This window comes from Sorghum bicolor, chromosome 6, assembly GCF_000003195.3.
Source record: "Sorghum bicolor cultivar BTx623 chromosome 6, Sorghum_bicolor_NCBIv3, whole genome shotgun sequence".
Classification (NCBI taxonomy): domain Eukaryota; kingdom Viridiplantae; phylum Streptophyta; class Magnoliopsida; order Poales; family Poaceae; genus Sorghum; species Sorghum bicolor.
The window spans coordinates 48,566,219-48,679,871 of NC_012875.2; the positions used below are offsets into that span (position 1 = coordinate 48,566,219).

The 113,653-nt window shown below is 43.8% G+C and overlaps 12 protein-coding genes across 16 annotated transcripts; 10 read left to right on the top strand and 2 right to left on the bottom strand.

Moving 5' to 3' along the window:
- LOC8073576 (telomere-binding protein 1) lies at positions 25,139–31,421 on the top strand. The gene is made up of 10 exons (XM_002446612.2): positions 25,139–25,306; positions 25,448–25,591; positions 25,673–26,471; positions 26,638–26,763; positions 26,946–27,008; positions 27,084–27,163; positions 29,946–30,190; positions 30,300–30,617; positions 30,707–30,770; positions 30,998–31,421. The coding sequence occupies exons 2-10, from the start codon at positions 25,511–25,513 to the stop codon at positions 31,172–31,174; spliced, it is 1,953 nt and encodes a 650-aa protein (XP_002446657.1). The 5' UTR covers positions 25,139–25,306; positions 25,448–25,510; the 3' UTR covers positions 31,175–31,421.
- LOC8073577 (GDSL esterase/lipase At4g26790) lies at positions 34,746–38,812 on the top strand. Of its 2 annotated transcripts, XM_021462836.1 has the most exons (3): positions 34,746–35,325; positions 36,794–36,898; positions 38,106–38,812. In XM_021462836.1, exons 1-3 carry the CDS (start codon positions 34,768–34,770, stop codon positions 38,790–38,792), a joined length of 1,350 nt encoding a protein of 449 aa, XP_021318511.1. In that variant the 5' UTR covers positions 34,746–34,767; the 3' UTR covers positions 38,793–38,812. The 2 variants fall into 2 exon arrangements, with proteins under 2 accessions (XP_021318511.1, XP_002446658.1); XM_002446613.2 differs by lacking the exon at positions 36,794–36,898.
- LOC8073578 (F-box protein At1g70590) lies at positions 41,855–45,092 on the top strand. 3 transcript variants are annotated; one of them, XM_021464173.1, is made up of 5 exons: positions 41,856–42,569; positions 42,971–43,104; positions 43,550–43,557; positions 43,621–43,732; positions 44,412–45,092. In XM_021464173.1, exons 1-5 carry the CDS (start codon positions 41,981–41,983, stop codon positions 44,583–44,585), a joined length of 1,017 nt encoding a protein of 338 aa, XP_021319848.1. In that variant the 5' UTR covers positions 41,856–41,980; the 3' UTR covers positions 44,586–45,092. The 3 variants fall into 3 exon arrangements, with proteins under 3 accessions (XP_021319849.1, XP_021319848.1, XP_002446659.2); XM_021464174.1 differs by having other exon boundaries at positions 41,855–42,569; positions 43,550–43,732; positions 44,368–44,594; XM_002446614.2 differs by having other exon boundaries at positions 41,860–42,569; positions 43,550–43,732.
- On the top strand, positions 46,826–47,967 carry LOC8073579 (glucan endo-1,3-beta-D-glucosidase). Its single transcript, XM_002446615.2, has 3 exons — positions 46,826–47,117; positions 47,256–47,490; positions 47,608–47,967. Exons 1-3 carry the CDS (start codon positions 47,010–47,012, stop codon positions 47,631–47,633), a joined length of 369 nt encoding a protein of 122 aa, XP_002446660.1. The 5' UTR covers positions 46,826–47,009; the 3' UTR covers positions 47,634–47,967.
- Positions 48,114–49,421, top strand: LOC8073580. Its single transcript, XM_002446616.2, has 2 exons — positions 48,114–48,270; positions 48,360–49,421. The coding sequence occupies exons 1-2, from the start codon at positions 48,217–48,219 to the stop codon at positions 49,020–49,022; spliced, it is 717 nt and encodes a 238-aa protein (XP_002446661.1). The 5' UTR covers positions 48,114–48,216; the 3' UTR covers positions 49,023–49,421.
- LOC8073581 (copper methylamine oxidase) lies at positions 49,620–56,591 on the bottom strand. Its single transcript, XM_002447991.2, has 12 exons — positions 55,968–56,591; positions 53,716–53,825; positions 53,335–53,640; positions 52,991–53,103; positions 52,539–52,869; positions 52,248–52,463; positions 51,923–52,159; positions 51,494–51,679; positions 50,990–51,130; positions 50,328–50,596; positions 50,139–50,220; positions 49,620–50,007 (listed from the first exon to the last, which is right to left on the bottom strand). The coding sequence occupies exons 1-12, from the start codon at positions 56,203–56,205 to the stop codon at positions 49,888–49,890; spliced, it is 2,349 nt and encodes a 782-aa protein (XP_002448036.1). The 5' UTR covers positions 56,206–56,591; the 3' UTR covers positions 49,620–49,887.
- On the top strand, positions 70,322–74,371 carry LOC8058711 (ribonuclease H2 subunit B). The gene is made up of 10 exons (XM_021462691.1): positions 70,322–70,575; positions 70,976–71,032; positions 71,237–71,338; positions 71,686–71,762; positions 71,849–71,972; positions 72,213–72,277; positions 72,780–72,849; positions 73,550–73,625; positions 73,724–73,820; positions 73,895–74,371. Exons 1-10 carry the CDS (start codon positions 70,464–70,466, stop codon positions 74,021–74,023), a joined length of 909 nt encoding a protein of 302 aa, XP_021318366.1. The 5' UTR covers positions 70,322–70,463; the 3' UTR covers positions 74,024–74,371.
- Positions 75,497–81,277, top strand: LOC8073582 (protein FAR1-RELATED SEQUENCE 6). Its single transcript, XM_002446618.2, has 4 exons — positions 75,497–75,604; positions 75,698–75,941; positions 78,287–80,738; positions 80,841–81,277. Exon 3 carries the CDS (start codon positions 78,321–78,323, stop codon positions 80,715–80,717), a length of 2,397 nt encoding a protein of 798 aa, XP_002446663.1. The 5' UTR covers positions 75,497–75,604; positions 75,698–75,941; positions 78,287–78,320; the 3' UTR covers positions 80,718–80,738; positions 80,841–81,277.
- Positions 83,951–89,302, top strand: LOC8073583 (C2 and GRAM domain-containing protein At5g50170). The gene is made up of 9 exons (XM_021462540.1): positions 83,951–84,653; positions 85,344–86,540; positions 86,656–86,835; positions 86,933–87,219; positions 87,297–87,413; positions 87,623–87,885; positions 87,988–88,159; positions 88,387–88,659; positions 88,753–89,302. The coding sequence occupies exons 1-9, from the start codon at positions 84,206–84,208 to the stop codon at positions 88,951–88,953; spliced, it is 3,138 nt and encodes a 1,045-aa protein (XP_021318215.1). The 5' UTR covers positions 83,951–84,205; the 3' UTR covers positions 88,954–89,302.
- LOC8073584 (PI-PLC X domain-containing protein At5g67130) lies at positions 90,395–94,312 on the top strand. Its single transcript, XM_002446620.2, has 8 exons — positions 90,395–90,600; positions 90,865–90,987; positions 91,075–91,212; positions 91,305–91,403; positions 91,687–91,990; positions 93,199–93,419; positions 93,499–93,585; positions 93,786–94,312. The coding sequence occupies exons 1-8, from the start codon at positions 90,517–90,519 to the stop codon at positions 93,996–93,998; spliced, it is 1,269 nt and encodes a 422-aa protein (XP_002446665.1). The 5' UTR covers positions 90,395–90,516; the 3' UTR covers positions 93,999–94,312.
- Positions 96,695–100,139, top strand: LOC8073585 (plant intracellular Ras-group-related LRR protein 3). The gene is made up of 3 exons (XM_002446621.2): positions 96,695–97,591; positions 98,998–99,164; positions 99,240–100,139. Exons 1-3 carry the CDS (start codon positions 96,866–96,868, stop codon positions 99,880–99,882), a joined length of 1,536 nt encoding a protein of 511 aa, XP_002446666.1. The 5' UTR covers positions 96,695–96,865; the 3' UTR covers positions 99,883–100,139.
- On the bottom strand, positions 100,919–105,453 carry LOC8073586 (protein NBR1 homolog). 2 transcript variants are annotated; one of them, XM_021463728.1, is made up of 7 exons: positions 105,151–105,453; positions 102,887–104,232; positions 102,704–102,794; positions 102,384–102,599; positions 102,127–102,279; positions 101,341–102,039; positions 100,919–101,243 (listed from the first exon to the last, which is right to left on the bottom strand). In XM_021463728.1, exons 1-7 carry the CDS (start codon positions 105,229–105,231, stop codon positions 101,238–101,240), a joined length of 2,592 nt encoding a protein of 863 aa, XP_021319403.1. In that variant the 5' UTR covers positions 105,232–105,453; the 3' UTR covers positions 100,919–101,237. The 2 variants fall into 2 exon arrangements, with proteins under 2 accessions (XP_021319403.1, XP_002448037.2); XM_002447992.2 differs by having other exon boundaries at positions 100,919–101,259.

A 113,653-nucleotide genomic window follows, 5' to 3' on the forward strand; every position in this document is an offset into this window, starting at 1 on the left:
TTCGTTTGTATTTGATAAATATTGTTCAATTATATAGACTAACTAGGTTTAAAATATTCATCTCGTCAATTCCGACCAAACTGTACAATTAGTTTTTATATTCATCTATATTTAATACTTCATACACACGTCTAAAGATTTGATGTGATGAAAAATCTAAAAAATTTTGCAAAATTTTTGGGAACTAAACAAGGCCATGGTATGGAGAGCAGACAAGTGAGCAAGGCCAGTTCCAAAAACTTTTATAAACATCGTAGCATTTTTCTTTATGTTTAATAAATATCGTCTAATTATAAACTAACTAGACTTAAAGAATTTGTCTAGCAAATTATAAACAATTTATATAATTAATTATTATTTTATCTATATTTAATGTTTTATAATTTTTTTTAGAAACTAAACAAGATCCAAAGGGTCGACGTCGCCATGGATGGCTGAGACGTTGTAGAATACTCCTACTCACACGCCTGCTCATCTGCTAGAATCTATCAGTTTAATAGTGTTTCTCTCTTATAGTAAATCAACTAAATAATAATTTCGGTCATAATTCTTTTTGACAAACGAACAAGCTCTATAAGACCCAAGACAAACAAAACGCTTAAGGGGTGTTTGGTTGGAGGTGTTAAAGTTTAATAAGTATTGTAGCTTTTTCGTTTTATTTGGTAATTAGTATCTAATTATAGACTAATTAGACTCAAAAGATTCGTCTCGTAGATTACTCTCTAATTATGTTTTTAGTTTCATAAATAGTCTATATTTAATATTCTATGCATATGTCTAAACATTCTATTTGATGAGAGTTAAAGTTTACCGATGTAAACCAAATAGGGCCTAAATCCTTTTCATTAAGGCCCTATTTAATTCTAAGAAAATTCAAAAAATTTCAAGATTCTTCGTCGCATCGAATCTTTAGACGCATGCATGAAGCATTAAATATAGATAAAAAATAATTAATTATATCATTTATCTGTAATTTATGAGACAAATCCGTTCTAAGTATCGTTTATATTTCTAAGTAGGATTAGTATATGATATGATTAATATAATAATATTTATTATGTATTATAAATGTCAATATATTTTATATATACTTAGTCTAATGCGGGTATAAACCCCTATACCCATACGGCTAGACTTGGGCCAGGAGGCTTGGCCCATTACGAGACAAGTCTCAGGCTTGATCCAACTGTTTGGAGTTTCGCGCAAGGAAACAAGACGTGGAGATCAAGCAGGATTCTAGTCGGTTAGAATAGGAATTGATATCGAACTATCTGTGGCAATTGTAACCGACCAGGATTAGTTTCCAGATCTGTAACCCTGCCCTTCAGACTATATAAGGAGGGGCAAGGGACCCCCCTAGACATGATTATTCTCTCAATCCAATACAATCAGGCGCAGGACGTAGGTATTACGCCCACACGGCGGCCGAACCTGGATAAAAACCTTGTCTGTGTCTTGCATCACCATCGAGTTCGTAGCTTGCGCACCGTCTACCGATAAACTACTACCGTGGGTATACCCCAAGGTAGACTGCCGACCAGCTTTCGTCGACAGTGGCGCGCCAGGTAGGGGGTGTGCGTACAGCTCTCCCGACGAACCAGATGGTCATCGTTCCAGCTTCCGCGGCCGTGCCCGAAGGCCTCACGTTCACCGTCGGCCAGATCACGTGGACGACTCGTGGCGGCGGCCTCACGACAACGACTTCGGAAGAAACCCAGATCCAATCTGGGACGACAACGGCGTCAATTCCGATCACGCCGACACCGACCACTCGACCACTGCTCCCTCGTTACAGGGGAAAGAAGGTCGACGACTCGGATCTTTTCCGAGCCCTTGATCGCGCCGATCTCAGGCTTCTCGAAGTTTCCCGACTGATAGATGAGATCTCGCGCCGATTTGACCAAATCGCGTCAACAGATTCTTTCGACTCCTGCCGGCCAACTCGTGTCATCACACATGAACAGCTGGGGACGTCTCTGACGATAACATCCACCCCCACAGGGCGGTCCGTCAAGCTCAAGGCAGACCCAGATCAGAGTCTTCTCTACGGGCTAACCAACTCGAACGTTTGCTACTCACGGCACATCCAATCCCTTTTCAACAAAGCGGGTTGGTTGCCAAAACGGAGCAGTCTACCAGCTCGTCACTTTATCAACATGGTGACGATCCGAGAACTACCAAACGACCGGGCTTCCAGCACAAACTCCAGCACTGGATCCGTCCCCACCGAGGTTATAAACTCCGAGGATGAGGATTACGACCTGGATTTACCGTCGTACCCTTCGGGTTTTTCCCTCTTCCCGGTCTTTCCGCCCGGCGGGGAGATCTCGTCTTCAATGTCAGCAACGACGAACCAGTCGTCGATGGAGAGACAGATGAGCAGAGGCAGCTCCGCGAACAGCGCAATACCGACCGTGCTCGGCGACACGTGGACGAGGAACGGCAACTCCCGCCGCATAACCTCGGTGACGCTTTCGATATGGTCGGAGACCAGCAAGTCTACAAAACGCCAAGCACTAACGTGGTTGTTGCTATGGCAAACCTGGACCGACTCCCTGATACTCCCGAGTGCCAGGGCGTCCGATCCAGCGTACGCGCACATCTGATCGCCGCAATAGGATAGACAGCCTCTTTACTCAAAAGGGTCCAAGCTACCTCCTACACAGAAGCCCCATCCGACCAGACTCATCGTATCCGAACTTTACCACAACCCAGCGAACAGCACCGCAGCGGCTCCCCCAATGATCGCGGGAAGGATGCGGGGCGTCGCAACGGTGGTCGGGACGCTGGCGGCTACCGCGAGCACAGGCGAGGGCGCGGTCAGGAAATAAACCAGGACAGGGATCTACGCTACAACATCCCTCCCAAGGATGCCCGGGACCGCATCAACAGGCGCGCCCCGGAAAGAGCGGCGCACGAAAACTTGCGGCGCATTGAGTACGACGCCGCGCACGGCCCCCGCGGCCTGAGACAGTTTTCCTCGCACCTTCGCCAGGTCGTATGGCCCCGCAACTTTAAACTTGAGAAGCTTAAAAAATACGACAGTAAGGAAAACCCGGAAAACTGGATCACTCTCTACGAGATTGCAGTCCGTTCAGCAGCAGGAGATGAGCACGTCATGGCTAACTACTTCCCGGTTGTCCTCGACCAGGCTGGTCATCAGTGGCTCCTCGGCCTGCCCGAAGACTCTTTTGACTCCTGGGAAGAACTGCGCCAGGTGTTTATCGATAATTTCATCGCTACCAGCGAACAGCCTGGGAACAAGTACGACCTCAAGAGGATAAGGGACAGGAAAAACGAGCCTCTGCGCGATAACATCCAACGATTCTCGGATATGAGTCTCAAAATCCCGAAAATTTCTCACGACGAGGCCATATCCGCTTTCATAAAAGGGCTACGCTTCCACGAAGCACTAAGGAACAAGCTACTGCGCAAAAGGCCGACCACGATGGCCGAGCTCCTTGCCACGGCAAAAAACTACACCGACGCCGATGACGCAGAAAAGCTCATCCGAGAGGATGCGAGAGGTCCCGACCAGCCTCCCCGACGAGACGACAGTCGTGGTCGTTTTGACAACAGGAACCATCGTCGCTCTGAGAACCGCGACCACAGAGAAGGTTGGGATAGGCGGCGTGCGTGATGACTTCAGGGGCAAGCGCCCTCGCGACCACGACCACGAGGTGAATACGGTCAAGCGCCCCAATGGGCAGCGGGACTACCAGGAGGACTACAACAAGACGTTGAAAGAACCGTGCCAACTACACCCCAAGTCCAACCACACGATGGAAGAATGTCGTGTCCTTAAAAACATCTACACGCGGCGGGCTGCTCAAGACGATTCTGCCAAGAATAACGGGAAGCAGGACGGGCGCGGTCACGAAGACGAAGACGATGACCAGGATAGGGACCCACGACACCAGTATGTCAATCCTACTGACGTGGTCCATTCCATCTTCGGAGGCAAAGTTTCCATCGAATCTAAGTGAGAAAGAAAGCTCCTGAAGAGAGCCTGCCTCAACGTGGACAGCTCAGACGGTTTGATCGCCGATCCAAAATTCTCTCCCTGGTCGCACAGGGAGATCTCCTTCAGTAGGAAGGACCAATGGGCCGCCATCCCAGAGTGAGGACGTTTTCCTCTAATCCTGGATCCTTGCATCAACAGCATCAGGTTCGAGCGCGTGCTTGTTGACGGGGGAAGCTCCATCGATATCCTCTTTCGCAACAGCTTGCCTGCTCTCAAGATAACCCTGGCACAACTAAAGCCATATGACGCACAATTCTGGGGAGTCCTGCCAGGTCAAAGTTCAGTACCTCTCGGACAGATAACGCTGCATGTCCAGTTTGGAACGCCCGACCACTTTCGAACAGAGTTCGTCAACTTCGTGGTCGCCGACTTTGATGGAACTTACCATGCAATCTTGAGCCGACCATCGCTGACAAAGTTCATGGCCGTTCCGCACTACTCATACCTGGTCCTTAAAATGCCAACAGAGAAAGGCGTCCTAACTGTCAGAGGCAATGTTTATACCGCATACATGTGCGAGGAGGAAAGTTTCAAGATCACTGAAGCGATTGACCTCTCAATCTGCATGGCAGAAACCGTGGCCCAAGCCACCCAGCTTCCACCCGACCAGCTTCGACTACCCGAGCAGGAGACTCCAAGGAAAAATTCAAAATCTAAAGAGCACAAGGAAGTACAGCTGGTCGACGGCAGTCCCGAGAAGACGGCCCTTATCGGTGCCAATTTGGATCCCAAATAGGAAGACGCGCTCGTTAGGTTTCTCACGGACAATGCAAACGTTTTCGCGTGGAAACCCGCGGACATGCCCGGCGTCCCGCGAAACCTGATCGAGCACTCCTTAAACGTCTCGAAGACCGCAAGACCCATCAAGCAAAAGCTACGACGGTTCACTCGCGACAAAAAGGAGGCTATTAGGACAGAAATAACACGGCTTCTAGAAGCCGGATTCATTAAAGAAGTGTATCATCCCGATTGGCTTGCCAATCCGGTTCTTGTAAGCAAAAAGAATAATGAATGGAGAATGTGCGTTGATTACACCGATCTCAACAAGCACTGTCCTAAGGATCCTTTTGGTCTCCCTCGCATCGACGAGGTGGTCGACTCAACGGCCGAATGCGAACTCCTCTCCTTTCTAGATTGCTACTCTGGTTATCACCAGATCTCGCTAAAGGAAGATGACCAAGTCAAAACATCTTTTATCACTCTTTTCGGCGCGTATTGCTACACGACCATGTCCTTCGGACTCAAAAACGTCGGAGCCACTTACCAACGGGCTATCCAGCAATGCCTCTATGACGAGATTCGTGATGACCTCGTCAAGGCCTATGTAGACGACGTCGTCGTCAAGACAAGAGACGTGGGCACTCTAATCGACAACCTAGACCGAACTTTCAAGGCACTAAATAAATATAGGTGGAAGCTTAACCCCAAAAAATGTATCTTTGGGGTCCCCTCCGGTCTACTGCTCGGCAACGTCGTCAGGTGCGACGGCATACGGCCGAACCCCTCAAAAGTAAAGGCAGTGCTCGATATGCGACCGCCCAGAAATGTCAAAGATATTCAAAAGCTCACCAGATTTATGGCTGCTCTCAGCCGTTTTATCTCTAGACTAGGAGAAAAAGGCCTCCCTTTCTTCAAGCTCCGAAAGGCGTGAGAAAAATTCTCCTCGATGGAGGAAGCCGACGCTGCGTTCACCCAGCTCAAAACGTTTCTCACTTCGCCACCCATTCTCACAGCGCCTCAACCCAACGAGGACCTGCTCCTTTACATAGCAGCAACCAAGAGGGCTGTCTCCACGGCAATGGTGGTCGAGCGGGATGAGCCAGGCCATGTTTACAAAGTTCAGAGACCAGTCTACTTCATAAGTGAAGTCTTAAACGAGTCTAAGACCAGGTACCCTCAGATACAAAAGCTCATCTACGCCATCTTAATAACTTCAAGGAAGCGGAAGCATTACTTCGATGGTCATCGGGTCCTGGTAATCACTAGTTTCCCCCTGGGGGACATTCTGCGCAACAAGGACGCCAATGGCAGAATTGTAAAATGGGTAATAGAACTTTGCCCATTCTCCCTAGATTTCCAGAGCCGCACCACCGTCAAGTCTCAGGCCCTGGTCGATTTCATTGCAGAGTGGACGGACCTCAACGAGCCCTCCGTTTCGAATACTCCCGACCACTTGTCGATGTTCTTCGACGGATCCCTAAACATCAATGGCGTCGGCGCCGGGATACTCTTCGTATCACCTAACAAGGACAAACTACGCTACGTCCTTAGGATCCTCTTTCCGGCGTCGAACAACGTCGCCGAATATGAGGCATGCCTACATGGCATACGACTGGTCGTCGAACTGGGAGTCAAACGCCTCTACGTCCACGGCGACTCTGCCCTAGTCATCAACCAGCTGAACAAGGAATGGGACACAACCCACGAGAAGATGGACATCTACTGCAAAGAAATCCGCAAATGGGAATCTAATTTCTACGGCATAGAATACATCCATGTGGTCCGGGATAAGAATCAAGCAGCGGATGCGTTATCAAAGCTACGATCATCTCGAGCCTAGATTCCGCAAGGCGTTTTTGTTCAAGATATCCACGCGCCAAGTGTGGGTACAGACCTGGTCGAAAAGTAACCCAACGAGGCAATGCTCATAGACGACACTACTCCGGCGACCAGCAACCGTGATTGGCGCATCCCCTTCATCAGGTATATATCCGATGGATCAGGATTCCAAGACAAAACACAGAATGAGCACCTCATTCAACGGTCCAAAAATTACATACTGGTGGATGGCAAACTTATGCGAAAAAACGCAAGTTCTGAAGTATTGCTCAAATGCATATCCCAAGATGACGGCATCAAGCTCTTAGACGACATACATGCTGGGTCCTGTGGCAACCACGCGGCCTCCAAGACACTGGTCGGGAAGGCCTTCCGAGCAAGTTTTTACTGGCCAACTACGGTCACTGACGCCGAAAAACTAGTCCGACATTGTGAAGGCTGCCAGTTCTTCGCCAAGAGGACCCACGTGCCTGCTCACGAAATTCAAACTATTCCGTCGTCCTGGCCTTTTGCCTGCTGGGGTCTCGACATGATCGGGCCATTCAAGCCAGCTCCCGGCAACTTCAAGTTTGTCTTCGTACTAATTGACAAATTCTCGAAGTGGATTGAATACATGCCACTGGCCAAAGTAACCTTCGAGAAGGCTGTGGAATTCCTTAATCAAGTCATACACAGATTCGGAATCCCCAACAGTATAATCACTGACCTGGGCACTCAGTTTACTGGCACTACATTCTGGGACTTCTGCGATGACAGGGGCATAGTCATAAAGTACGTGTCAGTAGCTCACCCGCGGGCCAACGGTCAAGTAGAGCGCGCGAACGGAATGATTATCGACGCTTTAAAGAAAAGGTTGTACACCGAGAACGACAGAGCACCTGGACGATGGATGAAAGAGTTACCGGCTATGGTCTGGGGTCTTCGAACACAGGCTAGTCGCAACACGGGTGTATCACCCTACTTCATGGTTTACGACACCAAGGCGGTGCTCCCGTCCGACGTAACCTTTGGATCTCCACGAATCGAATATTTCGACCAGTCTTCGGCTGACATCGCCAGGGAAGTTGTAATCAACTGCATGGAGGAAAGGCGCCTAATCTCATGCTTTCGAACAGCAAAATATCTCGAGGCTATCAGGCGATATCACAACAGGAACGTCAAAGACCGTTCCTTCGTGGTCGGCGATCTGGTACTCAAGTGGAAAACTAGCCAGGAAGGAACACACAAGTTATCTACGCCTTGGGAAGGACCCTTTGTGGTCGCTGAAGTCACACGCCCTACATCTTACAGACTAGCGTACCCAGACGGAACACGCCTGCTTGTTGTCTTTGGCACATAGACAATCTGCGCCGTTTCTATCCATAAGTTCGAGTACTTTTCGCTTGTAAATTTCTTATGATTAGCAATAATAAAATTTTCTCTTTTTTGCTATATATTTTTTACACGCAGAGCTTTCGACAAGTATAACAATCTAACTCAAGGACCAAGATCCTTAAGGATTATCAACCCAACTCAGTGATACATCACTCAGACAACATTACAACGCTCACAACCATGGTTACGACAAATCAATCTTTATGACAAACTTTATGTACAAAGTTTACAATAAATACCCCTTTGGGCAGTCTCTAGTCTATTCCTACAGACTACTCTACAGGCCTACTGCTCGGGCTGATCACCCGCCCAGCCTTGCTGCCCAATCGAAGGGGTCGGGGCCACCGGCGCCTGGCTGGTCGAGACCGCAGGCGTCGACCGCCCATCTCCGGCAATGGACGCTCCCGATAACTCCATGGCCGACCTATCCGACCCCGGCTGGTTGGGGGGAGTGGCCGTTCCGCAGAGGTTGATGTCGCCGATCATCGTCGACGACAGGTCAAGCAGACCAACACGAAGGTTGTCTGCCTCCTGCGGACCAACCTCCTTGGGGTACCCCCTCTCCAGTCTGGACAGGTCGACCAGAGGATAGTGGGCGCGCACCATGCTGAGGACGTGCGCACCGGCGAATTCCCTGGCATCCTTGACAAATTGTTGAAGCCAGTCCCACGCCCGTTGCGCCTTCTCGACTTGTGTCAACTTCGGTGCGCGGGGCTGGTCTTCAGGGAGCTCGGGGCAGATCAAATCAAGAACCGGGGCCACTCCTTTCCAAAGCTTGATGCAGTTGGCCTTCCAGGAGTCCTGGTCCTTGATCAGCTCGTCGAGGTGCTTCTTGGTGTTTACTTTGAGCACTGAGAACCAAGTAGGAAGTTAGTGCGTGTACAAGACAAGGAATGTCGAACAAACAAAGAAGAAGAGCATATGGTTCTTACCAGTCAACTCCTGATTCTTGTTGCTTAGCTCCTCGCCAGCTCGGCGCCCGGTCTCCAGCGCCCTGGCAAGCTCCTGGTCGAGCTTCTCCTTCTCTTGTCGGAGGCGTGTAACCTCCTCCTCCAAGTCTGCAAGAGCAATTTCTGGTCAGCGAAAATGACTACGTAGCTACTTTCAGCTACTCGAAATACATGACTGACCTCTCTTTTCCCTATCTTTGTCAGCCAACCGCCGATTGAGATCGAGCAGGCGCTCTTCTTGAGCACCCATCTCGGCCGTCTTCCCCTCGGCCTCCGACCGAAGGCGGTCCACCTCCGCGGATAGGGCCTTGTTCTCGGCCACGATGCCCTCAATCTGGTCGAAGCACCTTTTCTGGTACTTCGTCGTTTTCACTGCGCCCTACAAGAAGAATACATACTGAATCCAGAGACAATGCATATAAACTTTGAGCAGTGCAAAAGACCACTTACCTTAACATCATCCACAAGCCGCTTCGCTGCGCGCTCCACCCTCGCGGCCTCCTCCGTCTCCCCGAGTTCTTCATGATCAATGAAGTGGTCCCCGCGTTGGCGCCACACGTAGACGTGTTGGCGACCATCTTGGGGATGACCATGGATCTCCTCCACTTCATCGTCGGAGGCCGTCCGGGTCTCCTCGCCCTCCGCACTACCCCGGCCGTGGTCGCAGGCATCATTGGACCCTGGTCCAGACCAGGGGAGCTTACTGGTGAAGAGGCCCCTGCTCACGGCGGGGTTGGGACTCTCCCTTCTTCAACTGGCGGGGGAGTCGGAGCTCTGCCTTCTTCCTCTGCAACACTGCTCGGGGGAGGCATCCTCGCAGATCCTTCGCCCCCCACAGGGGTTCTCGCTTGGACCCTCACCGGAGCCGGATGCTCCTTGGCACTCTCAGCCGCGTTTGTCATCGCGGGCTGCTCCTCGGCATGCTCCTAGGCGGTCTGCGGCGCGGCGTCTCCGGCGACAGCCACGGGCTCGGCCATCTTCTAGCCAGTAATGTGGTCAGGGTCGACGTCTGATGCCGCGCTAACAAAAACGCGACATTTAACCAATATCAAAAGCAGCAGCAACACCAAAAATAGGATGAAGCGTAAAAGTGAGATTGAGGAACTTACAGATCGGAGCGCCTGTGCGTCGATGTGAAGAATCTTCTCTTGTTCCTACCAGTCGTCGTCGCTGCCCCCGTCTCTCCAACGCGCGTCAGCTCGGCGTGGGGGGCAGGAGGGTCGCTGGTCATCCAATCAGCGGTGGCCGACGCAACATCCAGACGGCTGCGCGGCCTTCGAACCAAAGAGGGTGCCGCCTCCTCCTCCTCGTCATCGTCGGCGATTCGGATGAGTCGACGACGCTTTAGCACTTGGCTGCTCTCTGTCGGCAGCGCCTCCGCAGGGGACGGATCCATTGCCAGTGGCCTTTTCTCTGCTGCCCTGTCCTCGGTGGTCGGGGCGGGACGGCTCTGATCTTCCTCACTGCTGGTGTATTGAGCACACCGAGCAGCGTCGTCCGCTGTCAGGTCCACCCCCGCAGGATTCTCCATGCCAGGTGCCAGTGACACGTACACTGCGCACCGATCAATGTCTCCAGTCTGCAGTAGAACCGAAGACAAGTCAAGAACTGGGAGGACAAGTACTCAAAAAGCAATACTAGTCAATAACACCATTTATTTACCTTAGGAGCTGGTCGCCCCAGTTTGAAGGCATGTATGCGATCACTGCTTCGAACGAAGTTGCCGTCTGAAAAGTTGAACAACTCGTTCATCAGCTGCTGCACCTCCGTCTTCTCCAGCCCATCAGGGCTCATCCTGGTCGGGTCCTGGTTCCCCGCGTACTCATATGCCGAGTGTACCCTCCTCTGGCAGGGCATCACTCGGCGTACAATAAAGTTCCCAACCACTCCTGGCCCGTCTAAGCGGGACCAGTCGATCACCTTCATCAGGTCTGCCACTTGACCAGAGAAGTCCGGGCAGTCTGTCCAGCTGACCCTCTTCTCGGGGATGTAGCCCACGTCGCAGAACGTGGAACTACCCGGCTCTTCCCTGATATAGAACCACTTCTTGTACCATTCGGTGAGGGAAGTGTTCCACGAGCAGTTGAGGTACCGGTTCTTCATTCCATAACGTAGATTGAGGTATACTCCACCTGCAATCCTAGAGCCTCCAACTGCTCCTTTCTTCCTCAGACAAAAAAGGTAGCGAAAAAGGTCGAAGTGCGGCTCTATTCCAACATAGGCCTCGCACAGATGAATAAAGGTGGAGATAAGAAGAATCGAGTTCGGGTGCAGATTGCAGATCCCGATCTCGTAGTAAAGAAGAAGACCCTGGAGGAAAGGGTGGATAGGAATCCCAAAACCCCTTTTGAAACAATCTTCAAAAACCATGATCTCACCGGCACGGGGGTCGGGGTAGCTTTCCCGTTCTGGCGCCCTCCATCCGCCGAGCTCCTGGTTGTGCAACAGTCCCATCCCGACGAGGTCGTTGAGCGACCTCGTGCTGCTCCGGGACTTTTTCCACTCTTTCGCCATCAGCTCAGCTCTTTTCTTCGAGTCACTCTTTGCCATTGGTGCTGCGGAAGCGAATGCAAGCTGAACGAACAAGGATGGAAGTTGCAGAGGGTAGGAATGGCAAGAACAGAAGGCTTGAAGGCAAAGGCAGGGTAAAAGTTACAGGCGTGGTGTGGGGACTTTATAGGCAACGGTTCCACCTCTTCTACTTCTGCATTTTTAGGAAGTGGGCGGGCCCTGCGGCGGATGCGGCGTTTCGGTTTTCAATAATTACCAGCAGTTAATATGGCGGCTTTTCTGTACATTTGATGGTTTCCTTTTCTTGAACCACGCAAAGAGCGGCTGCACAGTTACTCGGCGCACCTTTTCACGCGGCCGTCTGACAATACGTCAGGATGCCTCGTCACATCACGCATTAATGTGTCAAGATGTTCTTTCCAAAAAGAACAAGCAGAATTGGTGGAGGACTGTGAAATGACATTCAGTTTACTAGTTTGAGAGTTTGAGGATTATACTGACCACATAGCGTTATATGCTCGGGGACTGGTAAATTCAATTTTTCAGACCTTGCTACAAGGCTCATACTTCGCCTTCCAGCAAGCTCGGGGACTACATCGGTACGATGCATCTGGCGACGCATCTCAGTTTTAGAATTTCTATGAAGACTTTTTTGACCCTGGCATCACGTGCCTATGTCACCTACTACCAGACTCGGGGACTAAGTGGGCACACTTCACCTTGCGGTGAATATGCTTGCTTTTTGAAAGATTGTACTTTTTAAAAAAAGTAAAGTGGGCACACTTCATCAAGAAAAGAAATATTTTTTTCTCAAGAGCACCATGCATTCTTCGAACAACCTGTTTCTTCGATATCAATGTTGATCAACTATCTTTTGAGTTGGACAAAATACCGTTGCAACTGTTTAAGCGACTTCCATGCTAATCGAAGATGTCAAGCCTTGCTGATCGAAGAAACTCAAGACGGCGTGTTACATCACAGTACACGGTGCTCGGCGACTAGCTGTGGGGGTATAAACCCCTATACCCTTACGGCTAGACTTGGGCCAGGAGGCTTGGCCCATTACGAGACAAGTCTGAGGCTTGATCCAACTGTTTGGAGTTTCGCGCAAGGAAACAAGACGTGGAGATCAAGCAGGATTCTAGTCGGTTAGAATAGGAATTGATATCGAACTATCTGTGTCAATTGTAACCGACCAGGATTAGTTTCCAGATCTGTAATCCTGCCCTCTAGACTATATAAGGAGGGGCAAGGGACCCCCTAGGACATGATTATTCTCTCAATCCAATACAATCAGGCGCAGGACGTAGGTATTACGCCCACACGGCGGCCGAACCTGGATAAAAATCTTGTCTGTGTCTTGCGTCACCATCGAGTTCGTAGCTTGCGCACCGTCTACCGATAAACTACTACCGTGGGTATACCCCAAGGTAGACTGCCGACCAGCTTTCGTCGACAAATTTAAAGTTAATTGACTTTTTGAAGTACGAAATCTGCAATTATTTTTTGAAAAAAAAGAGAGTAACCTTTCATAGGCTTATAGTTTTTTTCATTGCAAATCACCTAAAAAATTGGTGAGGGTGGGCCAAGCCGTAGCGTGACAGTGGTGGAAACATGGGAAATGTCCATGTGGTCTCAGATACGACGGCACGACACGAAGCCCACAATTTTAGCCCAATACGAGGACGCTATGGCCCGGTGACACGCGGTCTCGGGCTAGCCCAACCCGTACAATAGGTTGTGCTTGGGTCGACCCCTAACCCCGCGGGCTGACACAACACGCCCCAAGATTTTAGGGTCAATCTAACCGCGACCCTACGCCCAAGTCCTAGGTTACTAAAAGGCCAAGATCCTTACGTCCTAGGAAAACTCCTACAATTGAAGCAGCTTGGTAACATCACACCACACTCCTTCCTAAACCAAACCCTAACTTCATTTCCCTATCACCCCTTCTCACCCTGCCGCACTTCCTCAGTTGTCTCCTTCGCTCGCATGCGAGTCGCGCCTTCTCTTTCCCCCAACGGCTCCGCTCGTGGCCTCGTGCCTCGCCCTCGCTCCACACCTCGCTCACTCCGTCAGCCCTCACGCAGGCATGTAGCCACATTGCACGTAGCAGCTTCTAATACGGCGGCGTCGAGTGCGATGGCTAGCCCTAGATCCAGCTCAAGGTGCAAGTGTCCTCTAGGCTCGAGGGCCTCGACGTAGTCCTCCACTACGCAGTGAGCCTCCTCCTCTGGATCCAGCTCGAGTGGCTCCTCAACGCCTCTTCTAGATCTCGTATTGCTGTCCTCCACTTCCCCCACTGTGGCGCCTCCACGCCTCCTGTTTTCAGGCTGCGCGCTGGTCCAATCCATGTCGCGGACCGTGCTTTTTAGGCCAGGCCAGCCCGAGAATCGGCCAAAAAGATCCTACCTAGATTGCTAGTTAGGCACGAGGTCTAGTTGGGCACGATCTGGGGGACACGACGTGCCATGCTGGCCTGCCCCTCATCGGGTCGTGTCTGGCCTAGGCCCGTGCCATGCCGAACCGGGCCGGCCTGATGGATATCTATACATAGAATTGGACGATTCGGGCTAGCCGGTCAGGGTGTTTGAGCCCAACATTACGCCATCTCAGGCCTTGTTTAGTTCATACCGAAAATCAAAAAGTTTTCAAGATTTCCCGTCACATCGAACTTTTTGACACATACATGAAGTACTAAATATAGACGAAAATAAAAACTAACTGCACAGTTTATCTGTAAAAATCACGAGACGTCCATAATTAGACAATATTTACCACAAACAAATGAAAGTGCTACAGTAGTGAAATCTAAAATCTTTTCGCATCTAAAAAAGCCCTCAGAAAATTTGCCAGAATTTTGGAAACATTAAAAAGAAAAGAAAATGCGACTCTTGTTTTTGAAAGGAAAAAAGTGCTGGTTCGGTTGCAGATCACCTGTTCGCTTGGAAAAACTGGCGGTGGCGAGAACGTGGGGCACTGCACCGAGAATAGGATGAGTCGGGCTAGCCGATCAGGGTGAGCCCGTTTGCCATCTCGGAAAATTTGCCAGAATTTTCTTTTGTTTTTTTTTTAAAAAAACGAAAATTTTCCAGAATCACAAAACCTAGCATCACACAGGTTCCGAAGTCCAGGAGAGATACGTGGCCTTGTTTAGTTCAAAAAAATTTGTAAAATAAGTACTTTAATATTTTTATTTGTATTTAACAAATATTATCCGATCATTGACTAATTAGATTTAAAAGATTCGTCTCACAAATTACAGATAAATTATATAATTAGTTAATTTTTTTTATCTATATTTAATGTCTTATACATATGACGGAAGATTCGATGTGACGGAAAATCTGAAAAAATTTGTAAACTTTTTTGGAAACTAAACAAGGCCCTAATAAAGCTATAGTAAGAGTTGCGCACGCTGACATGATCACACGAATATGAGTTCTATCAGGTATGTTTTAATACACAAGAAGTGTACGAATGTCCATACGCTGGACAGCTCTAGTAGTACACGAACGAGTTGATACAGAGCACCACCGAGACCCGTCAGCTCTACGTAGTACGTGCACACGTGTGCTGTATATATGCACGCACGTTACCTTGGATGCGAACGACGTCTCCTGGAACAACTCTTCTCTACGCTAAACTCCGATGAGCGGCGGCGTCAACATGGCAGCCGCCTCAGCTCCCTTCCGGCCGTGGGCGGACCTCGACGCCGGCCTCGTCTCCAGCATCGCCGCATGCTGCGCGCTCAGGGGGTACGCCTCCTGCCGCGCCGTCTGCGTCGCGTGGCGCTCCGCGCTCCCGCCGCCGCTCTCGCGGCCCCTCGCCGTGCTCCCCGCCGACGACGCCGCGGGCCACCCCGTGTCGCTCGCGGCCTGCTCCCACCACGCGCGGCGCTGGGCCAGGCTCCCGCACGGCGACCAGCTGCACCGGCCGACCGGCCGGATCGGGTCCGCGGCCGCGCGCTGCCGCTGCGTCGGCGCCTCGCGCGACGGGTGGCTCGCCCTCGTCGCGGGCGACGCCGAGGCGCCCGCGGGGCCGCTGCTGTTCAACCCGTTCACGGGCGAGGAGATCCCGCTGGACCCGGAGCTTTACGAGCCCGCGCACGAGGTGGCGCCCAAGATCGTCTTCTCGCCGAACCCGACGCCGCTCGACTTCACGGCGGTGAGCCTGTGCCGGCACAACAGGGTCGCCGTGCAGAGGGCGTCCGACGGCTGGTCGCACATCGAGGACACGGGCCCGCTCATGGACAGGGACGTCGTCCTAGTCGACGTGGCGTACAGCGACGGCGACGGCAAGGTCTACTGCCTGGCGAAGGACGGCCAGGTGCACGTGCTCCACCTGAACCGCCGCCACCGCTCCTGCCGCCGCCGGGTGCCACCGATGGAGGTGGGACCGCTGCCGAAGCTGCCCGTCGGCGCCGTCGTCTTCCCTTCACCGTACGACACTATCTCCAAGTTCACGGACGCCAAGAACCTGGTGCTCTGCGACGGCGTGCTCTACCAGGTATGGAGGCGGCCCGCCGGCGCTGGCAACGCGTCCGTCGCCGCGCCGCCGTCAGGAGGAGTCCGGCGGTGGATCCACATCTTTGAGGGCGACGTCTTCGTTCTCAGGTTCGATCCGGGGAACTGGCCGAGCGGCCCGTGCTGGAGCGTGGTCGAGGCCAAGGATCTGAGAGGTAACGCGCTGTTCGTCGGCATGAACGAAGCAGCGGTGGTGCGCGCCGAGGGTGTGAGCGGCAACAGCGTTTACTACTGGGACGGCCCGCGCGGGGGAGGAGACTACGAGGCTGTGGTCTACAGCTTGGCAACCGGAGCCTCCGTCAGGTGGCCAGCGGCGACGACCGGAGGCGTGTCGAGCCCCGTGTGGTTCTTCTTGCCGGCCGGCGACGATACCCAGCGCGTGGAAGCAGAAGCAACTGAGTTAGAAGACACGTCGGGGGATGAAGCCACTTCACCTGAACTTGACGAGGAGGAGATGGATCATAGTGCGCATTGTCTCAAGAAAACCATGAGCTTGCTCGGTAGGTTAGATTATTCTCTCGTTTATTCTTCTACTACAGTCTCCGTGTAGACCGTAGAGTGGGATAGCTACATCGATGTCTTTTGTTCAATATTAATATTTTTAATTAAGAGAAACGGCTCAATTCCAATCTATTGTGAGCGGCAAGCGATATACGATTCCAGTTTGAGAGAGGAGAGTTTTAGGTAGGGTTCAATAATTCAATCCCAGGGTCAGCTAAATCGGATCACTAGCTTTAAAATCCTGTTTGGATCCATGAGCTGCTAAACAGGCTATCTAGTTAATAGTCCATAGCTTATAACAATTAGTTAAACTATTAGCTAGATCTGTATAAATCGAAGAAGATAATTATTAGCAACTAACTATTATCTCTATGGATCCAAACAAGCCTTAATTAGAATACCTAACTTTTTTTCTTTGATAACTAGAATACCTGAGGCCATGTTTAGTTTGGGAAGAATTTTGGGTTTGGCTGCTGTAGTATTTTCATTTGTATTTGATAATTATTGTCTAACCATAGACTAATTAGACTCAAAAGATTTATCTAGTAAATTACAGGCAAACTATGCAATTAGTTATTTTTTATCTATATTTAATGCTCTATACATATGCCGTTAGATTTGATGTGACGAAAAATCTTGAAAATTTTGGAACGGTTTAGTTGGTGAAAAATTTTAGGTTTGGCTACTGTGACACTTTTTGTTTGTATTTGTCAATTATTGATCAATTATGGACTAATCAGACTCAAAAGTTTTGTCTCGCAAATTACAAATTAATTATTTTTTACCTCCTGGTAAACCAGGAACTCAAATGTGATGCGCAGTAGTCTCGGTAAGCGTGGACAAGGAAGGCACGCTATAATAATAAGACACCAAAATACAACATAGGTCCAAAGGACCCAGAAACAAACGATATCACAATCGAACATCTGACGAGTCCCAATGCCACAGGTTTAGTTAGGTGCAGACACGACCTTACTCGAACGCCACTTCGGGATCGAAGTCCGGATCTTCCTCTGTTTAATAAAACAAGGGTGAGTACAAAGTACTCAGCAAATCCAACCTTACCCTACGGAAGGGGATAACAATATATATGCATAAGGATAAATCAAGGATGAGGCTTAGTTTTATTTGCATAAAACTATCTTTTTACACATGCAAGGTTTCAGTTCACAAATACTGTTGTAAAAGACCTCTTTTTCCATATGTGATAGTATTTCTGAAAATAGGGGTTTGATCACAATTTTAAGTGTTGTTGAACCCTTATTCCCACAACACAATGGCAGTCAACCATTTATTTCCAAAATCGCACTCACTCTCATGTTTTCACTCATCCCAACCCATCTAGTTGTTGAAACCAAACCCGTCCGAGACCGCGGACACGGCTATCCAGATAGATTTACACTCTGCAGAGTTTGTACACTTTTCCTACAAGTAGGATACCATAACTTACACCGTCGTGCAAGCACAGATCCATCAAAGTCATTACCCTCCATAGCTAAGTAATGGCGCTCACCACGGGAACACTAAGGCCACATCTCATGATACCACAATAATTCACAAAGCTCTTTTCATATATTTCCACAATTTCACATACATCACTTAGTGTCCCGTTGCACACCTGCCTCCAGGTGATTGCCATACTAACTAGAGGGATTTAGACTAAGCCTTTCCCATGCCAGGCGAGTGGTTGTACGATAAATGAGTTAGGCAAGATGAATCATCAACTCAGTCCTTAATCGAGACAAGGCGGATATCTTCACGCTTAACCCCGCAAGGTATAAGCCACAACACCAAGGCATCCCTCAACAGGGATCCCATCCGCCCCATCTCTATAGTGATCACATCTATAACTTGTTCATTACCCTTTTCACAATACCCACAATTTATTTTCACCACTCACACCTTTTACTTTTAAAATCATTATATTTAAAAAAATATAGCGATGAGTATCCAGGATGAGTAACAAATCCTAAGCATACTAAATAATAATATTTCTGTCATGGCATATTATTTGTTCCTAGGTTCGAACAAGACAATTGCCGGGTAATATCAATTCAAGGATGGTTATTCAACAGGTTTTAACTAAACAGCGAAAATACTTCGTACATATATCGTACATGCAATATTTAAATCGGCTTCTGCGGGTTGTGTTTAAAAATAGGATCAATATGCATCAAAGGGGATCGGTTGGACTTGCCTCCGTCGGCGTCCTCAGCAAACTCTTGCTGACAGTCCGGGTCCTCGGCGTCAAACTCGCGGTACTTGTCTCCAACGTTCTCGTTTTCCGGCTCGTTCACTCCGTCAACTAAAATACGCGACGAACGACACAGATAAATAATCATGTAAATTCAAATGAGCTCCAAAAATCATAAAATTAATATGGGAGGTAGATCATGATTTTAGATGAATTTTAGGAAAAAGAATTATTGAAATCAGAGTTAGCATGTGGTATTTGTAAAATGGCCGAAATTTAATCATGCGAAAAAGGCTAACGGTGATTAACAAATACATGCTTCACGAGATGAATTTTGGCTGGTAGTGCATGTTGCATGCATGCATGTACTATTTGGAGTTAATACTTATGGCCCACGCATGCATGGTTAGAGAGAAATTAGCAGGGGTCATTAGAGCTCTTCTGTATGTCATGGTTCTATTCGTGGAGTTCTTGGCAGTGAATCGGTACAGACAAATACAAGGAAAAATATAGGAAAATACTACAGAAAGACAGAGAAGAGCAAAGAGATGCTCATGAGCTGCTCACCTCGTCTTGCGACGACAGTCGAGCTCGGCTTGTGCGTATGGCCGTATACGGTATACGCGAAGTGAGAGTGAGTGAGCGAGTGAGTGAACGTGCTTCTCGGGTGGTGAGAGTGAGCACCCGAGGCTGGCTTTTTATAGGTCAAAGCGCTCAGCTGCGTGCCAGTAAAAATGCTACTGTAGCGCATGGTCGGTGCCTAATTTGCATGCACGATGCATGCAAATGGACGGTGCCTAATCACCGTGTCCTTGCATGCAGGTGCATACAAATGGACGGTGTCTAATCACCGTGTCCTTGCATGTAGGCATGAGATATATATTCGTGTAGGTGCACTGCTATGTTTTCTTGCATGTAAGCTTACTGGTACTCGCTGTTATTTGTGCGCGAAAAATATGGATGGATTAGATGGAGATACTATAGAGCTCAAATTATTTTATAGTTTTTGAAATATATTTTGAAAATAATTTTTAATGCGAGTGATTTTTTAATGTGAATTTTTGGGATGTTACATCTATATATACGTCCAAAAATTTAATATGACGAGGAATTTTTTAAAAAAATGAGAAATATTTGGTAACTAAACAGGCCTTTAAATATAATGGGTCTCTCGGGTGTACTCAAGTTCCTTCAGCACCCTTTCCTCAGTCCTCAATTCTCATCGCAGATCTAGCAACATAGTAACAGATTCAAGCATTCAAATATAACGAGGGATGTAAAGCAGGAGGGGAAGGGGAAGCGGATGGAGGGTTCAGAGGAGGGGAGTACGTGGATCCACCGCACCAACTTTGATACCGGCGTGTTGCGTCGCCCCAAGGGTGTATGTCTTTAACGAGCTGCGGCGTATGTGCGGGCGACGGTGTCAGCGCTGCGACAAGCCGGCGATGCTAGTGGGTCAGCGTAGATCCGCAACCTCTGCCCGACCTATGTTCAATTGATTTGGCGCAGCTCTTGAGCTCGAGCGCAGGTCGCGCCAGGATAAGCATGCGGCGAGCAGCAAGGGGCGGCGGCGGCGGCTAGGAGAAGAAAGGAAAGGATAGGGTGAACTAACTGAGCTAATGGCACCTCCACGCCATGGATCCGCGGCCCGCCCGGCGAGCCGTTGCCCACGGGAGCCGCGCCCCATGGGTCCGTGGTGGAGGGGGAGGACCACGACGACGAGCCAGGACGCGTGCGTGGGCAGCGTGGCGAGCCGCATCTGCGTGTGGGAGCAGCCAGAGGAATGAGGGGATTAGGGTTTGCCGGTTTTTGAGTGTGGGGGCTCTTTACAAAATGTCCAAGGATTGCGGGTTGATTACCGAAAAAACAGTGGGCGTTTTTGCAAAATGTATAGAGGCGCGTGTCGCCGCGCGGAGAGGCCACCAATGCTCCGAATTCTCTCGTGCGAGCAGAGTGGAGCAGTCTTTAATCAACCCCGATGGGTCTCTCGGGTGTACCTTCATTCAAGGATGAAGAGGCCTAGATGACCCGTACCTGCTTGGTGAGTGTCGCAGCACGGTAACCATAGGCTTTAGATTTTTTTATTTAGACAATGTAATATTTTCATTTGTATTTGACAATTTTTATTTAATTATAGATTAATTATGCTTAAAAGATTTGTCTCATTAATTATAAGTGACTATATAACTAGTTATTTTCTGTACATGTGCCACAAAATTTCATATGATGGAGAATCTTGAACAGCCTGTTCGCTTGAGCTTATCAGTACTAAATATAGATTACGAAACTAAAAACATGGCTAAAGAGTAAAGAGTAATTTGCAAGACAAATCTTTTGAGTCTGATTGGTCCATGACTGGACATTGTACATGTTAAACTTTAACAACTCGAACCAAACACCCCCTTAGGTCTTGTTTAATTCACCTCAAAATCCATTTTTTTAAGATTCTTCATCACATTAAATCTTGCGGCACACGTATGGAACACTATATATAGACAAAAAATAACTAATTGCACAATTTACCTGTAATTTACGAGACAAATTTTTTGAGCCTAGTTAGTTTATGATTTGATATTGTTTACCAAATACAAACAAAATTGCTAAAGTATCAAAATAAAAAATTAGATCTAAACACGTCTATTGGTATTTATTAATGCACACTAAGATCTATAATTACTAGGTGAATTCTCCGTGCGTTGCTGCGGGATTTTTCTTAAAAATAAATCATTATATACATAGCACTACTATGCGGTATTTAGTCTATTATGTATGTACACATATGAATTTGACTTGCATGTATTTTATTGTATTAGATCTAGTAATAATTGCTAAGCTAATAAAACAAAACTAATATTTGGTTACATTATAGAGGAATTAATTGGTGATGAAACAAATAATGTATGTACATGACTTGTATATGAATATATTAAAGATTTAAAGTATTTCACATGATATATGGTTATTTTTTATAATTAATATGGAATGACATGGACTTAGTGAAGAATGATGTGGACATATTGCATGAAGAGATAAAATATTTAGTGGGTCACTTAGTGGGAATGATGTAGACATCTTGTATGAAGAGAGAATTCATCTAGTGGGGTTTAGCTTTATAAGAGTTATAGATTCGCAGGCGCACAAATAAGATACTGATGTAGCACTTCACCAGGATGACCCAATTTTAATATCGAACCCAAAGAACGGATGGAGGGATTTTGATCTTAGCTTAATCCCTTAGCACAATCAAGGGTGAGACTCTAGAAGGTTGAGAGAGAGATCTAGCGTGGTCTAATTCTAGTTTTAGAGAGTCTTTGTAGTTGGGGGTGGTGGAAGAGTCCTGAAGAAGCATGGCGCGAGGAGACCTAAGGGTAGGCCGGCCGACCTAGCTGGTGGGGTCGGCCAACCCCACCTATCTACCATCGAGCTCCCGTTTCGTTCCCGTGTGTTTTCTGGTGTCCTCTAGAACCTTCCCGTCAATTCTTACGGAATTCCAACGTGATTTGGTTCGATTCTTTGGCTTCTACTCTTCCTCGGATTATTACATTTTTATCCCTGAAAACTCACAAATCACTAAAGCTGTAGAATTAGTTAGATTAGTCCCTAAACTATCGCTTGGTGATGGTTTTGGTGTCTTCTAGAGCATTCCAAAGTGTATCCAATATGGACTCTCTCGTCGGGACCTTAATTATAGTGAATGATATATCTATTTCGATCGTCTCGACAAGTGCTTCGTAATGATGTGCTCTAATTCATCATTTGAGATGCTTTTATTATAGAATATCTATTATCTGCAAAACAAGTGATAACACTAAAACTCATGGAACTAATTAGGTTTAAATCAAATCAAAAGACGCTTTGGTTCATTTTAATTGGTTCTTAGGCATTAGTTGACACTTTATAATTGGAGTTAATTACTGTCAATAATGTCCTAAGTCTGTATATGTATTTATAGCTCTATGGTGGTAATCTTTATACACTTTTCTATATGTTAGAATATCTCTCATATTTATCTATTCTCATATATTTCTCATTACACAAAATCTCAAGATGTGGTGTTCCATGTAGAATATTGTTTTGCTAGATATTTCTCATGCAAAATATCTAGACATAGAGTATTATAGTGTCTAAAGTAGGATAATTACTCCAATATATTTTAAAGGTTTCTCATGTGTAAGTTTTCTATTCCATAGAACTAGGTGAATTCCCCGCGTGTTGCTGCGGGATTTTCTTAAAGTAAATTATTATATACATAGCATTACTATATGGTATTAAGTATATTATATATGTATACATATATATGAATTTGACTTGCATGTATTTTATTGTATTAGATCTAGTAAAAAATTGCTAAGCTAAAAGAAGAAAAACTATTATTTGGTTACATTATAGAGAAATTGGTGATGAAACAAATAGTGTATGTATATGACTTGTATGTTAATAGATTAAAGATTTAAAGTATTTCACATGATATAGATGACATGGTCATTTTTTGTAATTAGTATGTGATGACATGGACTTAGTGGGCAATGATGTGGACACCTTGCATGAATAGATAGAACATTTAGTGGGTCACTTAGTGGGGAATGACGTGGACACCTTACATGAAGAGAGAATTCACCTAGTGGGGTTTAGCTTTATAAGAGTATAAGATACTTATACTCTTATAAGGCATTGTTTAGATGCGATTTTTTTGGATTTCACTACTGTAGCACTTTCGTTAGTTTGTGATAAATATTGTCAAATTATGGACTAACTAGGATCAAAAGATTCGTCTCGTGATTTACATACAAACTGTGTAATTAGTTTTTATTTTCGTCTATATTTAGTGCTTCATGCATGTGCCACAAGATTCGATGTGACGGGGAATCTTGAAAACTTTTTGGATTTTGGTGGGAACTAAACAAGGACTAAAGCTAAACCCCACTAGAGAATTCTCTCAACATGCAAGCTATCCACATCAACAATCCACTAGAACTTGCAATTGCAATTATAGCCAACTAGCACATATAATTATGATAGTTATATCTCTTCATCCACTAACATGCATTTAGTTGGCCAGCCAAATCATTCACCAAAATTAATTTAAGAAAGTCTTATCCATATAACTAAAATATAAATAGTCTAATTTCTTTTTAAATTATGTGGAATCTCCGCAGCAACGCGCGGGGTACTCTCCTAGTTAGGAAGACAAATGTGTCACACCCTTAACATTTTTCTATATTATGATAATATTTTTTTCCTCTTAATAAAATATTGCGTTTTCTACTCTAGAAGTTGTTTCTAACCCGAAAATATATTTTATTATAAAAGAGCAAGTAAAAACTGTTCTACCTATAGAAAAACACTATCCGTAAAAGACAACTAGTGTCATGTAAGAGTGGCAACATTCCTAGTTTATTAATTGTACAATATCATTATTTGTACAATATTCCTATTCCTATCCTGTCATGTTAGTCCTTATTTTGCTTTTTGCCTCATAACGATGTATATCTTTTTAGTTTGTATACCTTTTGTTTTTGGTTGGAGCTTTTCTATGGACTTAACACCACTATGTGCCTCTACTGTCTTTGTGCTTTGCGGATAATAAACACACACTTAGCCAAATTTGTCCAATAAAGTTGACAAAGTGCGACAATTCTAACACAGGAAAGTATTTTGCAACCTAATCTTTAACCCTATTACAATATAAAAATTCTCGATAAATTATAGAATCAAAAGAGAGTGCTAGAAAGACTCAAATTGTTCATGAGATATTGAAGTGTCTCTTGTTAGAGCATGAATTTTTTAATGAATTCATACCATTTATTATTGATGATAACAGTGTTCCTAATTTATGGCAACTATTGTTTCATGTTTAACAACACAAAAAAAATTAATATTCACTTGAGAAATTGTTATAAAGAGAAAATTATTTTTATTTTAGAAAAATATTATTATCACTTATTGGTTTGTGAAATTGATATATGTTCTCGTGAAAATGGCTTTTAGCTTTAATAGAAAAATATTTAACCTTAATAAAATATAAAAAAGTTTCATTTACTTGTTTACAATATACTTTATACTCCCTCCGTTCCAAATTATAAGTCATTCCAAGAATATTGGAGAGTCAAAGCATTTTCAAGTTTGACAAAAAATATAGAGAGAAATATAAAGATTTATGTCATAAAATAGGTACACTAAGAAAATATAACTAACAAAGAATATAATGATACTTGGTTGGTACTAAAAATGTTATTATTTTGCTATATAAATTTGGTCAAACTTAAAAAACTTTAACTCTCCAAGATTCTTGGAATGACTTATAATTTGGGACGGAGGGAGTATTTACTAGCCACTGATAGAGAGAATAGATATGAATTTTCTGCTATGTTATTTAAAACAAATATTTTATTAGCCAATAGTGTCAATGAAGAGAATAGGCATATGAAATCAACAAGAATAAATAAAATATTAAATGGGAGAGAAAAAATAAAAAAACACAAATCCCCGTCCGTTTTCTTTTTCCGCCGTCTTGCTTCCCCTTCCGTCCGCTTCCCTCCTCCTCCTCCCCTCCTCCTGTCTCTCTCTCGCTACCCTCTCGCTCCCAGAAGACTGTTGGGCCACCGCCGCGCTAGGCCAGGTGCTGAGGCTTTCCTTGGTTTCTTCGCCGGCGACGAGCACCCACCAGGTACTTCCACCCCTTCCCTTTCCTTCCCTTCCCTTCCCTTATGCTGTGCGAAGCTGAGCACCAAAACCCTAACCTAAAGCTATTTAGCAATTTGACAATCCTCCTAACTTCGAAGTTTTTGCAAAATTGTTGGGTGTGCAGGTGTACACCCATGTCCCTTTACTGGATCCGCCCCTGTAGGTGCTGATATACTGAAATCAACATATGATGGTGCGCAAGAGATTGGTTTATAGATCCCGTGGCCGTCGAATTCCAACTATGCCACGTGTTCCAAACTCAGCTCGGGTACATGTTCTTTTGATTAGGTGTTTTTCTTTAACCACAATTTGCCCATTGAATCCATATTAACAATCAATTGTAATGCAGGGAAAACGCTCTACCAGAAGAAACAAAGATGAGAATGATATGTGTGCATTTGATTTGCTCGCAACTGTAGCAGGAAACTTATTAGCAGATCAGGACAATTCATCGAATGTTCCTAATACCAATGCAGCAAAAGCTAAAAAAAGGAAATCATTTAAGGAAGAACACTTCGACGAAATTCTGCCTCTAAAAGATGTGGCTATGGAGAAAGATGTGGGTTCTGGGAGTGTCAGTGCCTTTCCTAGGCAAGCTAACAACTGCTTGGCAGAAAACTCGTCGACAAGAAATGAAGCTGAATCAATATTAGAGTCACTAACAATGAAATCAGATATGTTAGCAAAAATTCCTGAGTGTGGATCTCATGGAATACACCATCCAGGACCCTCCAGTTCAGTAGAGCCTGAACAAGTGCAGAAAGCTGAACCTAAAGTGATCAGAAGACAAGCAGATGGGCATGCTGTGGCTTACGATATATTTGACTCCGTGGATGTGAATGGCAAACCACCGGCTTTGGTTAGTTCTGACAGTAGCTCATGTGTTCCTCTGAGCAGCCATGACAAGGAACATCAAACCTCTTCCTTGTATCAGGGTGAAGTGCAGTATGCTGCAGATAGAGATGATGATGAAAATTCTTCTGGGTGCACGCATCCAAGCACCATAGAAAATAAGGGTTGCAAACCACAATATCTAGGTAACCATAGGATAAGGAAATTGCTTGCCTCGAAGGTAAGGAAGGCAGCACGTAATAAGATTTGTGGAGGGATTCCGTCAAAAAAGATCTATGGAGGGTTGTCAAACAAAGGTATGCCAATCCCACAGTGTTAATGTTTATTTTATCTACACTACTAAATGATCCATAGCTGCCATAAAGACAACCATGTTTCCATTTGCTTCTCTCTACTTTCATGGTTACTAGCCAATCCAGGAGTTGGACTAATCAAGGGCTTCCGATTGTATTAATCAACTAGGTAGCAAGCTAAACTTATGTGGGAAAAAGATATCCACCACACGTCAAAAGGTGCAAAGGACGATTTTCAAGAAGAAAAAGCTAGCACATCATACAACATCTTTTGCTAAAGAGATGCTAACTGAAGGTATTTTGTACTGTCAAATCACATTACCTGGTTATTTGATGTCCTTAGTTTTTTAGGATTATGCAGACACAAAGTTGTTATATCGCACTGAGTCAGTCAAACCCAATCTTCCACATGCCATTGATGGCCTTAGTCCTTGTTTTAATTCTCTTACTAAAAGAAAATGTTGCTTGCCGTTTCAGCTAGCAGGACATCGTTTGCTACTGGAGGTCAAAATAAATCGTGTGAATCTGAGAACTACCACGGTATTCTTGGATACTGTAGTGTTATGTTCGTTGCTGTTGAATCATTGCTTATCATTTTTGTTTTCCTCTTTTCAGTTAAGCTAAGAATCAAATCATTCAACATCCCAGAATTGTTCATTAAGGTCCCAGAAAATGCAACTATTGGATCACTGAAGGTAAACACTACATGGGCATACACAAGTTATTGATAAGCAATCATGCATTCATTTGGCATCCCAATCTTTTTGGTGTTTCTGCTGTTTATTTACTATACAGTATCATTGAGAAATCTGCAAGGCTGCAAGAGCGCACTTAACTTGATGGATTTATCTTTTCGTTCTTGAGAGAAGGTATGCAGCGTAAGATTATAGATTTATTTGGGGTTACATGATACATGTACATATATAGGTAGAGATAGGGGTGGCTTATGGAAACAGAACCGACCTCGGTATCTCTACCATATACAACTCAATCTACATCCTTGTTGGACAAGAAATCCAACACAGGGCAGCTACAAGGGCTGGCCTCAAGGCCCAGGCCAAGACCCGCCATATACGGATATGGCTGTCTAACACACCCCCGCATTCGAAACACCGGTGCTGCGGATGTTGAGGCTGTGTCTGAATTCCTGAAAAACCGAAGAAGGCAAGCCTTTGGTGAATATATCAGCATACTGCAAGGATGTGGGCAGATGCAGAACTCGAACATCACCAACAGCAACACGATCACAGACGAATTGGAGATCGATCTCAATATGCTTGATGCGCTGATGTTGGACTGGATTGCTGGACATATAAACTGCACTAATGTTATCACAGTAGACCAAAGTGGCACGATGCAAAGGATTGTGAAGCTCCTGAAGGAGTTGGTGCAGCCAGGTGGCTTCGGCAACAGCATTTGCCACGGCATGGTACTCAGCTTCCGCACTGGATTGAGATACAGTGTTCTGGTGCTTGGATGACTAGGAGATTAAGTCGCTGCCAAGGAAGACCGCACAGCCGGAGGTAGACTTGTGAGTATCCGGACAACCGGCCCAATCAACATCTGAGTAAGCCACAGGATCCGTCTGGGATGTCGGGCGAAGAAGAAGACCCAAGTCAAGTGTGCCCTGAAGATAACGCAGGATGCGCTTGAGGGCAGCAAGATGTGGACTTCGTGGATCATGCATATGGAGGCAAACCTGCTGAACTGCATAAGAAATATCTGGCCGAGTAAAGGTGAGGTACTGAAGAGCACCAACAAGCCTTCGAAAATCTGTAGCATTTTCAACAGGGGACCCAGCAGCAGCGGAAACCTTAGGATTTGTATCAACCAGTGTACTGCATGGTTTGCAATCTTCCATGTCGGCACGAGCTAGAATCTCCAAGATGTACTGGCTGAGAAAGGAAAAGACCAGTAGTACACCGCTGAACATGCATGCCAAGGAAGTGGTGAAGTTTGCCCAAATCCTTGATAGAAAACTCCTGCTGCAAAGCCTGAATGGTGCACCGGAGTAAACCGAGGAGGAAGCAGTGAGCACAATATCATCCAGGTATAGCAGCAGATACACAACATCGGTCCCTCGACGATACAAACAATGAAGTATCAAACTTGGTCTCCACAAATCCCAATGACAGAAGGAAAGCCGCGAAGCGACTGTACCATGCACGAGGAGCTTGCTTGAGGCCGTCACCGTATAATGATCTGTTCAGGCGACAAACAAAACTGGGATGCACTGAATCTTCAAACCCAGTAGGCTGTAGGCTGCACTGAATAAACATCTCAGACAGGTTGCCATGGAGGAAAGCGTTCTTGACACCCAGTTGGAGTATAGGTCAGTTCCGAGACGAGCTAGGGAGAGGACAGTGCGAACTGTGACTGGCTTGACTACGGGACTGAAAGTTTCAGAGAAATCAGCACGGGGCCGTTGTGTGAAGCCTCGAAGCACCCAGCGTGCTTTGTACCGTTCAAGGGAGCCATCTGCCTTGAATTTATGTTTGAATATCCACTTGCCTGAGACAACATTGGCTTGGGATGGTCAAAGAACAAGATCCCAAGTGGTGTTATGCACTAACACAGAAAATTCCTCTTCCATTGCAGCTCTCCAATTAGGATCAGCAAGGACAGCGCGGTATGTCCTGGGTACTGGAGATAATGGTGCTGCATGGTATAGAGCCAGGACCCGAAAACCGTGCTTGGCACCTGTGGTCATAGTCATAGAGTGCTGATTCTGAACTGGCAAAATAGGGATGGCACAAGCAGGAAGGTGTGCTGCAGGCATAGAAGGTGATGCTGCAGGAATCTGTCTAGATGGCTGAAAAGGTGACCCCGGAGGTCCAGGAGACATAGCTGGAGGTGGTCGGGGTCCGCAACTGTACACCTGAGCAAAGCGGCAGGGAGGCGAGGGCCGCGGGATGGGCAGTGCGGGCGCAGTGCGAGAGAGTGCACGAGAAAGGCAACGCCAGGATCGACGCGGCTGATGCAGCGGAAGTGAGGATCGATACTAATCTGATACCATGACAGAAGGTATGCAGCGTAAGATTATAGATTGATTTGGGGTTACATGATACATGTACATACAGGTAGCGATAGGGGCGGCTTATGGAAACAGAACTGACCTTGGTATCTCTACCATATACAACTCAATCTCCCTTATTGGACAAGAAATCCAATGCAGGGCAGCTACAAGGGCTGGCCTCATGGCCCAGGCCCAGACGGCCAGACCAGCCATATACGGCTGTCTAACAGTTCTGCAGTGGGTACAAAATTTAGTAATACATAACTTGCTCCAATTGCTGGATTGAGTTGACTGTCATGTACTCATGTTAGATTTCTGCATTTGAATTAGCAAACAGTTTATTGCAATGTGGAATAATGAGTCTTCACAATAGTTTTACTGGTACCCTATACAGATCATATAAATATTTTCTTCTTATGAGTGTTTCCCAGTAACAGTTTGTAGTTCGTCTATGTCTATAGAGAACTGTCATGGATGTTGTCAATAGTATAATGGAAGGTGGTCTACGCGTTGGTGTTCTTCTTCAAGGAAAGGATATCCAAGACGACAACAAGACACTTCGTCAAGCTGGGATATGCCATGATAAAAAGCTAAATAACATAGACTTCACGTTGCAATGCGAACGTGAGCGAGAGTCTCCCTCTGGAGTCATTATACCAGAACAGATGGATTTCCTCACTGCAGATATGGTGGAGCCATTAGCTAGGTAGGTGACTTACAGTACAGTTCTCTTAGGGCTTGTTTGGATGCCCATGTATCCACCTGAATCCATACATGGACATCGAAACAAGGCCTAAATATTCCATGATTTCCAGGATGAAGTGTGAAGAACCTTTTCCTGAAGCTGATGTTGGAGATGACAACCAGCATTCTAAAGCACCTTATCGAAGCCGCTCTCTCTCTGATCTCTACTCTGTTCAGTGTCCTGTTGAGATGGCTTCACAAGACACATCAGCAAGCTCCCAAGCCATCATCCCCGTTTCACCTGCACCTTCAGACATAGGTGCTCTAGCCATTGTGCCCCTTTGTAAGTCCAAGCGATCTGAAATTGGGCAAAGGCGCATAAGGAGGCCCTTCACTGTTGGTGAGGTTGAGGCGCTGGTGGGAGCGGTTGAACAGCTTGGGACTGGAAGGTCTGTGTCCAATGAATTTGTTTCAGTTGTGTTTATTTCAGATCACAAAATGTTGGCTCATGTGTTCCTCCTGATGTTATTTTGTTCAGGTGGAGAGCTGTTAAAACGCTTGCCTTTGACAATATAGAGCACAGGACCTATGTCGACCTTAAGGTGACTTTTTCTTAAACATGAGCTCACATTTTTGTATTATTAATTTTGAGTTGCAATTAAAAGACCTACAAAACCAGTCGTCAGATTGAAATCAAACAGAATTTGTCATTCTGTTTGATTTCAATGCTATGTTGGTGATCTAGTGTTCTGCCATAGCCACCTTACATTTCTCTGTTTAGCATCTGTGGTGTTTGAACACACTTTGAAATACTTGATTGATGAACCAGGACAAGTGGAAGACCCTGGTTCACACTGCAAGTATATCCCCGCAACAGCGAAGAGGTCAGCCAGTTCCACAAGAACTCCTGGACCGTGTCCTCGCAGCGCAGGCCTACTGGTCCCAGCACCTCCAGGACAAGCCCCGGGGCAAGGCTCGTCTTCTCCCTGAGATTTGCTTTCCCTAGAAAGGGTAGCGTGTCCTTGTGTAAATGTTGTGCCTAATAGAAACAATGTAGAAGGGATGTCCAAAGAAACCAGAGTAATTTGTGTGTTATTGCATACTTACAACATTTATTGTTCTTTTCATGCTCTGCTCTTTGGTCTCTGTTGAAGCCAGGGTTCTGTCTCATTTGTGGATAAATAAGGGAGAGAACCTTGTTTGGCACTTGTAAATGGTGTCGCAAACTTGCCATGTTTCATAAGCCTTTGACATGTCGTGGTTGTCTAGTATGTTCGAGGGCCGCTATGGTAGAATTGATATATTCGGTACTGACGAGTTTACTCAGATTTTGGCCATCTCACTTTAGTAGCTACTGATGAGTTTGCTCAGTATACTTGGTGAGAATGGCTAATGCTGCTTGCTCAGTTGTCAGTAGTTACTTTCAGTGTATTTATATAAACGCGTGGCCTGAGATTCAGAATTGACGCAGTGCTGCGGGGTAGATTATGTTGATACGAGAACTGCATTTCCTGCATGTTTAGCTTGAAGAGCAATGGGTAGATTATGTTGACGTGAGAACTGCATTTCTTGCAGGCCATGAAGGGTAATAAAGGTCTGTATGGATCCCAATTGGATTATAGGAATTAGATAAAACAGTCCATCCTAGATTATAGATTATTCGTACTCAACTAAAAATAACTCACCTCTATGATCGATCGAGAGATCTAAATAATCTAGATTGTTATAATCTACAATTAAGATTATTATATTTCACCTATTACCAATATTACTATAGTTTAATTAGGATAAAAAATATCCTAGATAAAACAATTACATGCAGGGCAAATTTTAGGGTCCCTTGGCTTTTGGGAGCTCCTTTTCTCTTATAAAAGACCAAAATCCAATCAAACGGGTAGAATATAGGTGCTTTGAAGCAAAACAGTTTTCACCCTAGTTAATTCTCGCAGCAGGTGCATACATGTTTCTCTCAGCTGTGGAACAAAAAACTTTGCAGAAATTACCCATGTGCTACTCGTCATGAAACTTAGCCCTTTGATTCTTTTCTCATTCCCATCAGTTTTCTTTAAGGATGGGAATGATGTTTTAAATGGATAACCGTGGTTCTTCTCTAGTGTATCTTAATAAACTAAATAAAAAAATAAGGAAAGAAACAGTTCATTAAATTAGACTAGAGAAGAACTGCGGGTATCTATCTGGAGCACCATCTCCATCCTTAGTTTTCTCCTGCCACGCCCATGTCCTCTAATCCGTCCCGGCCCGACACTATGGATCTAGGCCGATGGCCGGTGGTGAGTGCCCTTGACTTCCCCTCTTCCCCTCGTTCATGGCTACCAAAGGAGGATGCTCACTGCCCTCTTTCTCTAGCTATGGCAAGAGGCTAGGGTTCAACCTAGCTCTACTCGTGGAGGCTACAGGCCTCACCGAGGCCGCTCGTGGCTCCCCTCCAGTTGTCCACGACCGGTCTCCAGCCTCTCTTTTGCGTCTCTACTTGTAGGGGAAGAAACATGCAAATAAGGAAATAGAGAATTACGTATAGGGTAGTTGACATGTGGGCCTCACAGTCCACACAACTCATAACTCGCAACAACTTTTCCATATCCCACGGCTCATCAAAACACATCCTTAGTTGTTAGCTCTTTGTCTAATGAAATAGACATGTAAGTCATTACTATGTTTTTTATTTCGCTTTCCAACACGAGACGATGTAGAACTGTTGATAATACATTGTTTGCTATCAGTTGCCTCAGTATAGATAGTAATAATACATATACTCCTAAAATACACTAGAAAACAAAATGCTTAAATCCTTCTCACTTAGGTCTAGTTTAGAAACTCAGATCCTCTTCGGATCCTAGACTTTTCTGTCGATCAACAATTCATGAAGTGTCATTTGAATAGGTTATTTAGTTCTCTATGGAAACTTTTCATTGTTAGATCTGTCTTCTCTTTGCTTCTACATTAGACCTCATTGGGAGGGAAGAGGACATCAATACGTGGACCTTACAAGTGTCCGCTCCGGAAGGATTTAGAGGACGACTAGGTGGGCCTGAGTGGCTGATGTCCGCTCGGACATGCACAATTTTCCTCTACCTTTGGTGTTCTTCTAACTGCAGTCACCAGTCTCCTACCTCCAACAACGGGCTATCCACGGCGTCTCCCATGAAGCCCCTACCTCGGCCTACCTCATCTTCGGTCGCTCCTCACTGCCAGATGCGCCTCTACCTCCTACCAGCACAATAAGCATCACTGCGACTCCTCCACCCTTGTCCTGCCCAACCGTCGGCCCCCATCGCACGGTTGGCAGGGCCACCCTACCTCACCTTCTGTTGTGCCTAGTGTGTCACATCTTACAATACGAACACATATGGTGTGACTTCATAATGCCAAGCATGTTGACATGGCTAAAAGGGTTAAAATAAAAATAGCTGAGGTTATTTGAAAATAAAATGTAAAAAAGATTAATAAACATAAAAAAACTCAATGCGCAACGCGAAAGGCTATGGTGGAATGGTGGGAAAACAAGTTCACACTTCTTCGCTTCTCTGAAACACTCCCGCTTTGAGAAAAACTAGAGCCTTGGAGAAGGATTATTTACAACTTTTGTTAACCTTTGGATCCACGTTGGATGGTCCTCCAATATTAATCAGTTTGCTTGGCTGACACCTTTGTACAGACTTCCATAACCATAATACAATTCTAGTGTGTTTGGATGACGGGGTATACCCCTAAGCTAGGTTTGTGGAAGTCAAAAAAGAGATTTGAGACTGCATTGCTGGAAACGCTCGTACCTTGCGTTTCTATAAAGCCAGGTTTTCCAAGCATGTGGCCCACCTGTTGGTGCTCCTCACACATGCCATTGTATCTTCACCGTAGCCGGTAAGAAACTAGAAGGGGGTGGCCAGCAATGACGTACTTCCTCACGACCTCATTTGGGCCTAGGTGTCCATCATCTATCTCCCTTAGCTCCACCCACCATGCTTTGCATGAGATTCGGCTTCCCCATCACTAAGATCGATCCGGCTCCTCCACCACACGATGGCTAAGGCCTTGTTTAGATCTATTTTTTTTTGATTTTGATACGGTAGCAGTTTCGTTTTTATTTGACAAACATTATCCAATCATAGAGCAACTAGGCTTAAAAGATTCGTCTCGTAATTTACAGATAAACTGTGTAATTAGTTATCTTTTTTATCTATATTTAATGTTCCATGCATGTGCCGCAAGATTCGATGTGATGGGGAATCTTGTAAAGTTTTAGGTTTTTTTTGTGTATCTAAATCAGGCAACCAAACAAAAACAATTCTAATACACGCTAGCCAGGCTTGCATTGCTCAAGAATGGTTGCAATTCTAATATAGGCTTTAGTTAGCGAGGTTGTAGCATTGCTAAAGCAAATTCCAAACGCGCCCTAACCTACGTCTTTGACTTGAATTGAAGAAAAGCCTAGAACTGAAGAATCTGCGTCCGTACTCGAAGCCTGGAAGTGCAGCGTCACACTCACTCACACCTACCCACCGCTCAGAACCCCATGCAATCACGCCTCTGGCTTTACTACTGCGTGCGTGGCCCCCATAACATGCAGACGCTTTTCACGCCATGGCTGCTGCCTGCTGCTGCTCCTCCTGTTCAAAAAGGCATCCATCCTTCAGGTTCAGGCTTGCTTGCCCTGCCTACTACCAGAAGAATCGGATCATCGGACCAGAGCCGACCAGCAGCATGGTTGCGGCTGCGGCAGCAGCCGTAGTGCATGGTCGTCGTCGTCGTCGACTCCACTTCCTCCCCGCTGCGCTCCTGCACCTGCACCTGCTGCTGGTGCCACTGCCGGTGCCAGCAGTGCAGGCGGCGGCGCGCGTGACGGCGCTGATCGTGTTCGGCGACTCCACGGTGGACGCCGGCAACAACAACGCGATCGCGACGGCGGTGCGGAGCAACTTCCCGCCGTACGGGCGGGACTTCCCGTTCCCTCCGGGGCGCGCCACGGGGCGGTTCAGCAACGGCCGCGTGGCCACCGACTTCTACTCGGAGGCGCTCGGGCTCGGCCGCGCCTTCGTGCCGGCCTACCTTGATCCGGACTACGGCATCCGGGACATGGCCGTCGGTGTCTGCTTCGCCTCCGCCGGCTCTGGGCTTGATGTTGCCACCTCACGTGTCTTTGTAAGTGCATGCATCTGTAGTTCAACATCTTCTACACAATAATACTATCATTTTTGTTCCCTTTTCTTTTCCCATTCCTATTTGAATTTGTAAATGTTATTATTAGTATATATATGTTTCTACAACCTTAATCAAGTATAGAGAAGTTTGACTATAGCATAACTAGATTTGGAATGGTGAAAAATACTTCCTCTGTTCTAAATTATAAACCGCGCGCTTTGACTATTTTGATTCATCCATAATTTTAGTACGTTAATTATTACCCGAGGAAGTATAGCGAAGATGTTCGTCACTAAGGCCACTCTCAATGCATCGTTTCATGACATAGTTATCAAAACTATAAACTAGGTAACCGAGCCACATGAGTTTCATGGAGATGAAACTTCTCTCTCATCTGATGAAACTTCTTCATTTAATGACCCCGCCAAGTCAGCAATTTAGCTTATGTGGCATCATATTTAATGTGCATGACACTTCCATGAAACATGTATTGAGACTGGCCCAGGTACGGAAAGATACAAAAGAGTCTTTTAGAGCTGCTCTAGGGGCCTATAAATTATGTTAACCAGCATATAAATCTTTATTTCTAATAACTAGAAAGGATACAAAGAGTCTTTCAAAGCTGCTCTACTGGCAGGTACTATAAGAAAAGTACGTAACGTATACATATAGTACTGGGTGAACAGTATTCTCTACAGGACACGTCTATTATGGCATACTAAATCATGCACATAAAGTGTCAAGAGTGTTTGGCGCGTGGTAAAAGTATAAAACCAATTTACAAAGTTAGACATAACAAACTACGGCAACAATCAAACAGATTCTCGCTGCGCTCGTGTTGTACAGTAGGGCTGGCAGGTGTCACACTCATATGTGACCAAAGGGATCGCTGGCACACGACTACACGAGGACGGTGTCTCCCAGGGCTAGGCTGGCCGGGGACGCGCTCCAGTAGTTGCATTTTACAGCTGCAGGCGGAAATGGTACCTTTTTGCTGCTCCTCTCGATCCAAACCCAAGCGGATGTGAAGTTTATAGGCTTGCATTGACCGTCCATAATTTTTTAATTAATAGTTAAAAAAGTACATAGCACATGAGAAAACTTTCTTTTTTGAATGAACACATGAGAAAACTTTCCACATATCACTTCCCTACATGCATGCTACTACCTCAATGCCAAAAGAACACAATTTAGTTTAGTTGAAGTGTTCATAGGTTGACCAATTATATAGTTAATAAAGATAAATATATTAATGTTTTGACTCTAAATAAATAAATTATAAATATCTCATGAAAAATCTAATAATACTTATTTCATATCTTAACTATTTATGATTTTATTTATATTGTTAATTAAAATTTGAGATATAAATGGAGTACTTTTCAACTACCTTTGGCCCACGGAATTCGAATTTACTGCGATACAGATGTTGCTGAACCAAAATAAAGCCGGCAGCACTTTTCTGCAGGATTCCCGCTGCACATTCGCCGGCATGCAAGCGAATCCTCGTGTCCTACTCCGAAATCCTTCATTCATCGAGTACCTACCAGTGAGCGGTGTTAACGCAACACAAGTACGGCAATCACTCGCATACACATTTTTTCCTATTGTCGGCGGCACTCTGGCACTCTCTTACTCGAATATCTAAGACCAACTAACTTGCGTGCTGTTTGGTTCTTTAGATGGAAATTTGTTTCTATTTATCATATTTTAATTTGAATTTAAATATGTAAAAATTATCCGATACTAATACAAGATATATATTTTTGAATTTGCATTCGGATACCTACTTTTTTAGCCAGTGTTTGCTTCTTGACGTATATACATATACGGCGTGCTGTGGTGCTCAGAGATCAGTTTCTGCGCCTTCTTCGGCGACCACAAATTGTCCGCCTGCGTGGCCGTAATTAAGTTAGTTACGGCAAGGTGCGTAACAAGCCAAACAGGGCCTAACGCTCATGAATGATGCAATGAGGGGTCGTGCCAATTTATATCCTTTGGTTTTTATTCAGCTTAGCTTAGATCGTCCTTGTTTGTTTTTAATTATACACTCTCTTGTCCTAATTTAAGGTTAATGGCTTCGTTAGCATTTGTTGTCTCCTTAAGTTGTTGTTCCATCTTGATCGGTATGCGTACTATATCTGTTTATTTGTTTGTTAGAGAGACATGACCTTGAGGTCCAAAACTTGATACAATAGCTATAAAAAGTTTATGCCTTTTTTTTTATAGCTGGGTATAATAAGAATAAATGTTTTACCATGACCTTTTACAGATTACGCAATCCTTAGTTGCCATATTATCGGGTCTTATCTTTGTGAACTTTTCCTATGTTTACTTTTTCATAGTTCTCATATTATTGGAAAATATTTATATTTCTAATATATTTGATATTCAAAGATAATGGGAATCGTAACTCTAAATCTCTTTTATTTCCAAGACAAAGATCTGAGTTACTTACCCAAACATAAAGAACCTATTTCCCAACAATTAACATGTGTTGGTAATAAAAAAATAGTATAAGTGTACTTCTGGGATAATTTTTCCATAATATGAGTGGCTGGTGTTATTATTAGGATACAGAAGATTATTTTAACTTGTTTAATTCTCCTAATAATTTCTAGTCTATGAAAATCGACATACAATATTGATGAAATGATATAAGATATAATAATTGAAAGTTATGATATATAATGATTCCCCCGCTATTGAAAGCCTACGATCCGTAAGTGATAATACATAATCTCACTGTGAGATGGTTTTGTGAATTTGTGATGATCCAGAGAGTGATCCCCCTGTGGAAGCAAGTGGACATGTTCCGGGAGTACAAGTCCCGGCTGGCTGACCACCTGGGCGCCGCCGAGGCGCACGCCGTGGTGGCCGGCGCCGTGTACGCCGTGAGCATCGGCACCAACGACTTCATCGAGAACTACTTCGCGCTGACGACGACGCGGTTCCTCGAGTTCACGCTGCCCGAGTACACGGACTACCTCGTGGCCCTCGCCCGGGGCTTCCTGGCGGAGCTCTACGCCCTGGGCGCCCGCAAGGTCGGCTTCACGGGGCTCGCCCCCATGGGCTGCCTGCCGCTGGAGCGCGCCCGCGCAGGCGCGCTGGGCCGCTGCGCCGACGAGTACAACGCCGCGGCGCGCGCCTTCAACGCGGCGCTCGCGGACATGGTGCGCGAGCTCGGCGGCGAGCTGCCGGGCGCCGACATCCGGGTGGCGGAGGTCTACGACTTCTTCGAGGACATGGTGCGCGACCCGGGGCGGCACGGCTTCGCGCGCGCCGACGTCGGGTGCTGCGGGACGGGCACCTACGAGATGGGGTACGCGTGCGGCGCGTGGGCGGCGGCGGGGACGTGCCCGGACGCCGACCGCTACGTGTTCTGGGACGCCGTGCACCCCACGGAGCGCGCCAGCCGCCTCGTCGCCGACCACCTCATCAACACCACCTTCGGCCGCTTCGTCTGATCCAGCTAGCGACCCTTCATTCCGTCTATATATATATATTGGTTTCCTGATCCGTACTGTATATTGGTTAGTAATTATTACGAGTGGAATGGAATATGATGAGATGAACCGTAGCAGCAACTGCTGGCGTGATTTCCTAATCTTTTCAGGACAAAATTGTGTCAGATGAACTAATAGTACAGGCATGCCAGGCGTCCAGATCCTCTCCGGTCTCGCCGTCGTGGACGCTCGACATTCCACCACGGCCTCTCTGTACCCTGAAAACACAAAGCAAATTGGAGAAATCCGAATTCTAAACCACACAGTTTTTTTTTTTTGGTTTCCAAATGAGACAATGCAATGCGTACCTGCTAGTTATGAGACGGGTTCCCGTGGGACCCCGGCACACGGCGGCCGAGGCTGGCCCTCGCTCCCCTGAACGGCGTCGTCCACCGCCAGAGGCTGGCGTCCATCTGCTGCTGCGATCCCGGTGACACCCGCGGCGCGGTTACCAGCAGCTTCCTGCTCCGGAAGTAGCCGCCGGAGCCATTTCCGGAGCTCTCTGTCGTCGTCGTCGTCACAGTGGCACGCGCTGCCACCGTCGACGAGGAGCTCAGGAGGAGTGCCAGCAGCAGCAGGAGCAGTACGGCGAGAGTAGGACGGTGTAACAGGTTGGGTATTCTCTCCATTTGCTCTGTTGGCTAGCGCTCGTGCTGTAATCGCGCAGTCAGATCAATTCACTGAGCTGGTTGAGGTGTGTGCAGCGTGAGTGAGTGAGCAGCTGGCCGGGAGCTCGACCTGTAAGTGGTTAAAGTCTTGAAGGGGAGGAGGAAGAGGAAGGTGTGTTTTCCTTCACTCGGACTGGGCCGGGAGGAATTGAGTCGAGTCGATGAGATTTGGGATCTGATCTGCAACGGAACGGGTGGAGCATAATTGCTGGTGGCAGTTAGATATAGGTGGTTAAGTGTGGCTGTGGCATAATTTATTTACTGGATGCAATACACTATTAGCGCAGTGGAGCGTCTGTCATATACTATGAAGGTTGTGAGGTTCAACTCACATGTAGTTCAGGCCGAGCCAAGCTCTTGCCATGTGCAACCGCCGTCCTATATGCTCAAACACATGTCTAGAGAAGTAAAATTAGCCTCTGGTCAAAAGATTCAACCGAGTTATTTATAGATGAAGTTCTCCTAGTTTTAGTGGTAGCTCTGTTTCTTTCACCAATGACCTCCACAACTTTGTGTAAAACATACAAACTCTCATCTTGTTGGTGACCCTCTCTTCGATCGAAACTGTCCAGAGTCATGGCAAGCGAAAAGTGCCACCCTTCGTCAGGTCACCATTTCCACCAGCTGACGCTAGAGGTGTTCACAAGATTTTTCTGACATACTTGCGGGTCTCAAGGTCCACGAGCGGAGTAAAAGCTATGAAGAACGTCGGGAGGGTGGCGATATGATGACAAGAGCACTCATCTCGCATTTAGTTACCGCCACGAGCGCACGTGTTTTTGCCACAACATGTACTCGCATGCTGTTTCACCATGTTTTGCCATTGCAAGTGTTCGCCACGCTCATCCCATTCGGCAAGTGGGAGGCGAATGGCAGATGGTTCGCCAATGGAAGGGGGCGATATGTAGGGCGGTGAGGTCAAGGCAGCACCTAGACGCCCCAAGGCGAAGGGGCAACGGGTGAAGAAGTCGAGCTCCAAGTGAGGAGAGCCAGCAATGACACCAAAGAAAGAGCTAAGCAAAGTGGACCGTGTGCACTAGGGTAGTTGGACGCCTTCTTTTTTTTGAGGGAAAGTTGGACGCATTCTGGGGATGGTATAACTGCTTGAAGGCAATCTGATCTCGTATGATGTCCATGAATGCCTATAAATAGTGTCTCTGTGAGACACTGTAAGGATGATGAATAACAATTCTGGTTACACCTAATTGAGAGAGCTTCGATGTTTCCCCTTTACCACACTTTAATGGTTCAAAGTCAAATTCAATTAATGCGTATGGTCATTTACCGATCCTTTCACTAAGAACTGGCTGATATAACATGTGCCTAATCACATGGACTTGGCAAGCAACGATGCATGTACTTGATATAGTAAATAATGTCTCAATTTAGAATTTACATAGTACAACGATAAACATAACTCGTTAATATGGGTATGCCTTGCCTTGCCTTGAGATCAAGACGACATCGACCAACATAGGTGCCCCTCGTTTGGGTTTTGGTAGAGGGTTAGTCTCCGATTAAGAATTTAAGAAAATAGGAGATCAAACTATCATTATCTCTCTAAATCACTCCTCTAATTTCCGATGCATACTTAGACCATCCTCAGTGCAAGTGTCATCATGACATAGTTTACAAACATCCATATTTTATAAACAGTGCAGAAAAATTTTATGGGAACGAAACTCTATCTACTCCTGTGAAACTCTTATCATCCCTCTCTTTATTAATAGAGTGCTATATCAATATATTTAATGTACATAAAACTCTATTAAAACCGGTTATAGGACCGTCTAAGATACTAACATACTACAGCATTAGAATTAGGCCCTGTTTAGTTCCCCACCCAAAAATTTTTCATCCATCCCATCGAATCTTTGGACACATGCATGGAACATTAAATGTAGATAAAAAAATAAACTAATTACACAGTTTAGTTAAGAATCGCGAGACGAATCTTTTAAGCCTAGTTACTCCATGATTAGCCTTAAGTGCTACAGTAACCCCACATATGCTAATGACAGATTAATTATGCTTAATAAATTTGTCTTGCAGTTTCCTGACGAGCTATGTAATTTGTTTTTTTATTAGTTTCTAAAAACCTCTCCCGACATCCTTCCGACACATCCGATGGGACATCCAAAAAATTTTCGTTCCCAATCTAAATAGGCCCTTATTCCGACCAGATTGGCGCAACACACCCCGCTGCAATTGATTAGTCACTGTCACACAGCCCAAACAGCCTGTGACCCCACCCGCCATTCACACAATGAACCACCACACCAGTCCTCCACGCGTCAGAACACTCAACACCAACAAATGGTGCGTATCGGCGACATGCTCCGGTCCTGCCACTCTGCCAGTCCCCCTCCCACCTTTTGCTCCAAAAAAAAAAAAGTCCCACTCCCACCGGCTCCGAGACCAACAAACCCGCCCCCTGGCCCGACGACGCGGCTCGGCGCGGGCCCTCCCCGTCCTCCTCTGATGGACATGGACGCGAGCCAAACCTGGCCGCCCCCGACCCCCTCGCCGCCGCCCTTCTCCTCCCGGCCCCGCGCGTCGCCGTCGCCGTCGCCGTCCGCGCACCGCCGGCGCCGCCGGCACTCCAAGAAGCACAAGCCCCCGCCCGCGCCTGCGCCTGCGCCGACGCCGCAGGGCGCGGCGGACTTCTCCGCGCTCCCGCCGGAGCTCGTCCACCGGGCCCTCGCGGCCGCGTGCGCCTCCGACGTCGCGGCGGCCAGCCGCGCGTGCCGCGCGTGGCGGGACGCGCTGCGGCCGCTCCGCGAGGCCGCGGCGCTGCACGCGTTCGGCCGACGCGTCAAGCACGGCCTCGTGGCGGGACCCGCGTCCTCACGCGGGGGGGCCGGTGGCGGACGTCTCGAGACGGAGAGGCAGCGCGCTCTGGGGCTGTTCCGGCGGGCCGCGAGGCTGGGCTCCGCGGCGGCGATGGTGGACGCCGGGCTCATGTGCTGGGAGGATGGGCGGCGGGAGGAGGCCGTCGGTTACTACCGGAGCGCGGCGGACCTGGGCCATCCCGTTGGGATGTGCAATCTTGGAGTCTCCTTCCTTGAAGGTATGGTGGATTTGGTTCACACTTCACAGGATTAGCTTTCAGGGAGACTTGTTCTAGGTGATTGTAGAAATATTCAGAATTCAGGAAGGGTTACGCTTCTAACCACTCATCTATATACACTATTAGTTTTATCTGCAGGACTTTTGAACCATTCTAAGTAATAGTTTTTTGGGAAGCTTTCCGCTGTGCTCTGTCAGACTGTTACACTGTCTCTTGAGGTTCAGATTCATTTAGTAAACTTTGGGTTGTTTATGTCCAACTCTAAACTCTGCATAGTAATAAAGAATCCACTGATAATTGATCAGTGTAGTCAAGCATGTTATTTGTTAGTTAGTTAGCGATAAATCGTCTTGTTCGTCTCAAGGCATTGCACCTGATATTGCTGCCAAATATTTCTGCAGCTGATCCACCCAAGGCCGAGGAAGCTATTAGATGGTTTTATCCATCAGCATCTGCAGGCAATGCTCGTGCTCAATACAACCTAGGCCTTTGCTTGCAGAACGGGAAGGGTGTCAAACGGAGTCAGAAGGAAGCTGTAAGATGTGATACCTCTGCTATTTCGGTGTCGCACACCATTTTGCAAATTTTTCCATACATTAGAAGTACTTCTGTTTTCTAGATGCATTGTGAAAAAACTAGGATCGATACACTATCTGGTTTATACATCTATGCATTTATCACACCTCTTACTAGATAGAGATTAGGAATAGACAACAGATGTTCAGTTGCTGAACTACTTGTTACCCTCTGATCTTATGATGCTGGGATTACCAGATTCTGTTGAAGTTCTTTAACTCAACTAAGAGAAACTAGTTTTTTTTAGAAAAGAATATTGGTTGGATTTCCTTTACTTAGGATCATGTCACCCGGACCAATCAAAATACAGTAACAAGCAGATACTGGACTACCAGCAGGTTCCCATATTCTTTGTAGTACTTGAGAGTTGGAATGTGTAATCTGAAAGACTATTATTAATGCAGGCAAAATGGTATTTACGAGCTGCAGAGGGAGGGAATGTACGAGCCATGTATAACATTTCCTTGTGTTACAGCTATGGTGAAGGGCTTTCACAGGATCCAGTGCGCGCTAAGAGGTGGCTTCAACTAGCTGCTGATTGTGGTCACAAGAAAGCTCTTTATGAGTGTGGTATTAAACTTTGTGCGGTATGTCTTCACTTATCTCTTTCCCATGGGAGTGCCAGACTTGCTTATCTTGATTTGTTTGTTTCAAAATGTTTGGCATAGCAGTGCACTTTAGAACTGTTTTTCTGGATGTTGTCCTGCGTTGCTTGCTATTATGCACTTCAGTTTGTAAATTGTGCCCACATAAGGTTAGGACATAATGCTTGAATGGAAATTGTCCTAGGAGTTCCCGCATAATCAGATTTCCTACTAAGCTGCACCATGCTGGCATTGACTTTCCATGTTTTCATTGCAAACGAGCACTGTACATGGGTAAAACTTAAATAGCATTGCAGCTGATCTAATTCCTTTGTAAAGGTGTTTAGGATCAGAGTGGATGTGCAAATAACATAGGCAAGGTAAATTTCTTAAACACAAAGATGGTAGTGCCTACAGCTCAAATAACATAGGCAGGGTAAATTTTTTAAACACAAAGATGGTAGTGTCTACAGCTCAAGATGATAATAATTTTCACAGCATGCTATTAAATAGATCAGCCCTTAATCCCTTGTATTGAAGTATTATAAGTTCCTTATAACACAAACCCATGCCAGATTCCCCTATACTGTGATTGCTTCCTCAATTTTAAGATATCCATGTGTTTACCTGTAACTCAGGTGGTGGCCCTCTTTTCTTGTGATGATGTCTCTCTTCTATACAGGCAGGAGACAAGGTCAAGTCTCTCATGTATCTAGAGTTGGCAACACGGCGTGGAGAATACGCTGCTGCCCACATGAGAGATGTGATATTTGAATCGCTCTCTGTTGTGAATAAACAGCGTGCCATGTCGGACGCTGATAAATGGAAGCCTAGGACACTCCATCCTAGAAGGTGAGGAAATGCACCAACGTCAAAGTGTAAACAACCATATCGTCAAGATGTCCATACCTACATCGTATGTAGCCAAAATTGAAGCATGCCAGACGCCATGGAAGGGTGAAGTAAACACAGCATCCTCAAGAATGTTAACCTGCAGACTGCAGTAGCCATACTGTGGCTCTTTGTATAAAGCCATCCATTGGCAGATGTAATAGCAGGAGAACCTGTAGTTGTAGTATAGAAAGTTCTGTAGCGAATACTAGTTATGAAGGAGATGCCAGTCGCACAACTAAACTGTACATGTGCAAGTTGCTGGTTTCATCAGTTTATATCCGAAGCCTGGAGGCTTTGTGTCTTTATGAGTTGAAAGAAAAAGCAGAAATGTCTGAACACTGACATAGACATTTGTGTCTGGACATGGACATAAGTAGACATTTGTGTCTATATCAGAAATATCTAGACATAGACATAGACATAGTGGACAAATGTCTTTATTTGTTGCAGTCGAGCAATGATGACCTCCGATGAGGTTCCGGTTCTCATGATTGATAGGATGTCTGAAGATAACTAGCAGGGCCTGTTTAGATCGCTGATAAAAATTTTTTGGATGTCACATCGGATGTGTCGGAAGGATGTCGGGAGGGGTTTTTAGAAACGAATAAAAAAACAAATTACATAGCTCGTCAGGAAACTGCAAGACAAATCTATTAAGCATAATTAATCTGTCATTAGCACATGTGGGTTACTGTAGCATTTAAGGCTAATCATGGAGTAACTAGGCTTAAAAGATTCGTCTCGCGATTTTCAACCAAACTGTGTAATTAGTTTATTTTTTTATGTACATTTAATGTTCCATGCATGTGTCTAAAGATTCGATGGGATGGATGAAAAAATTTTAGGGGACAAACTAAACAGGGCCTAAACTGAAGATGAGAACTACATGCACGCGCTGCTGTCAACGCCATGGCCGATGGCTAGGCCAGGCCACCGTCCTCGACCTCGACAAGCCCCAGCTAGCTTCGAGGGAACGACGAAGCCATCGATGTTTTCTGCTCGGTTCAAGAGATGTTTGATCGAGATTGGTTTCACACCCATCGCTTTCTAGTTTCCATTTTCCTCGAGCTCGATTGTGCAGGACACCATGGGTTTGGTGCAGCATGTGCTTCTTGTGCTAGTTGCCTTGCCGCCTTTTGGCTCTTGTAATACATTGGTCAGTTTAGATCTACCTTGTGCCATAGGAATTTCTCTGCTCTGCTTCGATTGTGTTTGGTGTTCGCAGAAGGTTTGTGAATATTTTGCTTTGAGAACAAAGGTTCGCAAAGACCCCAAACCTTGAGAACATTTCTGAGAAATCAATTCGAGATGTGGCTCAACTCAAAGATGTGACTCTTTTTATGAATGGATCGCCTCAAGTTCCTCCGCGTGGGATGGACGGGAAAGCAGGAGCAAAGCCAAATGGAAACGGCGTAACGACAAGAACCAGGAACAAAGCGAAGGTACGTTCAAGTGCCTGATGAGTGATGACATCTTTTACGGCCAGGGCGTAGTATTTAATTTTTGGATCTATCTCTATCTCGCAGTAATGGAACCCACATGGATGATGGATCAGGAGCAGGTAAAGTAATGCATCATTTGGTAATCATTGGTGGCTCTCTCTCTCTCTCTCTCTCTCTCTCTCTCTCTCTCTCTCTGTTTATTGCAGAGCCATCCGTGGATAGAAACTCTGGTGGTTAGTAGATAAAAGGGGCAATTCTTCAACTGTGTTGGGAAGCAGTACAACTGTACAGTAAGCTCAAATTTGAAAGAAATTCGATCCTCAGCAGTGTTTTTTTTTTTCTCTCCATCGATCCTGCTTTGACTAGCTTACATCAGAAAGACTGGGGACAGAAAACTGTGAATAATAACCAGGAGTTGGTCAACGTGGGCCAAAATGTCCTGTGTGGATCCACCAAGCTTTGTGATCAGATGAGGGGGGCCAGGCCCAAGATAAAGATGCCCTGCATTGCACAGCACAGTCAAAAACTGACGAGAGAGAGAGAGAGAGAGAGAGAGAGAGAGAGAGAGAGAGAGAGAGAGAGAGATCGCGGACCGGAACAAGATCGGCAGTACCATTTGAGTACTATTTGTTATCCTGCTGAAGCACATGGTTGGTTGCCTTGGGTGGAAGCCAGAGACCTGTGCCGGTCACAAATTCACGCTGTCACATGTGTGTAGCATGCTTGAGAGCATCCCAGCAAGCAAGCTGAGTCTCAGTGTCACCTACTCTACTGTCTACTCTACTCAACAAGGCAATAATCAAGCACGGGAATTCCTCTCCCCCCAAGCTTTGCCTTTATAACACCAGCTCCCTACTCCTACTACTCTTCACTCTTCAGTGCAGACAGTTCTGAGCGCAGAGCCAGTGAGCCACTAGTCCCCCAGCAAGGCAGCAAGGAGCAAGATGCGGCGGGGAGGAGACCGGCCGTCGGCGTCGCTCCTGCTCTTCTCGCTGGGGCTTGTGCTCCTCTACTTCACCTCAGGCAGCACCGTTGGTCTCGTGGAGGGACAGGTACTACTACTACTACTTGAAATCTACGCCTGCTCTTCACCTTTGTGTCTCCCTTGTCAATTTGTCGTCATCAATTCTCAAATGATGAATTGGATTGGATTGGATCTGTCGTGGTGCGTGGGGAACAACGACCTGCAGAAAACCTGGTGCATCGCCAAGCCGTCGGCGTCGAACGAGATCCTGGCGCAGAACCTGGACTACGCGTGCTCCCAGGTGAGCTGCGCCGTGATCCAGAAGGGCGGGCCGTGCTACTACCCGGACAGCCTCGTGTCCCGCGCCGCCGTCGCCATGAACCTCTACTACGCCTACAGCGGCAGGCACGCCTGGAACTGCTACTTCAACAGCTCCGCGCTCGTCGTGCAGTCCGATCCAAGTACCACACCACACCAAATCCATCCCGTTGCTGCCGAGCGCCGCCGGCTCTGAAACCCTTTCTTCTTCGTCCATGTGTGTCATCTCATGGATCGAATGTGGCTCGCTCGTTTTGCAGGTTATGGCTCGTGCACGTACTACTGATGACTTATACTGACGACGAGGAAGAGGAGGAGGAGGAGTGTTTGCCGATTGTGGAGGCGGCGGCGCAGACTAAACTACTGATGATTGACTGATGCAGACGAGAGAGATCCATCGTGCCCGGCTGCATTTTTATGCAGATTGCTGGTTTTTCTAGTCTAGAGTGCCCAATTTACCAAATGCAGATTTGTTTGTGATGTGTTGTGCCCCGGTAGCCGCACGTGTTGTAGTTTGACAGACATTTGGAGATTTACAAGAAACTCGTTGGTGTGTCCGTTCATGTGCTTTCAAATTCGAATTCAAATTCAAATTCACTGCAGCGGTGCTGCATAGATTTCCCCCTCTCTCTTTTTTTCGCCACTCAATTCAAAAATGAGAATCGACGGATCTGCGTGTGATCTGTTCAATTCAATCCAGCGGCCGTCAAACAACGTAAACGATTCACTTCAACCCGATCTCCCTCGTTCTCCTCTTGTTCACCGTGACCAACACAAACGCGCCGGCGGCGCCCGAAAGCAACCCCGAACCCACGGCGCGTCGCTGCCCGGCACCACCGCACCACTCCTGTCCCCCCGGCGACGGCACGATGCGGCAGCAGCCTTTCTCGCGGCACGCCGGCTTCTTCGCCTCCCTCCAGCGGGTGGGCCCCGAACCATTCTCTTCTCCAATCGCACACAAGCATATCCCTCCCTCCTCTGACGCCGCGAGCGCTTTTGGTCTCCTCTCCAGGTGGAACACCGACTGGCCTCGGAGTCGGAGCAACACCAGGAGCAGAAGAAGAGCCCGCCGCCGCCGACACCGGCAACGGCAGCAGCAACGGCGCGCCAATCCGAGGCGTCGCCGTTCTCGGACACCATGACCGCCTCCCCCCTCCTCTTCCTCGACCCAGCAGCGCCCGCACCAGCGCCCAGCGGCACGGCCGCGGACCGCGACAGCAGCGGCCCGGCGCTGGACTTCCTCACCGCCGTCACCGAAGAGGACCAGCGCATCCAACAGGATGACGACGACGGAGACGACGGCGGCGGGGAGGACATCGCGAGGCTCATGGCGCTGCTCGGCCTGTCACCGCCGCAACCTCCGCCGTGGGGCGGCGACAGCATCCGCCGCGACGACGAAGACGGAGGCGGGTGCGACTGCAGCGGCGCCGACGGGTTCCTGGCCAAGGTCGTGGGCATGGTCGGACCCAAGTGCGACAGGGAGAAGGCGAGGCTGGACGCCTGGATCCGCCATTACCACCGCGGGGGAGGCGTCGGGTGCAGGGAGCCCGCGAGGCTGGCGCACCTGCTGCTCGCCAGGGCTTCCGGCGACACGGCGGCCGTTGCGTTCCCGGCCAGCGTCAAGGACTTCTTGGACCACGATCCGCCACGGCAGTTGACGGACGAGTCGGAGTGATGGTCCATAATAATAAGCGCATCCGGTAACTGCCTACCTTTCCAATCAGTTTCACAAAACCGCATGTCTCCGGTTTGCATCACTCTTGCCTTCTCTTCCCTGGATAATGTAAATCGAGCAACTGCACCTGCATCTCAAGCTTCACTTTTTGTCTCACCCTGGATGACGTAGCAATGTTTTGGTTTGGCTTAACAGGATATGCTGTAATTTCCCTGTGAGGCATGAAATTGATCTAGCATGACAGTGGTATACTGTTATTTGTTTGCCTTTGTAATAGGAGAATTAATGTTTTGTAAGAAATGCATGAATGCTCGGATATGGACAGTGGGTCCAACAAGCTGAAAGTGGCTTCAGAGTTAAGACTGATTATAAGAGACAGGAAGAAAGATCATTAGCTTATCAAATTCTCTATTGAAAAGGATTCAGAGTTCAGACTGAATATCAGTACAAATATTATAGAGATGCCCGGTGCGCTTATACGATGATCCTTTAAGACATATAAGCAGAGCAAAATGTCAGTTTTGTGCACGAAGGTGGAGACATTCAAATAATAGGGAGGCGAAATGTATTGAATGCGCGCAATCTGTGCACGGAGGATAGATTCAAACAGAGGCAAAAATATATTCAATGTGCTATTAAGCAAGTCCAAACAGTATTTTATTAGTACGCGAGCAATGTAAAGCTTCACAGCCCGCTGATTGACAAGCATAGAAATCCAATTTTAGAAAAAAGAGAAACAAGTGTAGCTAACAGAACGTTATTACCAAACAGCAAACAAACGGATCTCGTGCAGTTTTCCTTTTATTCGAGAAATACGATAAAATATAGGCAGAGCAGCCGCGCGCTGATTTCTCCCTTGGAAAGCTCACAGCTTCGAAACGAGGCCATTTTGGATGGCCTTGGGCGACTCGGCTTCCTTGACATCCGCATCGGACGAGCTGGGAGGCACGTCGACCGCAGGTGAGCAGTTGAAGAATCCATGTGGCTGCGGGCAGAAACATCATTAGTCATTAGAAACGACGAAAGTTATTAGGCCAATATCTCTGAGAAGAATCAACGAAGGGATCCGATGGTTCACAGCCTATGATAGAAACTGAAAAAACCAAAAGCTCATACCATGAGCATGAAGCCTATATGCTCCACCGGCATGACTGGCCAATCTTCCAGCCTGGGGATATGGGTGAGACCGAACACGTACCTGTAGATGCAGAACACGGTTTTATCAGATTTTGAAAGAAACAATTCCAGTTTATGGCTTTCTACATAACAGTATGGCTTTCAAGAAAATGGTCTATTATGAAGTACCAGAGAACAATATCAGTTTCCTCCAGAGGCCTATCCTTCTTGACCCATGTTGGCAGACCCTCGTGGATGCGAGGATTCTGGTTGGGAAACTCCCCTCCAGGGAACATCTCGTCGCGCTTGTATTGAGTCACCCAGAGATTGTGCTTCAAGAACCCAGCCCTCCTCAGAAATTTCGCCTCAGGCAGAGCCAATGGCAGGCAGTTCGAACCAGGCACGAGCCTGTAACCAGTTGGCTGCCCAGTCCGATTTACAGTCCGTGTGTTACGTACCTGAACAGAATGCAAACAAGTTCAAATAAGCAGGCAGGATAGCACACATTAATGTATTTGGACTGTATTTGTGATTTGTCATCTTCAATCATTGTTTCATACTAACATTCATTCGATGGTAAATCAACAATAGTGCAAATATTAAGGACATCTATGTTCACATTTGCTTGATGCAAGATCATTAATGGTACAAATACTAAGGAACATGAAAAGGAAAAGTAAAACACATCCATTGTCACAACTCAGAAGAGAGTAGCCAGTCAGTAATTTTCATCACTATTGAATTGCATGAGCATAAAAACAATGACAAGGTACTGGATGCACAATTTAATGGTACCACCATACTAGTAGAAATAACAAAAGGTTAAAACAAAGGGAAAAACAGTATCTTACAATCCAGTGGCGTGCAGATGAAGGGTCGCAATCACGCATTGCTTGCAACTCAGACTTCAACAATTTCTCTTCAGCATAGAAAGCATTATTATGCACATTATGTGTGCCTGCACTTTCCACTTTAACATTAACCTCAACCACCTGAACAAAAAATGATCAATCACAATGGCTTTGATATAATGGATATACGCATTGGATGAAGGCACAGATTGATACTCCTTATGCAATGCACAGTGGTTTTTACACACTTAAGGCCTAAGAAGCATATACTTCTATGGAAACTATGGAAATTACATGGATGAATAAACACTTTTTTGGTAGCCTCAAGTAACTTTCATCTAAGTAGTTTATGTAACATTAGCAGGTATAAGGTCATTTTGATGTCTTTTTACTGATCTGATGTAAAGATATAATTAAATTTTATGTGGTCCCATTCAGATTGCTAACTATTTTTTGTGCAGAATTTGATTCGTAAAAAAGGTGCAAATAGATGGCAACCCCCACCTGGTTATGAGCCTCGTTAGGTTTGCAATCAACAGCCATGTCCATACGGGCAACAAAGAAATGCTGGTGAACTGGTGCATACAGACCAGGGGCAATAGTTGTGCCATATTTCCTTGATTCCCCAGGCATCAGGGCCCCTAAGCTGAGAATTCCAGTAAGCTTTACTTCTGCTTCTATTTTTCCATCCTGCAACCAAGAGCATCAACAAATAATTAAAAAACTTTGAAGCTTCAGAAAATTTTAAGTAACATTCAATCACTAAAACCATCAATGAACTGTGATCTTTGCAGTATCAAAATTGAACTCTTTCATGCATACATAACTAAGCAAACTTATACAGTAAAGAATTATAGATAATATATATTGGGTATTGTAGGTAAATGCTACTTACTTTCTGGCATTATTGAGGAAACCCAATGAAATAGTTACCTGATAGAAGTGCCAGTAAAAACCATACTCGTAGTTTGCAACTGTACAGATAAATGAAACGGTAAGCCTCCTTGACCGCCTTACTTCTGCTAAACCAGTTCTCCAGTCTTGGTGTTTCCAAAGGATCCCATGATCCTCCTCATGCAAACAAACACAGTTCTCAATTGTCTCCACACCACCAGTGAAGTTTGTGAAATGTGCATCAAAATATTTTATGTACCCCAAGCAATCACATCCCTGTACAAAAAGGTAAAAGAATAGTAGTCAAATCAAAGCAACATTAAAGTGTAGAAGAGTATACTCATCAAGAACTGAACAAAATAACCTTCTTAAGAGAATGAGCATTTTTTCCAAGTCCGTCTTCTCCAGCATCAAATGCATTCTTACGATAATGTGGTTCGCTTGGATCTCCATAAGGAACGACCATCTCAACAAAGCTCAGCCTATGTGCTATAGGTCTACGTCCACGGCTACCATCAACATAAGCAACAGAATAGATAACCAAACCCTCTTTGGGGGTGAAGCCAATACGGAAGTTCCACTGCCATAACCATTAAGTGTTATTTATTTAAAAACATTATATTAATAACAGCATTGCAGTTAAGCAAAGAATTACCTTCTGCCATTCCACAAAATAGCCATTAATGCGGAAACTTGGACCCTCAGGCTGATTGATGATAAGTGGTTTTACATCACTTCGATCAACACCACCTCTTGTTTCCCCAGGAGTATAGTTTCTCAAATGATCTGGAGGGGGAAGAGGAACCAACTTCCTATCTTCAAACTCTATCACAGCATTATTCTGCATATCAACAACAACATGGATTCCTTCCACAGGACGAGCATAACCATTCTCCATGGGGCTATCACTCTCAGTTCTGCAAAATATGAGAGGCTTGCCAAGTCTGCGACTTGGAGCATCAGCTTCGCTGTAGTAGCCAGCACACCTGACAATTTAATAGACAGTTTTAACTTTCCTTTCAATTTATTTACAAATATGATAATGCAAGTTGAAACATAGCACAATATGAAAACTTTAGCCCGAGAAATTCCTTATAGATAGATTACCAAGCATCCACCATAACAAGATCCATGTCATCCACACCTCTTCTCTTCATAGCTTCAATAAATGGAGGGTAACTTTTGACTGTAGCCTCACATTCAGCATACTCCATAGCATCCTGTCAAAGATAAAAAATTAAAATAGTGGAGTAACATGATCCATGCCATCCGCACCTCTTCTCTTCATAGATTCCATAAATTCAACTAGCCGAGTAACATGAACGTTTGAAAAATACAAACAGATACCATAGTGAAATAATAACAGGCCATTACATACAATTAGATGGATCGCAGATTGAGACAAATAGTCACAAGGCATGAAGAATTCTGAACAAAATTAGTCGACATACCATTGCAGGTTGAACATCTGGAACAACTTCAGATGATATCACCTTCCCTCTGTGATGTCCACCCCTAGTAGCTGCATGCACTTCAGATAGTTCCACTATCCAAATGCTAGTCTCATTTGATTGTTTATTGTAGACAACAAGTCTGGCCCTCCTAGGAGGTAACCTGCTTGGAATAACAGCAGAACCTTTGCTTCTAGGGAGCAGCGATGGCTGGAAAGGTGGAAAGAAGTAGGCATCGGCTAATGCCACGACATTCTTTTCTGGCTCCAACAGCACAACTTCAACAAAGCGCATGCTGTCCCTTTCCTACAATTAGAACTTGTTGAATTATTATTTTCAAGATTTAATGGAAAAGCATGTGTCTAACTTTTGTTGGCATACCTCAGGAGATCTTCCAGCAGCTCTTACAGTTGCTACAGCAACTGCAATTTCAGCTGCAGATAATGGGTCTAAAGGGTGGCACCTCTGGGCTCTTGTCATTATTGGTATCCCTGCATTTTTTTTTTTGTGAAGAAAAACAGTAGCTGAGTTAACACATTTCAAATAGTATGTGTCTATCTAGGTTATAGGCTGTTAAATAAATGGTAAATACAGAGAACCACGTCAAGCAGGGTTGTCAAATTGCCGTGATCACCAATATGGAAGAATATGGGGCAGGTGATGCATAAGAACTTACACAAACATCTTTCAACAAGTTCTGAAATACTTTTTTCTCGAAAAACAAGTTCTGAAATACACATGGACCAATTACCAATCACAAAAACCCATGAATAACTGAGAAATCTTAGCATAGGACAACCTTTCAAAATAGATAATTTGGCAGGTCCGCAATGATCCCTTGTGCTTATCAGGTGTCAGAAGAGGTGCCACCTGATAGATATATTGTTGTTAAGAAACTGTACTGGCGACTGGCGTTGACCATACAGTATAAATGAAAGTCTTAAAATATTGTGTAACCAACCAGTCATGTCCTGGATCTAGACATCTAGTTGTCAGTTAAGAATTCTGTTCCAAGATATACTGATGTCATTATTTCAATTCACAGGTCACAGCAAAGACAATCACCAACATTATGACCTCACTAGAATACGAACGTACATAAGAATATCAATCGTTGCTAGCTTGTTTTTTCTTATAGGAAGTGCATAGTTTCCTCTGTTGTCACGGGCCTGCATAGTTTCCTCCCTTGCAGCAAATCTCTTGCTGCCCTTTAAAAAAAGTATCAACCATTGCTCATACTTCACTTCTTCTTAATAAAAAAGCTGATGGTCAACAGGAATAAATCAGGAGATTTATAAATGCAAAATAGTTATTTTCACAGAAAATCCATGTCACATCATTTAAAAGTTACTCCACAGATTTTTGGAAAAGGAAAAAATATTTATATTTTCCACATTCGCCAAAAAAGTGTTATACTTTCCACCAAAAGGACAACTGCTCAGAAATTTGGTAGCCATAAGAGAATATCAAGAAGGATCTCTCAAATCATTAATGATATTTTTGGTTGAAACTTGATACAAAAGTTAAGGTTGATATAATGTCATTTTCCCGTTACAGATAAAAAAACAACATCGAAGTCAACATCATCTCGAGCATCCGGTGAAACTAGTAAAGGGTAGCACGCAGACAGGCCAGACAACACAATAAAGTGCAATGGTAGCGTGCACCTCATCAATTCAGAGTCCCCAGAAACGGTACTACTACACAAGATATGCTCACAGCGCACCATGTGGACTGTGTGAAACAGCATGCGCCAGCAGCTAATGCTAGTGGCGCATACATGAAAAATGTGAATGTCAAAAACTCTGTGGACCTATATATGATCCAAAAATCTGAAAAAAACAAGCAGCATATAAGTCCGTTGGCAAATGGCAAGCTGACATCATTTATCCAAATTGGGACATTTTCCTCTCTTCCCTACCGGAAAGGCAGAAACCTCGTCATATGTAGAAGTAAAAAACAAGTTGATCACTACAACTAGTGATCAAAGAAAAAGAAAGTTGGCGCACCAAACTGTTATCGAGCACAGTTCTGAACGGTAGGCTACAAAGACTGACTATACTTTTAGATTTTGTGACAGCTAAGACCCACTAGTATATATTTTTTTTTCGCGAGCGTAAAGACCCACTAGTATGGGTGTGTGGCCTTAGCCATCACATCAAACCCCGTGCTCCAATCATCACTTTAGCCAGATGGGCAGAGTAAACCACGGTTTGCCTCTACAAGATCTAATTTGCACACGCCCAGATTCAAGACCTACTAATCTGTACAATCAGGTTGCATGCACACGAGAACTACTCTTATGTTGTTGGTGCAAATATCATCCACGTAACTGCCAGATCCTACAAACTAATCTGCATCCTCTGCTTTGCATGCGCACGAAACGATGCACTCTGTAGTCTGTATACAGCTACCACCACTAAGATTGCGTTTCCTCAACCAACATCTAACCTCACGAAAAATCGTGATCGGCGGAAACACCCACCATGGCATGCCTCACCTAATTTAAGATCCATGCACGGCAGGAAACTCCCGTAACATTAGTCGTGACCCAATCAAAATAGGATCCGACTTCATCGGTACACAGAGACGGTCAGACGGAGATGGAGGGAGGTGGCCGCGATTTCGGATACCTTTGGAGGAGGCCTTCGCTGTGGTGGGCTGGACCGCGGCGATCTCCTCGATCACGGCGCCGCTTGCGCCTGCGGCCGACGCGGCCACGCGCTCACCGCCTCCCGCAGCGAGGGCGACGACCTTGCCGACCGGGGACGCGGCGATCGCTCGCATGGGGACGACAGGGGCGCCACCAGCGACACGCGCGGGCGCATCGCGGCTGCAGCATGCCGACGCCTTTTCCTTAGCTGCGGCCATTGGAGCGGGTTCGCGAGCTGACCGTGTCCGTAGTCTCCTCCTCCGCCTCCGCCTCGCCGGCTCCCACGATCTGACATACAGCACAGGCCTCCGCCTCCCGCGCCTTCTGCCCCCTCCCCCCTCTCCGCCGCCTCCTCGTCGCCGGGGCACTCGCGCGTACGGGTCGGGGCTAGGGTTCCTGGAACCCTAGACAAGGGAGCGGGGGTTCTCTCCGTCCGCGAGGAGCCGCCGAGGGAGGGGTGGGGGGAGAGAAACGGCAACCGGTGGGAGACGGTGGTTTGCAATGGTGGGGGTGGTGGCGTTGGCGGTGAGAACTGGGAGAGGGAGAGTGGTGTTGGGTTATGTGCCGCGTCGGGTGATTTGGAGAGCGATGCGTCGGGGACTCGGGGGCTCACGTGGATTTTATAGAAAAAAAGGCAGGGGAAAAAGGTCACCAGAGCGTGCGCTGTGGATGGGCTGGATTCTTCCGTGTTTTGCGTTCTTGTTATACGATAGGATTATCGCTTTTTTGGATTAAGGCGACGGGAACTCTTTTTTCTCTCTCTTTGTACTGGAAAATTCAACATTCCAAAATAAATGTACCCTTAGATCAGTGTTAATGGGTTTTGTTATAGTTTCATGAATATGCTAATATGTCACCGTATTTATAATGTGAGATGATAAAAAAAATTATAGGATAAAACTCTTCTACACAGTTTATAAAATATAAATGTATTGAAACCTGGGACATAAAACTCATTAAATATGGTCTTATAACATTTAGAATTTATCCTACAATAAAAACCATGAACCACCACCACTAGTACCTTTTTCTACTGTTTCCATTTTCAATGTTGCCTGTTGCTATATATCTTTTGTTATAAGAAGTTTATCTGAGTTTTATTTGTATTTAATATTGTAACACGCAAGCAAATTTGATGATTTGGCAGATTAATTATGAAAAGAGAGCTAAAGAAAGTTTCATATAGTTTCATCAAGATTAAACCCGCTAGCATAGTTATCAGCACAACAACTAATGTGACAATCTTAGTAACTGTGCTATAAAATTTCTCATTGAAACTGCTCTAAGTATATATTTTTCTAGTAACATTGGTTTTCCCCTTATATATTTTAGAAGTGTATTAGGAGGGAGTACTTTAAATTTGTGTACACTTGGATAAAAAATCATTTCACTTTTTCATTTTCATGCGAAGCAAGATGTAACTCGTTTAGGAGGCATTTAGTAGAATTTTAGATTCTATAAAATACTAAAATAGTAAGGTCCAGATTCTTTCTGGCATAATCAAGTAATTTCTCTTGCTAAATAGAAAAACAAGGATCGGTTCAATTTGTTACCTTCTATTTTTTTTGTTTAATAATAACTTTTTTGTCGGTTATATTGACAAGAAGAAGGCACCAATGAGATAAACAATGGTCCTCGAGAAGATAAAAACAATAGCAATAGCTATAACAACGGTAATAACTTACCAATGGCAACCCGCTCTCAACATGAGCGACCAAAAAAACGCAACAAAGATAATCACCTAAAGAAAGGACGAAGAAACCTCTACCATCATGTAATGTTTTTCTTACCCAATAGAAGAATGACTCAAATTGTTCCCATGTAAATTTCCGGGTGATGGCGATCGTTCTAATGATCTTATCGTCTCTCCCATAATGTTTTATGTTTGGCGGCGGTGCTGCATGATGACAAAAGCATCCTTCATACCTTGGTTTTAATGTTTCAAAAATATGTAGTAATTTAATATACATCTTATATCCGGTTGCGTAATATTTTCTCTATCCTAGAAATGATACAATTTTATGTTTGTTTCAAGTTAGACTATCTTAATTTTGACTAAGGTTTATGGAAAACAGTATTAACATTTACAACATTAAACATGTATAATGAAAAATACATTTCTTGATAAATGTAATATTAATATTTCTTTATAAATATCTGGTCAAATCAAACTCAAAAGTGTCTGATTGAACACGACTCTAGAACTGCACTCTTTTTGGACAAAGCTATTATGTTCATGTCATTTGTCAAGATTAGGTATGGGTGAACAATAGTTCCAATCGTTGTGTACAATGATGTTGATGGAATGCCAACTCATGCATACAACCATGATAAGTCATAATATAAATCTACCTTGCACTGCAGTCCCTATACACTTATCACAAAATTGTACCTTAATTAAGTTCCCTTATATTATGGACCTAATAATGATGTGATAGGAATTGCCCCAGTATATACATCATGTAGAACTCCGATATAGCAAGTAGCTAATACTCCTCCGTATATGATTTAAATATCGTTTTGGATAAGGTGTAGGTCAAACATTAAGAATATAAATCATCAATAATTTTTAAATTATTGAGTTTGTAAATGTAAAAATTATATGAATATATTTGTCTTGAAAAATGCTTTCATAAAAATATACATATATTATTTTTTCTAAATGTTTTTATAAAAATAAAGAAGTCAAATTAAAGTTGTGTTTTGGAGACCATATCGATGTCCTAAACGGCATCTAAATCATATACGGAGGGAGTATGTGGTAGTGTATTTTTGCTACTCTGATAACACATGTCATTATTTTTTCAAAAATAACACATGTCATTACACTTCTTGAAATTTTAAACACATGTCATTGCAGGAGGACGCACATTTTTGTTTCTACTGCCCATAGCCCATTGTATCAAGTCGAGGTATATGCCATTAGTATTGACAAAACCGCTGTTAACACGGTGGACTGACAAACACATTGGCTATTTAATTTGATTTCTCTTTTTCTTGCTGAAAAGCTAGTAGTACTGGTCATGTTCATGCACCAGAAGGCACTTTTGTCTGTCCTGCTTGTCACGTATACGAGGAGAATATTTCAGCATGGCAACGTATCCTGAACTATGATTCTGGGAATGAACAGTTGAACCTACTAGTACGGAGTATATTTTTATCGCAAAATTACTGCGGGCGCTAGTGGTTAAAATGTGATTTGCGGCGCATGTGAGTGCGTGATCTGTGATCGAGAGCAGGCACACGTCAGGCTCCTCGACACGGAACGGACGGAGGACGAGTAAGATGACGAGGTTCTTATCATCTCAGAATAAAATAATCCGCGATTCTGCATCATATCTTTGCTTATTCTCACCACACGAGTAGCCTTACCCTTCGTTAGCGCAAATTGACACCACGAAAGCTCCTTAAATTTCGTACAACAATAAAAGTCATGAGATTGACTGAATCATCATGGACACTCACCATTCACATGCATATTATCTACCACTAATACAAGAAACTAAGTCGTTAGATCCTGAAGTGAATCTAGTAAAAGAGTAAAGTCCATCAGCGGTCCCTAAACTTGTTCGGATGTGTCATCTCGGTCCTTAAACTCGCAAAAATGACCGTTTAGGTACCTAAACTTGTTCGGTTGTGTCATCCTGGTCCCTAAACTTAAAAATCTCCCATATAGGTCCTCAAACTTGTTCAGTTGTGTCATCCCGGTCTCTAAACTTGTTTTTAAGTCTTATCTGGGTCAAAATAGGACGAATCTAAAAACTCTATATTGAAAAATAATTCATAACTTTTTCATATGAACTCAAATGAAGATAAACTTTATATCAAAATTGTAGGCAGCAACATGATCTACAACTTTGCAGTTGAAAAGTTTTTAAATTAAAATCGTTTAGGTTCCCAAAATATTTTTTATAAGTTTATAGATTTTAAAATTTAAAATTAAATTTTATAACACTAAACGACTTCAAATAAAAAACTTTTCAACTATAAAGTTGTAGATTGTGCTGAGGACTATAACTTTGGTATAAAATTTGTCTTCATTTGAGTTCATATGAAAAAGTTATGAATTATTTTTTGATATAGAGTTGTTATATCGCTTTGTTTTGACCCAGATGAGATTCAAACCAAGCTTAGGGACCGAGATGACACAACTGAATAACTTTGAGGATCTAAACGGATGATTTCTAAGTTTAGGGACCGGGATGACACAATGAACAAGTTTAGGGACCGAGATGACACAGATGAACAAGTTTGAGGTCCTAAACAATCGATTTGTGAGTTTAGGGACCGGGATGACACGACAGCACAAGTTTAGGGACCGGTAATGGACTTTACTCCTAGTAAAATATAAACACCATATCAAGTCCATAACCTAAACTTAGATGGAGAAGTTCTACCACAACAAACCCAATATGTTTCTATATCACTTATTAAGAGCACTATGTAGAAAAAAAATATGTGATCTGAATTATGTAAACAGCCATTTTTTTAATTACAATTTTAGTCTCAGACAGCTTGAAACAAGCTCCCAAAACGCAACTCAAATAAAAGACTTGGCAAATTAACCTCTAAGTGTACTGGAAGACGACTATCCATGCTTGCCAGAGATCTTTATTGTTGTGATCTCAATCATACTACATGCCCACTTCAAATTTGACATGTCACTCTCCTTTTGAAGGATGATCCAGTAAGTGGTCCTCAAAATAACCTACAACTAAGAATTTAATATCCTTTTGTCAAAAAAAAAATATCATTTATACTTAGCTAAATAAATAAAAAACTATGCTTACTCTCGCACGAATTCAAGATCACATTTTTCGAGTCTACCTGCTGAAGCCAAAACCTGAAAAATCTACCATATTAATTATTGTATGTAAACCAAATGTAACTAGAAGAACTTCAAATAAATCTTGCAACATGACAAAAAAATCGGTGCTAGATGATTTTCTTATTGTTGCAAAAAAAACTCTTCACCATTCCATTTTGTAACATAAGATTGTCTTTTGTTAAGCTGACCCCCTCAATCAAGGACCACTTGGAGATCTTAATTTTGAAGGCTAACTTTAGCTTCCATATAGATTTATTCATAGGCAATGTGATTTTATTACTAATTATCAACCGCGAAAAAAGAACTTGTTTAGTGAAGAACCATTTGATGGAATATTTCTGGCTAAACCAGCTACAGTATGCAACTTTTGTAACCAGTTCATTCCACTCAAGTAACCTGCTCCGGACTAACACCCTTAGAAAAGTTATGTTAATAGGTGTATGGTCGAGGGATTGAACAACCGAAATGTGTTTTTTGTAATGTGATATAAGGAGAGGTAACGTTCTTCGAGAGCAAAACCTAACCACTTATTGTCCTAGAACTCATCAGTGGTCAAGATTAATACCCGAAAGATCCAAAAATTAGTCTTTTGACCTTTATAAGGCATAATAAAAATGAGAATCTCTCCGCTTTCATTGAGCTTTATCAAAGGTTTTATCTTTTAGTACTTATTCATGTGTATCTCTTGCCATACCCCATCTTCATTCGATAATTTGTACAACCATGACGAGCAACACATACATTACGTAATTCAAGGTTTAAAATTCTCAATGATACCCTTGGTAATATAGCATGCTCCACTTTATCAATCTATACATTTTGTATGGTTGTCTCCTTTAGAAAGACTTTGACCGAAAGTTTAATTTCATGATGATACTCTTTAATACTTCAAAGAAAAATATCATATACATGACAATCCTATTTTTAATAAAGTTAATCAAAATTAACCATCCACAATAATAAAGTACTCTCCCTTTTGAGAGTTGCTCATCTTTTTATGAAAACAATCTCTAGTGGCTTTCCAATATTTGTTATAATTTTCTATGGTTCATTGAAATATTCAAGCAGCTGAAACATAATTGACCCATTCCACATCAAAAAAATCTTTGTTATTAAGATATTTTTTTAGTTATTAGGGCTTGTTTAGGGCTTCCCAATGCATGTTTTTTGCTTGTAGCCCCAAGTGCCATGTAGGATCAGATAAAAAAGTAGTTGCTCTAAACTTGTCATAGTAGTTTGCAAAAGCTACATATACTTAGGAAGAGAGAAGGTGGTCCAAGCTAAAAAAGAAGAGGGAGACAAAATAAAGGTGAGGTATGATGAAACAAAAAAGTTTCTTTTTAAATCACATGTAGTGATGGTTTGCATTGTGTGAATAGTAGTCTTAATATTCCCTAGTCTATGTGCATCACTTTATTTGTACTAGAACCACTACAAGTGTTAGCCTCTATTGATGATACCCTTAGATCTCATCCTCTAAACTTTAGAGCTCTACAAAGTATAAAGCACTTTAACTCACATTTGAGCTCTAAAGCTCTAATGCGAGGTGGGCTAAAATTTAGGGCTAACCACTTGTTTGGAGCTTTAGCTCTAAAGTTTTGAGAAAGAGATTCACACAGGCCCTTAATCTCCTCTAACTTCTATAGGAAAATATTAACCAAACTCTGAAAATTTATGCACCTGATTTTAACCGGTTGTCCTAGTAGTTATGTAAAGTGTATGTGCCATGTCCTGTACACGCAAAATGACTTTTTGTCCCTATCAAGGGAGACGTGGATTTTGACTTTTTGCAAGCATCTAGAAATTTATTTTGACATGTAGAGTTAAACGTGCATTTTGGATAATAAGATTCAATTCCATGCTCAACTAAAAAAATAAAGAGAATGGTTTCTTTCCACCCTTACTTCTAGGTGAAAATTACTAACTCAGACTCTATCCCACACTTGCACAGTGTGACCCAAGCTCCTAATTGCTGCCATCAAAGAAGAAGAGTATGCCACTAGATTAGAGGTTTGTGTTGAGTTTTAGGTCGTTGGGAGGAGAGGGACGCCACTACTAATCGTAGAGCAGCGAGGTGGCGCGGTCGTCGTTGGAGATGCATGCGGTAGATAGGGCTAGCGATCGTGTTGTGAATGGTTTGAGGAGGGCGGGATCGAGGCGGTCGGAGCAATTGACTGTCCGAAGAGGAATGAGAATGGCCTAATAGGTGGGACAATTGAAGCGCTAGGGAGGCATTGAGGTTGGTGGCATGTGATGGGAGCACAGGCAAGGTAGGCCTAGCAACTAAGGGAGACATTGCGGAAGAAGGGATTGCATGATTTCTAAATGTGTAACCGGATCGTGGCTTACCTCTCCAAAATCAAATTAAATATAAGGAGATGTACGCCAAACTAAGAGCTAGATGAAAACTCTAACAATTTTGTGTTACACTTAGTATATGAACCTTGAACACAATCTCAGACTGGCAACTGATAATATACACATTGACAGACGCATGGACCGTGAACCCTAGGCCACGACCGACGCCCAACTTTACTATAAAAGTTATTATATGATCTATGTTGTTAGGAGATTAGATTTAATTTATTACTTAGCCACTAAATCACCCTAACTTATAAAAGATAATGGGTCCACTACTGAATAAGACGTCTCTAACAGTATGGGCTAGCACAAGCTCTAAGCTAATAGATATGGTAGAGAGAGACTCTCCTAAACATCATGCTATGAGAAATGAATTCATCGTGAAGTGTGCAAGACTATCTTTTAAGTCTACGCTAGTCTCTAGCTTGTCTTTTAGGGCACTCCCAATGCTAGAAACTACATTGTAGTTTCTATACTTATTAATTTTTATAGACACTATATATAGAAACTATGATCCCAATGGATAGTTTTATAGAATATTTTTTAACCAATCATATTCATTCTCTCTCCATTCTCAACCAATCATATCACTTCATGTCTTAGATTTCGTGTAAACATGGTTTCTAACTTAGACCCGGTTTTTATGTTTTTTTGCTCTCTCTCTCTTCGATAATTATCTTGCCACATCAGTAGAATACTTAGGTGGCACTACAATTAATGTCTATAAAAACCATGATGGTTTATGTATTGGGAGTACCCTTACACTATTTAGTGATTTAAAAATTAATGAGTTAGCTCTAAGTTAGACATCAAAGACGTCTAAACATGACTCATATCTACAAGTGGCTACACTACAACCTTATTAATTATGACCAATGCAAGTGTTATCGTCTCCCAATGTCGATTGAGTGGAAATTTAGAAGCCAAATGATACTCGTCTTTGTATGAGTGGGAATAAACACACGGACAGCGACCCATATACCTCGTATTGCAGTACTAATTCATTTTTAGATCTTGTTTAGATCTATTTTTCTGGATTTCATAAATGTATTGTTTTTTTATATTTTATAATTATTATCTAATAATAGATTAAATAGGCTCAAAAGTTTTGTCTCGCAAATTATAAATAAACTATGTAATTAGTTATTTTTTATCTATATTTAATGTTTTATGCATGTACTGTAACATTCGATGTAATAGGGAATTTTTTTAAAAATTTTAGGTGTAACTAAACAAGGCCTTACTAGAGAAGATCGAAATGGAGATGGAAAAACATGATGGCAAGGGTACCTTCTCCAATCCCCGGTACTATGTGCGAATGGCAAATGGCAGCTGATGCTGTGACGCCGTAGGATCACCAGGGGTGAGACGAATTCACGGTCCGGATAACGATAAGGGGGCTGCGTGATCGTCCGGCCGGGCATGATAGCCTGATAGGCGCAACCACTAGTCACCTCCACCTACCCACTCAGTCCACAGCTCAGTGCAGCTGTCCCTGTTAGTCCATTTTTTTTTCTTTTTTTCTATTTTATCGATTTTTTAAATATATATATAAAATATTAAATATAAATAAAAAATATTTAATTATATAGTTACTTGTAGTTTACGAGCTAAAATTTTAAATCTAATTAATTTATAATTAAATAGTAATTATCAAATAAAATAAAAATACTATAATAACTAAATCTAAGAAATTTTACGAGCTAAACAGGCCTGACTGTGACCCACAATCGACACACGAGTACACGACACGCCGTGGTGGCGCGGTGCAGTGCAGTGCAGTACAGTAGTACTCCACGAGCTGAGTGACGAGAGCACTAGTACTCCACTAAATTTCGATTAAAAAAATTCCAAAACTGCTGTTTAAACTTTGTCGTGGTGCACCATGAGATTCCCGGCTGGACGGCACCACGTCGTCACGGGCCCACTTGTCGGGCCAGCTACACTTTCCGCTCACAGGGCCACATCGCGCCGGGGCTCCATGGCTCCATGTCCATGCCCCGACAAAGCCAACACTTCAGCAGCATATCGGGATGCTGCGTCGTCCGTGTGTCATTCTGCTTGTGCTTGGTAGGGCCGACTGCTTGGGGCCCACGGAGTCAGTGGATTTGCCATCAACAAGAGCCGGGCACCCGCAGAGAGACCGAGAGAACAGCGCAAGGCAGTGGGTGTGGCACAACGGACTGGCAGAGTTTCGTGGACTTTGATCACCTCGCTTCCCAGTGCAAGAGGATAGAAGCAACCGTGCCAAAGATTTTATATGCAGTTGCCAGTTGGAGATGGATCGAGCCGGTTCGCTTGTCGTATAAATCGTATTTTTTCTCAATATTTTTTTCTCACAATAAACTAACGAATAATATTTTTAACCATAATTTTTTTTAGACCAGCGAACAAGTTAGATCCAATATAAATATTTATACTACTTAAATTGCAGGTCCAAATCCTGGATCTCGGTGCTAGAGTTTTGCTAAACGGGGTACTATATTTTTGTTAGTTTTCACATAGGAATTCCTTTTCACGTATATATTGTTCCATTTTGACATGTTTAGTTTACCCCGAAAACTAAAATTTTTTCAAGATTCTCCGTTACATCGAATCTTGCGGCACATGCATAGAGCATTAAATATAGACGAAAATAAAAATTAATTGCACACAATTTGTCTGTAAATTGCGAGATAAGAATGTTTTGAGCCTAGTTAGTCCATGATTGGACAATATTTTTCAAATAAAAACAAAAATACTACAGTACCAAAAACAAAAAAAATCGAAAATGTTTCCATCGGTTTTTGTCTTGCTACTGTATCATCGAAAGTCACAAACATTTTCGGTGAAATCTAATCATATACATCACTGACACAAAAATGAATTTCATACACAACTAAAATTCACAACTTCTCTTAGTGTTTAGCATTCAACATTTAATATGAGCTTTTCGCTAAAAAATGTCTCATAGTGAGGATTCTTATATGCTATGACTGGTAGTAGCGTTCATACTACTACTTAGTGTACTAGAAGGACTTCATCGTTTTGGTAGTAATTACAAACCATTAACGGATAAACACCCTTCTTTTTAAACTCTTTTCTAGAGATGGGTTACTCAAAAAAAAAAACTTGACAACAAAAGAAAAAAATAGCCACAACCTAGTGTTTCATCTCGGCCTTGTTTAGTTCCAAAAAATTTTGTAAATTTTTTTAGATTCCCCGTCACATCGAATCTTTTGACGTATTCATGGAGTATTAAATATATATTAAAATAAAAACTAATTGCACGGTTTGGTCGGAATTGACGAGACGAATCTTTTGAGCAGTTAATCCATAATTGGACAATATTTGTCAAATACAAACGAAAGTGTTACTATTCCTATTTTGAAAAAAAAATTGGAAGTAAACAAGGCCTTAGATGTTGCGATTTTTTTTGCTGATGAACCATAGCATGTAGGTTAGCACATATTTAGAGTACAAGCTAATCCATGAATCCCTACTCATGCAAGCTAAGTATATTATTAAACATATAGATTATTAGTTGGACCTATCACATGTCATTAAAAAGTTACATATGTATAATGCAGCTCACAGGTAACTATTAGTTCTGTATAAACGTAATCACATTGGTATAAGAAAGAATCACATCTTAATCACGTATGCATGTTACACATGTAAATGTGTCACATTCCAAAAGAAAAACGTCTCAACACATACGCACGTTTGGATCCAAGTATGTCACATTTAAAACAAATATTATATCAACTATGCACATGGAGACCCATCACATATATGTCACATCCATGTAAAAAACGTTGCACCAAGTATGTGTACGTCCCTCTTCTATATTAATATATTTACCTGGTATTTTTCTGCCAGCATTTTTCGAAAAAAGTATGTATACGTCCAATTATGTATGAATCTATACACAATACAATACAGTTTATAGTTTCTGAAATCAATTTTAAGATTTCCAAACGACCTTAAATATTTGTATAGTTAATACTAAAGTTGTAGTAGGCAACCAGGTGTTGATAATTAAGTTTCTATTCAAGTTTTTTATATCTCAAATGTTTGTTTTAGGTTTATATATTTTGAGAATCACAAAAATTTCAAACAATCTTGGATGGAGACACGCATCATATATTAAAGTTGTAATGCTTAACAAAATTTAAAACTTTTGTAGTTGAAAATTTTCATTTGAGATTATGAACTATTGTTGATAAAAATGTTGATCGAGAATTGTTATTGCTAAATAGAAGGTTCAAGAGTCTCGAGAAACACGTGCATCTCTAGCAGAAAACCATTAACAGAGGGTGCAGTGTATATGGCGGCCACGTCTGCAGTTACCATTTTGGTAACGTTGACGTCCACCAGCAGCCGCACTCCAGTACGTCTCCAGAGTCCAGATACCCAGGTGCACCGTGCATGAGCACACGTAGTGGCAGAGCTAGAACAAATTTGAGAGGATACGTTTACTTTGTAGGTGCAAGACTTTATAATTTATGAGTACAAATATAGTGAAAATTTAATATTTATCACTGTTTTTTATTTTTTTTTTTTGGTGCGGCCGCACTCACAATAATACATTTAGCTCCGCCCACAAGGCTGCACGTCCGTCCCTGTTGTTCTTTGTGCCCTATTACTTTGGCCTTGCTCAAATCAAATACGGGAGTAGACCTTTGCTAAGAAGAAATGACTAGTGACAAGGGAGCATATACTCTAGGACCAATCCTAAGCTACGGAGAATTTTTTCTTTTTTTTAAAGGACGTGAGATTTATTATCTATGTGAATGCAAGAGTTGGCTGGTTAATGGGGTTTTTGAAGGAGAAAATGAGGTACAGAAATGAACAAAGTACTTCTATCTATATAAAAGAAAGGAAACATAGCGAGGAATGTTCTGGATCTGTCTTGGTTGGTCGATCGTGCAAAGCTGATGCGACCGACGTCAAATCACATTCCATTCCCGGAAAGACCAAAGTGACGTCCTCCAAAAAAAACTCCAATCATGCTTGCATTGCATTGCAGCTAGCTGGCTTAGAACCTTTTTGAGCTAGAGAGAGAGAGTATATATAATGTATGTCGACGAATGAGCGTGATTAGCGTCCTCGCTTATTATGCTCTGGATGAGGACGACACGCACGGGCGGTCCACTTGCCTGCATGATTATTGATCCCCACAGCACGCACGCATATCACGTAGGAATCCAATGCCGGCCCACCGCCGTCATTAACTTAATCCAACGATTCCCACTCAGAAAAACCCCTTAATCCACCGATTACCCACAAGGGAAAGGACCAAAGGACTCAATCGTCTCAACGAGAGGCGGCGAGTCCCTTTCCCAATCTCAAGCTCAGCTCGTAGTGCGCCTCATCATGCACAACAGAGAATGCATGCTACCCTGCTCGCTGCTAGTCTTTCCGCTCACAGACAAATACACGTCTCAGTTTTCTAAGCAGTCAAAAATTTAATTAAAAATATAACAAATAAAACATTTATATATGCAAATAAATATATGATGAAATTATATTGATACTCAATCTAATATTGCATATTACATATGATATATATATATATAGTCAAATTTTAAAAGTTTTGACTTCTCAAAAATGAAACGTGTATTTATTTGTAGACGGAGGAGTAGTAGCTTTAAATTAAATATTTTATTTCTGAGAAGTCAGGGGTAGTAGCGTTCTTTCTAAAATCACACCAGGATAGCTACCGTACCGATCATGAAGCTAGCGAGAAACCGTATGCATCGTCCTTCCTACTGTGTGCTGCGCTCAGTCCCCCAAACAATCTAGTACAGTAGTGTAGTGAGTCTTGTCGTTGCGTTGCCGATCGCCATCGGCCGGGGGCGGGGCAAGCACTGATCAGCAGCAAAGCGTACCCACAAGCGCTGGAGTGGTGCCTGGTGCGCTGCGTCTAAACCGTGGTCACGCAGCAGTCACGGCGTGCGCCAATCCTCATGCTCCTAAGTGGCGGCCGCGCGCAGCGGTCGTGCTGCACAGCTGGATGCGTCAACTCACTCTTTATATCATTTTGTTTTTTTTTTTAAAAAAAAGAAAACCTCACTCTATATCACAGATCATAAAGTCAATGTATCACCAATTCACCACCCATATCAGCGTTTATATGCTTTGCGGATATAATAGGTTGTTGCACACATAAGCTGCAGACGAAAGCATGGCGACCTCATGCCGTGGCACGCGGTGGATGCACCTTCGCCGTCGTCCTTTATCTCCTCCGAGCGCTTCACCAACGCTCCAAGTCTAGCGTGATGCACCGTGCTCTGTAATCCGTATGGTCATCGAGCGTTGGTCCATGTCACAGACTCACAGGTGATGGTTGGTCTTGAAGACTGTCCGAGCAGGGAGAACGAAATTGGAATCAAAGGCCTCTTATCGAGCCGTCTGCTACGCGTCGCATGAGGAAGGATCAAAGGAGACCAACCAATCATTGGCTTGAGTTGTTTTTTTCCTTACTACGCTGCTAGTTTCTTATCAAGCCGTTTGTGAGAGATAGCCTAATACTACACTGTAATAATCTCTCATAATAAATCAGCGATCAATGTTTTTAATCATGAAATTTTAGACCAGCGAACAAAGTCGCTCCTCACGTATGCACATAAGTTTGTGCATGATTCAGCTGTCATTCTTTGCAAAGTTGAGAAGCTCATTCTTTGCTAGGACAAATAGCCAATTTTCTAGGCATGAACACAAAGGGACTAGGGCACGCACGTTGCTCCTCGCCGTGCATTTCCCCAAACAAGAAAACACATGGCATTTAGCAAACGTGTAGTATTACCGGAGATTTTACATCTTGGCTCTGACTCCATTTGGAAGTCGTAACTTTTTTTTATCACTGGAATTCGTAATTCTGACAACCAAGCACAAAAGTACTACGCTGCAGACAGGCTTATGTTTTCTTTTTTACAACGGGAAGTCGGGAACGCATATCATATCTTGGGCCCAGCCAAAGCAGTAGCTAAACGGATGGGCCTGGACTCCATGTGGGCCAAAACCCGTAAGCCGTAGGCCTCCCAAATTTTGGGCTGTAATGGACTGTACGTAGGCCGAACTGGGCTCCTCGTCCGTGAAACCACCTGCTAAAGTGCTAAAAGCAGCCGCCTCACGCTCTGGCTCTGGCCTCTGGCGCCCTTCCGGCGGGCGGCAAAACCCTACGACTGCAGGTCTACGACCACTGACTTCCCGCGCGCGCCCTCCCGCTCCCGGCTCCCGGCTCCAGCCCCATCCCCAGGACCCCATTCCCATCCCCTCCCGCCCCCAGCCGAAGCAGACCCAATGTCCTGCGGCAGCGGCAGCACCGGCGAAGTCGAAGGGGGCAAATCGGCCGCCGCGATGGCGTCGTGGCACGAAAGCTTGGCGGCGCCGCCTCGCGTCCTCATTTCCCACCGTGAGCACCCACCCGCATCCTGGACCTCCCTTTTGTGCCCTAGTGCTTTAGTTCGAACTAGGGATCTTGGCTGTGGGATAGAGCACAGGCCCATCAACTGATTCTAGTACTGTTCCAGATTTGTGGCATTTAGGTTCCTGTTACACTATGCGGTTTCGGATTTTTAGTTATATTTCCTTGAGTTTTTTTTTTTAAAAAAAAAATTCCCCACGAACGTGTTCAGCATGTATTTGTTACCTTGAGTTCCGCCAGCTGGTTGTAAGTCTGTTCAAATTGCGCAGTCCTAAGTAGTTGCCTTCGGGTCTGAAGATTGATTTTAGAGGCGGGAGATCTGCTGGATGTCAGGTTATGAATGGAGCTCCGCGTTTTTAACGAGACACATTTTTTTTGCGCGCTGCAGGCCCTTCTGATGCCAGCAGTCAAGGGACTGTTCTGTCACTTCAACATCCAAGATCAGGTGAAGTGATGAACCTGTGCGTACATTGCTTTTAAAAATTAACTTGTGCATGCATACCTAGTGTTTCCCAGTATGAGCTTCTGATCCAGAAATCTAGACACATACGTGATGATTCTTATGGAATGTGATTGCCCTCTTGGCACTTGTGAATACTGAATAGTCGGTCAACATCTCAAACTTGACCTTTGTCTTGTCATGAACCAGGAGATGAAACAGGGTATCTATTTATTGATGGTCAACTTCAAGAGATCAACTGGTTCAAAGAGCGTTATGGTGCTTGGTTCTTGGGGGATTATGTTTGTGAAGGTATGTACAATAGTGAAACAGCTATACAGTTTCCCATTACCGCTCCAATGTTGTATATTTCCCACTGCCTCTTATCATTGTGTGGCCAATGAATAGCCATTTTCATGACACACACGTGGTTTTCTTCCCTATCACTTCAAACTGTCTTGTTAAAGCTCACTAGCTTAGCTCTCTCTCTAACAAAAGGAATATAATAAGATAACGAGATGAGTTTTTTGTACCATCTATGGCACATTTACATTCTGAGTCCTGAGTAGTTAATCTGCTTGAAACAAAACATTTCTGAAGGCACAAGACTACATTCTACTTCAGTACCTCACTTTAGTATTCTATGCTCTCCCTTATAGATGGCGGCCTCTATTATTGCACCCCTGTTGATCCTATCTTCATTTTCCTACCAACTTTCGAAGCTGCACGTATGTCGGTACGCGCAATTGATGAGTTTTTCTTTTTCTGTTACATGGTTTGTGTTTAACCTAAACCTTATTACTCTAACATCCATTCATGCAGAACGGGAAGGATCCAGGAAAATTCAGACAACTGGATGAAATATTGTATGTTGAGGGATATCCTGGATATCAGCAGCTAATGAATGTAGCTAGCCACCATATGGAATTGGTTTGTGAAGTAAAAGGTATGTGTTTAAATGTTTCGCTGATACCACGTCAAGCTGTTGCCACATTATAAACACTAGAGTCCTTGCTGCATATCTGATCTGGCAGCTTTTCATTTTCTTGATTGAATGGATTGGTGATTTCAGTTACGTTGTGATTGTCATTCCGTCTTGTGTTCATTCTTTTTTTATGACTTTGTTCTGTTGTGGCAAATAGTTCGCAGAAGTAATTATTTCACATGGACATTACCTTTGCTGCAGAAGTATCTAACATGAAGTTCTTTAGGCTGGACAACTCCAAGGTATTATCTTGGTTGTGCTGCAAGGTAGTGTTTTCCTGTTCATACTTTTGTTTACTCTCTGGGCTTAGTCAATACTTTTTACTTCTGTTCGTTACAAAGCAATGACTTAATTTAACCTGCAGACTGCAGATAGGTGATGCATGCTGTACTGATTTACATAAAACTTGAATATATTCCTCTGATAAGTTAAAATGTTTTTCCTGGTTTATTTTTTCACCTCGTATATAAGTCACCATTCAACACAAAATTAAAATTTATAGTGTGCTGAATCATATTTGACTCTGGACCCTTAGTCAGATTTCTTTGGTTGTGGATTTTGAATGAAGCAGCATTCTTTCAAGTTCACTTCGTTCTGAATATGATCTTTGGGGGAGTGAATCCTGAAAGATACATTATGTACTTTGTTTACTCATCTTTGTTTTACAGAGGTGCATGGTATTCATTTACGTGTGCAAATTCTAAATCATGTTAATTTGACTTTGTCTCACTATTCTGGATTACCAATATATCTTTGAATCTCTTGCAGGTATACAACCTAAAGGAGATCTTCCCCAAGTTGGGTAAAAATTATGGTGCCCAAACAGAAAAAGAACAATGTGTGTCCTAGATAATCTTCATTTTATTCACTATATAATACTTGGGTAGTTTAATATGGCAGGTGTTAATCTCCATTTATTCAGTATATAGTACTTGGTTAGTTTAATATGGCAGGAAGTATGTAGATTCTCGTTTGCTGTTTATATTTTCAAAAGGGGGTTTGTTATCATCAGATGAACAGACATGTGCATCTAACCAAACTGTTGAATAGTGCCAACTCAGTTCTATAGTCAAAATGTTGATTCTTTATGTCGTGGTGCATTACTTATACAATGAGCTAAAATGCCTTAAACTACACCAACCGGTACCTGCGTACAGTGAATTATAGAAGAATTGTTTGATTGAAGGTAGCGATGCTTGGTAATTTGGATTTGTGCCTGGTGCTAGGATAAACCATAATTTAATATCTCAAGAGGAAAGAGGTACAATAGACACCTTGTTGTAATTTTTCTACCTTTTTTTTTTGGGGGGGGGGGGGGCTTCTTGTATTTATGCATGAGGCTGTTCCACTCTGTTTTTGCCACTGTTTCTTGGAGACTTGTTGGATAGCCTGGTACTACCAGCAACCAAAGCAGAATAATGGACACTGCACAACGATAATTTTTTGACCTGATATATGAATGAAAGGCTGTTGTGTCCTGATTATGTATGTTGCACATAAATGTCCTGATACGGCTGCTTCTATTGTTTCCTCTACAGTGAAGGAGGCTGTCCAAATGATCCGTGAATATCTGAAGGACGATCCATGGTTAACATTACTATGCAAGAAGCTGCAGTAGGATTTCCTTCTTCACTCATAGATTTTTTTATATATATAAAAAAATTGTTTTTGCTTGTCTATTCTCAAACTCCAAACGATCCATTTTGTTGCAGACTGGATATCAATGAGATCACTGTCGATGCGACGACCACAACTGGTGAAGCTTCGTTTTATGCTGACAGTTGTCCGGCACCTGCCCTACCCTCTGAGGTGAGCCACTTGATAACACTCAGCTTCTCTTAGTGCCCGTATAACCTCTAATCTCTTGTAAGATGACCATACAGAGTAAGACTGCGACTGGTGGTGCCAAGTCAAGCAAAGGGAGGCCAGCGAAGAAACCAAAGACAGAAGTAGGATCCAAGAACATCAAAGATATGTTCCGAAGGGTCACAAGGAATGGATCAGGATCATGATGCCTCCCTTATAACCTTCGTGTGACTGAAGCCTCACGTGGCATTTTGATGCATTTGGAGCTGCAAGATTAATTTCAAAATTGGATTAGATGACATGCCATTTTTTTTTGGCTCAGTCCAGCACCCCCTTTGTGAAATCTATGTATGTGAGTTGCAGAGGCTAACAATAGATTGGAATTATATTGTAGCGTTAATTGGTGATTCAGGTAGTGAACTCCGCTAGTCTACAACCCTCGGTATGTATGGGATGTATTTGTATCTGCCGCCAGACGCGAGAGCCCAAACGGCTGGTATTGTTTGAGCCCAAACGCGAGGGCCCAAAATCTTAGAGCATCTCCATTAGATTGAGAAAAATTAATTCCTTTTTCCTATAATTCATTGATAAAAAATTTCTGGTAGAAAAAACAAGCTTCAATATCCCCTTTCTAAGTCTCTTTTCTCTGTAATTCATCAAAATCTCTCTAAAACCTGTTAAAGAAAGGGCCAAAGATTTGTCTCAACCTCTTTTTTTTTTCTCTCAACGCACCACTGCTACTAGATCCTAGCATCTAGATAAGTAGGTCTTATACGATTTTCATAAAATACTTCTATACATTAAAATCTAGCCTAACAACTAAGCGATTTCAAAGTAATTCTAATTTTATGTAGGTTTATATTTATTAAATATAAATAAATCTATAACTAAACTATACATGATCCAATAAGTATGAAATTTGTACTATAGTTCAGTCATACAATAATTAGCTCATCATAAAAATTTCATCACAATTGGATCATTAAAACTGTAACTATGAATTATTCTAATTAATTATAAAAAATCATAGATTTAAACCCAAGACAAAAACTTTATACTAAAGTATATCATATTATATGTTCACTTTGTAGATCTACTCATGTAGAGTACAACAAAATTGAATTTTCTGTTTAACGATTTACTATGATTTTTTAAAGATTTAGTTGAAATAAATAAAAAAGATAAAGATAAAATCACCTTCAAAACCGAGGACTATGGAGGTAAGATAAATAGTTCTAAAAGTTTAAAGGAGGTGTTTTGTCAGGTTTTGAAATTGAGAGAGGAAAAACAGACTAAAGTTGAGGGAGGCATGTATGGAGACAGAAATGATACCATTGGGTTTTAGGCCTTGTTTACTTCCCAAAAAATTTTGCAAAATTTTTCAGATTTCCCGTCACATCGAATCTTTAGACGCATGCATGGAGTATTAAATATAGACCAAAATAAAAACTAATTGCACAGTTTGGTCGAAATTGACGAGACGAATCTTTTGAGCCTAGTTAGTTCATGATTGGACAATATTTGTCAAATACAAACGAAAATGCTACAGTGTCCATTTTCCAAAATTTTTGGGAAAAGGCCTTAACTGATTTTGTTATGCCACAGACCAGTAGCACGTTGAGACCGGTTGGGCTTTCCTAGAAGCAGAAAAAGATCTATCTGAAGCCCAAGTCCAAGCGTCCACCACCTCCCTCATTCCCGTCTTCCTCCTCGCGTTCCTCTTGTCCGTTCGCTGACGCCGGCTGCCGCTTTGGCTCAGTCGCACCGCCGATAGGGCCTCAGTCCAGGTCGATCCTCCCTCTTCACAGATAGGCTCCTAGTTGCGCGGCAGCAGCAGACGCTGCATCCTTCACATTCACACGGCGTGCGCTCTCTTGCAGGCTGCTTGCCCACGCATCGCCGGCTCCTTGCAGCGCAGCGCCGCTCAGGCTCGGCCCGACGGTCCCTCAGCGCAGATCTTCTGCTCCTTCCCCCACTCGCGCTCAGTGGCGCTCAGGCTCGGTCCCTCAGCGACGGAGGGGCAGTCCCAGGCTCGGCGGCGGCGTCGGCGGCTCCCCCTCGCTCCTCTCGCCAGTCGCCTCGCGCCCTCGCCTCCGTCCTCCGCGCACCGGCCGTCGACTCTGCGTACGCACCTCCCTCTCCCCTCCCGCCTCTGCTGTACCGTGGGAGCCCGGCCAGCTGCCCAGGGTGGCCGGGCCTTGGCTCCGCCGGTGCGGACCCAGGATTTGCTCATGACTAGGGCCTCTACCTAGCAGTGAAAACTACCCATTATGTCTCTACCCATTGGCGAAAAGTACCCATTAACATCACACGGATAATTAACTAAAATGAAGGTAAAATTTCTTGGGGAAAACTACCCATTAAACATCACATGGATAATTAACTAAAATGAAGGTAAAATTTCTAATAGATGTGATGATTGAACAGAAACCGTTAAGAACATTGCGCAGTAAACATGAAAATAAAGACCTAGTGACTAGTGAGGTTTTGTATCTGCATCTTACATGCCATCATCAAGACCTTGACATGCATAAGATGGAAATGTAAATGAAGAGGTAACAGAAAAACAAATATTAATTATTGAGCAGACATCTTCCATGTCCAGCACCCGGCGACCAGGAAGAGTCGGAGGCCGACGACTCGACGGTCGGCGTGATGCAGTGGCCAGTGGTGGAGGCTGGTGTGGCGACCTCGGCGGCCAGTGTTGTGGAGGCGTGGCCCCTGGGTCGCCGTCGCCCGTTGCCGACTCCCCTTGTCAAGCTCTTGGCCTCTTCTATGACCGTGATTCCATGTTGCAGCGCTTAGGGCCCAGCAGGGAGAAACGGGAGGCCAAATCCTGGTTGCTGGGAAGCATGCCCTAGTCATTTTCTTACTGTGCCTTTGTTTATGGGCCCTAAAACTATATGGGGTATAAAGTGCTACTAGGTCAACAACTAGGGCCTGGGCCCTAGGGGCCTCAGGCCCAGGTCTACCCCTGTCGGTATGTGCCCTGGTGTGGGTGGTTTAGGCCCTAGTTGGTGACCTGGTTGTGCCAATTCACTAGATCTGCCACTCTTCAATTGTACCATCCATGACCTGAATTTAGCCCGCCTCTGTCTGTTCCCCTAAGGCTGTGGTAATAGTTTTGTTTCCACTTCAGTGTTCATGTTCTATCCTCTGTGAAGTTAAACACTTAAACTTCGGCAAGCTGATACATATTCCTTGGTGTTTTTTCCTTTCAAATTTAGGAATTTTGGATTCTATGTATACAGCATGACAAGAATAGTGATATTCCCATCACTTTCTCCTAGTTATAATGCTCTTCCTTTCCTGAACACATTAATTGAAAGTTCAAGGCTTGTATTGTCTTGACCTATGAAACACAATCCAGCATTGCCGTGTTATCCCATATATATGTAAATATATATATGTAAGGTTCGTGGTACAAAAAGATAGCATGATCATGGAATTGCTCTAGTATTCATGCATTTTTATGAAGCCCTGCCCTCAACTTGCAATAGCTTATCTATCAAATGTCTCTGTGTCACTATAAATGAAATTTCAGTCATAATTATTCAACTTGTATTTGCAAGACAGCTATGCATGTGATACTCTTATAGCAGTTGGATAGTATCATAGTACATACCACGCTGCACTCTTTCATGCTTTGTGTTCATATAAAAGTAAACTTCTCATTTGGAAAGTGAAAACTGCCTCTGCGTGAAAGCGTGATATTCGCTATTTGCTTTATGAATCTTTGGACCTATCGAGGCTCAGGCCAATCATGATATGGTGATTGGTAAATGACACAGTCGATGGTTAGCCGTTAAACAAGCAACCTTTTCCAAATCCGACGAATCTGAAAGCACTTAAATGCCTTTTCTTTCTCATTTGGTATTGATGTTTGATTCTTAGTGTTCGATTTGGTCGTTACTCACAACTACATGACACATTTTGTTCAGAGAGATTGACAATCAGATGAAATTGGGTTTGTGCTCCAGTTTTGGGAGTTATGGACAATTAAATGGGTTTACTCCCATAATTTCCCACTTTCCACTTCTCTTTTTTTGCCAAAAAAAAAGAGGAGAGTAAATGTCCTTTGATGTCTAAATCATCATGAATGATATTTAGTGCATAATTAATCAATATGTTAGATTATTGTCCTTTGTGAATCGAGACATTCAAAATGGAATGGATCGGGAAAATAGGGACGCTATGCTTTCACATAATCCCATTCAAATGTCTATGTAGGACTTTAGTTTTTGGTGCTATTTGCTCATTAAGTTAAATGCTAATTTCTTATTCTTTGTGTTATCGAAGTAATGTTTAGTTTAGATTGAAATGCTAAATGTTATTTTCTTATTCTTTGTGTTATCCAAGTAATGTTTAGTTTAGATTGAAATGCTTAAGAAAATATATGTTTCTTTACTAAAGTATTTACTTTGTGGTCTATTTGAAACCATTCTTACAGGCTTCTTGGTTTTTTTCAGTTTATGTTGACCTAGGATCAGATAACCTGAAACAATGGATACCCTTCATAGCGACCCTTATTCCAGGAGCAGCTTGCAACTACAAGTTAGGGATGGCTCCATGTCCTTTGAGAACAACAGCACTGTTTTGGATAAGCACGAGGTTGTCAGCCCTCGAGTTGGCATGACCTTTGAGACGGTTGATCTGGCATATCAATTCTACCTAGAGTATGGCTATCGTGCAGGCTTTGGGGTCTCAAAGAGGACTTCCCACAGTGTTGATGGGGTTAAGTACCGTGCTACATTTGTTTGTTACAAAGGTGGCATTGCTAGGATTAAGCCTGGCCTCAAAGCTCGAAGGAGGCTTGTTGCAAAGACTGGTTGCAAAGCAATGATGGTAGTGAAGTTTAATGCCAGTGAGAACCACTGGGAAGTGGTTTTTGTTGAGTTGGAACATAACCACCCATGCAATCCTGAGATGGTCAGATTCATGATGTGCTTTAAAGATCTTCCTGACTGGCAAAGGGAGCACCGCCCATTCAATGCCAAAACTCGATTGAACCCGAAGATTCACTCTGGTAGAGGCAGGCCACCCAACCAAAACAAAGATTTCATGGTGAAATCCTTCTCCCAGTCAAATTATTCCATTGATGGGGCAGGGAAGACTGGAAAGTTGAGGTTTGCAGAGGGTGATGTTGAGGCACTCTTAGTTTTCTTTGATAAGATGCAAGCTCAAAACTCCAACTTCTTCTACAACTGGGACATGGATGATGAAGGTCGGCTCAAGAATGTTTGCTGGGTTGATGCTAGATCCAGAGTCGCATATCAACATTTTTGTGATGTTATTTGCTTTGATACTGTCTATTTGACATATCAGTTTGTCATTCCATTGGTCGCGTTTCTGGGAATCAACCATCATGGGCAGTTTGTGTTGTTAGGATGTGGTTTACTTGGAGACGAGTCTCCAGAGACTTTCGCATGGTTATTCAAAAAATGGCTAAAATGTATGAATGATAAAGCACCGGAAGCAATTGTTACAACTCATTCAAGGCCAGTAGTCAAAGCTGTCAGTGAAGTATTTCCAAATACTCGGCACAGATACAACCTTTGGCATATAATGAAAGAACTTCCTGAAATGTCTGGAAGAGTTGAGGATAAAGAAGCAGTCAGTCTGAGAATGAAAAAAGTAGTCTATGATACAATTACATCAGCTGATTTTGAGAGGGAGTGGGTTGAAATGATCAATCAATATAATCTTCATGATAACCAGTGGCTTACAACCTTGTTTGAAGAGAGGGCAAAATGGGTACCAGCATATGTAAAGGATACTTTCTGGGCTGGTATCTCCACTGTTCGTCGTAGTGAACGATTGGAGGCCTTTTTTGATGGATATATTACACCAGAAACCACAATAAAGACGTTCATTGAACAATTTGATACTGCTATGAAGCTCAGGTCTGATCGAGAAGCCTATGATGATTTCCGTTCATTTCAACAAAGGCCACAAGTCCTGTCTGGTCTTCTGTTTGAGGAGCAATTTGCAAATGTTTATACAATAAATATGTTCCAGAAATTCCAGGATCAGTTGAAGCAGCTGATGAATGTGAATTGTACTGAAGTCAGTAGGAATGGCTCAATAGCGACATACACGGTAACAGTGATTGGAAAGGAAAGGAAGTTTGACTACAGAGTGATGTATAACAGTGCTGAGAAAGAAGTGTGGTGCATCTGTAGGTCATTCCAGTTTAAAGGTATTTTGTGTAGCCATGCTCTTGCTGTCTTGAAGCAAGAGCTTGTGATGCTAATACCTCCCAAATATATTCTTGATCGATGGCGGAAGGACTACAAATGCCCCGAGGAACCTAAGGAAACCCCCATTTCACCGAAAGCTGCAAAAGATACAGGGAAGGGCTCAAACCCAGAAAACATCCGGGAAGATCAAGCGGACAATCTCTACAAGCATGGACACCAGTACTTCGCTGACATTGTGGAAATGGGAGCTACTGACCCTGATGCTATGGAGTATGTCCTTTCTGTGATGAAAGAAGCTAAAGAGAAAGTGCGCAAGTTTGAGGAGTCTCGAAAAGAGAAAAGGCCTGGAGAGAGCCCAGTTTCTGCTGGTAAAAGAGTTGCAAAGTTTTCAAAGCCATCCACAGAAGAAGTTGGCAATGGAACATCAGTATCGACTCCGACTGAAGCAGTGGCTTCAGTCACAGTGGTTTCATCTGCTCCAATGGCGGCAGCCCCAACAATGATGGCTATGGCGCCACCTTCAGCAGCTGTAGCCCCAGGAATGTTTTTAGTACCAATGCATCCTCATCCCTTGGTGTTCCCACCCTTTCCCCCTGCAGTTCCACCAGCAGTAGCTCCTGTAGCCCCACCTGCTGCACCAGCAACCAATGTTGCCTCCAACACCTCAAAGAAGCGAAAGAAAAGAAAGGTGAATAATTGATCTTCTGATGCTATTGAACTGGTGAGTAAGCTGCCTTTGCATATTGCTCCAATTGTGTTGTGTTAAGATTGATGCTTCCTGGAATTTGTTATTTTTTTATACCTAATAAATGTGTTGTTCCAGATCTAAAACAAGATATGATCGGTGAAGTACAAAAAGAGTTTGATCTCATACTACGCATCAGGCCTTTGGCATGAGAGTGGGCTATCGATTTATCTCTTCTGCGGGTTTGGTCTTTCGAGAAAATTCTCTTCTGCGGGTTGTGCTACCCATGAGACTGCCTACTGCATATTCCTGCGGTTGTTCTTTCGAGAAAAGTCTCTTCTGCGGCTTCAGCTAGACACTGCTGCGGCTGAGGCAGTTAGTCTAAGGTAATGTTGTGATCAAAAGATGCAGCAAACAGGCATGCATTTGGCCTGAGCATACTTTACTGATCTCAACTAATGTAGATTACTAGATTAGATTGCCTGTAATGTACATTATCGCCCTCAGGCCTCGGTGCCGGAAGTAATCTAACATGTAGTCCAGTTTATATGAATGTAAAGATCCATTTATGACTATGGATTGCATGTATGGGGAAGGATCTGTATCTTATTAAGAATTATGATTTACAAGCGCTTGCCGTCGTTTGAGTTTTCGGAAAGGTCAGTCCTATTGGATTACGCTCTTTCCACTTGGCAATTCTAGTCTATTGTCTTGGTAGAATATTTCTCAATGTTTTATATCCATTAAAGACATTGTAAGGGAGTACTCCCTCCGTCCCAAAAAGAGTGTCGTTTTAGAATTTTAGACATCTTGTTTGATCATCCGTCTTATTCAAAATTTTTACATAAATATTATATATTTTGTTAAGACCTATTTTATCATTAGAGATACTTTACTAATGATTTATTTATTTTATAATTTACATAAAATTTTTGAATAAGACGAACGGTCAAACACAATTTCTAAAAGTAAAAAACGTCACTCTTTTTGGGACGGAGGGAGTACATTGTAAATATTTTGACCCCACATATATAGGGGCTGTTTAGTTCTCATTTTTTTCCAAAAAAATGGGTTTTGGTCTACCATTTTGCAAAATGGAACTAAACACCATGCAAAATTTTTGACAAAAAGGTAATTATTCTCTATTTTGGATTTTTGGCCTCAAGAGATAAAAAAAACTCAAAATAAGCCTCTGAGGGTTTATGACAATAATAATTTTTGTATTTTAGATGGAACTAAACATGACCCTGGAAATTTTGTCATTTTACATTTTATCACTCCAAAGTAGTTGACATTTTACATTTTGGATTCTATGGGGAATTAAACAACCCCATAAACTAAGGGCTTGTTTGGCACAGCTCGATTTCACTAGTAAAACTATTTTTTTTTAGAAAATAGCTTCATGAGTGACTTGCTAGATGAAGTTGAGCTGTTTTTGGAAAAAGTGTTTGGCAAAATAGCTTCACCAACTACTTCATGCATAGTTGAAAGAGAGATATGGGCCTTGTTTAGTTCCAAAAATTTTTGCAAAACAGGTACTGTAGCACTTTCGTTTGTTTGTGACAAATATTGTCCAATCATGGACTAACTAGGCTCAAAAGATTCATCTCATCAATTCCGACCAAACTATGCAATTAGTTTTTATTTTCGTCTATATTTAATACTCCATGCATGCGTCTAAAGATTCGATGTGACGGAGAATCTGAAAAATTTTGCAAAATTTTTTGGGAACTAAACAAGGCCATGAGGGAGAGAGCTACAATAAGCTACTTTTTTTTAGTTTCATCACAATTTATATCTTTGTGAGAGAAGAAAAAAAACAGCTTCACTCATGAAGCTGTTTTAGAAATAAGGCTTACCTTAGAGCATCTCCAATAGTTCCCTAAACTAACTTGCTATCTTTCTTTTTTTGGCAAAACATAAAAAATTGCTCTCCAATAGTTTGGTAAAGTAACTTGGCAAAATGGGAAACTTAGGATTTCTGGCTTCCGCACGCGCATCTTTACGCGCACGGAGAAAGGTTCTCATCGCTCGCCCGCGCTCGCGAAAAGACTCCCGCGCCGCCCGATCTGTTTCGCGCGCGGTCGCGGAACTTTCAGTCGCGCCAAAGTTCTCTCCCTCCCGGGCATATATATTTGTACGAGACAGAACCCATCTACGATAGATCGCGGCCGGCCGACTAAAGGTCACCGATTTCACCGTTCATGTACGATAGATCGTGGCCGCCTCCCCCTGAAGATCGCCAGTTCGTACGCATCTACGATCGAGTCACCCCTGAAGGTCGCGTACCTTTGCCGGCGGCTTCAGAGGCCATCGCAGGTTGCCGGCGCCGCTGGATTCAGGTCGATCGATCTCCTCATCTAGTCATCTCCATGTCTAGTACGTTAATCCATGTTCTCCTGATCTCCTCGACGTGTTCGTCATATATATCTACATGGTCTTTTGATCTGATTTTGTTTATAAATTGTGTGTAGGCTCATCGGCATGACTACTGACAATCAGAAGAGAAGATCAACAACAAAACTTAGAGCACATGGAGTCCTATAGGAGGTTTACGAACTGAGATGGGAACAAGGAGATGGGGCGGGGTTGCTGACCTGCGATGAGAGGCAGGCCGATGATGGGAACTCGCCGATGATGGGAACAAAGACGGGAACTCGCGGCCGATGATGGGAAAAAAGATGGGAACTCGCGGCAACGGAGGGCGGCGTCGCAGAAAGAAACTCGCGGCAGGCGGCGTCGTACGAAGAAACCGCGGCAAATAAACAGAAGGACCAACCGCATCAACAAACATAACAAATAGGTCCTCCTTTTTTCGTATTGGCAAGTCATAATAGGGAATTATTGGAGATACAATGTTTTTCACTTGGTATACTATTATTCCAACTTCCTAAAACAACAAATTTAGCAAGTAATTTTTACAAAACTATTGGAGATGTACTTTGAAAGTGTGGACCTGTAGCTACGATCGAGTAGTGGTTCCTTTCCCAGCGCCGGTGACGATTGGCAAACGGCTTCTACTTCCGGAGAGACGAGACCCGCGGTGGTTCCATTCCTCTAGTCCGGGGACCGGGCATCGACGCTATCCGTACGGAGATGGACGTACGCACATGTGAAATGTTCTGCACAAGTGACGGCACGGCGCACGGACATCTGACATCTCGAAGGCCCAAAGAATTCAAAGTCGCGACGCGAACGCGACACCGTCTCCCTCCCGTCCCAGTCAAGAGTCAAGATGCCGACGCCGAACCCAAACCGCCCCGCGCGGCCGCGCCCCATCATCCCCCCAGCGCCGCGTGTCTCGCTCCTCCTCCCGCCGCGCGCTCGGCACACGTCAGTCCCCAGACGGCCGGCCAGACCCGCAACCGCCACCTCCAAACTACAACCACGCTCCCCAGCCCGCCGGAGCCGGACGCTCCCCAGTCCCGACTACTTAAATTCTGAGCCAGGGTCTCCCTCCTCTACGGGCTACGGCGTGGGCTAAGCAAGCTACCGCGATCGCCATGCGGCTCTACGTGTACGTGCTGGAGGCGCGCGGGCTCCCGGCGCCGCGGCCGCGCCGCGGCGGCGGCGTGCTGTTCTACGCGAAGGTGACGGTGGGGAAGCAGCGGTTCCGGACGCGGGCGGTGGAGGCGGCGGAGCTGGACGGCGGCGCGGCGGCGGCGTGGAACGAGGAGTTCGTGTTCGCGGTGGGGGCGGCTGACGGAGCTGCCGGGGACGACGAGGAGTTCGAGGTCGCCGTGGCGCGGCGGCGGCGGGGGGGAGGGAGCGGGAGGGAGGTGGTGGGCAAGGTCAGGCTGCCCGTGCCGCCCGCCGCCACCGCTGCTGCTGCGCCGGGGGAGAGGCGGTCTGTGCCGCCGACGTGGTTCACGCTGCAGCAGCCGCCCGAGGGCGGACGCGGACGGCGGAAGCGCGGCGTCGTCGTCGACGAGGTCGCCGCGGCGGATTGCGGTGCGTGCACAAGTTTGCTTTCGCGAGCATGATACGCTTTGACGTTTCTGTCGTGCTTATGCGTTGCTCGATCGTGCTGGTCGGCGCGCCGCGGCAGGCTTTTGGGCGAAGCCACCGCGCGTCTTTGCCAATTGCTGCACGCAAGTGCAGCGGAGCGCTCGGATTCCGGCATGCCGCTGTGAGGCGGAAACTTCCGTAACCGTGAGTCATTAGCAATTACGGAGTCGGACGCATACGTGTGAGTCATTAGCAATTACGGAGTAGTTAACAGTGATGCTTACGGGACAGCAGATTGTAATCTGATGGAATGCTGATCCTAGTCCTGTGGCTAGGGATGCTTCTGCAATAAACTAGTGTCTGTCGGAAAGCATGCCCAGGATTGACCACTTTTAACTCGGGATAGAAATGCTAGTGACGGATGGTGCGCTTTAGTTTTATTACAGGACTATTAGTATAATGACTTGAACCGTAGATATGATCCAGTTTTTCAGGTCTCGTCCAATTCAAGACAACTTTAGGCTTCAGATGTTCAGTATATGCTATTATATTTCTTTCTTCAGTTAAGGACTGCTTATTCATGGTTATACCACTGGGCACAGTTTAGAGCCATGATTGTGTGATATTACACTTTCCATTACTTCTCATGAATGGTCAATCCGTAATGATTCTATTCGTATTGCTTTCAACCAGGGAAAATTCTCCTCAGCTTTTCACTTTATGGAGAAAACAATGACAATTCTGTCGTCCACATGTCCCCTTCTTCGAGCTCCAGAAGTTACACTGATGCCGAAGTGGAGAGATCACTTGACATGGAACATTCAAGTTCTAACGGTGAGGTGGTTGATTCTCCCAGGAGCCATGACACAGAGCGGACTTCTCTAGATAACTCTGACCATTTCATACATGAAGATTCCAATTCAATTACTGAAGTTGATGACCTAGCAGAGACTAGTACAGCAACAGCAAATGGTGCGAGTGACACCGAACATATGGCTCCAGATGCTAGCTTTGAAGAAGCTATGGAGATCATGAAATCTAGAAGCACACCAGAAATGCCAGAAGATCTTGATGGCGGCATCATATTTGAGCATACTTACCTTGTGGAGTCAAAAGAACTGAACCATCTTCTGTTCAGACCTGATTCTCAGTTCTTGAAAGGCCTGCGTGAGCTTCAAGGTACCATGGACTATGAGGAGCAGCCGTGGACATGGAAGAGCATGGATCCACCTAGCTTAACTAGGACATGCCATTACACCAAAGGTGCATCAAAGTTTATGAAAGCTGTCAAGACTAGTGAGGAGCAGACATATCTTAAAGCAGATGGCAAGAATTTTGTGATTATGACTCGTGTTCGTACTCCTGAAGTGCCCTTTGGGAACTGTTTTGCAGTTGTTTTGCTCTACAAGATAATCCACTGCACCGGATTATCAGGAGGTGAAGAAAGTGCGCATCTGACTGTATCATACAATGTAGAGTTCCTTCAGAGCACCATGATGAGAAGCATGATTGAGGGGAGTGTTCGAGATGGGTTGAAAGAAAATTTCGAAGGTTTTGCTGAAGTATTGTCTAGGCATGTCAAAATGGCTGATTCTGTAGGGATGGATAAAGAGCAGTTGCTGGCGCCATTGCAGGTAGAACACCAGTCAGATATCAGGCTTGCTTACAAGTATTTTTTCAATTTCACTGCCATTTCGACGGTGCTATTTGCACTATATGTTCTTGTGCACATCTTTCTGTCAAAACCAGGCCCAATCATGGGCCTCGAGTTCAATGGTCTAGATCTACCTGACTCATTCGGAGAGCTTATCACAGCTGGCATACTAGTCCTTCAATTACAGCGTTTACTGAATATGGTGTCTCATTTTGTACTGGCAAGGTTACAGAGAGGTATGCTCTTCTCTTCAATTGTTGTTTTGTTTTCTCATATACTAATACTATACATGCTTGATGCTTCAATTCTGTGATGTCATGAATGATACTTATTTGCCACCTTTCATGACAGGAAGTGATCACGGGGTTAAAGCAAATGGTGACGGTTGGCTGTTAACTGTAGCTCTGCTAGAGGCTACAAGCTTGCCACCCGTTTCATGTGGATCAGTTGACCCTTATGTTGTGTTCAGCTGTAATGGCATAACAAGAACAAGTTCTGTCCAACTTCAGACTCAGGAACCTCAATGGAACGGTGAGTGATTTCACCTGATAGCACGTTGCGGACCTATGATTAAACTTGTAGTGTTATCTGATTTACCGTTTGTAACAAAACTGAAAGAACATTGCAGAGATAATGGAATTTGATGCCATGGAAGAACCACCTGCCGTGTTGGATGTTGAAGTTTTCAATTTCGATGGTCCATTCGATTTGGCTATTTCCCTTGGACATGCTGAAATTAATTTCCTGAAACACACATCAGTAGAACTGGCAGACATATGGGTGCCCCTGGAGGGAAAACTTGCCCAGACATGTCAGAGTCGGTTACATTTGAGAGTATTTCTAGAGAACACAAAAGGACCGGAGACATCGATGAGAGAATACCTGAGTAAGATGGAGAAGGAAGTTGGTAAAAAGGTAACTTCCGTCAACTTGTGCTCATGATCCCTTCAAGTGTAGTAACCCTCCTGACAGTGTGCCTGTGTGTGTTGCAGTTGCATGTTCGGTCGCCTCACAGAAACTCAACATTCCAGAAGCTTTTTAATCTGCCACACGAAGAATTCCTTATAGCAGATTATGCATGCTCCCTGAAAAGAAAGCTGCCTTTGCAGGTAATTTGTCTACAAGTGTTGGGTTTTACTGTTGCGGTTGGCTCTATGAATTCTGCAATATCAGCATATGGACCATAGCTACTGCCCTCTGCTCTTTGGACAACTTAAACATGAGATCTCACACAAGTAGTTTATTTGTTAGTTTTCAAGTCATAATTGTGTAACTTGTAAATTGTAATTGGTTGCTGCTGCTGCTGCTGCTTCCGCAGGGGAGGCTGTTTGTGTCCGCCAGAATAGTTGGTTTCTACGCTAATCTGTTTGGACACAAAACAAAATTCTTCTTTCTGTGGGAAGACGTGGAGGAGATCGAAGTGCTACAGCCATCTTTCACAACGGTAGGCACCCCATCGCTACTATTTATTCTGAAGAGTGGCCGGGGACTCGACGCAAAGAGTGGTGCGAAGTCCCAAGACAAGGAAGGGAGGCTGAAGTTTCAGTTCCACTCTTTTGCATCGTTCAGCAAGGCTAGCAGGTGGTCATCTCTGAATTGTTTGTTTAGCCATCAGTTTTAGCACAGGGATGATATGATCCCACCGATAAAAACCTATGTATTTTTTTCTTCTGTCTATCACAGGACAATAATTGGTCTGTGGAAAACGAAATCGTCGGCCATTGAACACAGGGCCAAACTGGAAGAAGATCATGAAGAAGATGCGAGCTCCGTTGATCTTGATGAGGTTCAAGCTGTGTTGAGCATTGGAGACGTGCCTCTCTCGAAGGAGTATACTTTGGAACATCCGATTGACGTACGTGAGATCCCTATACTTTGTAACATCAGTTTTCGTTAGCCTGCGCGTCATCGGTTGAAATGCTACTCTTACCATACATAGGACAGCTGTTGCTTTCACTAACGTAACTACGCCAGATAATTAACGAGATAAACAATGCCAAAGCAGAATCGAATTTATTCAGTTGTCAGCATGCGGCTATGTATATGTGTGCTTCCAAAAACCTCAACCTTGGGCTGTCGCAGGCTGATCTGCTCATGGGTGTGTTCGACGGGGGAGCCCTGGAGACGCGGACGATGAGCCGGGTCGGGTGCCTCGACTACTCCGCCACCCCGTGGGAGGCCGTCAGGCCTGGCGTCCTGGAGCGGCACGTCAGCTACAAGTTCAACCGCTACATGTCCATCTTCGGCGGCGAGGTGGTCAGCACCCAGCTCAAGTTCCCGGCGGAGGACGGCGGCGGGTGGACCATACACGACGTCGTCACGCTCCACAACGTCCCCTTCGGCGACTACTTCCGGGTATATATACGCGCGCGCGCGCCATTGTTGATCCCATGTGTTACTAGAAGAGATCGGCGACGGTGATGTGACTATAGCTAGCTGTGCGCACAGGTCCATCTGAGGTACAACGTGCAGAGCGCCACGTCGGAGGCGCCGAGCAGCCGGTGCGAGATACTGGTCGGCATCGAGTGGCTCAAGAGCAGCAAGTTCCAGAAGAGGATCGCCAGGAACATCTGCGAGAAGCTGGCGCACAGGGCCAAGGAGGTGCTCGAAGTGGCCGGGAAGGAGATAGCCTCGGCTGTATCAGGCTAGGCTAGCGGTTGCCGTTTGCCGGGAAGGAGAGAGCCTCGGCTGTAGAAGCTGGAGGAGCTGGCACTTTTGTTCTCCGGCTGTCCGGCGACCGGCAGCCGGCAGGACCATAGAAATCTCTTCAGTTCTTTGTCACTTCTCACTGTTTTTTCACTCGATAATAGTTCACACTTAACAGGAAAAGTCCTACGTAAACAGTCAGATCTCAAATAGAAAAGGGAGAAGAGAGGTATGGAGAAGAGAGGTATACATGTAACGAGTGCCAATATTATTCTTCCGATGAAATGAAACTACAAGTCTGTAAAATTAAACTACATGTTGCTTGACCGTCTTGGTAGGTCAACACTCAACAGCAGAGTTCTTTATAGTACATAGACTATTTAATAGAATGGTTGGTCAAGTGAAGAAATTAAATAAGCATGGTAGGCAATAAGTAGCCATTTTGCTTAGTCAGTGCTTTTTTTAGTTACAAAATTATTACACAAGTAGAGATTAAAGTATGTGGGTATATAACATAGCTCATAAAAAAATAGTTAATAATAATTTTAATCATTAAATATATCAATTAATCACTCATTAATTATACAATATTTCATTGAAGTTATCAATTATATAAAACAATTTACACAACTAAACGTATAAATTAAATATTTAAAATAATTTACAACAACAAATATCTTCAGTTTTCTAAATTAGAAAAATACTAAAGTTAATTTAATATTTATATGTCATTAATAATATTGAATTGATATTAAAAGTTATTTATTTACAAATATACTTTTAGATAGTTTCATTGCATCACTAATAATATCAAATGAAACAATCAATCACTAGTCATAGAAAACTATTAAATTTATTATATTTGTTCTTCACTAAGTATCGGATATTCTATATTTTTGTCAATAGGAATCTAGAATTTGGATAGGAAAAGTATTGAAAACAAATTCGCATACATCCATTTAGGATTCATATTTGAAAAAAGTACAAATACCGATATCCATATTACAAGTTTTAGCACATTTGAAATGTCTAATGATTCTGATATCTATTTTCATTTTCCATTTCTACCTAGGATGCATTTTAGGCCTTGTTTAGTTCCAAAAAAATTACAAAAGAATTAAGATTTCTCATCACATCGAATCTTGCGGCGCATGCATGGAAAATTAAATATAGATAAAAATAATAACTAATTGCATAGTGTAATTTGCTAGACGAAATTTTTTAGTCTAGTTAATTCATGATTAGACAATATTTATTAAATACAAATGTTTTGAAGTGCTACCGTGTTTATTTTGCAATTTTTGAAACTAAACAAGATCCTAACTTAAAAGGAATACGTTCCATACGGGGACTTAAGTTGTTTTTTCTCTTGGCTGAAGCCAAAGTAGGGCTATCATGGTTTAAAAAGCCAAAGTAGAGCTGTCGGCAAATCACTCGCTCTCACAGTGACGACTGTACTGTACTGATATGAATATCTGATCACTCCTGGCCTGGCCTGTGAAAAGGAAAGAAGAGGTGGGGGGAGCGTGGTTTGGTGGCCAGTACTCCCCTGATTTTCAGCAGCAGATGGCGGCGCCGCTGCTCCCCTCTTCCGTCTCCGTGCTCCTCTCGCTACACATCGCGCTGCTGCTGATCCTCTGCTCCAGCCAGGTATCTGCCGCTCTTTCCCTTCAATCATAATCTAGCTCGCTTGCGGTCCGATTCTTGCTACGGTGTTCGACACTCCCTGGATGTATGTATACCTGAATTTTCGTCCGGATCCGGCCTCAGTTCTTGCTACAGTTCTGTTGATTCTAAAATTGCCTTCCGACTAGTTAATCTGGCTGCATAACTCGTAGTCTCGGAACCAGAGCTCGCTTCAACGCTGGGTGTCAATGAACTAATACGATTGATTCGGTTGGTTGTCGTTTGCAGGTAGGGGATTCCTGCTCCTCCGGGAGCGACTGCGGCACGGGCCTCTACTGCGGCAGTTGCCCGGCCGCAGGCAGGACAAAGCTCTCCTGCATCAGGGACCTAGCCATCCAGCCCACCTCCATTGTAGTGCACTGCATTCCCCTCTTGTAATTTTCCCCTTCTTTCTCTGTAACCACTTTGTTGTTGATCTAAGGTCGCTTCTTGCTCCAGGTGAAGGGGCTGCCCTTCAACAGGTACTCATGGCTCGTCACCCACAATTCCTTTTCCATCCTCGGGGAGCCGTCGCGCACTGGGGTTGAGAGGGTCACGTTCTACAACCAGGAGGACTCCGTCACCAACCAATTGAGGGTAGGTTCTGATCCATGACCAAATTATTCCTCGGGCCTCTGTTTATTCCATGACCAAATTGAGGATAGCAATTCATAATGTGTTGTTCGCAGAATGGTGTCAGGGGATTGATGCTTGATATGTATGACTTCAACGATGATGTATGGCTCTGCCACTCCCTGCAAGGGCAATGCTATAACTTCACCGCTTTTGTAAGTTTATTCTTTGCAGATACTTACCAGTTCATTGCCTGTACCAGAATTTGGTAGGCTATCTAGAATGCAATGTAGGTACATTATTCTGTAACTTTATATGTTTGAGCTCGAAGGTTCTAATTTTTTATGATAGCACCTCCTCCAGACCTCAACTGGTGTGCATAAATGTAGGAAACCATAGTTTATTTCTTGGTTCCTAAATTTATCCGAAACTTCAAGAGATGTTACATGGGCTCCAAAACTCCCCAAACTAAGATGTTCAACTTAAATATAATGTTAGGTACCAGCAGTTGAGACACTAAAAGAGGTGGAAGCATTTCTCTCTGAGAATCCCACAGAGATCATAACAATATTTATCGAGGATTATGTTCAATCACCGATGGGTCTGAGCAAGGTCTTTACTGCTGCTGACTTGATGAAGTATTGGTATCCCATCTCGGAAATGCCAACTGGTGGCAAGGACTGGCCAAGTGTCACAGATATGGTTGCAAAAAACCGCAGGTTGCTGGTGTTTACTTCTGATGATTCAAAGGAGGCTAGTGAAGGAATAGCTTACCAATGGAGCTACTTGTTAGAGAATGAATGTAAGTACAACTCTTGTTGCTCTAATAATATCTAACCCCCCCCCCCCCCCCCCAAGCCCCCCAAGATATTGGTACTCCCTCCAGTCATAAAAACAAAAATGTCATTTAGGAGAAGATTTAAAAGATTTGATTAAACATCAATAACTTTGTTATTTAGTTTGGAAAACATGTAAGATATATGTCTAGATTTGTATTGGAAAATACTTGTAACATCTCATGAACTTGAAGGGTTTTAAGGATATATTCTACGATATATTACTGATCATATGCATCGAAGACCATGTAGTATCAAAATGTGAAGTATTTTTTTGTACTGGTGGAGTAGGAAATAGTGATGACCAAATCTGAAATATTTCAGTTACAATGTGTACTATTCCCTCTGTTCCAAATTGTAAGTCCTTTTGTCTTTTCTAGGTATATAGCTTTTGTTATGTATCTAGACATAGTGTATGTCTACGTGCATAGCTAACACTATATACCTAGAAAAGCCAAAGCGACTTATAGTTTGGAACAGAGAGAGTACCATATATTCCCAGATCATGGTTGAGGTATGGCACTAACACACTTCATTGTAAAGAACTTATTTGCATGGTTATTTGCCACAACCAGTTTGATGGGCCATGAGATTCTAAAAGAAACTAGACCTACGGGGAAAAACCACCCCATGACAATGCACTAAACTTCTCGCTCGCAGGCCGAGAAACACCCCCAAAGGTCTGCTACCCTGAATGCACCTAGTGCCCAAGACAAATTATGGTAACTGAGGCAGTATAGAATCAGCTTTGCTCAAAATCTTTTAGACTGGTAATCATGTTATGCACACTAGTAACAGAAATATCTTATGGTTAAAGAAGAGAATAAATTAAATAGTAAGTGTCCTTTCACAAACTTCACATTATAAAATTTGATTAAAACTAACTGTAAATTTGTTGACACCAGGAGTTTGGTGTATGACTTTATTTATTGCATGACAAGCATCGAGGTTAGAATTTGCATTCCTAACAAAGAGGCTAGATTATGCCTCAGATTGGCCTGGTGGCCATCTATAATTGCCATATGAAAAATGAGTTGGTAATTAACCTGGTAACTATTACTCAACTATAAGTAATGCATCCACAATTGACTTTGCTTGCTACCTTACACCAAGGACAAACATAAGAGTTCATTCTGTATCCAAATTCATATTTCATTTTTCATAATCATGGCAGCTGGAGATCCAGGGATTGTGCCTGGTTCTTGTCCAAACAGGAAGGAATCACAGCCACTGAACTCAAAGTCTGCATCTCTATTTTTGCAAAATTACTTCCCCACGATGCCTGTGCAGAATGAAGCATGTAAAGAGAATTCTGGGTTACCACAGATGGCCCAAGCTTGTTATGCTGCAGCTGGAAATAGAATCCCGAACTTCATAGCTGTGAATTTCTACATGGTAATATTCGACTCCCACAGTTACAAACAAGATACTCTTGTTGTATGGAATATAATTTTTCTTACTGTGATATGTGCAGCGAAGCGATGGTGGTGGTGTTTTTGATGTTCAAGACAGAATCAATGGCCGCACCTTATGTGGTTGTGACACCATTGCTGCTTGCCAGGTAATTGCAAAGCGCTGTAGTTTTATCTTTTAATGCTGGGACACTTTTTGCCCCTTTTGAGTTAGCATGCTATTTGTTTTCTATGATTATTAGCACCAGGGCTGACTTGTTCAAGAAGACCGTCGAACATTCTGTTTTGGAGCATACAAATTCTATCATCTTTTTTTTTCATATTGGTGGTTTTTGTTGAATATCTGCAGGCTGGGGCACCAATGGGTGCATGCAAGGACACTGGGGCACCAAATCAGACTACATCGTCCTCTTCCTCTGTAAATGGAAATGTCTATTCAGGAACTATAGAATTCAAGACACATTCCACTAGTGCTGCCAGCAATACCTCCATCCGGAGAAGTCTTGTTTTTCTGCTAAGGCTGCAGATGACTTCACTGCTTTTCTTATCTTTCAGGCTTTAGTTTTTATATTTCGACTTTTTTTGTTGTTGTTGTTGTGAGCTTTCTTCTGTATTGGGATGGCGGCTAGTGCCTTGCTAGCTTTATAATCTATATAATATATAGTTGAGAAGGGGAGTAGACTAAGGTTGGATCAATGTTAATGCAAGAATGAGTAGAGATGTTACTCTGCTCTCCCGGGAGTAGTAGTACGAATACAAAGAAACTGATGAGTGGATGTTCATGCTGGTCCGTGTCATATGCAAATGTTTTACTCCCTCCATCCCAAATTGAGAGGGGGAGTACACTTAAGAAAGAAAAAGGGTATGATCATCTGACTCCTTGGGTCCCACTTGTACTACCAGCAATCTCTGAACTGGTTGCTAGCATCAACGTAACTTGACACGGGAATCGTTTCTTTGGCACCGACGATGTTGTGGCTAGTCTAACGGGAGGCCGGGGCACTATTTGGCTCTTTTGTCTCTGTATAAACTCTCAACTCCAACGTCTACAAACTGGACAAATATTCAAATAAGATCATGAAGGAGATGCGAGCTCCGTCGATCTTGACGATGTTCAAGCTGTGTTGAACATTGGAGACGTGCCTCTCTCGATGAAGCATACTTTTGGAACATCCGATTGGCGTATACGTGAGATCCCTATGCTTACCGTACCTGACTGCATCTTTTGCCGATAGGATGACATTTTAGAGTTATCAAGTTGGTCTGGCTTGCCTGCTCGTCATCGGTTGAAAATTGAAATACTCCCCTTAAGTAGGACAGCTATTGCTTTCACCAACGTAACTACACCAGATAAACCAGGCAAAAAACCAGAATCGATCGAATGCAGGTGCCGGCGTGCGGCTATTGTAATGTGCTTCTCGAAAACCTGAACCTTTGGGTCGAGGCGTCTGCCTTTGTGAATTCACGGCACATGGCTGTGGTTGCTCGGTCGTCGGCGGCTGCAGCCCCGTGGTGGAGCCGGCGGTTGGGCTGCGCGGTGCGCGCCGGCAGGAGGGGCACGGTGGGCTTCGTATGGCGGTGCCATGTGGAACGTGGCCACGTGGGCAGCATATGGAACCTCGTGCGTCTCTGCTTGTTCGGTCGCGCCGAGCGAGCGGTGCCACAAATCTCTCTCTCTCCCCAATGATTTGTGCTAATATTGTGCGCAATGCCGCACCCGCACACGAGCCACCTCTCCCCTCGTGTTGGCACGTGTCACCATAGTTTGCTTGGCTTCTCCATCTCGAGAACGGGCCATTGACAATTTATCATCTGTACGTTCTCTCCTCTCTCTCTCCTCAAATGAACTAGGGAACTGGTGAAGCAATTTAATTTTTCAGTTTCACCGTCTCATATTCATCTGATCCAAAATCTGGTATGAACGACATGGCCGAACCTTGCTGAATTTTGACATTACATACAATACTACGGAATACTTCCTCCATTTACAATTTTTTTCCTATTTAATGTTGTACTGGTTGACCTGACAATTTTTACAAGATTTTGCAAGTAGTCATAATACAATTTACATATATAATAACTTATTATACAATCAAAAATAGTTGGTTTGGAGCAACTCTAAGTAGGGGCACCTAAATCAAGCCCCTACTTTAGATTTAGATGTTCTCCTCAACTTTTGTTGGCCCAACAAACTTCACTCCAGCAGCAACACCCAAACTAAGACCCCCGATTGCATATCAACACATAATGACACAAACAAATCCACATGTCATTGAGTCACACTTTACTCCCCATCCTACTCATGTAGATTTCGTCTGCGCGGCAAACAAAGGTGCCCACACGGCTAGGGAAGCTTGCCCACTCGATCAAGAGAGGAGCCGCCGTGCTACTCCAGCGCATCAAAGGGCGGAGGGAGGCGGGCCAGTAGGGGCTGCGATGAACATAACAGGGGAGGCAAACGTACATGGCAAAGGAGGCGGACATGGTGGCTAGGGAAGCACGCCATGCGGTGGAGGAAGTTGTGGTCGTGCTGCTGCGGCGCGGCAGAGGGAGGTGCGGCCATACTACTACGACGGGACAGAGAGATGCGTAGCCAACACGAGGCGCTCCAACGACGACCATAGCAGGAAACCGCTCCTGAGCTTGCCGAGGGGGCCGCTCGCAGTGGAGGAGAAGGGGGGCGCTCGCCGAAGGGGAGGGGGTGCGACACGAGCAAGAGGAACTGTGGTCTGTATACGGCGCTGGAAGAAAATATGGAGGCCAAGGGATGAGCCTTCGTTCTCGCGGAGTCTAGAGGGTGGATTTCAGTGCTCACCCTAAATTAGAGGCTTGAGTTGGGGCTCTGCTGAGTGTGTTATTTAGCTACTATGAGAGCTCAAGTACAAGTCCTGCTGGAGTTACTCATATAAACTTTCAAAGTTTTTGAATAATTCTTTTCAGTTATTATTTGATGATAAGAGAGATTGCGGGAGTTCTTGGCTAGGTTTACCTTGAGTACTACAAGTCCAAGCCAAGCAAGCAGTGAATCCTAAATTTAGATCTAGGAGGTGTCAACGCTGACTTGGAAAACAAGCTCAGCATCCTAAATCTGGAGACTTGAAAAAGAGGGCCATGGATTTAGCGGAAAGATAGCTTTGACATGAAATCCTAAATTTGGGTAAATATCATTCAAACTGTACTTGTGCCGCTAGACACTGCAGTTTGGGGCCCTGCATTGCCGAAAGTTGGAAACTCCCCGTCCCCGCGAATCTGCCGGCCAGTGGCCACGCTCATCCAGTCACCCCATCATCGACTCTGCCGTCCTCGCCGACTTCGCTTTCCCAAACCCCGCAGGCCCCCGCATCGATCCACAAAAGCATCTTCCGCCGCCGCCCGCCTCCCCCCGTCCGCTCCGCACTCCGATCTCCTCCCAACTCCGACCCGGCGGCCATGGATCCGGCGCCGCAGACGCACCCGATCCTCTCCTACGTGCTCTCCCGCATCCCCACCCTCGCCAAGCCCAACAAGGCCCCCACTACCTCCGAGTTCGACATCGAGCAGCCGCCGCCCGTGCACACCCCGTCCCCGCGGACGGCGCCGTCGTCCCCGTCCGCGGGGGAGTTCGAGCTCGTCGAGCGCATGCCGGGGCTGCGCCACCCGTCCGTGCTCCGCGCCATGACGCGCGCCGTCGCCGACGTCTCCGCCGCGCGCGCCGCGCTCCAGGTGCTCGGCCCGCGCCCCGACCACGAGCTCGTCGACTCCTCCCGCGCCATCGTCGCCGCCGCCGAGGCCGGGGACGCGCGGATCCCCGAAGGGGACGCCGAGGCCTGCCGCGCGGTGGTGCGCCTGGAGCAGACCCACGACGCCTACGAGGCACTGCTGCACGAGGCCGAGGCCAGGCTCGAGAAGGTGTACCGCTCCGCGATGGAGGGGACTGACCTGGATGACGACGACGAGGCGGCAGCGGAGAGCGGGAAGGGTAAAGCGCCGGCCGCGGGGCCGGAGGGCGGGGACGCGGCGGTGCAGGAGGAGGTGGTGGCCGTGCTCAAGCAGGCTGAGGACGGCAAGCCGGTGGAGAGCGTGCGCCTCGTGGATCGGCAGCTTCGCCAACTGCCCGAGGCGTTCGGGAGGATCCTGGGGCTCCGTGTGCTCGACGTCTCGCGCAACCAGCTCGAGGTAACAAACTGGGCATCTTCATGTATATTAAGGTCGATCTACTACTAGTATTTGTTTAGAGTGCCTATGCTAGTGCCTTCTGTCTATGAACCATGAAATGCTGTTTCGGCTGTTTGTTGTGGATGAGCGTTGTTATGCGATTGTTTGCACATATTCCACTGTTTTTATAAGATACATATTCCACTGTCATCCTTTTTCGAAAAAAAAAATCCACCTTTATGGCCTGCAAATGGATTAACCGGACCATGTGATGGCTGATTGGAGTTTTTTGCATAACAATGGAATGATAGTGATTCTGTGTATGGTATGCCTGATTGCTACTGTTTTAATACCAGGTATGTAGGATAAGTGCCTACACTGCTACTTCCAAATTTGATATTACCTTTATGGTCTGTGTACGCATGGAACAAACTGCTAGAATGCTACTTACATTTCATTAATTGCAAAAATTGAGTGAATGCTAGTTAGAGCATCTCCAAGAGACTTTTTGTATATTCTTCCTAAATGCTAGGAATAGCAATTTTGGTGAAAAACTACCCTCCAACAGCTTCTCTAAATGGTCATCCAAATATAGCCATTGTCTATTCCGGGTTTTTCGCTAGCCAAATATAGAAGACGAGAATGACTCTCTAGAGTGCGCATGAGATTTAGCAAAACTGTTGGAAAGTAAAAAAAATATAGAAAGCGATTTTTATGCAAATGGCTCTCCAAATGATGATTTAGAGAGTGAGATTTAGAAAGGCTCTTGGAGATGCTCTAACATTTTTTTAACTGCAAAAAGAAGTGAATGAGTTGTTTTTCTTTTCCAACAGTTCTTGTTTGATGGATGTGTTTGAGTGATTTTTTTTCCCGGGGACAAGGAGCAAGTTTATTTTGGGTGAAATCATGTAATATTTGGGTGACAGTAGCTGAATTTAAATGTTCGTGCAAAAATAAAGTATCAGATGGCATCAGGCTGAAACTGTGTTATACCTGACGAAACTGCTACATCACGCAAATGGTTTGCTTATATGATTGATTGACTAAAGTGTGTCAATCTTTGTAAATATTAGTTTAATCTATAATAAAATCCATGGATTCATTGCTCAGTTTAGAATTTGTAAATCATGGTTTGGAATAGGACTAGGAGAACTAACTTTTTTTTTTTTCACTTTGCAATATTGCTTATCTGTATGTGCATGTGATCTTTATATCTTGTTGTGTAATTAATTTTGACACATCATCATTTAAAAAACGACAAGCTAATGTTATCTACAAAATGCTCACCATCTTTCTCAAGTACTAATTAACCAATAGACTCTGAAGGGTTGAGTTGTAATTTCACAACAGGATTTGTTACATCCTGTCAATTAGTTTTTGTCCCATGCTTGATTGATTAATAAAATTCTGTTTCAATGTCATTGTAGGTTATTCCAGATGCTATAGGAGGACTTGATCATCTTGAAGAGCTTCGGCTGGCTGCCAATTCTTTGGTTTCTCTTCCTGATACCATTGGACTGCTATCCAAACTGAAGATTTTGAATGTGTCAAGTAATAGGCTCAGGGCACTGCCAGATAGCATCTCCAAGTGCAGGTAGATAACACTATGATTTTTTTTTCTTTGGCTGGTAAATTATATACTATTCATCTGATTGAAATCAAACTCCAGGTCCCTAGTTGAGCTTGATGTGAGCTACAATGGCCTCACTTATCTGCCGACAAACATTGGTTATGAGCTGGTAAATCTGCGAAAACTCTGGATCCACATGAACAAATTGCGTTCTCTTCCATCATCTGTCTGTGAGATGACATCACTCTACCTCCTGGATGCCCATTTTAATGAATTATGTGGTCTTCCATCTGCCTTCGGGAAGCTTAGCAGTCTTGAAATACTCAACCTTAGCAGCAACTTTAGTGACCTGAAAGAGCTTCCCTCTTCGTTTGGCGACTTACTGAATTTACGTGAGCTTGACCTGAGCAATAACCAGATTCATGCTCTCCCTGACACTTTTGGTCGGCTGGATAAACTGGAGAAGCTCAACCTAGAGCAGAACCCCCTGGCCATGCCACCAGAGGCCATTGTGAACAACGGCGTGGATGCAGTTAAAGAGTACATGTCAAAGAGGTGGCTGGACATCTTGCTCGAGGAAGAACAGAGGCGCATTGCAGCAGAGACCCCACAAGCGTCATCGACTCCTAAGGCTTGGTTGGATCGCAGTGTCTCTTGGGTCACGGGTGTTTCTGGGAGTTTGGTTGGTTACCTTGGTGGGAACAAGTCAGACAAAGATGCATACCTGGACCAGCAGTTTTGATTTCTGATGCTTGCTTCGCCTAGTGTGTATGCTCCTAATGTACATACAACTAATGTTTTACCAAGTCTTTGTTACTAGGGAATCGATGTGTTCCGGGTGAATCTGTCATACGGTTTTGCTCCGTTTCTACTCCATTGAATAATAGTATAAAAAGTTTTATAAGACTTGAGAGTATACTCAAGATAACATTATGAAGAGATAAACATGTATTCAGGTATTTGGGTTTCATCCTTCGTTGTGAATTTGTGTTCCATGTACTCAGCTCGTCTATCCATTCCATTTGGGTTCTCTGGTCATTCAGATGTTGAAATCATCTTAATTCATGTGCTTTCTATATCATTTAAGTATCAGATATGTTATAAATAGTTAAAATTTTAAGATGTGTACTAATTCAAACTCATTATGTAAGTTTTACCATAAAATACAAATTCAAACTCATATTAGGTAAGGTTTACCATGAAACACTTAATATGTAAATTTAAAACAATAACACTTAAAATGTAAATTTAAAACAATATAATATATAATATTAATAGATATTGATAGTCGAAGGACATTCAAGCCAAGATATAATGAATCTAAGTTATTACTCCCTCCGTCCACGAAAGAGTCAATTTCTAGAGTTGTCTCAAGTCAAAAATTTTAAACTTTGACAAAATTTCTAGAAAAAAATGATAAGATTTATAGTATCATTAGATTCATCATAGAATATATTTTCACATGATGCGCATTTTATATCATAGATATTGTTACTCTTTTGTATAAAATTAGTCAAACTTTAGAATTGATTTTTTCATAGACAGAGAGAGTACTCTGTAATAAACCTTCAAGATACTTTTTATATTTGACAAATCTGAGTTGATTCTACTCTAGTATTATGGACGTCATCAAAACTAATTCTACTCTAGTTACAAATTCAACTTATTTCTGTTTCCCAATTCAGTCTCAGAAGAAATGATGAGAGGGGAAATAGTAATTTGTCTCTATCGGTACGGAATGAATGTAAGAACAGCAGGATCAAAGACATGCGTGATAAGGACATATAATGAAACTGCAACTACATAACATAATAGCAGGAGTTAACCTACTTTAATTAAGAAAAGGATTATCCATACTCCATAGTGCATCTGTGATCATTAAACCACATCGCATGCCCCCCAAGGTTCAGGCAACATGCCTCGCTTCCATCAACTTATTCAAGCATAAAACTACTTATTTACATCTATATTATACTAGGAATAGCAGACAGGAGACAGCTAAGAGTGACGTCATCCATTAATGATCATTCGCCGCCTTGGTCACAAGATCCGCCACGATGAACCCTTCTTCATCGCTGTTGTCAACCACTTCCTTGTTCATCTCTGCGTCATCAAAGCCCTATAGGCAATCAGACACCGAGGTTCAGAAATTTCACAATAGTGTCAATATAGGATGGACATATATGTAGTCTTTACTTACCAGCTCAGAGAACTCAAGAGCATCCCACTCATCATAGTCACAGAGATGGGCAACAGACTGCTCCAGGTTGTAGTTGTTCTGCCGGAGTATCTGCTTGTTCAGGTCAGCCTGCATGAAGCCCAGACCCTCCAGCTCAGTCATCAGCTTCTCCTCCAGGTGGTTGATGATCTGTTCAGGCAAGGGTGCTGCTGGAACAGGAGCAATAGTAGCTGCCGGCGCAGGCATGCTAACATGACCAACAACAGGCGCCGAAGAGCTAACAGGAAGCATAGGCACAGGGTTGGGCAGGGGAGAGGCTTCAAATGCAGGCACACCACCAGGTATTGAAGCCAATAAAGACTCAGCAGAAACATCAGTGGCAGGAATTTGCACCAGTTCGACTGTTGTTGGGACAGAGGACACATCACAAGGAGCAGGCTTAGATTCCTTGAGTTTCATGGTTCTGAGAAAGCTTCCAGGGCATCTAGAGAGAGGTTCTGAGGACACACTGTTTGTCTCAAGATCAAGTGTCAAAGGCTTCAGTTTTGTGCTGTTGGCTTCTGGGATTCCATGGCATCCATAGAAAGGTTCTGAGGAAACACTATTTGTTTCAAGATCAACTGTGAAAGGCTTCAGTTTTCTGCTGTTGGCTTCTGGGAGCTGATTCAGGTTCATCGCAGCAGCCTGTTTGCCACCAGTAGATTGAATAGGCTGCTCCACCTGCACTCAAATTAAACATGTCAATGGTCAGATAAATGTAAGCATCAATGTGACAAGGACAAAAGCAGGCAATGGTAGAGTAACAACCTTAATATGAACCCAAATTCGCTGACCAAATCTCTGACCTGAGGGTAGTGCCAATCTCCAGTAAGATATGTACCTACCAGGCCTTGCAGGGGCAAGGAAGTCAACGGTTACATCAGTCTCTTCCAATGGATTTATCCTCCCATTTACCGAAATCTGCACGTGCATCAAATCTAAGTGAGACTAAATGAATTTGCATCCCATCCTGCCGTCCTGCACTCAGTTTACAAAGATGCTAAATTCATATAGCAAGTACATACCGCTAATCTGACCGAACTCGGGGATGTTAAGTGATCTCCACCAACCCAGACAAGTTGGGTGCCATACGGCCACCTAGTAGACCCATTGTTAAGTACCCGCCAAATCTTTATAAATGGATGTGATGGTGGCATTGGTGTTCCATCAGGGATAGTAATATCCTTGATGAAGAGAGAGTTTGGTTTTGCCGCCGGAACCCGCTCAAGAATCTTTATGTTCTGACATGGTCAAACAACGTAAGGTGGAATCCTATCAGTCTTATTTTGCAGAGATACTATACAGTAATGGATAATATAGGCAACTAAGTGCCTCTCAAACTTACACATCTTGAAGCAGGACTGTCCAATCTGGTATATTCAGCCTCATTGACAACGTGAGAAAAACAAGCTCCACACAGATCATAGTCTTCTTTACTGTCAGCAAGAAAGCATGTCAGAATAAACAGAAACTATATTTAAGACTAGTACTGAATTTTTTTTGAGGGGTACTGAAGTTAATAACTTACACATTAGACTTGTAGCGAGGCCCAACAATCGGTGTCACTCCACATCCATCACATTGTACCCATCTATGCTGTTCATGCTGTGGAATGCTCCCGTAATTGGCACCAAGACCTCTGTAAGAACTCCCAAAAGATTTCTCTTCTGGATTGGGTACATTATTACAATGCAAAGAGGCCATACGATCATGTGAACTCCCAATAGGGTAGGGCTTAGGAAAGCACATACCAACAGACGAAGGTGTGTACTCAAAAGGACCATAGATGTTGGGTGGAGGGGAGAAAGTTGAGAGCATATCACTAGTTTTTCCATTGGTTCCAAAGATAGGATTGTAAGGGGGGAAAACTGGTGAGCGAGGATGGAAGACTGGTGGAGGAGGGAATAGCGATCGCAGAGCACCATTAGTTGTTCCATTGGATCCGCAGGATGTATAGGTAGGGTTTGTTCCATATATTAGTTTGCTTTCACGCATAGATGGCACAGGAACAGGTCGTTGTGTAGGAGCACCATGAGATGTGGTGGAAGCAGGCGGCACAGAGGATATGACAGATTTACCCTTACTGTAAGCATTAGATTTTGTCTTTATTTCATTATCAGCGCTCCGCTTGAGTTCAGATTTCATTCCACCTAAGCTAGTAAAAACCAGTGAATCCTCAACTGAAGGACATAATGACACCTGATCAATTTTAGCAGTGGGATTCTCCAATAGTACACTCTTAAGACCATTTTCAAGTGTCCCAGAATTTTGCATGTCTGAGGGCTCAGGAGCTGAAATTGTCATAGGTGCAGATTCAAGCTTCGCCTTTGAATTTCCCAAGTTTTGTGAACTAACTCCAGAGCCACCAGAAGGCTGCATGCTGCTGCTTCGTGCCATCAGTTTAGCAAAACGGTCCAACAATTCAGCCAATGATGGTGCAGATAATGCAGCTCTAGAGCGCAAGTCGTGAGATAGTTTTGCAATGACAGCAGGAATTTGCTCTGGCACGAACTTTAAAGCTTCATCAATAGCTGATTTCACCTGAGCTAGTTGATCTTCGAGAGATGTTGACCTAGGAGATATGGAATCTGTGGTGTGCTGTTTTGTCCGAGCTGCCCCAACATTGCTGCCCTTCAATTGAACAATAATCCTAAGAGGGTTTAGTTTCTGATTAACAGCAGCATCACGTAGATCATTATCATCATCCAGCATGACATCATCTCCATCCTCATCAGTATAGGTGAGAATGAATTCAGTGTCAGGACTGAACTTAAAGGCACTTGCAATCTTCAAGCGAAGGGCAGGCAGATCATGATCAAAGTGTGAACCATTCACAGAAGCATTGAAACGCTTCAAAGTGTCACCATATTTGACCTGAAAACCAGTTGAAACAATACTGAGACTCACAGAAACAATCATGGGGTGGCATATTCAATTAGTCCAATAGACTGAGCAGATATGAAAGCTGGTGGACTGTGGTTGAATCGATTCACTATCCAATTGCTAAAATTAATGAATTTAATAAAAACATAAATACCTTGTATAATCAACATATATGTGAGGTTAATAAGAACACCAGATGAACAACACTTAAGATAAGGATAAGAGAAATTAATATCTTGCTTTTAATCAAACATTATCACAGTTAAGATATATTATCAAAATTTAGCTACACAGGACAAAAGATGGAATATTCCCAGAGGCGTTAGGAGTCTTAAACAATAATATTAAGGGCTTACTGGAACATGCCAGTGTATATTGACCTCATCTGACATCAAACATCTGTGACGCTGTGTAATCTGTGGTTACGCCGCACCCTTAACAACGAAACTTTACTTTACTGGCACCATAAAAAATCCCAAAGATAAAACATTCACACTACTATGATTGAACTCATCTAGTATCAAATCCCAAAGATAAAGAAGATCCGTGCTCAGTGTAAATTAGCCTGAATCCTCCCGGCCTCTTTTATTAACGGGGTCAAGATCAAATAAAAAACATCCGATCTTGGAGACGCAAAACCTCTACTCTGCCAGCGCGGTGAACATTAATAGTTCATCTGATCATACCAACCAGGCCGCACCTTCATCCCTATCCAGGGAGGGTTTCAGATCACTAGGATCCATATTAACTAAAAAAGAAAAATCGTTGGAACAAAAAACAAAACAACAAGAACCCTGCTTTACGCGACGAACCGCCAAACCCTACCCGCGGCATTCCCCTCCGCGACCATAGACGCCGACACACGCAGGAACAGTATCGCGAGGACGACAATGCAGCCCGAAACCTCACCTTGACGACGAGATCCCACGCGTCGACGCGCGGCCACCCGTAGGGCTGTGGGTACCGCTGGTGGTACCTGCGAGCATCCATCGCGGAACGGACGGACCACCCTGGGAGATCCCCGCGAAGGGAAGGGAGGAGGGACGTGCCCTCGTCTCGCGACGAGGCGCCGGACGCTGTTGAGGAAACCTTGGGCGATCGATCGAGGGGTGGAGGGCGGAAGCGGTGGCGGTGAGGTTGTGCCGTTGCGGTTGCGGGTGTGGCGAGACAGGCAGAGCCGCAGAGGAGAAGAGGGGGGGCCGTTTCAGTGCCCTTTTTATCGAGCGTTTTTCCCGTTTTTCAGTTCCCTTGGACGGGAAGGACGGGGGGCGGAGTGACTTTTTTTGCCGTTTTGCCGCGGGAGTTTTGGGGTATCACGACTGGGTCCTCGTCGGACGTTGGGTCCCACCCGTCGGTGGGAGAAGCGTGGCTATTTCAGGCTTGTCGGCTTGTCGCAGCATTTGCTTGGAGCCGTGGACGGTGTGCTGTGTGATTTTGGAGTTCTCCAGGGTGATAGTTTTGATTGTACGTATACGTATCCCACTCTCCACGGAGGTGGGACCCAACGGTTAGACGGTGTGATGGATAGGGGCTGATTTAGCGTGTGGTTACCGATTGGGGAGGAGAATGCAAATATAGGGGTGTTTGGCACTGCTCCACGAACTCTGCTGTACAAACTCCCAATTCCACTTTTCAGATCGTTCATAGGTTTGTTTTCCAGCGAACGATCCGACTCGGGCTCTCTTTCCTTTTCCGTTTGCTCTTCCCTTTCCTTTTCTGTCTATTCACGTAACTTGTGTGTGAGCCCACGGTATCCACCCAAATTTTCTTTCTGAAAAATATTTCCCCCACGCCCCCTCCCCCCTTCTGGGCGACGCGAAGCAGGCGACTATTTTGAACAGCGCAGCTGTTCATCTCCTCCCCCGTCCCCCTCCCCTTCCAGGGTACCTCGCTGGCTGCTGGATTCAAGCTCGACAGATTCGCTGGATTCGTCGCAAGGTATCACTGAGATTTGTTCCCCCTAGTCTCGTCGTGATTGCATCCACAGGGTTTTCGATTCAGGGTCGTATGGATATGATTTGTTTTTCTAGGTTTTCTATCTCCCCGCTCCTATTCCGGTGGGTTGGTTTGTGCTGCGGCAGTGGATTCGGGAGTGGATTCATTGTCCCTGGCTGTGTGAAAGGTCCTAATATGGCTAGAGGGGGGGTGAATAGCCTATTTACAAATTCTACAAACTCACTAGAGCAAGAGGTTAGTAAATAACAAAGCGAAGCTTTTTTCTCTAGCTCTAATGGGGTGTTTGCAAGCCACCTATCCAACAATTCTAGTTGATATAATCACTAGGCACACAAGAGCTATGTCACTACTTACACTAGAAAGCTACCTAAAGTTTCTATACAAGTAAGTAAGCTACTCTAGTTTGCGGGAATGTAAAAGAGTGGATGAGATAATTATACCACCGAGTAGGGGATGAACCAATCACCAATATAAACAACCAAGCACCGGGAGAATGCCAATCAAACACAATTGAGACACCGATTTTTCTCCCGAGGTTCACGTGCTTGCCGGCACGCTACGTCCCCGTTGTGTCGACCAACACTTGGTGGTTCGGTGGCTAAGAGGTGTAGCACGAACCTCGTCCTCACTAGGACACCACAAGAACCTACCCACAAGTGAGGTAGCTCAATGACACGAGCAATCCACTAATGTTGCCTTTGGCTCTCCGCCGAGGTAGGCACAAACCTCTCACAATCGCCGGGAGATGGCCACGAACAATCACCAACTCGTGCCAATCCTCCTCCGCTGCTCCAAGCCGTCTAGGTGGCGGCAACCACCAAGAGTAACAAGAAAACCGCAGCCAAATCGATCCCCAAGTGCCACTAGATGCAATCACTCAAGCAAATGCACTTGGAATCACTCCCAATCTCACAAAGATGTTTAATCTATGAAGGAGATGAGTGGGAGGAGTTTGCTTAGGCTCACAAGGATGTCAAGTATGTTAGAATGCCAAGAGTGTGAGCCCCAAGCCGGCCAAACACGTATATATAGCCCCTCAAACAAATAGAGCCGTTGGCTCTTTCATTGGGCAAAACTCGGGGTCACCAGACGCTCTTAAAGGGGCACTGGACGCTCAACACCAGCGTCCGGTGCTCCAACATCAGCCGCGTGTCAGAGCCTAACGGTAACCTGCAAAGCACCGGACGCTGAGCAAGCGTCCGGTGCACACCGGACTCATGCGCAGAGAGTTCCGCAAACTCGCAGATTCACCGGACGCAAGCCACCGGACGCACCCTCAGCGTCCGGTGCTCACTGGACCCATGCGCAGAGAGGGTCGCAGAACGCCCGCACACCGGACGCGCACCACCGGACGCTCAAGCCAGCGTCCGGTGCCTATCGTCCGGTGCCTTACCCTAGCTGGGCCAGGCACTGTCTGCACACCGGACGCTCAGACACAGCGTCCGGTGCCTCTAAGCCAGCGTCCGGTGAGTGTTTTCTCAGCGAGAAACACTCCCGCGACTTCACCAAATTTCCCTCCGGCGCAATAGAAAAAATGCACTTCATTTTCTCGAAAAGCGCCGAATCCCGCCTCGCAAGCTCGGCGGGAGGGAGAGAGAGGAACCCATCCTCTCTCAACCCTTCAAACTTCAACTCCCTTCTCAAAGTGTGCCAACACCACAATGTGTAAACCAACATGTGCACGTGTGTTAGCATTTTCACAATCATTTTCTTCGAAGGAGTTAAGTTAGCTCACTAGGTTCTAAATGCATGCACATGAACAATGACACCTAGTGGCACTTGATAACCGCTTAGCCAAAGAATTCCCCTCTTTATAGTACGGCTATCTATCCTAAATGTGATCACACCCTCTATGGTGTCTTGATCACTAAAACCAAAACCCTAAGCAATACCTTTGCCTTGATCTCCATAGGGTTTGTTTTTCTCTTTCTTCTTTTCCAAGTTGAGCACTTGATCATCTTGTGGTCATCACCATCATCACCATGATCATCACTTTCTCCATCACTTGGCATGTACCAACCTTATTAAGTCTACACACACTTAGTATAGAGGTTAGTACTTAGGGTTTCATCAATTATCCAAAACCAAACTAGGGCTTTCACCGTGGTTCTGATGTAGTTGGTGCTGAGTTCAACGGAGCGCAGGCGCGAGATTCGGTAGAGAGCGGTTGCTGGAAAGGAGCCGACCGGGTTGATGTTGGGGAGGGAGAGGGCGGTGATGGCGTCGCTGGCGGCATCACAGGTGACGCCCATCCAGGCGCAGGGCGTGGCGTCGCTGGCGTTCCAGTCGTCGTCCTGGTTGAGCAGATGGATGCCGTCCTGGTTTAGCGCCTTATTGACATTTGGCGAGGAGGAGGTATAGGTTTGGGAGGAAGGAGGTAGGGGCAACCATGCTAGATGCGATGGATGTCGTTGGTGGCTCAGAGTGCTTGTGGGGGCAAAGCAGGTGTCGGCATCGGCATCGGCAAGGGCCGGTGAAGAAGGGCAAGAGAATGGGAATGGAATGGTTAGCTACTGCCTACGTGCTTCGCTAATTGGGCCTGTGAAGAAGGGAAGAGAATGAGAATGGAATGGTTGAATACCTGTGTGGCGTCAGTCGATCTGTGTGCGTTGTGTAACTATGTTTCTCTTGTCTCTGCTTTTCCCTTTCCCCTGCTGTAGATAGATGCATTGGGTTTGTGTTAGGATTTCAGGTTTAGCTGTTCTGGACAGAGTTTAGAAAATATGTTCTTCTTGACTCTTTTGATGATATATAAGAAAGGATATTCTCAAATTTGGGTGTACAAAATCTAGCTATGTACTTATGTTTGGTAGGGACAGAGGCTAATGAATTGAAACACACCATTTTTTATCTAAACATTTATATAGTATGTAGTAACCTGGGTGACTCAAGCTGCTGCTCTGTTTTCTAGCTCCCTAGCTTCCCATCCGGTAGAGTGCAGACTCTAGTATAATGTTTGTCATTGCTCAAATTTGATCAGTAGGGAAAGATGAATTTATCACCTGCAATTTAAGAAGTTTTACTTTATATTAAATATGGTTCAACTGCAAGCTATGTTCCTTTCAGATTTTGCATTTGCATACAAAATGATAGGAAATAGATTTGGTTAAATATGATTCTAATTTTTTTATGAATTGGTTACATATGGCTGATGAGGGAGATTCTTTTGTTGAAGGAGAAAAGTTCAAATCAAATGAAGAGTTGGAGTTGGAGTCTTCTAATAATGATGTAAGAGTTGGATATTCTTCTACTTTAATGTTGCAATTCTTAGTAATATAGAAGACTGTAAATAGTAACTAATATCTTAGTGTGTGTGTGCTAATGTTCTATAAATTCTCAATTGGGCAATTTCTTTCTCATTTTTTGTATATTTGAATTACCAGTGACCTGAGTTTGTTTGGCGCTTGTTTTTTAGTTAGTGTGCTAACTGAGTTATTTTATTTAGAAATCTGATTCTTCTGGTGCTCCTAGTGACAATGATAATGATGGGGACAAGAGTGACAGTGGTGAGAGCACAACTAATGAATCTATAGTGAGTATTCTTTTTTGTATATTGTTTTTCTGATAACTTAGCATTTCTTGAGCTATTAGTCTGTATGATCAAGTGTTTTTTAATATGAGTTCGTATGTTCAATTTTTATGTTTAAGCTTTTATTATAAGTTTAAGTTGACTTTAATAAATTGTGTGTTTAATGTTCAGATACAAATTGTATGGTTTAGTTGTGTTATGCAAGTTAATATATCTTTTCGAGTAATTTTTTGTTTGCAAGTTAGTATGTTCAATCATATTTAAGTTTATTCTCCTGACTTATAAGTTTAACTTTGTCCTGTAACTTTGTATTGTCTAGTTACGTTCTGCAAGTTATTAAGTTAGTATGTTTAACTTGTATGTTCTATCTTTACTCATAAGTTGTTTTGTTTGGATATTTTAAAATTAGTAAGCCAAGATTAGTTTCAAAACTAATAGCTATGTTATTAATTATTTTACTTCTTTTTCCTTTTGACATAATGAGGAATGTTTGCTACTTTTTTCTTATAATTTTTAGATATAAATTGTTATTTTGTTCCTCAAGTTATTTTGTTGAACTTGTCCAATAATCTTTTATTTGAAAGTTAGTATGTTCAAGTTACATGTTTTAAGTTTGTGCTGCTAACTTGTAAATTTAATTTGTGCTCCTAATTTGAATATTTAAGTTAGTATGTTCAAGTTGCATGTTTTAAGTTTATGCTGCTAACTTGTAAGTTTAACTTGTGCTCCTAATTTGAATGTCTAAGTTATGTTCAAGTTGCATGTTTTAAGCTTGTGCTCCTAATTTATACCATTTCTTCTCCCACAGCCTTAGGATTATTAAAATGTTGAAAGTTAATTGGGTAGACCACCGGACATTTGGATTGTCAATGCAAGTATATGGTTCAATTTCATTTCTCCTCATGTGATTAACATTATGGCAGTTACAATAATGGAAGAGCAATTTCGTAAACATTTTTTGGACTCTCTACCTTCCTTTGAGTGGTGTAAAAATATTTTTCCCCACTCTGTTTCTGTGAGTTCCTTTTCTATTCTATCATTCTTTGTTTATTCTTTTTCATTTTTGGTTCCTTTTTAGATAAATTATTATTATTCATAAGCATCTCTTGTTTTATTTCACAGTTGGGATTATATAACTTGTTGTACTTATTTTACACATTACTTTTATGTTTTCAGTACTTGTATAAAGTGTGCTAATATTTTCCTTTAATTGAACTTGTTAGATTCAATTATTTTCAAATGTTCTAATAATTGTACTTGATAAATTAATGTTTTGTTGTAGTCTGTTGTAAGTTTCTTCTGAAACTTTTATCTCTACTTTCATGCACATAACCTCATGTCTAACATTTTATATCTAATTCTTGACATGTCTAAATTTTTATTTTTTAAACATAACTTATATGTTTAGGTTTTATCCACATAACTTATGCCTTAATTTGTGGACATGAATATTGTCATTCAAGGACTTCAATATTGTCAAAGAAGATGCTCTTGTAATTGTCAGTAACTTTCGTAAAGTGTTCAAGTTTTCATATCCAGCATCGAGAAGAGTTGATGTTTATAGGATGGGCTTTGTTTTTCTAGTGTGTCCAATTCAACAAGCCAGTATGTTTTTTCTTACTTCTCCACCACTTTCTGAAAAGATCTTACCAATCTTTCTCTTTCTATAGTACTTACAAAATAATATTATTTGCAGAAATGACAGCAGAGTATTTGTTCTTGAATTACTAAAATCTTATGATGGCCAAACTCACCTTTATTTCAAAGAGGTATTTTGTCAAGTTTTGTTTGACAACTGTGATCATTTGATTACAATATACTGCCTACATCTTGAGATTAGTTGACAAGATGTTTTTTTAATTTTTATTATCATCCAAGAGCACACAAGGCCTATTCGTGAGGCATTGACATACTATTTGTGTACCCATGAGGACAATCAATTCTTGTTACCTGCAATACGTGACAAAGCTGACCAACATGTAAGTTTTTATTTTTTGTAGCTTTATTTTTGTGTTTGATGGAATCCTTATATTTGTTGTTCTTTAAACTTGTCAGGGCATAAACTTTTCAAATTATACATCAACAAGCTATAGAAGGTAAGGTTTTTGTACTTTAATTATTACATTTTTCATGGCTATGCAGCATAACTTAGTTCATTAGGTTTAATGTACCGAGTTATTTATCTAATTCCTCTATGTATAGACTACTAACTTACGATATTAAGTTAGTGCACAAAGTTATATAAGTAATTTGTGTTTTTCATGTGCTGCATGCTAGCTAACTTACTTGTCTAAGTTACTATAAACAGTAATGCATCTAACTTATGTTCTGTATTTGTTATTTTAAATTTTATAATTTAATTATTTTACAGATCTACGGATCATCTAACTTGTGTTTTGTATTTGTTATTTTAAATTTTATAATATTTTACAGATCTACGGATTGAAGAAATAGATGCTGAGATTATTGCTGCACAAGTTAAAAAAGCAATTATTTATCTTAGTTTTTTAAGGGTGCATCATCATTCTATGGAATGTAATATGTAGTATAAGTTGTAAAAGTTACTTTTATTTCATCCCCCACCCTTTTATAAACCTCTTCTCATTTCCCGAATGTTTAGTTTTCCAAAAAGAGAAAAAAAACGACTCTTCAAACGTAAAAGAGAATGCAGGAGAACAACTAAGTTAGCAATATTAAGTTATCCTTGAAGTTATGTTATCTAAAAGCACTGCTAAGTTTATTGTAAAAGTTATGCTTTTTAATTCTGTTTTATAAGTTATGAAGATATTCTTTTTAAAAAATGAAAAAAATTAAAGAGCGGGTGATCCAGCAAAAGAAAGCGAAAAGAGAATTGAATGCCTCAAAAGAAAAAGAGAAATGATTCCCTGTTTTGTCCAAAAAGAAAAAGTAATACGTGCACTTTCCAAAAAGGGAAAGAGAATGTCTGTCGGAAATTGACCGTTAGTTTTGTTTCCACTGAACGTTCGTAAAATAGTGATGTCGAACTCCACTATAGAGTAGCTTCACAAAAAACTGGAGTTCGTGGAGTACCTCTTTAGGTGCTCTCACAACTCCATCCTTTTTTCTCGAACTGAGTGTGTAGAGCTAAAACCGTTTGGCTAAAAAACGTGGAGCGGAGCTGAAAAACGTAGAGCAGAGCAGTCCCAAACACCCCCATAATGGGAGTACGATCCAAACACTTTTTTTCAACCCCAATACAGCTCTCTTAATAAGATAATATTCGGCTAGTTCAATATCATTTTCTAGATTTAGTAGAAGAGATGATGCAACGGAATCTTAATATATCTTTCTCAATACTTATATAAAAGTTGGGTCTCCTAGGAGTATAAAAAAAATATGACTGAAAAGTGGTAGTTTGGATGGTTCCTATGGTATTTTGGGAGTTATGTTTTCTCCTTTTTTAAGGGGGGGTGAAGAAAGTATTGGTAGCCACCAGAAGAATGCAGAGGCATTGGGGGAATGCTGAAGAAGAAATAGTAGTACAACTCTAGTTTTATAGAGATGAGAGATGATATTAGAAGACTGGAGATGCTCTGTAAAGAGTTCACACGTTCAAGGATGACAATGAGTTTGATGTGGTATGAGTATAGTAAGGCCTTGTTTAGATGCTTCAAAAACCAAAAATTTTTTAAAATTCTCCATCACATCGAATCTTGTTACACATGCATGAAATATTAAATATAGATAAAAAATAATTAATTGTATAATTTGCATATAATTTGCGAGATAAATTTTTTGAGTCGAGTTAGTCTATGATTAGACAATAACTATCAAATACAAATGAAAATGCTATAGTGTCCAAATCTAAAAAAAATTAATATAAACAAGACCTCAATACCCATCCCTAATAACACGTGCAACATTTTATCAGTTGTGTTTGCGTGTCTGTGTTTCTATCGAGGTTGC

Coding starts and splice junctions, on each gene's coding strand:
- LOC8073576 (XM_002446612.2), top strand. CDS start 25,511: ATGATGGTGCGCAAGAGATTGGTTTATAGATCCCGTGGCCGTCGAATT. Junction 27,009..27,083: donor TGAATCTGAGAACTACCACG/GTATTCTTGGAT, acceptor TCCTCTTTTCAG/TTAAGCTAAGAATCAAATCA. Junction 30,191..30,299: donor ATGGTGGAGCCATTAGCTAG/GTAGGTGACTTA, acceptor CATGATTTCCAG/GATGAAGTGTGAAGAACCTT.
- LOC8073577 (XM_021462836.1), top strand. CDS start 34,768: ATGGCTGCTGCCTGCTGCTGCTCCTCCTGTTCAAAAAGGCATCCATCC. Junction 35,326..36,793: donor TTGCCACCTCACGTGTCTTT/GTAAGTGCATGC, acceptor ACTTTTCTGCAG/GATTCCCGCTGCACATTCGC. Junction 36,899..38,105: donor GCGGTGTTAACGCAACACAA/GTACGGCAATCA, acceptor GTGATGATCCAG/AGAGTGATCCCCCTGTGGAA.
- LOC8073578 (XM_002446614.2), top strand. CDS start 41,981: ATGGACATGGACGCGAGCCAAACCTGGCCGCCCCCGACCCCCTCGCCG. Junction 42,570..42,970: donor TGGAGTCTCCTTCCTTGAAG/GTATGGTGGATT, acceptor ATATTTCTGCAG/CTGATCCACCCAAGGCCGAG. Junction 43,105..43,549: donor AACGGAGTCAGAAGGAAGCT/GTAAGATGTGAT, acceptor TTATTAATGCAG/GCAAAATGGTATTTACGAGC.
- LOC8073579 (XM_002446615.2), top strand. CDS start 47,010: ATGCGGCGGGGAGGAGACCGGCCGTCGGCGTCGCTCCTGCTCTTCTCG. Junction 47,118..47,255: donor TTGGTCTCGTGGAGGGACAG/GTACTACTACTA, acceptor AACGACCTGCAG/AAAACCTGGTGCATCGCCAA. Junction 47,491..47,607: donor CGTCGTGCAGTCCGATCCAA/GTACCACACCAC, acceptor CTCGTTTTGCAG/GTTATGGCTCGTGCACGTAC.
- LOC8073580 (XM_002446616.2), top strand. CDS start 48,217: ATGCGGCAGCAGCCTTTCTCGCGGCACGCCGGCTTCTTCGCCTCCCTC. Junction 48,271..48,359: donor TCTTCGCCTCCCTCCAGCGG/GTGGGCCCCGAA, acceptor TCTCCTCTCCAG/GTGGAACACCGACTGGCCTC.
- LOC8073581 (XM_002447991.2), bottom strand. CDS start 56,205: ATGGCCGCAGCTAAGGAAAAGGCGTCGGCATGCTGCAGCCGCGATGCG. Junction 53,641..53,715: donor CTGCTGGAAGATCTCCTGAG/GTATGCCAACAA, acceptor TTCTAATTGTAG/GAAAGGGACAGCATGCGCTT. Junction 53,104..53,334: donor CAGATGTTCAACCTGCAATG/GTATGTCGACTA, acceptor TATCTTTGACAG/GATGCTATGGAGTATGCTGA.
- LOC8058711 (XM_021462691.1), top strand. CDS start 70,464: ATGTCCTGCGGCAGCGGCAGCACCGGCGAAGTCGAAGGGGGCAAATCG. Junction 71,339..71,685: donor GGGGGATTATGTTTGTGAAG/GTATGTACAATA, acceptor TCTCCCTTATAG/ATGGCGGCCTCTATTATTGC. Junction 72,278..72,779: donor TATCTTGGTTGTGCTGCAAG/GTAGTGTTTTCC, acceptor AATCTCTTGCAG/GTATACAACCTAAAGGAGAT.
- LOC8073582 (XM_002446618.2), top strand. CDS start 78,321: ATGGATACCCTTCATAGCGACCCTTATTCCAGGAGCAGCTTGCAACTA.
- LOC8073583 (XM_021462540.1), top strand. CDS start 84,206: ATGCGGCTCTACGTGTACGTGCTGGAGGCGCGCGGGCTCCCGGCGCCG. Junction 86,541..86,655: donor ACTGGCAAGGTTACAGAGAG/GTATGCTCTTCT, acceptor CTTTCATGACAG/GAAGTGATCACGGGGTTAAA. Junction 87,886..87,987: donor TCGTTCAGCAAGGCTAGCAG/GTGGTCATCTCT, acceptor TGTCTATCACAG/GACAATAATTGGTCTGTGGA.
- LOC8073584 (XM_002446620.2), top strand. CDS start 90,517: ATGGCGGCGCCGCTGCTCCCCTCTTCCGTCTCCGTGCTCCTCTCGCTA. Junction 90,988..91,074: donor CCATCCAGCCCACCTCCATT/GTAGTGCACTGC, acceptor TTCTTGCTCCAG/GTGAAGGGGCTGCCCTTCAA. Junction 91,213..91,304: donor CCGTCACCAACCAATTGAGG/GTAGGTTCTGAT, acceptor TGTTGTTCGCAG/AATGGTGTCAGGGGATTGAT.
- LOC8073585 (XM_002446621.2), top strand. CDS start 96,866: ATGGATCCGGCGCCGCAGACGCACCCGATCCTCTCCTACGTGCTCTCC. Junction 97,592..98,997: donor TCTCGCGCAACCAGCTCGAG/GTAACAAACTGG, acceptor ATGTCATTGTAG/GTTATTCCAGATGCTATAGG. Junction 99,165..99,239: donor GATAGCATCTCCAAGTGCAG/GTAGATAACACT, acceptor ATCAAACTCCAG/GTCCCTAGTTGAGCTTGATG.
- LOC8073586 (XM_002447992.2), bottom strand. CDS start 105,231: ATGGATGCTCGCAGGTACCACCAGCGGTACCCACAGCCCTACGGGTGG. Junction 102,600..102,703: donor ACAGTCCTGCTTCAAGATGT/GTAAGTTTGAGA, acceptor TGACCATGTCAG/AACATAAAGATTCTTGAGCG. Junction 101,260..101,340: donor CTCTTGAGTTCTCTGAGCTG/GTAAGTAAAGAC, acceptor GATTGCCTATAG/GGCTTTGATGACGCAGAGAT.